The 144,179-nt window shown below is 43.1% G+C and overlaps 1 protein-coding gene across 1 annotated transcript; it reads left to right on the forward strand.

The window, feature by feature from the left end:
* Positions 1-9,931: 9,931 nt before the first annotated feature.
* On the forward strand, positions 9,932-84,467 carry Usp31 (ubiquitin specific peptidase 31). Its single transcript, XM_047533029.1, has 18 exons — positions 9,932-10,730; positions 46,869-47,006; positions 48,130-48,218; positions 48,312-48,404; positions 49,183-49,318; positions 51,613-51,757; positions 55,814-55,994; positions 59,122-59,233; positions 59,759-59,853; positions 61,168-61,245; positions 62,071-62,200; positions 66,134-66,253; positions 68,500-68,725; positions 73,827-73,985; positions 75,435-75,587; positions 77,521-80,165; positions 80,278-80,335; positions 82,057-84,467. The coding sequence occupies exons 1-16, from the start codon at positions 10,113-10,115 to the stop codon at positions 79,086-79,088; spliced, it is 4,041 nt and encodes a 1,346-aa protein (XP_047388985.1). The 5' UTR covers positions 9,932-10,112; the 3' UTR covers positions 79,089-80,165; positions 80,278-80,335; positions 82,057-84,467.
* Positions 84,468-144,179: the final 59,712 nt, after the last annotated feature.

Below are 144,179 nucleotides of genomic sequence, written 5' to 3' on the forward strand. Positions count from 1 at the left end.
CATGCTAAGCAAGTGCTTTACCACTGAGTTACAACCCTAACTCTTTTTTTTTTTTTGTTTTGTTTTTTTGAGACAGTTGCCTGGGCTGGTTTCAAACTTGCAATCCTTTTGCCTCAGCCTCTGAGGAGTTGGAATTAAGATGTGCACCATCATTCCCAGCTTATGTGTTATTTTAATTGTAGGTTTTTGCCCTTTTGATCTCCGTTCGTAATACCCACCTACACACTACATCTTCTACCTGACCAACTCCTGTTCATTCTTCAAAACCCAGATAGAATAACCCTTTCTAAATGAAATGTTTGTTGTCTCCTCCCATTTTAGTTCATTTGGGATGCTATAATAAAATAATATAAACTAATTTATAAACAACATAAATCTATTTTCCATTGTTCTGGAGGGTGGGAAGTCCAAGCTCAAGGCACTAATGGATTCGGTGTCTGGTGAATGTCAACTTTCCAGTTCAGAGAGAGTGCCCTCTTGCATATGGTGGAAGGAGTGAGGGATCTCTTTTGGGATTCCTTTATTATAAGGGCATTGCCCCATAACCTAGTCATCTCCCAAGACTTACCTCCTAATATCATCACCTTGGGGGTTAGAATTTCAACATATGTATTTTGGGGGCACACAAACATTCGACCATAGCACCTCCCGTGTGAGTTATTACCCTCATCTTTGGTTCTTTCAAAGGATTTCATCTGTATCTCTGTTACAATGTCCAGATATTAAGGTGTAATGTATTAACTGGTCTGTCAGTCTTCAAAGACAGGGGCTAAGTTACTTCATCTTTGCTTTAGACCAGTTTCCCAGAACCAGATCTTGAGATGAGAATTCTTGTGTAAGAAGAATTTGCAGAAGAAACCATTAAGGGGTGTGTGTTAGTCAGTTTTCCATTAATATAAAAACAAAACAAAACTCCGAGATAATCAGTTTGAAAAGAGGCAAGCTTTAGTTTGGCTCTTTGGAAGTTTCTGTTTATGGTCAGTTGACCCCATTGCCTCTGGACCTGTGGTGAGGCAGCACCTCATGGCAGCAGTGTGTGGTGGATCAAAGCTGCATATGGTGCAAAGTCTTAGGGTGGCTGGGCTGGGAATGGGGTAGAGATGGAATGGCATCCCACAACCACCTTCCAGGGCATACCCCCAGTGACCTAAAACCCCCCATTAGGCCCCACCATTTAAAATTTACACCATCTTCCAACAGAGTCAAGCTAAGCATCAAGCATTTGACAGATGGGCCTTTCAAGGGACATTTAAGATACAAACTCTAGCAGGGTGAATGTTATGGTTTGGAGATGAGATCCCTCAAAAGGTCACGTGTGAGACAATGTGAGAGGGTTCAGAGGGGAAATGATTGGGTTGTGCAGCCTTAACCCAATCAGTAAATTAATCCCTGATGGGATTAATTGTGTGATAACTGAGGCAGATGGGATGTGGTTGGAGGAGGTGGGCATTGGGGGCATGGTTTGGGGTATATATTTGTATCTGGCAAGTGGAATCTCTCTCTCTCTCTGCTTTCTGATCATTCTGTGAGCTGCTTCCCTCTGCCACACTCTTCTGCCATGATGTTCAGCCTCACCTGGAGCCCAGCGGAATGGAGCTGGCTGTATATGGACTGAGGACTCTGAAACTGTGAGACCCTAAATAAACTTTTCCTCCCCTTAAATTGTTCTGGTCAGATCCTTTAGTCACAGCAGTGAACAAGCTGACTAAAACAGTGAGAGGAAGCAGGTGAAGGAAAAGGAAGAATTCAAGCAAGAATGGAGTTTTGGGGGGAAAGTCTCAGAAAGAGTTCCTTCAGCTGAATCCTGTGGGAATGTAAGTCACACCTCAGAATCTGTCTTGAGTGGAGGGAAGGAGCTGGTTGCCATACCCTGTACCCAGAGTCATTGTCTAAGAGTCACAGCAGGAGACACCCTCCGCCAGCCCGGGCATTTCCAGGTACCTGTGTGTACCTCGTGGAGTCTGTGCCAGGAGTACCAGGCAGTCTTCAGAGGAGAGTCACATCTGTGGTGGTTAGAAGCCAACACACAGGCGCTGGAGGCTGGGCACACTAAGACCAGGGGATCTCACAAGGTCTCAGTGAAGCCCCTGTGGTGTTGGCTATGATCCTGCTGCTAAGAGGATAGAGGGACCGGGAGGCCAACTCCACACACCAGTGATCATCAAAAGTTGAGGAATTTGTTTAAATGACTTTGTAGCCCTGAGTTCTTTGAGGTTGTATAACCTTAAGATAATTCTTTGTAATATTTCACTACTGAGTTGGAAAACATGGGTGATTTTCTAGCAAAATAAAAGGACTAAAATTAACCTCAGAGGAAAAAGAAAATCTAGAAAGACCAATACTGATAAAAACTTAGAAAACATTTCAAAGAATTGACTCCCACCCCCACCCCAGATCTAGAGAATAAATGAGATGCATTCTTACAACCTTTTAAAACAGATGATTTAAATTATTTCAGAGTCTAAAGAAAATAGGGATGCTTCATATTTGTTTTTAGAAAGGTGGTAAAAATGAAACCTGATAAGGATAGCACACACACACACACACACACAAAGATGGTTTTCTCATAAATCTAGATATAAAATTCTGTATGAAATATTAGCAAATAGATAAAGCAATACATTGAATGCCATCAACACAGCACCCCACATGAATAGGTCGGAATGGACATTTGTCATTTGTCATTTTTTACCATTCAATATTAAAAAAATCTTTCTTTAGGGGGAATCTCAAGGAAGATGGGAGGCAACTCTGTCTCCCACTGTGGAAGCTGGATGGAGAGGATATTCCCTCCCCCACTTCCCAGGTCTAGTAACCAGACATGGGACTTCTCCCTACCAAATGGATGCTCACGCGTCAGGCTTAGAATGTTGATAGAAGAAGTTCAGAGACGATCAGAAATTATCCAAGGATTTTAATAGTGGCTACGGTACAACCAGAAGCCAAGGAGTGTGGCTGCATTGTCCAATGTGGTGCCAACGTGGTGGCAGCAGCGAGTGTCCAGGTTCACTGGAGACACTGACATCTTAAGCAGCATTTTCTGGAGCAGGGTCCTGGCTATGTATTGTCTTCCTTGGTTTCCCAAGTCTGATTCTGAAGCTTTCCTAACAGTTCTGTGAGTTTCTCAGCAGTTCGTTGAACTCCTTTTCTGTTCAAGCTTGCAACCAAGAACCTCTGGGTGGGTATACAGCCCAGAGGGGAAAAAGGCAGATGCTCATCTTTGTTGAAGCCCAGAAGGCATTTGATAAAACTCAAGATCCATTTCTGCTAATAACACTTTCTGAAGTAGAAATAAATGGATACCACTTCAATGCAATAAATAATATATCTCTCAAAGCAAAAGCAAATATCATGCTTAATGGTGAAACCCTGGAGGCTTTGCTACTAGTGCCAGAAACAATGCAGACTTTCCTACTCTCGCTACTATTACTAACAGAATTCTGGAGAGACAATTAGACAAGAGGAAAAAATGAGATACAAACATAATAAGAGGCAAGATTGTTATCTCATGCATTACTATGAGTTCCTGAAAAACCTATGAGAACCAGCTGAAAATTATGAGAAAGAACTAAAGTTCATCAAGGTAGCAGGGGACAAAAATTATTTGGTCCTGTTGACAAACTGCAGAAAATATGATGTCATAAAAATATCCCATTCATAACAGCAGCAAATAGGAATTTATGAATGTCGTACAAGACCTATGGAAGGAAACTAGAATCCTCGGAGGTATATTAAAAACCCTTGTAGGGCTGGGGTTGTGGCTCACTGGTAGAGCGCTTGCCTAGCATGTGTGAGGCACTGGGTTCAAATCTCAGCACTGCATATAAATAAATTAATAAAAGGTCCATTGATAACTAAAAAAAAAATTTAAAAAGTAGACATTCTCTAAGAGTATTTTACAAAAGCCCTTGAATGATTTTTAAAAGACATACTTAAGGGCTGGGGTTGTGGCTCAGTGGTAGAGCTCTTGCCTAGCATGTGAAACACTGGGTTCAATTCTCGGCACTGCATATAAAAAATAAGATAAAGGTCCATCAACAACTAAAAAACTTTTTAAAAAAGACATACTTAATTCTCAGATAAGATGAATATTTTGATGGTACCAATTTCCCCTAAATTAATTATAAGTCCCAAAAGGATTAAATTAAATTGAGAGAATAAGCAAGCTAATAGCTAATAAGATACTAGACAGTATTACCCTATGGAGCATTTCAACATATTGTCAATCTATATTACTCTAGAATATAGAGACATGTCAGTGGGATAGAATAATTTCTTTTTTAAAAGATTAAATGTAGATAGAGTTTAAGAAATGATGAAAGTAGCATTTCAAAACAGTGAGGAAAGGGTAGATTATTATTTTTTCCATATTTTTTATTGGTACCTTATAGTTGTGTATAATGATGGAATCTGTTGTTACATATTTATATATGCACACAATATAATGCTATAATTTGGTCATTATTACTCCCCCACACTTCCCCCTTCCACCCCTCCTCAGGTTAGATTGTTTTTAAAAACAGTGCTGAGAGAGTTGGTTACCCATGTAGGGGGTAGGGAAAGGCAAGATCTTGTCTTAATATGTTTTCTGTTGCTGTAACAGGGATACCCAAGATTTGACGATTTATAAAGAAAAGAGGTTTATTTTGGCTCCTGTTTCTGAAGGTTGGAAACTCCAAGGTCTGGTGGCAGCATCTGTTGAGGACCTTGTATTGCTTCATCACATGGTAGAAAGCTGAAGGACAAGTGGGCCACGTGGAAGAGAAGTAGAGGAAGCTAAGCTTGCTCTGTTAGGACCTGCTCCTATGGTAACTAATCCGGTCTTGTTCAAACAAGAAGGAACTCACCTGAGAAAGGCATCAATCCCTTCACAAGGGCTCTGTGCCCATGACCCAAACACCTCCCAGTAGGTCCCAACCTCCAACACTGTCACATTGAGGATCAAACCGCAACATGAGTTTTGGTGGGGACAGATGATATTCAAGCCATAGTAGATCCCTACTGCATTTCTCACACAAAAATAAGTTCCAGACAAAGCAGGGGCAAGCTGTGTGCCTGACCAAGTCAAAACACCAGAAACTTCCATTTGGCTATATAAAATGATTAAAATTCTCTGTATGATAGGGAAACACTGTAAACATGGCCAAGTTAAATGGACAGACCAAGGAGTAATAAATATACTTCATGTATAAAGGGCTTTTATTAGGCAGCATTTATAAAAGGAATACACCAAAAAGAAAAACTAGCCACCAGTAAAAATACAAATTGCTAATAAAAAGACATTGCTAGTCATTTTCTTGATTGCAAACAACAGAAACTGACACCAGTTAGTTTCAGCAATAAAGGAATTTATAGGAAGCCTATCAGGTTAGTTCACAGAATAAATTGAGCTGGAGAAACAGGCTTGGGCAGAAGTGCAGGGAGGCAGATACTGGTAAGAACTTGCCATTACATCGGCCAGCTGGACACTTGCCGCCACTATCCTTGGCACCTCTGAAGCCCCGAGCACCACCGTCTGCCACACTACTGAAAACACTCACTGATCCACTGCATTATCTCTAAGTAACCTTGTATCAACACTTCCAGAGCCAAAGGCCAGGTAGGAGCCTCTGGCTGGTGTTTATTAGGTCACCTTCCCGGTTTCTAGCTCACAGGGGTGAGTGATCAGATGGAAGGTGCTGGAGTTGGGGGATCTCGGAAGCTTCCACCAAGATTTCAAAGGAAGGCCTGGGAGGCCTGGCAAAGTGTAGCAGGGTCGGATTCCCTGCAGGCACCCCTGAGAAGGCAACGTGTGGAGATGCGAGGAGGAAGCCAAAGCTACAATGGAGACCCCCGAGATTAAGAAATGCCAGTAACGTGGGACATCATCCTAGGAAAGCTGCAGGAAATGAGCAGAGACAAGCCAACAGGAAGGCCACTTGGGCTGCAAACAGGAAGGCCACAGAGGAGGAGCTACACATGCTATTTGGAGAGAATATCAAGATGTCATTAGCCCCAGGTGCTGGACATGGAGCTACAGGACCTGTTTGCCCAGCTGGATTTTGGTTTTGCTTTGGTCCCATCCCTTCTTTCTATGCCCCTATTTCTGTAAATGGAAATGTTTACTCAGTACCTTTATATGGTGGATATTTGTAAATTGCTTTTACTTTTATAGGAGCTCACAACACGAGATTGCCTGAGCCCCAGAGAAGACTGTGGACTTGAATTTTGAGCAATTTCAGAACTATTGAGACTATAGGGACTCTGGAAAATGGACTAAATATATTTTGCATTGTCAGATGAGTGTGAGCTTTTGGGGGCCAGAGGCGGAATATTATGTTTTGGATGTGAGGTGTCCCCCAAAAGCTCACATGTGAGGCAATGCAGGAAGGTTCAGAGGAGAAGTGATTGGTTTAGTCTTAACCCAATCAGTGAATTAACCCCTGATGGGATTGATTGAAGTGGTAGGGTGCGACTGGAGGAGATTGGAATTGGGGCGTGGCTATGGGGTATATACTTGGTATCTGGAGAGTGGAGTCTCTCTCTCTCCGCTTCCTGATGATGCCAGCTGCTTCCCTCTGCCACGCTCTTCCGCCATGATGTTCTGCCTGACCTCAGACCCTGAGGAATGGAGTGGGCCTTCGATGGACTAAGACCTCTGAAACCCTGAGCCCTCAAACAAACCTTCCTCCTGTATCATTGTGCTGGTCAGACCCTTTAGTCATAGTAGCGACAAAGTTGACTAAAACAGAAGGGGAACACCTTCTCTCCACTCCTTCCCAGTATTCAAAATGGGGGTTTGGGTTGTCCTCCCTAATCTGGTATCTCTTCGAGATAGGAAGTCACTTATATGATGGACAGCTCAAAGGCCAACACATAATATTTGACCTCATTCATACAAAGAAAAGCAACTTGACATGCCATCCAATTGTTCATCAAATTTGTTTTCATGTTTAATAAAATATATTGCTCTCTGCCTGCTACTTACCAGCAGGGTATGAGGCACTTGAATATATTATCAAATACACAAATATCCATAAAAACGTGAAGAAACAGGGAGAACTCCTTTTCATAAATGAAAAATTGATTCTTGAATAAATAGGTAATTTCCCCCCAATCTCTCAAGTATTAAGCAGTGTTAACTTACTCAAACCCAGGCCTTTTGAGCACCCGAGCATGACGCCAACATCTGGATTATTGCTCATTAAATTTGCCAATGTGAAAAAGACTGTGAAACTCGACTCTATCTTGGAGGTGGGAAATGTGTGCCCCTTATTCACTGTTGGCTGGATAAAACCTTTCTAGAGGTCAGAGTGACAGCAGGTGTCATGTATGAAATGTGTATACCCTTTGATCTAAGGTTTCTAGCTAAGGATCAAGATGCAGGGTTGGACAAGCAGAGGTCTTGATAATACTTACTGTACTGTTGCTTTTAATTTGTGTTGAATCAATCAGCTTAAGAATAAGGGGACACAGTGGAAATTTTACTGCATTGTCCCACTGCCCACTCCAACCACCCACAGAGCTGGGGTTGGGATCCAGGGCCTCATGCATTCTAGGCAAGCACTCTACCACTGAACTACAGCTCAAGCAGAAGATTTAGTACAGAATGTTGTTTTGGGTAAGTCCAAAAAGAATGAATGAGTGCTCCAACTAGGGACTCTTCCAAGCCTGTTCTGGCCAATCTCTATGGTTTTGGTGTCCTTGAGGACCAAGAAGCCTAAAATGGTAGAAGCCAGACCCGGAAGGGGGTTCTCAGATGTCCCTCCTGTAATGTACAAAGCTGCTCCCCCCCCCCCACCTTTCCAGTGCAACCATTTTCCCTGCCTCCCAACTATTGTCAGTCTGTGAACATCCTAGCTAGCTATTGGTTCATCAGTCAGCTTGCAAGTATCCTTCTCCGTTATTGGTCCCCTGTTAGCCGGAGGGAATTCAACTGCTTCACAGTAGCTACCCCGCCATCTTTTCTCATCCTTCTCTCTCTCCTACTCACTTTCTCTACCCTCCTGGCTTTCACACTCTTTCTTGCGTGTGCCCTTTCTCGTTCCCTTTCTTTTCCTCTCATTTTCTCTCTTACCCTGCAGGGAGACACTCTGTTTGCTTAATAAACTCCCTTATGTGATTTCCCGTGTCCCGCGTGGTTTCCGTGGGATCTCTTCCACCTCCAAGGAGTTCAGCTGTCATTTAGATATTGCCACATGATAGCCCACAACTCAGAGTGAAGATGACAGATTGCAAGTTCAATTTCAGTGTGATCAAGTCAGTGTCATGACTTGGAGGGACCAAGATGGCTTGTAGCAGGGGTGCTTCCTGGAGGGGTTGGTGCCTAAGGCGAGACTTTTTAAGGATGAGGAGAGTTTAGCTAAGTGAAGAATTTCAAGCAAAGATGTTTACAGCGGAGGGAACACATTGGGCAAAGGCTGGGAACAGTAAATGTGTGCAAAAGTTGAAGGTCATTGTGATTTTCTTTGAGGATGAGTGATCAGACGGATTTCTTCCTGATGTCCCCCATGAGCTCAAGGTGCAGTGAGGAATGGATGTTTTGACTAGGAGGTAGGAACAGAGGTGGTTTGGGCCACTGCAGAAGATCCCAGGGGTATCACTATGGGATCCTACTTATGGGGGAGGAGGCCAAAGACAACAGCTGCTTACTTTGAAATGGGCATAAGATGACCTTCATATTTTAAAAAGGCAAAGGGGTCTCCTCTGATTTCTCTCTTCTGCAGTAACCAGGACTCAGCCTAGGCCTGTTAGCAGAGGAGAATGCACAGAGTGGAGGTCACAGACCGGTGGTTTTCGGACTGGAAAGCAGCTGAAATACTTACTGTTCCTTCCCCCACCCCCGCACTAATTTTTTTTTCCTTTTAAAATTGAATCAACATTTAAAAATAGGATTTCAGCCTTCTCTTTAAAAATCGGATGATCTGGCAACACAGTCCTCATTCTTGCACGGAAACAACTGACTAGAGCTGAGTGACCGCCACCCCTTTAGAAAGATGTTAATTTCTAGTTTGTCCCCATCATTTCTTACATTCTCCCCGGCACGGAGAGTCAAAGCACTTTAAATACCATAAGTAAAAGCCTAGGATTCTTCACTCATTGCTATGAACTCTCTGGTCACCGTGATAGTTGTGGTCTGTGACCCCTGGTTTAGAGATCAAGTTTAGGGCTTTGACTCTAACTTGGGTTTGAATGGGGGTCATCTCAACGGCGTTGGATTGAAGGTTAAAGATATACATGAGTGGCATATAGAGGCCGCGGGAAGTGTTCACTGAGAGCGTAACTTGCAGGCGGACAGGCAGAAACCATGTTAGTTCCATTCACTGTAGCATCCCCAACACACAGTGCCTGGCAGGTGCTCAATAAATATCTGTTGACTGACGGCAATGAATGAACGAATGAACGAGGGGCAGTTCAGCGAGGTTTTAAAGGTTGATCTGAAAAGAAAAGTAATTCTGATAACACCGATTCGCTGGGACCTCAAGGTACAGCGTGGAAGAAAAGTCCGCCGGACTGTGCGGCGCTCCGTGACGGCGTTCGGGTGGTGCGCAGGCAGTAGGGATCTGCAATGTCCCTCGGGAGCCAGGCAGCGCTGACTTGCCCAAGACTGGAGAGAGCCCTGCCCACCAGCTCTTCCACGATCCGGTAAGGGGCAGACGCGGAAATCAGGTTTACGCTCCCTAGACCTCTGCCAACTGATTAGTAACGACTGAGACCCACCCGCGGAGGTCCCCCACCCAGCGTCCTCCCTTTAGCCTGGACCATGCCCACACTAGACATGGCCTCTCTCAGGCTTCACGCCGCAGGACCGCGCCCGGGGCCGCGAGAAATAGCGCCGGGCTGGAGAGGCGCTCTGTTCCCACAGTCAACATGGCGGCCGCCGCGGCTTCAGCCCCAGGCGGGCGGCGCTGGGAGGCGGTCACGTGAGCGGCCCAGCTGGGCGGACCGCGCGCGCTCCCGCCCGCTCCGCCGGCCGCTGCTCGCTCGCTTGCTGGCTCGGCGGCGCTCTGAGGTGTGTGGGGCGTCGAGCCCCCGGGCCCGGTGAGGCGCGGCGCGGCGGGATGCGCCGGCGGCCGTGGCGGGGTCCCGGGCCGGGCGGGCGGGCGCGGTGATGAGCGTCGGCGGCCGCCGCCATGTCCAAGGTAACGGCGCCCGGGCCCGGGCCGCCGGTGGCGGCGGCGGGCGGGAAGGAGAAGCGCTCCTTCAGCAAGCGGCTGTTCCGGAGCGGCCGCGCGGGCGGCGGCGGCGCGGGGGGCCCCGGGCCGGCCGCGCCCTCCTCGCCCTCCTCGGCGCGTTCCGTGGGCAGCTTCATGAGCCGCGTCCTCAAGACGCTGTCCACGCTCTCGCACCTCAGCTCCGAGGGCGCCGCCCCGGACCGCGGCGGCCTCCGCAGCTGCTTCCCGCCCGGGCCGGCCGCCGCGCCCACGCCGCCGCCCTGCCCGCCGCCGCCCGCCTCGCCCGCGCCGCCCGCCTGCGCCGCCGAGCCGGTGCCGGGAGTGGCGGGGCTCCGCAACCACGGCAACACGTGCTTCATGAACGCCACGCTGCAGTGCCTCAGCAACACCGAGCTCTTCGCCGAGTACCTGGCGCTGGGCCAGTACCGGGCGGGGCGGCCGGAGCCCTCGCCTGACCCCGAGCAGCCTGCGGGACGCGGCGCGCAGGGCCAGGGCGAGGTCACCGAGCAGCTGGCGCACCTGGTGCGGGCGCTCTGGACCCTGGAGTACACCCCGCAGCACAGCCGCGACTTCAAGGTGAGCCGCGCGCTGCGCCGCGCCGCTCCCGGAGTCCCTGGAGCGTCCGCCCGCCCGCGTCTTCGCCGGGTTCCTCCAGCCGGGCTGACTTCTACATGGGTTGCTTGGAGAGGTCGGGGCTCGTGACGGTGTCAGATACCCTCATTGTAAGGAAGGGAGGTTCATTCGTCCGTCAGTCCGTCCATCCGTCCGTCCGTCCATCCATCCATCCATCCATCCATCCATCCATCCCCTCAACCATCCATGCATCCCCTCAACCATCCATGCATCCACCCACCCACCCATCCACCCACTCATTCATCCATTCATCCATCCATCCATCCATCCATCCATCCATCCATCCTTCCATGGTGTATTAAGGTCCCACTATATATGTGCCAGGTCCTGTGTTAGGCATTGGGGAGGAATTTTGCCCTGAGCAAAACTCTGCCTTCAAGGAACTTACACTCTTGGGGAGTTGATAATGGGGTCGGGGAGTGTTGAACTGGATTCAAATCCTGGTTCTGCCACTTACTAGTGATATGACCCTCAGCAAGTTACTCACCATCTCTGTGCCACTGTTTTTTCCATCTGGTACTCATGGATAGCAAACTAGTTGATAGATTGGACATTAAGGAAATTATCCATTTTTGACTTACAGATTGGTACTTTTATAGTAGTTAACCTGCCTATGTTAAGTGCTTCAGTTGTTTAGTACCGTGTGTATTTGCGAATTTTTAAAAAAATTATTAAACACTTTAATAAGTTAAAGTGTTAATCTTGGATAGTGGTTTGAAGAAAGCAGAACCTGGCTATGTGATTGATGTGCTGGCAGTCTACTTGAAACTGGGGGAGTTGGCTTTGGGTCCTCTTTGCTATCTGCTGGTGTGGCTGCCTGTGTACTGAGGGTGAGATTTGAGAGCTGAGCGATGGGCTGGGCCCAGATGGTGGAGGGCCATTTAGGCTGCATTATGGAATTGGGCTCTTATTTTAAGCAGAAGAGGAAGATGATTTGCAGTTGTGTAAGGGATACTTTTAGGTAGGACATGGGTGTGGTATTAAATAGAATGAAGTCACACTGTGAGAAAGTCGGTTCCTTTTCTGTTCTCTTATATCCTGATCATGTGAAGAAGAAAGTCTCAGCTTGATATTAGCCTGTTGGTAACATCCCTTCCACCTGCCCTCCCCACCCCCCTTAAAGGAAGAACAAGCTTCAAGTTTAGAGGCTTTGGTAGGCAACAGTAGTTAAATTTAATAAAGTCGTGCCTTTATTGGCTTTGTTTTTTCATTTGTCTCTTCTTATTTTTGTGGCAAGTGGTGCTGGTTTTCCATTGGTGCTATCAAGTTTCTTTCTGAAATACATTTATTTAAGTAAATGATTCGATTACAGTATGAAATGGTGATCTGGCCGAGGAGTCTGCACTTGGGTAAAGTCCTGCTTTCTTGCGGAGAAGCAACACTGCCAGTGTGCATTCCTTCCCTTTAAATACTTTTTACTTGTATTCTGTTTACGTTGCCCAGCCGTGTTTTTCTCAAGAAAAAATGGTTACTGTTTGATCTTGAAATTAAGTGAGATAAGGACTGGAAAAAAATGAGTTCTGTGTCAGAGATCTCTAGAAAGTAGGAGAATGGCCACCAGCTGGCTACTGTAGGTTCTTTTTGTTTTCCTTCTGTTGCTTAGAGCTGCCTGTAAATAGCCATAGCAATTGAAACTTTTCAAGGCCAGAACCTGATGTTAAGTATGGTTTTCTGGTCTGTCTCAAAATTTGAAAGTCAGTTTCTACAGCATCTTTGTATGTGAAGATTTGCATTGCCTTTTATAATATGGTGTTCACCTTTTTTTTTTTTTTTTTAATCCATGAAAGTATGAGCAGAAGTGGGCTAATAAGTCTAGAAGTGCAGGGACTGATTGATAGGCAACTTTGGCAAAGTTGGATGGATTCTTAGAGGTCATTGCCATTACTTTTTATGAGGTCATGTTCACTTTTTTTTAATCCATTAAGCTATGAACAGAAATGGGTCAATAATTCTAGAAGTGCAGAGACTTTATAGGCATGCTTTGGCAAAGTAGAGCAGATTCTTAGAGGCTCTTTTTTTTTTTTTTTAATGTGATCTTCTGAACCTTTATATTCTACTCTGCATTCATTTGTTCACCTCCTATTTACTGAAGCTTTACTCAATCAGTTAGGAATGCAGTCAGCACAAGAAAAAGAAAAATTCCTAATGAGAGTGCCATAAGCAATAGAAATGTTGAATTAGCTCACATAGTAGTTCTGGGGTGGGTGGTTCCGGGGTGGTTCAGTGGACTTGGATGGTTTCTGGTTTTCCATCCTGTTGTTCTTAGATATTATTGACTTTTTTGTCTCACGTCTGTCACTTCATGGTTGCTTGACGATGGCCCTGCAACACCCTCATTCTACTCAGGAAGTCATTAGGGAAATAGAAGCTCTTCCAGAAGCCCCTGCAGCAGGCTTCTGCTGGCATCTCACTGACTGTAACCATGACTGCCACGGAGGCTGGAATGTGGGTATTTGAGTTTTCCGGCCTTCATAGAGGAGAGGAGTGGAGGGAGCGCTTGCCTCTTGGGGCATTCCATTAGAGTGCCTAGCATGTGCTGGGCACCTTCTTTTGGGGAAGATGCAGTACCTGTCTGAGGAGTGGATTCTAGGAGGGATTGGCAAATTCCCTAAGACAGCACTTCTTGCACTTTAACGTGCACATAGTTCACATTCATAATTTACATGGGGATCTTGTTACAAAGCAAATTGGGATTTAGTAGAACTGGAGTGGGGCCTGGGTGTCTGCATTTCTAGCAAGCTCTAGGGTGGTACGGATTCTGATAGTGCTGGTCCAAGGACCATGCTTTGAATAGCAGGCTGGAAGGAAGAAGTAAAACATTACAGAAAAGGTGATTTGAGCAATTTTCTGAAGGACGAATAGAAATTTGCTGGGCTGAGAAGTTGTGGGGCTGACCTAGAAGAGCTTGTATTTGGGGGAAAACCTACTTTTAATGTACCATGGAGAGCCATGGGGTGCAGAAAGCTCCCTCCATAAGGGATTGTGAAGGACTTTGTAGGCTGGTTTTGATTTATCACTTGGAAGTTGAGAATCCAAAATCAGTTTTTAAATAAGAGAGTAATATAATCAGATTTTCTCTTTCCCTCCCCCCATTCTCTCTCTCAATGTCTTTCTCTCTCTTCCATTCAGTTAGGTAAGCCTGCTAATACTGTGGTGGTTTGTGACTTTTTTTTTTCCTCCCAAAATGTTTTATTTCAGCCAGATTTGATGGGTATTATTTTGAGCATAAAGAAAGCTGGAAACCAGGAAGATGGATGTGAGGCTACCTGTCACCATACCCCTTGCCTGCTTGTGGCAAACGTTGATATTTGATTCCAATACTGTTGTTCAGAGCTCACATTTAGCCTCAGCATCCTGCTCAGTTCTGATGTCTAGGCAGCCACCAAGAGTTGATTGGAGTTGGCAGAGGAGATAAAACCAATTTGACATTTTGAGGTAGTTTGCCTTGAGGTCCACAAGAGCATTCACTGCCTTTGAATGTGCCTTAATCATCTGAAAACGTTCCTAAGTTCCTAGTGCTTCTCTCTGTAAGGTTTGCAATTAGAATTCCTTCTTGCTTTCTGACCACAATGATTTGGCAGGAGCCTGCCAGGTAAATGGTGTTTTGGTTTGAGAAGGGCTAGGTGGTTGTATATCCCAGAGTGAAACACGGTGAGTGGCCCCACCTTGATATGCTTTAAGAAACTGTAGCTGTCACCTATGTCCTTTTCTCTTTTTTACAGGTGTTTTCTTCTGCTCTTAAAGCACTGATTCTCAACCAGGGTGCTTTTGCTTCCCTCCTCCCTACTGCCTCCTACCCCTTGGTCTGTCTCTGGAGACAAACTTGGTTGTCACAAATGGGGTGGAGTTGCTGCTGGCATCTTGTGGCAAATTCCAGGGATGTCTCATAACATTGCAGGGCAGCCCCTCTGGTAAAGAATTATCCAGCCCAAATGTAAATAGTGCTGAGGTTGAGAAACTGTTGGAGGAACCTTGCGGCCTCCTCAGCCATATTCCTTACTTTCTCCTCCTCCAGCTATGGATACCTTGTTACTCTGTCCTTTGTGTGTGTGTGGTGTGTTTGCAGCAGCCCCAGGGTAAAACTTGATTTGACCATTATGTCAATCACTTAGTAAAACAGTGAAAGTAAACAAATGGTGTTGAAACCTCAGTGCCATTTTAAGGGGAAATCTGTTTACTGCTTTAACTTGAATAGGGGCATAGATGCTCCAGATTCTTGCAAATCCTTTTTGATTTCTAGTTCTCAGTGCCTTTTTGCAACAAGTAAAAAAAAAGATGGATAGGCATCTTTCAAGCAAGAAAGGTGAGTTTTATGTCAGCAGTTTTCAAAGCATGTTCTCAAAAAACAGAACAGAGTGATCTACTGATAAAAAAAAACTATGGGAACTTCTTCCAAATATGCAGTAAAACAAGAAGTGATTGATTACAAGAAGTTTTTTCTTCCATATGTGTTCCCTTGCACCTTAATGCCTGGTTCTTATTAATTAGACTTCTCAAGTAGAAATATCTAAATGAGTTGTGGTAAACAGCCTAGCAATCAAGATTATACTTGCTTAGTGTCACACCCAATTTTTCCATGTACTCGTGCTGGGGAGCTCTGATATTATGCTGTAAACAAATGATATTAAATTTCCTAGTTTGTATAAAGCTTTTTAGTATGCTGATATTTCAGTGTTTCCCACAAAGTACTCCGACTTCAGGGTATTCCCTGAATTCATTTGAAAGGTAGGGAAAAAATGAAATTGTGTAGGTCACGTTTACATTTGTAACAGTGGACATCGCTTCCTGATCAGTTCCCTTGTCTCTCACACATTGTCACTTGAGTTTTAATAAAGTTTCAGATCTTTGGAGGAGAAAGGAACTTGATGGAATCATGAAATTTCAGACTTGGAAGCAGCCTTCGATGTGGTATGACTAGGCCCCGGCCTGGGGAAGGAACCTCAGACTTGAGGCAGAGTTCCAGAATCAGAGTTGTGATCTCCACTCACGGCCCTGTTGATGCACACAGTGAGTCCTGGGCCTGGGGCGGCCTTGTCACTACAATCACTGCAGTGACGACTCTCAGCGTAAAACTTGAGCAGGCAGAGTGGACGTGCCGAAACGCGTGGCATTATTTCTCTCAGACTGTGGTTGTAAACTGTAGTGAAAATAAGGTCATCCCGCAGCTGGCTTCAAATGTGTGCCACTGCCCCTCAAGCTCAGCTACTTTTGAAAATCTTCCTTACAACAAATGCTTTCACACCATGTAAATGCATATATAAATGTATGCGTCTCTCTCCAGTAAGTTTTGAGCTGATGTATGCAGCTTAGTAAAGGGAAAATATAAGAATTATAAGAAATCTTCCAAGAGGACTACTTGGGGGATAGACATACACAGGACAATTCTAGAACTCCATATTTGCTAACTCCATATTTGTTTTTGTTCTTTTTGTGTTGCTGTGACAATTCCACAGACTGGGTAACTTTAAAAAAAGTTATTTCTTACAGTTCTGGAGGCTGGAAAGTCCAAAGTCCCACCTCTGGTGAGGGCCTTCTTGTTTCATTATCCATGTCAGAAGGTGGAAGGACGAGAGGGTGAGAGTGCTTGTGTTGCGGGAGAGGTAGAAGGAAGAGAAGAAGAGCAGGGGGCCAAACCCATACTTCTGTCCTTTGATAACTAACCCACTTGTATGATGATGCCATTCATCCCTCCGAGGACAGAAGCCTTACGACCTAATCGCCTCTTAAAGGTCTCAACATCTGCATTGGAGATGAAGTTTCTAGCACATGGAAACGCATTCCCAGCCCACGAGACACGTTGAAAACAGCAACTAACTTAAGCACATTCTTTAATGCACATTTATTGTGTAAAGGGCCCAGTGTAGGTGAGGGATTGGGAATAAAGGATTAAGTATGAAGATTTTAGGACTAAGTTCTTGCCCTCAGAATTTACCTGATTTTAAGGAACCCATTTTAAACTGTACTGAGAGAAAGTTCAGTGGCAGTTTAGAGGGGGGCAAGAAGCAGAAGTTCCTTCATTGGTCCTTTTCATTGTCAGCAGTTAAGCTCCTACAAATTTGAGTTCCAACTCCACGTACTCTGAACACACCGTGCTAGTCTCTGTATACAGTGGTAAACAAAATGTATGGGATGGTGAAAAGAAAAGAAAGAAGGTGAAAGACTGCAGGGCCCCTTCCCTCATGCAGCTGGCCACAGAGGAGGCCGACTTGAGCCAGTGAGTGCTGATAAATGTGAAATTAAAAATGACAAGAACTAGGAAGAAAAAAGGTGTATGAGGAAGAATAATGGGTGAGACTAGGCAGGAGAAATAAAAAATGAGTGTTAGGCTCTGTAGTTGGAGAGAACTGGGGGTGCTTTAAAAGGCCTGACTGGCCTTGTTTGCAGCTCCGAAAGCCAGGAGAGTGGGATTGATGGGGCAGGAAGGAGGCAGGCACCGGCCAGGTCATGTGGGACCTCGTAGGCCAAACTATGGGATTTAGGTTTTATCCTAAAAGCAATGGGATGGCTGCTGCTGGTTTTAGTTCTGGAATTATCTCATTAAAATGTGAAGTGGACATTCTGGGTGCTGAATAGTGGATAGAATGGGAGCAGGGAGGCCGGTCACCAAGGAGGCATCTGTGACAGCCCACGTGGAAGCGGTGGTGGTGGAGACAGAGTAGGAGATGGAGCTGAGATGTGTCTCGTCTCCGGTAGCCTCTTGACAGGGTTTGCTGAGGCTTGATTTGGGGGAGGGCACTGAGGCAGTGGGGAGTCAGGAATAACTCCCAGCTGCTTGTTCCGAGCAACTTGAGCAACTCGGAGATTGCTGGTGCTGGATACTTATTTGAGGAGAAGCAGTTTTGGGGGGCAGGGACCAGCAGATCAGATTCAGCTGTGTTAAATAAGACACTCCTGAAATGTCCAGAGCAGTTGGAGATCAGGGATCTGGAGTTCAGATTGATACTGGCTGGAGATGAGCATTTGGGAATCATCTCCCTGTACGTGGTACTGACAGCCACGAGCTGGAGACTTAGAATGGGGTTTGAGGATAAATAAGACATGAATAGTTAGGGAGGCACTTTCCAGGTTCCTAGGGAAATATTCGGAGTAGAGGTATAGAGGAGGCTCAGCCTAGGAACAGAAAGCCTGGAATGGAAGCAGGGACTTTCAGCCTGGGCACTATCGTAGGACGTTAGCAGAATCCCTGTCCTTTACCCACTAGTAAGTGGTATTCCTCTCCTCCCACCTCAGTAATGACAGTTGAAAAACGGCTCCAGATGTTGCCAAATGTCCCCTGGGGGGCAGAATTGCCCCTGCTTGAGAACCACTGATACGGAGAAAAGGGGAAATAAATGTAGGTGACTGGGGAGAGGTGGGGGCAAATCACGGCTGGCTTTGAAAATCTGTCACAACAGTTTAGTCTTGAAGCTGCAATTAGTAGTGATTCAAATTGAGGCTTCCCGAGTTGTGCAGAGAGTGATTTGGTGAAACCCATGTTTTAGAAAAATGGGTCTGACTGTGAGCAAAAAAGTAAAAGCAGGGAGAGGACCACACAGGTGTGAAGTGAGGAAAAGGAGGAGAGGTGACTCCCAGAGACAGTTTGCAGGACATTGTGACATTGAGAGAACTCTAGACGTGGGGTGGTAAAGGGAACACCAAGGTTTCAGGCCTGGGCCAGGAGAACTAAATGGGATGTCTGGTAAAAACTGAGCAGTTGAAAGGGGAAGTGGTTTGTGGGGCACAAGGGGAAGAGAAAACTGTCCTTAGAATTTGGATATGTGGGGCTGGGGGTCACGAAAGGATAGTGTTACTAGTTGGAAATACGGCATTATTTCAGACTAACTGTGTAGACCTGGATTTAGCACAGAGAGGTATAACTGAAGCCGGGGACATATTGAGTGCATAGAGGCCAGAAGCTGAAGGCCAGGCCCTTGGCGGAACTAAATTGAGAGGTCAGGAGGAGAGAGGAACTGTGGAAGGGGGAGACAGAGGCAGGAGGGAAACGCAGAAGGCAGTGCGTGAAACCCGGATTACTTCAGTGTGACGACCTGACCTGCTGTCAGGCTGAATACGGTATAGAACTGCAGAAATGTCACTTTTTACCTGTTAAGAACCAAATTCATGTTGATATGGATTTAAGCCCACTGATTTTTCGAGCACATTTCCTGGGTTGGTCCTGCATTACGGGGCACTGGGGATGGGAGGATGAGTGAGGTAGTCCATGCCCCCTGGGCGTTTAAGGTTAGAAGGAAAGACAGACGAGTAAAGAAATACTTGCAGAAGGGTGGGGTGAGTGCTGTGACAGTCATATACACAAGTGGGAAAGTCCTTTACAGGGCAGAAAGCCCATCAAGTACAAAGACTTGGAACTTCAGGTAATGTGGCGTATCTAGAGAATTTCAGGGTCCAGTGTGGGCTAGCAGAAGGGCAGGGTGGTGGTTGGGGTGGGAAGGGGGCATGGGGAGGAGGCTCAAGGAGTGATAGAGCAGCATCTTCCAAGGGCAACCCCCAGAGAATTTTAGACAGGTTTGTGGTATGATTGTCTTTTTCTTTTATTTATTTTTAAAAGAATGTTTGCTCAAAGTCTAGGGACAGCAAGTATGGATGGGTGGTGGTGAGGAGAAGGGCAGGGGCAGACCCAAGTTCAGGGAGAATAGAATATCCTCTTTTGAACTGAACGTGGTTATGAAACAGGCAGCTTAGAACTTTTAAAACATGATAAATTCTATTTTAGATGTTATATTTGGGGTCTCATTGTACTTCACAGTGGTGGGGGGATAGGTTTCTGTTTTTGTAATCCCCCAAATATGAGGCTTAAAAAAATGTCTTTCTGACCAGCAACATAAATTAGCACTAGCTGGACATGGTGGCACATACCTGTGATCCCAGTGACTCAGGAGGCTGAGGCAGGAGGATCCCAAATTTGAAGCCAGCCTCAGCAACTTAGTGAGGCCACGGATGGGAATGTGGCTTAATGGTTAAGCGCCCCTGAGTTCAATCCCTGGTACCAAAATATAAAGATAAAAATTTAAAAAATTAGCACCGAATCTGTTATATTGATTTGACCTAGTTTGGGTTTTGTTTTGGGTTTTAGAGATTGAATCCAGGAGTGCTTTACCATTGAGCTATATTCCAAGCCCTTTTTATTTTTTGAGATGGGGGTCTTGCTAAGTTGCTGAGATTGGCCTTGAACTTGGGATTCTCCTGCCTCAGCCTCCCCAGTCACAGGGATTACAGGTGTGCTTTACTGCTCCTGGCCCTAGTTTTTTTTTTATTCATTTGCGCAGGTACAACTTCAACTTGAACTCAGAGCAGTTTGACAGTAACATCCGTGCTCTTCCTCTCCCGAGCACATGCCCTTTAGCACCGTGGTGCGTACCTTGTGCTTCTCATCCACATGACTTACCTGGTGGCTGTCATCCTGGTCAGAGCGTTTTGGATTATGATCTTTTTTGCAATTTATAAAGCATTCTGTGTTTCCAAGTAGTATTGGTAATACTGCATGATGTGAATGGTATTATCACATTGCTATTATCACTTGCTCATCTAATACTCTTCTTGGGCATTTTACTCTAAAGAACATGAATTGTGTGTAGCTTTTTGGCTTTGTTACGTTGTTTCTTTAGAATAAATTTCTGGACACGACCTCAGAGCATCAAAAGCTTATGAACATCTTTTTTTGACTTACATATTTTCATAGTACTTTTTAAAATTTTTATTTGTTCTAATTAGTTGTACATGACAGCAGAATTTGCATTTATACATCTTGATAGATTATACATAAATGGAGTATAATTTCTCACTTTTCTGATTGTACATATTGTAGGATCACATCAAAACCAAGAAATAGTAAAAATTACCGTGTTGCTAGTGTGATCTTAAACTTTGCCCAACCTAGTGAATGATGCATGTTAGGGCTCAAAAACCATTTTTAGAATGAGTTGGGTTTTATAATTTAAATTTATTATATGTATTCTTTGCTCATTTATCCATTAGTATTTAAAATTTTTTTACTATAGTAAAATATATGTAATAAAAATTACCATCTCAGTGGCATAGCACTGGCCTAGAATACACGAGGCACTGGGGTTCGAATCTCAGCACCACATAAAAATAAAATAAAGGTATTGTGTCCACCTACAACTAAATTACCATCTTAACAGTTTTTAAGTATAGAATCCAGTGGTATAAGTACATTCACAATGTTGTACAGCCATCTCTAACTTCTCTTTGAAGAAATTTTTAATAATCCCAGACAGAAACTCTGTACACATTGTATAGCTCCCCTCTGGTCCCTAGTAACCTATTTTACTTTCTGTCTCCATGAGTTTGCCCATTTCTAGGTACCTCATAAAAATGTAATTATATAATGCCATTCACAAAATCCTTTTGTGTGTGGTTATTCATCACTGGATAAACAAAATAAAGGGGGTTGTTTACCCCTTTTGACTATCATGAAGAGTAATACTTTGGGCATGAGTGTGCCTCTTTTTGAGTCCCTGTTTTCAATTCTTTTGGATTAACTGTTTGGAGAATGCAGTGTGTCTTCCATTGATGACAACATTTTCCATTCCCATCAGCAATGTAAAAGTTTCAATTTCTCCATATCCTTCCTGACACTTGCTATTTTCCATGTTAAAAAAAAAAAAAAAAACATGCTAGTGAGTGTGATATCTTATTATGGTTTTTATTTATACTTCCCTAGTGACTAATGATGTTGAGTATGTTTTTAAGTTCTTATTAGTCATTTGTGTGTGAATGAGAAATGCCTAATTAAGCCCTTTGCTCATTTTTGAGTTGGGTTTTTGTTGTTGTTAGTTGTAAGATTTCTTTATATATTCTGGATGTTAATGCTTTGTCAGATCCATGGTTAGCAAGTCTTCTCTTCTCTGGGTTGTCATTTCACTTTCTCGTTAGTCTCACTTGATGCACAGGTTTTTAAGTTTGATTAAGTCCATTTCACTCAGTTTTTCTTTTGTTTCTGTTCTTGTGGTGGCATAGCCAAGAAACCATTGCCAAATCCAGGCAGATCCAATGTCATGAAGTTTTTCTTCTGTCTTCTTTTTAAGAGTTTTAAAAAAAAATTTTTAGTTGTAGATGGACACAATACCTTTATTTTGTTTATTTATCTTTATGTGGTGCTGAGGATCAAACTCAGTGCCTTACATGTGCTAGGCACTCTGCCACTGAACCACAACCCCAGCCCTGTTTTAAGAGTTTTATAGTTTAGTTCTTATGTTTAGCTTTCAGGTTTTTTTTTTTTTTGTAGTGCTGGGGATTGAACCGAGGACCTTATGTGTACTAGGCAAGTGTTCTATTGAGCTATATCCCCAGCCCCCCTTTGGTTCATTTTGAATAATTTTTTGTTGGAAGTATAAGGATCCAACTTCATTCTTTTGCCTGTGGCTATTAGTTTTTCCCAGGACCTTGAATGGAAAGTCTTTCCTATCTTCATACAATTATCTTGGCACCATTGTTGAAAATCAGTTGATGGTGTGAGGCTTCCCTTCTGAGCTCCCTGTTCTATTCTGTTAGTCTGTATATCTGTCAATGCCAGCACCACACTGGTTTGATTACCATAGTTGGGTAGTAAGTTTTGATAATCAGGTACTACTCCTTCAACTTTTTCTTTTTCAAGATCACTTTGGCTTAGAATCTCTTGAGATTCTATATGAATTTAATGATGGATTTTTCTGTTTCTAAAAAAACACCGTTAGGTTTTTGATGGGGATTACATTCAGTCTTAGATATCTTTGGGTAGGTATCAGATAGATGGGGTAGACAAGTGTCATCTTAACAATATTAAGTCTTCCAGTCTGTGAACAGTGGACAGCTCTCCATTTATGTCTTTAGTTTCTTTCAGCTTCGTTTTCTAGTTTTCCGTGTACTGTTGTTTTCCCCCTACCTCTTGGTTAAATTTATTTCAAAGTAATTTATACTTGTTGATGCTATTGTAAGTGAATAGCTTTGTGTTTGTGTGTGTGTGTGTGTGTGTGTGTGTGTGCGCATATGCGCTCGTGCACTGGAGGAGAGCATACTTAAGTAGGTTCTCTTAACACTGAGCTATATACCTTTAGCCCTATAAGTGGAATTTTTAATTTCCTTTTTGGATTGTTCATTGCTAATGTATAAAAATGGAAGTGATTTTGCTTGTTGATTCTGTATCCTGCAGCTTTGCTAAATTCATTTATTAGCTCTAACAGATTTTCCTGGAATCTTTGGGGTTTTCTCTGCACAGGATCATGTCATTTGTAAACAAATTATTTTACTTTCTCCTTTTCAGTTTTCATGCCTTTTGTTCCTTTATCTTGTCTGATTGCTCTGGCTAGAACTTCGAGCATTAGGTTGAATAAAAGAGGCAAAGTGGGTGTCCAGTTCTTGTTTCTTGTTCTTAGAGGAAAGACTTTCTGTCTTTCACCATAGTGTATGATGTTTGCTGTGGGCTTCCATCTATGGACTTTCTCATGTTGAGGAAGTTTCCTTCTGTTGCTAGTTTGTTGAGTGTGTGTGTGTGTATGTGTGTGTGTGTTTTCAAATCATGAAAGAGTATTCAGTTTTGTCAAATGCTTTTTTCTGCATTAACTGAGACCATCATGTTTAGGTTTTTCCCAGTTCATACTGTTAATGTGTGATTACATTGCTTGATTTTCCACCTTTTATTCTAGGAATAAATCCTACTTGGTCATGATTTCTCTTGAGATTTTGAAACCTCTTCCCTTTCTCCTCTCTTCCCCCTTTCCTGTTAGTATGTGTGAAGGTAACAACTTCATTAAACTTTTGATACTTTTGATATGAATTTCCTAGCCAGGTGCCATAGCGCATAGACCCATAAGCCACCCAGCGACTTGGGAGCAACTTGGGCCAGCCTGAACAATTTAGCCATGCCCTAACTAATTTAAAGAAACTGTTTCAAAATAGAAAAGGGATGTAGCTCAGTGGTAAAGGCCCAAGGGTTCAATCCCTAGCACCAAAAACAAAACAAAAAAAACAACAAAAAATATGTCTATTTCTTTTAGTTTCCTGTTTTTCAATTTTAGTCTGGTATGTTTATATATTAAAGAAGGTTTTAATTTATGTTTTTCAACCTATCCTTTTTTCATAATTGCTTTCATGACTGTATAGCTGAAAAAGTTACACTTGCACATAGGATAATTTTCTTCTTTTTTTACTTTTTTTCAATTTTGTTCTAAAATTTTTTTCTCTCTAGTAATTTGGAGCTGACTTGGTACTTGTGAAGTGGGTGTTTGTAGAATGGTGAGTGGCTGAGACGTGGGCCAGTGTTGGAGCCCCACTGTACTACTCACCTTGGGACTGTGGCGCTGAACTCTGTGGACCTGTTTCCTCATCTGTAAAGCAGAGATAAGTCTGTCTACTTCATAAAGCTGTTTTGAAAACAAACAAGAGAAGGACTTGGCCGAGGGCCTGACTCAGGGTGTTAGCTGATGATGTTACCATTGCTATCCAGCCTTATGATCACATTGCTTGCATACAGAAAGTGTCTCCATGTTTAGAGTTTGATGATGGATTTCTGAATTTTGTATTGTTTCAGTTTTTCTATTGGTACCACATAGTAGTATTGTTGCTTCTTACTCTTTCTTATGCTGTTCTCTAAAAGTTCTCCAGATTTTAGGTCATTTTGCCAGGTTTAAAAAAAAAAAAGTATATTGTGTGAATTTTAATGTTAAATATCTATTTTAATTTGAGACAAATTATCATGTCTACTGAATGCCTGCCTGTCATTGATAAAATCAGTAACTACCAACAAAACATTTATAATGTTACAGTGAGAAAATTGGAATCAACTGATAACAGAATGGAATTCAAAGAGTGAATAAAGAAGTGCCTGTTCCCCAAAGGATAACACGGTTGGGTGAATTTACTTATATGCTCCTCCAAGGATCAGATAGTCCCCATGTTGTATGAAGTGTTCATAAACAGAAAGGCTTACTCTCAGAGTCAAGAGGATTTGGTTTCTTAAACCTGTTGTCTGTTTTCCCCAACAGTTATGTCTTATTCAGCACCGCGACTCTGTGCCTGGTTTGTGGGACGTGCACAGAGGTTGGTTAATCTGACTAAAGAGGTCACAGCTAAGAACAGTTTGCACACCAGCCTTCTTGTAAACGTGGGGGTTCTGGGGATGTGGCAGTTCTGATGTGCACTTTGGTCAGATCTTAAGAATTGGCGATGACTCTGGTTGGACTTTAAGCTTTCAGAGAGGAAGGAGAAAGTGGAAGAGGGAGTGGCAGGCCTCGGGCTACAGGATTTTATGAGCAAGTTGTCTGAAAATCAAATGATCTACCTTCCCATAATGGTAGAGTACCTGTCACTGGACTCCTTCAAGCCATCCTGGTGACGCCACAGGGGGAGCCTTGTGCCCCATTGCGGATTGGGCTGGATTCTGTTTCTCTTCCTTTGCTTGTCTTTTACTCCTCTCCTCTGACTTTTGAACATCTACAAAACATACTGGAAGTAGAGTTGATGGTGTTGGCAGCTTGATGGGTGTGTAAGAACTAAGTAGAGGAAAAGAACATTGAGGTTTTGGAATAGGTCTTGGGGTGGCACTCTTCAAGACTGGGAGAACAACGTGGAAAGTGGTCGTGGAGGTGGTGCGTAAGTTCAGTTTTGGACAGATCATATAGTGTTGGAACAGTAGAATCCCAGGAAAGCTTTTTTAAAAATTTTAATTTTTAGTTGCAGATGTACGTAATACTTTTATTTATTTATTTTTATGTGGTGCTGAGGGTCAAACCCCGTGCCTCACATGTGCTAGGCAAGTGCTGTACCATGGAGCTACACCCAGCCCCTAGGAAAGCTCTTTTTAAAGCTGTTTGTTGAATGCTACATTTTCAGGTGCTGTGCAAAGTGAAGCCAATGTGGTCCAAATAGGAAAATATCTCCTAAGTGAAGACATAGCTGTGATAATGTAGGTGCTGGTTCTCAGCTAGTTTTACATCTTCCTTTGGCCTAAAGTTTTTAGTTTGATTCTGCCACTTTTGTTTTGTGATCAGTGTGTGATTTGATGGATTTTTCCTGTCCCTTTCTATACACTGGTCACAATGAGGGGCTACTAAATGGGGCAGTGTTCTCTGTTTGTGTAGTTCCCCACAGCTGTTTCCTATAGTAAAGACTCTGGAAAACAATGACCTCATAGTTTCCATATAAAAACAAATCCTTTTATATATGGTAGTGGAAAAGAAATCATTCAAAATTGAGTAATTTAAAGTTCTGCCCTCTGTTGCTTCTTTCTTCAAAAATATTCTTGTTTGCTCTGCTAATTAATTGTTCATTGGCTGTTCCTCAAATGACCTTCTGTGTTTAACAAACAACAGTTTTGCAGTGGAGCATATCAGGATGTCTTGTCTTTCATTGGATCGTGATTGTTTGTTGTCTGTTTAGAAGCCATTGTCTTATGTCATGGACTGTGGAGTTCCTAGAGGAATTGGCCAGTCACTGAACATCTGTTGCTTCTTCCCTCCAGTTGTCCAGTTCGGATGGCAGCAAACAGTGTGTCCACAAACAAACAGTTCACGTGGTGGAAGATTTCATGGTGCTGGTCAGAAAATGCCTTTGTTGGTTCTGCTCCTGCTGGAAGGACTTTTAAGCTCATCACCAGATCAGCACATTTTTTTACTTTTAATTTTTGGCATTCTTCTAATCTTTTAAAAAGCAAGACAAAGCCACCTGATTTTTTTTCAGATTTGAAAAACAATAGTAATCATAATAATGAAAATCCCATTTAGGTAGAGCCAGATTATTTACAAAATGAATTCAAATTCATATGCAATTTAAAATTTTTGATCTTCACAACAACCCTGTGAAGAAGCACTGATAGCTTTCTTTTTTTTCCTTTAAAGGTACCTTGGATTTAACCCAGGGGCAATTTACCACTGAGTCACATTTCCAGCCTTTTTGTTTTTTATTTTGAGAAAAAGTCTCACTAAGTTGCTTTTAAAGTTTGGAAGCTGGAATTCAGTACAAGTAAGTAGCAGAGGTAGGACCACAGTCCTGCATGGTTTATGTGAGGATGAAATGAGAAGTTGTGAGTAAGGGTTTAGTGTTGAAACTAGTAAGATGGGTAGGTGGTGATGATGCAGGCCCAGGTTCTCAACTTAAGGCCATTTGAGTGTCCTTGACTTTTCCTCAAAGTAACCAAAGCCCTGAGAGAGAAGCCATAGTTTCTCATACTCTGTATGGTTCTGTGGAGTTCTGTGGCCTCAGATACTCTGCCTCTCATTAGGACACTTATTTACCTGACCTGCTCCTTCATGCTGTGGTTATCTAGCAACACTGCAGATTGCTAGTGAATTGGATGAGGACCTAACAGGTGTATTAATTGAATTTGTAAATGTCTTGAAACAATACAGTTTATATTTCAAATTACAGAGAATATAAAGATCTTTAATGAAAACTAACAGCAGAAATTGAATAGAATGCTGTATCTTGCTTTGGGGTCCACAGATGAGTTACCCATATTTCGTATGTGAAGGGTCTGCTTTCAGTTGGTCCTCTCCTTTCAAAGAAGTGTCGTGACCTGGGGAGGCGAGAGTGCTGTTGTAGTCAGACCACACCTTGGATATTTATTTATGTCTCACACTGGGACACTACAGTGTGGTCTAATTCTGGGAGTGACAGCGTTGTGTCTAGGTGGTGGTGGAAGAGCAAGGAAGAAGAGCGCATGGTCCCCCTGGGGGGGGTGTCCTTCTCCAGTGGTGAGGCAACTTCCTTGACATAATGCCAGCCGTCATAGGTTGCAGTTGTACATCTGCAGGAGGCTTCCAGCCCCTCCCTGTTTCTAAACTCTCTTCCAGTTGATGGTTTTTATTGCTATAAGATTAATCTTCTTAAAGCTTACCTGAGTTACATTATTTTTCTTAAAAATTGCTGATGCTTTTCTTTTTATATACAGAATGTAACATGAGTGTGTGAGCCAAGCATTTAAACTTCTCTGTGATGTGGCCCCCTCTTCTGCCAGGGAGGCAGTGGACACAGGGAGGGAGAGTGGAAAAACAGAGACTTGGGTTCAGATCCTGAGAGCTGAGGCAAATAACTTCCTTCTCTTAGCTGTTTTCTCTTTTACATGCTGCTTTCTTCATAGGATTGATATCCAGGATAGGAGAAATAGATAAAGTGCTGCAGACGGTGCCAGGCACAGAGGGATCTGCTAGTATTGTTATTCGTAGCCACCTGACCGCCCTGCAGCTTATTTATGCTCCCTACTTCTCTGCCTGTTTTGCTTTTTCTCTTTTCTCCTTCCTGGGTCACACATTTTTCAAGACCCACTTTAAAAACTACACCTGTGCTAAAGTTTCCTTTCCTATGGTTGGAAGTAATAGCTGCCACATTTGAAAGCAGGTAGCATTTTATATGAATTTCTGGTGTTACTGGTATATATCTCTCATAGTTACATTTAAACAGAAATAGCTAAGTGTTCAGAAAACTATGAAAATTTCAATTATACACCTAAGAGGGGAGACTAGTCTAATGACCATACATGTCCCTGTCACGCAACTTCAATAGTTACTTATTTGTGGGTAATCTTACTTCATTTGTTTAACTGTTTGCTTTCTTCCCACAAACCTTTGAAGCAAATTTCAAATGTGTTTCATCCATAAATATTTCAGTATATCTCTTTAACAGCTAAGGATGCTTTAAAAAATCATGCTGTTTTCCACCTACAGAAAGCTAACATTAATTTTTATTATCATCAGATACCCACCAGTGTTCACATTTTTCTGATTATCTCACATGCACTCATTCATGCACACATAATATACATATGTGTGTGTTATTAATGTGTGTATTACAGATTGTATATATTAGGACCCAGGTAAAGTCCCAGATTTTCAATGAATTGATAAATCATTTAAGTCTGTTATAATCTGTTCTTTTCTATTTTATTTTTTTCCTCTGGTAATTTATTTGTTGGGTGAACTGGGTGTTTGTCTTAAAATTTCCAATCTGTTGTAAACTGATTGTAAAATACAATATAAATGATTATGTAAAAAGTGAAATAAAAAGGCATATGTAAGACCAGCTTCAGTAAAAAATTGTCAGGTTCATTAGACATAAAGCTGCTGTTAATCTGTAAAGGTTTTTAGCTGCAGTCTCCTTTTCTGTGTGTATCTTGTCATGGACCAGTGACAAAAAGTTCACCTGTCCATGGGTCATACTTTTCTGAAGAGTCCTGACTTTGTCTGATTTTTTTGGGTAGTATTCCTGGAGCTTCAATTAAAATCTTCCTGTCACTTTATTTCCCATAAAGTGGTAGTTAGATCTCAAAGTTTAATGAAATTAAAGTTGGAAATTTTCCCGCCTTTTTTGGGTAAAACTGTGTTGTGTGGGTGATATTGTAAACTTCCATCAGGAACCTATTCTGCCTGGTTGTGTCTCTTGTAATGTCAATAGTCACGGATGGTTATTCTCCAATCCTTTAATTCTTTAAGGGTTGGAAAAATGGTAACATTATAATTCTAACATTCACTCTTCACTAGCTGGAATACTTAAGAGACTCTTGCCCTTGTCAATCATTTGATTACCCTAAAGCAAATTTGTAGAATAAAGGCTAGATGAATGTTTGGTTCCCTCTCTTTATTTTCCAGTTTTCACAATAATTACTTGATGTCCAAATGTGGCTAGTTTTGGTAACCTGTGAACTCAAGGTGAAAAACACCCTGAAACTGTTCCAGACGCAGGAACTCAGCAAGAGATTTTCGTAAGCAGACAGGCAGAGGGTATGAGACTGAGAGGGAGAGAGAGAAGGTGAGAGGAGAAGGAGGAAGAGGGGGGAGAGGGAGGGAGGGAGGGGGAGAGAGAGAGAGAGAGAGAGAGAGAGAGAAAGAAAGAGAAAATATATGGCGGTGGAGCCATTCTTTTTTTTTTTATTGTAAACAAATGGGATACATGTTGTTTCTCTGTACATGGCGTAAAGGCATACCATTTGTGTAATCATAAATTTACATAGGGTAATGTTGTTTGATTCATTCTGTTATTTTTTCCCTTCCCTCCCACCCCTCCCACCCCTCTTTTCCCTCTAAGGAGCCATTCTTAAGTAGTAGAATTTCACGGGCTAATAACAACAGACCAATGACTGACTAGGAGGTTCACAGGCTATCAGTCTAGACCGGTGACTGCCAAGGATGTTCGCAGGCTGATGAGTGGACCAATGGCTGGCTAGGAGGTTCGCAGGCTGCTGAATCTGGGTTGTAAAATGGTGGGGTGGGAGGACAGATACTGGCAGATCTGATGCCAATAAAGGGTTTAAGCATACTTGATGTGTTCAGTCAGTTATAGTTATTAATGTTTTTTGGTGGTGGTGGGGTTCTTGTTTTGTTGCCTCAGGCTGATCTCATTCCTGGGCGCGAGTGACCTCCTGCCTTGGACCCACTCAGTGCTGGGACTACAGGCTTACCTTGCTGTTAACCTTTGCGATGCTCAAAATTTTGACCATTTGGGGCCAGGGGAACAGGTTGCCTTCCAAGTCTTTTTGACACAGTACCTGTATTCTGTGCTGTCAAACCACAGTTGCAGGAAGCCAAGAAGTTCTAGGCAATCTTACATTTCTTGTACCAGGTCTAGAATCTCTTTAAAGAGTCCTGGTTCTTTGGTGGTAAATGGTATTGAGAGACCACAGTCTGGGCATTAGGGTTATGCATGGTTTCTAGGAGATGGGTAATTTCTTTTAAAGTTAAATCATGATTTCATACTGGTAATTCTGGTTCTGGTTCAGGGGTTTTATTTATATTATTGGTCTTATATCTGTGTCTCCTTTCTCCTATACTGAAAATCCTTTTGTAATACCCATTTAACTTCTTAGTTGCCTATGTCATCATGTTCTGACAAGTTACAGAATAATAACCCCAACACTGCCACCAATAGCATGAATATTTGAAAGTGGTTTAAGATTATTTGGTAGTTTTTTTTTTTTTTTTTGGCTATAGCATATATTCTACTAGAGTTGTACAGGTTACTGTGTCTTACAGTCACTGTGATCTGTCTATCATAATTGAATATAAAGTTAAAATCATTTGTTTCTCTTGATTTTTGAGGGACTGCTGTTTAAAATTTAACTTTGTTGCATAATTGTGTAAAAAATAGAAGATGTGGCCCAGAGTCAACTCTGCAAAGCAAGATCTGTTCAAAAGTCTAGCTTTGTCTGATTCTTGTACCCTATTTTTGTTCTCCCTAAATTCTGTGATTTATTCTTTGTTTAAACGTAAGCAAATATGTATGAGTATATAAGTGTGTGTATATAGTGTGCATTCATATTCTCACTTTTATTTGCATAAATGGTAGCAGACTATGCATATTTTTCTCCATCTTTTTTCCGTTTAACTAACATAGGAGTGCTTACCATACGCTGGGCACAGTGGATTATTATATTTATTCTTTATAGTGTTGCACGGTAGATACACATATTATTATTTTGTTTTCAGATGAAGAAAGCGACATCTCTGCACAAAACTTTAATTCTAAGATTCTCTTTATCCCCTGTGGTAGCTAGTCCTGTTCTTTGTGTTCATATTCAGGAGTACATGAGCAGGGAACTTCCTATTCTGCTTTAATTTGAGTAGTGATTGGGGGAGGGAGCAGAGAAAGGCTTTGTTTAAACTGTAGGGAAAGACATTCAACCCTGTCTTTATTTGAGGGACTTAGCTTTCAGTAGCTGGAGAAAAATAATATTTAAATTCCTCTTGCCTGACCAGAGTTGTTCCCAGTTGTTAAAAGATACATTAAGTTGAAGTGTACTTTAATCTTAACCTAACATAAGACAGCGTAGTGACAACTTGGTAAATTTCCCTTGTGTTAGTCTTTAATTCATGGAAGTTATAATAAACTAGGATAATTAAAGAAAAGACAACTCCTCTAAAAGCAACTGCTCATGGCAGATAACTACTAGTTAATGATGTCAGGATTTTAATAGTGAAAGGAAAAGAGTAAAGGGGAGAATAGCTTCATTCCCTGCAGACAGACAGACAGAGGAACATGGGGAGCCTTTTATCCTGTATCCAGCAGTAGGAGGTTACTTACCCTTCTGGCTCTACTGTGGTACAGGGCAGCTGGTTGGGCTGTTGTGACCACTGTGCTCTCTGGCTATGCAGATCTCTCAGGCTTCAGGCTGTCAGCATAGGAGGACAGTGTTGGGAGGAGGGTGAGGGTTGGGGACCGCCAAGATTGGGGTCTCTTCATTTCCTGCTGAAAATCTGTGAACCCAGGGATTTTGAATTTAGTCAGGATCCTGGTGCAGCTGTCTTGGTCAGGTCTTGCACCGAGTTTCTTTACTTCCCTTTTCCTTGCTGCATAACCTCAGCCTTACAGGTCCTGGCACATAGTAGCCATTGTTTCCTTTACACCTGAGTGTGAACATTTTAGCAGGAAAAACAAGCCTGCTAGAGCAGTTCTGTGACTTGAGAAAGGGACTCTGGTAGGACAAAGGTGTGGAGGATCCTGCAAAAGGCCACTATATTAAATGCTGAAGAAAAGTAATGGTACGCCTCAGAATCTTCTCGGGTCTGACCCGGCAACCATAACTGATGGCTCCCCTTTGGTGCACATCTGCTTGGGGTTCTGGCCCTAGAATTGCATACAGCTCCATGTTACAGTGCTGGGTGACTCTTTGTGGGGTATCCTCAGTATGATATGTTCTGTGCCATTGTATGATCTTTTAAAAAATCCTGGTGATGCCCCATTCATCTGTGACCTTTTGGGGAGTACATTTTTTACATGTTATTTTCCAGATTAATTTTTTGAACATCAGATCCTTAAATTTTTAACTTTTTTTGAGGGGGGTGGGTATAGATGGCTGGGCCACATGTTGTACACTTCCCAGGGAGAGAATCCTAGACACATAAAGCATAAGCTTTCCTTGATTTGAGCCTCTGATATGACTATTTCCTGTTCTATAATGTGGCGTTTTCCTTGGGGTCAGGTGAACAGTGTATTGCCTTCTGGGTGCATGGTTCTGGCTTGCTGTTGTCTGAAGTCTCGTGCTTTGTGTGGTCCTCCTCCCACTGCTTCCCGGGCTTCCTTCATGCTCCTGCTGAGAGCCTGCACCTTCTTCCTCCCATCTCTGTTTCACAGTTTCCAATCTGCTTTTAGTTAAGTAACTAGATAAGTAGAATTGGCTGTAAATAAGATGAATTAGGGCCTAAGAGTTTGGCTAAATTAAGAAATTTTAGTGTGCTTCCTTTTAGAAAACAGCGTTTTCTTTTAAATGTCTAAAGTATGGCATACATACAGAGAAATGCACAAGCCATTAGTACAGCTTGATGGATTGTCCTACAGTAATAGTTTATCACCTCGATCAAGAAATAGGGCATCGCCAGCACTGCAGAGGCTTCATCCACTCTCTGCTCCCCAGTGCCGCCCTCCCTGTCCTGCCCACAGGAGGCACTCTCCTGGCTTCTAACACCCTCCATCAGTTTTGTCTGTTTTTGAACTTTATTATATGTTAAATAATAAGTATTTATTCTTTTTAAAAACAGCTTTATGAGATAGTTTACATAGCAAATAATTCACCTGTTGAAGTGTACATTTCAGGGGTTTTTACAGCAATCAATTTTAGAACAATTTTATTATTCCCCTAAAAATACCAGTGCTCATTAGCAGTCACTGTTTTCCTCCAGCCTCCCAGCCTCTGTAACTGCTGGTCTACATTTCATGTAAGTGGAATCGTAGAGTCTGTGCCCGTGTACTTCTGGCTCCTTTCACTCAGCATTGGGATTTTCACGGCTCATCATATTGTGGGCTCATCATATTGTAGCGTGTATCATACTTCATTCCTTTTTTCAGCCAAAAAAAACCATTTTCTGAATATTATACATTTTGTTTATCCATTGATGGGCATTTGGGTTATTTCTACTTTTTGACTGTTATGAATAATACTGCTGGGAACATCCAAGAACAAATTTTTATGTGGACACAAATTTTTCATTTTCCTTAGTATACAAGGATAGAATTGCTGGGTCATATAATAACTGTTCAATTGTTTGAGGAGCTGTCAAACTCTTTGCCAACATGGCTATATCATTTTATACTCCTACCATCAATGTGTGAGGATTCTAATTTTTTCATATCCTCATCAATACTTATTAATTTTTTTTATTTTAACCATTCAAGTGGGTGTGAAGTGTTATCTCATTGTGGTTTTGTATGCATCAAGTATGTATTGTTTTGTGTCTGGTTTCTTTCATGAAATTTGTTATAACGTTCATTTCCGTAAGGGTAGTATTCAAATTATTGTAGAAAACAGAAGATACATAAAAATTGAATGAATAAAATGGAAAAGTATAAAAGTTATTTGGCATGTTACTTTCTTGCCCCCTCCCTATGTTTAACATAGTTGAGATCACACACTGTATATGTATATAGTTTTGCATTTATTTCATATTGTATTTTGAGTGATTTTGTCATACATTTCAAATTATTGCATGGAGGTACTATAATCTATTTTTGAGCATTTAGATGACTTCTGGTTGTGATGAACATTTTTTTAAACATAAATCTTTCACTTCTGATCATTTCTTTAAGCTATAGGAGTGAAATTCCTGATAGTAGTTGCGTATTTTGAAGGCTATTAAATCATATTGTTACCTTATTTTACGGAAGGATTGACTACTAGCAGTGTGTAAGGGTGACTGTGGTATACACTGTTGGAATAAAATAAAAGAAATCTTTTATGTTGCTAAGTGAAAAATAGCGTTCTATTGGCTTAATAGATTATGGTGCACTTCTTTGATTAGTAGTGAGGTAGTGAAGCTCGATCTGATCTTTAAGGGGATGTATACCTCTGTGGTAGTAACATTTTATTAGGGAATGGCCGTGCTCTGATTTCAGACTTGTTTTGCTTGCTGCCTGTGTATTTGTACATTCTTGCATTTAGCATCCACCTCCTAACGCAGATGACCCAGGCCTCCACTGATGAGAATCTGGTCAAGATTGGGCCAGGTCAGGCCTAGGCTGGGAAATTCTAACTTGTACTTTGCTGGGAAAATCCTGGAACCAGGATGAACTGGAGGCTCCATGTCAGTGCTGATTTTCATGGGATCTCATTCTTATGGTGAGGGTTGGAAGCACTGGTGGAAGCTGTGAGGGATTTGGAGACCACGCCTGTGTGGCTGAGGAGTCAGCCTGGCTTGCCTGTTAAGCGTGTACACAGCATTGGCTGTGGAAAGCAGGATGCAGTGGGCCCGTGACTTAAAAGCCAATTAAGATTTACTGGGAGTACCCGGGGTTTATGGCACTGTGCATAATGTGCACTGAAACTTACTGAATCTGCTGATACTACTAATTGATGATTCAGTTATAAAAATGCAATAGAATAATGATTCAAAGCAAGGCTATTTTTAGAATATTTTGGATCTTATAAAATCTGTACAGTCAAAAATGTTTTAGGTTTGTTATCAAATAATGTATACTTTGCCTGTTTGTGTGTATATTTTCTCAGTGTTGTGCTTTTTGTGTGTTTTGGAGAACAAACACAGTCCATCCTCTATTATCTGCAAGTTCTGCATCCACAGATTTTACCAGCTACAGATGAGGTGGGGTTTGCATCTATACCGATCCTGTATGAACTTTTTCTTCTTGTTATTATCCCCTAAACAAACACAGTAGTATAACAACTATCTATATAGCATTCTGTGCTGTTGGGTTTTCTGTAATCTGGAGACGACCTGAGTGTGGGAAGATGTGCAGTAGCTTACATGCAGGTGCATGGTAGCTGGAGGGCTTACTTCTCCTCTCCTGCTTCGTGTTCAGCCTCTCACTTCACTTCCAGCCAAGAGGCTGATTGGCTCCTGTGCTGACTTCTTCTAGTCCTTGGACCTCCTCTGCTTCCCACCACTTGATCAGGAAGCAAGTTGGTGCTTCTGTTTTCTCTTCCTAGTGCTAAACTTTCATCTCCCACCACCTGGCAGCCAGGATGGACTGAAAACTCTCTTTTTCCTCTCTCCTTCCCTCATTTTTCTTTGATGCTGGAAGCTGTCAACCTTTTTTTCCCCCAGAGCTTGGTATGGGCTTTGGGTTAGCATTAATATACCTAGAAAACTTTGGTTTAAGACTCCATAGATCTGTCAGGTTCAAAAAGAAAACAAAACAAACAAAAAACCACAAAAAACAGCTTTATTGAGATATTTATTTTAAAATTATATACTTAAGGTGTACAACGTTAAAAACTCTCAAACATTTGTAAAGTTTGTGGTAGGAAGTATATAATAATTTGTAGATATTTAGATGACTTTCGCAGTTTTTCTGTTTGACTCTTAGCTGTTTAAGATTATGTATTTACCTTAGGATGCCCTTTTGGTTGTGTAAGTCCTGCGTGCTTGCTTTTTGATTGTAAACCCAAAACCATCTTCCTTTAAAAAAGAAAAGAAAAGGCGCTGTTTTACCAAAACTGGGAAGAACCGTAGATTGTGCTGTGAAATAACAAGGAAACTGAAGAGAAGATAATTTTGAGTTACTTGAGTTACTTAACTGGATACCCAAACACGTTTTGGTGGCCTGGGCTGACTTTGAACTTGGAATCAGCTAGTGTTGGCCCCTCAGAGTGTCCTGGGAATGAGGGCAGAAGTGATCTCCAGTAGAGGGGATAGGCACCCTCAGGTGACGAGCACTCCTCTTTACCTCAACTGGTGAGAGACCCGTGGAGTTGTCCAGAGCCAGAGCTTGGTCTCCTTTGCTGGCTTTCTCTGGCAAACTCCGGCAGGACAGTTCTTCACAGGCTGTAACATGATCTTCCTACATAGTCTGAATTCCTCCTTATTCCTCAAATAATAACATCTCAATTAGATAAACTGCATTTTTGTTCCTGGGCCATATTTCAGTTATAGGAAACATGCAAATTACAACAAAAGAAAAACTGACTAACAAGGATTTGTTGAAGAGCAAATAAACTCTTAGAAGCCTGAAGGTTGGGTCTCCAGCTTGTGTCTGCACTGAGAACTGATACTCGGAATGAAGAATCTCAAGCCCTGCGTAATCCTGAGTTGTATTAGGGGGAAAACATTGTAATTTGCTTTATTTATTGAAGGAAGATTATGGACAAAAATGTTTTAAGGCTTTTGTAATCAGATGAGATTGAAGAATAGTGTAGTCGTAACTTTGGACAAGTTACATCACTTCTGAGTCCAAATTTTTTTTTCCAACTGTAAATAATAATGTAGCATGGAGAATTTCCTAGGGGTAAATTTTATATGAAATAAAACCTGTAACCACTTAGTATAATGTTTGATTCAGTATGAGCACTCATTCAATAGTAACTTATTATTGTTACTCTTTGTGCCAAGTATTGTATTTGTCAGGAGCTAGGGAAATAATACTGAATGAAGAATTACCTCTGATTCCTGTCCAGAGTCGAAGCTGCGTACCAGGTCATCTGTCTTGATAATCAGTGGTAAGACACAGGCTCATCAGTGATACAGCAGGTATGGCCAAGGAGCCTTTGTGCTTTTGGAAGTGAAACTCCAGAGCTTTTCTACGGTGGCCAGGTTTTTCTGTCTGCCTTCACAGTAGAAATATAATCGTTTTTAAAAAAATCACACTTAAAAAAAAATTCAGTGCTCAAGTCCTACCCACAGACTGAGCATCTCTGGGCTCTTGTTAGGACATGGTTTTTATTTATTTGTTTGTTTGTTTTTAAGGTTTCCCAGGTGATTCTGCTGTGCAGCCAGAGGGAAGAACCAGTGCTTTCAATATTTTCTCCTTTTCTTTCTCTGACATTTTCCAGGATTTTTCCTTTCTCTTTTCTTGATTTTTAAAACTTACATGATAGCATCTGTGTAGAGTTTTGGAGTTTATAAAATGCTTCTGTGGTCTCACTAAGGCCTCACAGTAATCTTTTATTATCATCCCTGTTTTGCAGAAAAGATAGTTGAGGCTCAGAAATTTGCATTAAGTAAAGTTGGTACAAAGTAGACGAGGACCCAGGTATCCATAACCCCGACTTTCTGCTTCTGCGTTTGCAGCAGCAATGGTCAACCACTGCTTCAGTCCTGGAGGGCTTCTCTTGCTGCTGTATTTTCTACCTGGGTAGCTTTCTGATCTGCTGGGAAAGCTTTGCTCATTGTTCATCTTGCTGTTCCACTGTAGGATAGTCTTTTTTGTATTTATCCCTTTTATCCTGGCTCTTGGCCCTTGGTTTTGTGGTTTCACATACTAGTTACAATTTTTAGAAATTCAGTACTCATTATTCTAGTAAGTCCCTCTTTTATAGTTTTTTCCTTTAGGTAAGGTATAATTCCTTCTCTAGTCTTTATTTCAGCAATGGGTTCCTGTTACCAAAGGTTTGTGTTATATATCTGTTTGTTTAAAATCTGAAGTTGACCTTTTCAGATATTGTTACTATTATAATTGTTGGCACGTAGTAACTTTATAGATTAATGGAATTCATGGAATATTTCCATATATCATGCGTTGATCAAGTTCACCCACCCTTCTTCTGCCCTCTTTGCCCTCCCCTCCCTTCCCTCTTGCCCCTAACACACTTCTCAGTCCCTGTAAGACTCTCTTAATTTTTATCTGTCCCCACTTCCTCCTTTCCCTGTCTCTAGTAACCACCAATCCATTTAGTAATTCTACCAGGTTGACATTGTTTTCCATAAACGAGTAAGAACATGTGGTATTTGTCTTTATGTGTCTGGCATGTTTTATTCAACAAAATCTCTGGTTCCATCCATGTTGCTGCAGATGACGCAATTTCATTCTTCGTTGTACGCCTGAGTAGTACTCCATTGTGTAAATATACCACATTTTCTTTATCCATTCATCCACTGGAGGGCATCGGAATTGATTCCCTGATTCTGCTGCAAACGTGGTGACCCAAGTATCTTTTTAGTACAAAGATTTCTTCTCCTTTAGATATTTGCCCAGTATAGTGGAATTATTCTTATAATAGTGCAAATGTCTTATACAATCCATGTCTTTTTACTTCCTGAATTTGGATCCTGAGAATTCCAGGGTGAGGGACATCTGTACTTGAATTGTCTGGAAGGATGAAGGAGCAGGCTTTCTTCTGTGGCCAGACATGAACACGGGTACTGTATGGGCATTCCCTGGTATTCTTGTGAGGTTGTCTTTCCATCCCTGATGGAAGCGTCCTTCCTTTTCTCTCTCCTCTCTCCCTGCAGGGCCCTGCCTCATCCTGCTGAGGAAGGAATGAGTGGGAGTGGCTTGATGGCTGGTGGAGGGTAGCAGAGGGTGTGAGTTAAGACCTTAGAGTTGCCTTCGGGCCTGTTGTTGCCATGGCTGGCTGGTGCCAGTGTCTCTCAGCTGAATTTGTGCCGTAGGTTAAAAGGCCTCCCACCAGAGGTGAAGATGAGGAGGAGATTGGGAGACAGGGAGAGAGCCCTGTCTGGCTGCGGCTGCTTTCTGTACCTTGGCGTGGCATATCACTGCATGGATACTTTCTCTCTCTTACTATTTTTTTCCATGGGCCTTATCTGTTTTTATAGTATTTATCCATTTGTACAGACTTCATCCCTTACATTTTAGTTAATTATTCTTTATCAACCTAGCAGGCAGCCTTATAGTGCTGATTCATAAATGAAACTTTTCTCAAAACAAGTACTTACCAGTCTTTCTAGCAGGAGTCCACAAACCAGATTTTACTTTTAGATACCATCAGTGTTCACATTTCATCTATTTCTTTCTCTAAAATCGTAAATACAGTGTGAGTATCCCTTTTCTGAAATGCTTGGGACCAGAAGTGTTTTCAGACTTTTTTGGATTTTAGAATATTTGCACATACCTAACAAGATTTTAGGGGAATGGTACCCAAATCTAAACAAGGAATTCATTTATGGCTCATATATACCTTACTCACAAAGCCTGATGCTAATTTTATATGACATTTTTAGTGCACCTGTGTTTTGAATGCAGTCCATCACATGAGGCCAAGAGTGGAATTTTCCACTGGTGTCATGTCTGTGCTCAGAATGTTTTGGATTGTGGAGTATTTCAGATTTCAGAGTTTTGGACTAGGATTGCTCAGCTTGTACTGTTCTCCTCCCAAGTTCTTCTGTTTTTTACTTAGGATCACTGGAGATAAATTTCATATTTCTTCTGGCAAAGAATCAAAGAAAGTGGGTAGTGATTGGGTTCGATGAGTCTTACAGGTTACCTTCTCCCCAAAAGAGTAACCCAACTCCTGATCAGTCATGTCAGATGGGTATTGCCACATCTATTCCCTGGAGGAAGTCACCTTCCCTGCTTTGTCACCTTCTTCCTGGGGTCAGGTAAAGAATGTTTTGAACCACTGTCTTTCCTGGAGCCTGGGATGCTGCTGCCTCTTTGTTAGGGCTCTAGGGGAACAGAGAACCTCATGTCTGCTTGTATAGTTCCAGTTGTAGAGACTGCATTTTTTTTTTTTTTTCTTTTCTTTTCGAACCATGTTTCCAATCATTTTTTTTTTCTTTAAGGGAAAATAAATAAATTAATTTTTAAAAGTTCTCTGTTTGAAGTGTAACACTAAATGTTATGAAACTTAAAAACTTTGCAAGCATTTTGACATTTTACTTTATATGTAGTAAGTATATGCTAAGGATCATCAACTGAGGGGAAAGTTGGAGTAATGGTTAAATTTATTTACAGTAGAATGTATAGGATTCAAGCCACTTGACTCAATATTTTTTTTTAACAGAAGCATCATGTCCAAATTCTATAAAACAGACATAAATATGTAAGGTTAATTTTGAGAAAGTTCACAGAGAAGCAACATATTTGAAAAATTTCAAATCAACTTTTTAAAAACTGCAAAAATACAGAATGATTAATTTTAGGACATCAAATAAACTGAACTTTAATAATGAAAACAATCATAAAAGGCAAACCAAAGCAGCGTTAGTTGTGACTCAAAACCAAGTCACTTGCTGGGACTATAGTTGAAGGTTTGGAGTGCCAGGTTCTTGATGAACCAGGAATCCCAGTGGCTGGTGGCAGAGCTGGGGCTTCCTGACTCCCACTGTTCTTTTCTGTGAATCAGCTAATGGATTGACTTTGAGATTATTCTCTTATTTGTTTTGTCTGGGGAGGAAGTAAAAGTAAAATGGACCCCTGGGTATCCGCAATGCTAAGAAGTCACCACTGTGAGGAAATAAAAGAGGAGAAAAGAGGAGCATTTGTATTTGTGTGTGAGTTTGAGGTTTTCTTTTCTTTAAATTTCCAAGGAGTGAGGAGTGATTTAGGGCAGAGTTGACCAGAGCAGTCTTTGCCCTGTGAGGGTTGTGGAAGCCCTTTGGCTTGTTGAGTCGTGCCCAACAAAATCTTGTTGAGCCGCCTTCGCACAGCACCTTAGCACGTGGCAACTGGTGGATTGTTCTGGATGAGTTGAAATGATAATGGTGAAGAACCTAGGTGCATTTGATTCAGCCCTGATAAAGAACTAAATATTGACTCCACCCTGAAATTTGAGTGGATGCTGTGAATAAACTGTTTTGCTGGTGCAGTGGCCTGTAATCCCAGCTACTTAGGAGGCTAGGGCAGGAGGATGGCAAGTTTAAGGCCAACCTGGGCAACTTAGCAAGAACCTGTCTTAAAATAAGAAATGGAAAGAGGACTGGGGATGCAGCTCAGTGGTAGAGTGTCCCTGTGTTCAATCCCCAGTACTGCAGAAGTTAAAAAAAAAAATAAATAAAAAATCTGTTTTGATGCACACTGAAGGTTTGATTTCAGTTCATTTGTTTTTTGGGGATGCTTAAGTCTGATAAACTTTTTTCCATTGGGGGAAAGTAAGAGCATTTGGAACAAGGTTTGCTGTGCCTCGGACAGTTTGTGGTAGCCAACTAACCTGCCAAGAGATTTATTATTGCCCTCGCTATACCTAGGACTTCCTTTTGGCAGTTGTCCCCTGCTTCCTCCACAAAGCACATAATACAAAACAAACTCAGGGGACAGGTTCCCTGCCTTCCTGTAGTTCTGCTTATCTGAGTCAAGGCCTCTCCTACATCCCTATCTTCTGTGCCCACTTCTGTTTAAGGTGGATTCCTCTATTTTTTGGAATCTCTCCTCCTCCCCAGGCTGAGGAATCCTCTCTGTCAGGTTTCTCCTTCCTGATAGCTGCTTCTGTCAGCATGGAAGTCTCCCTCCCGGTAGTCACAGCATCTTCCTTCCTCCCTCATAAACCTCAGCTGCTTGTGTATGGCAGTCACTCAATTCCTTACCTTTTCTTCTCTTTTAACCCTCTCTGATCACTATTTTGCTTCACTGAGCATCCCTGGGCATTCCAGAGCCCTCTTCAGTGCCTGCCTTACTTAACTCCTCTGCCTAGTTTGCATTGTTGCTCCTCCCGCAGCTCCTGTGGGGCCACACACTCCTGGCTATTGCCTCTTATTTCCTTCATGGGCTCCTCTGTGATTTGTCCCCGTATTCCTCAGGACTCTGTCCCGGTTGCTTCCCTTTCTCACTAGGTGCCCCTTGGGTTATCTCTGTGCCCATATGACAGGCATATGCCTCTCAGTTTAAATTTCCTGCCTAGTTCTCTTTTCTGAGTACCCAACTTAATTTCACTTGGTATCACGTAGGTGCCTGAAACTCAGCTTGTTCAAACCTCTGTAGTTTCCCCCGCTTCCTCTGTTCCTAATTTCATTAATCACCTAAGTCAGAAACAGAAAATTTTGGTGTCGTCCCTGGTTTTCTCTTTGCTCCATTAATCTGGTGTCACCAGCCACCTGTTTCTTTTCTGTCCTGAGTCAGCCACAGGGTTCGTTGCTTGTGTTAATGATGTGTGTGTGTGTGTGTAGCATATAGCTGATGATGTATAGTATATGTGTATTCTTTTTGTTTATCGATCCATTTTTTAAAACTAGGAAATCCTTTCTGTAGCTTACATTCTTCCAACATACATACCAGTGGCTTAGGTTTTGATGCTCTTAAATGAGGGGAGCAGAAGGCCATAAGCCAAACCATTTCAAAAAGGAAAAAGATGTCTAGTGTATAAAATGCTACCGGGAAATTTAAGAAATCAGACTGAGAAGGAGGAAATTGGATGTGGTGATTTGGATGGCATTTTCCTCTGTCTGGGGGGAGTTATGGAGTGGATTGAAGACCTTCCCAGACTTTCCTGCCTCCTGTTTCTCCTCTGTGTACCTGGTTCTGAGATGGGACCCCTGTGGTAATCTTCTAGTCATTTGAAACCTCGTTTGTTATCAGGGTCCTTCTTCTGTTATCAGGGTCCTTCTTCTCCCTTGTTCAGTTTATTAAGTTAGTGCATTTTGCCTTTGTCACCTCTATTTCTAATATTCCTTTGACTCTCCCGCCCCCGAATCTGAATCTCAAGACGTCTTATACAACTTTTTGTTATTCACATCTGATTGATCATTGAGTTGTGATGATTCTTTATCATCAAATTGCATGTCTGTTCCTTTTCATCTCCATTATCTCTATCTGAATTGGAAATACAGCCCACAGTTTTTAGTTGGCTTGCTTTATCATTCTTCAGCTTTAATGCTGTTGTATCCTTTCCTTCATAAAACTCTTTACTTGACTCTGGGACCTCCTTTTTTCATTTTCTTGCTGCATCTTTGTTCTCTTTTGAGGCCCCCACCACCAAAATATAGCTGTCCTCTGGATTCTTTCCTCTGACTTGGACTCTCATGATTCTGGGCACTCTCAGCCACACCCACGATTTCAGTTTCTGCCCAACTTTTGACTCCAGAGTCTTAGTCCTTAGTGTGGACGCTTCCACTGAGCCCCAGATCTGCATCATTCTGCTGTCCACCAGAGCCTTTTCTGGAGGTTCCACAGAACTTTGAATATAGTAGGTATGAAAGAGAATACATCGCCCTCTGTCCCAGGCTTCATCCTTTATTCTGTCTTGACGTAGTTTACCATCAGTTGCCCATCATCCAGAGAAGACTCGTGGGTGACATGAAGGCCTACCTCCTCACTCTCCGCTTTCACTGAAATTCTATTGATTTAAAATAAATTATTTTTATTTTTTGTGGTACTGGGATTGAACTTTGTGTACCCTTAAGCTACATCACTGGCCCTATTTATTTTTATTTTGAGAAAGAATCCCCCTAAATTGCCAAGAGTGATCTTGAACTTGTGACCTTCTGCCTCCGCATCCTGAGTTGCTGGGGTTCTAGGCCTGTGCTGGTACACCTGACTCTTAAATTCTATTGATTCCACTGCTTAAATTCTCAAATCTCTCCCAAATCTGCCTTGGCATTCTGGCCTCACTGCGTAGCTTGGACCTTTGTTGCTTCTTGCCTCATCATTTTGTTTCCTTGTTACTCTCCTATTGTGCAGATGCCTCTCTCTCTTTTCTCCCTACTTACTAATATAATCCTCATAGTTAAAATTAGAGTGCTTATTATGTCTCATTTACATGTAAAATATTTTGCATGCATTCACATCTAACAATCACAGTGAATTATTATAATCCTTGTACGTTGGCCTCACAAATAGTAATTGGGGGAACTTTGCTTTTGTCAGCATTTTTGTCGCTGTGACCAAAAGACCTGACAGGAACAGTTAGAGGAAGAAAAGTTTATTTTGGGGCTCACAGTTTCAGAGGTCTCAGTCCATAGAAGGTTGGCTCCATTCCTTGAGGCTTGAGACGAGCAGAACATGATGGTGAAAGGGTGTGGCGGAGGAGAGAGGCTCAGGACATCCCATCAGGAAGCAGAGAGCGTGAGTGAGCTCCGCTGAACAAGGACAAAATATAAACTCCAAAGTCACACCCCCAGTGACTCACCCACTCCAGCCACTGCTTACAGCCTACAGTCATCACTCAGTTCATCTCCATCAGGGATTAGCTCACTAATTGGGTTAAGGCTCTCATAACCCAACCTTTTCACCTCGAAACCTTACGCCGTCTCACACGTGAGCCTTGCGGGATGCCTCACATCTAAACCATAACAAACAGGGATTTGGATCCAGGTTGTGCGCTGTAGAACCCGTAGTCTTCATCAGCTCACCCACAGCCTTTACTGGCTCCCTGTGCCTTCTCTGGTGGCCTTGAAGCCTTCCTGAGCTGGCCTCTATCTTTACTTTTCATTGTCTCCTGCTCTGCCTGAGTGGCCTTAGAAGTTGGTCCTTTTGAACTTCTTGGTCTTCCTTAAAGGTGCCATACCTTCTTCTACCTTGTATGTCGGGAAGCACTGCTTCCTTTGCCGTGAGATCCTGCTTTTATCCTTCAGGCCCAGCTCAAGTGATGTTCCCTTATAGAATGTCACCACTGTCCTACTCCTCAGTTTGCTCCTATTCTGTTCCCATGACACCCGGTATGTACAACTGCCATTTTTATATTCATAAAACATTATATATTCATATTTAAAACTTAAATTTTAGGATAGTTTTAGAGTTACAGGAACAATGGCAGAGGTGGCATGAAGAGTCCCATGAAGTCTGCACACCCAGGTTCCTTGTTGACTTCCTGTGTCATTATAATTGCTACAACTAGAAAACTAATATTGTCCCGTTGCCCTTGACTAAATTTCATACTTCAGTGGGATTTCACCAGTTGTTCCCTTGGCTCAAGAGCCCATCTGTGCAAGCACACTGCATTTGGTCATTGTGTCTCTTTAGTCGCTTCTGATCTGTGACAGTTTTTCAGATTTGCCTTTTCCTTAATGACCCTGATAGTTTTAAGAAGTACCAGTTATTTATGTTTTCAGAATGCCCCTCAATTTGGGTGTTGTCTGATTTAATTTAATTTAATTTTTTTGTGATTAGACTGAGGCTGTGGGTTTCTGGAAAGAAGCCACAGGGTGAAGTGTCCTTCCCATTACGTCATGTCTTGGGAGCATGCCAGCAGCAGGACCCCCCACTGATGATGCTAACCTTGACCAGCTGGCTGAGCAGTGTTAGCCAGACTTCCTGCCTGTTAGCTTCCTTCCTACCCCTCTTTTCATACTCAAGTCTTTGGAGACAAGTAACTGTTGTAGCCATCTCTTGTATGGGGTGGTAAGCTCCACCTCTGCAGGGGGTATTGTCAACAAGTTAATTGCAGTTCCTTTGTAAGGAAGAATTTTTATTTATTCACTTAATTTTATCAGCATAGACTCATTTATGTTATGCTTTCGATTATAATCACTGTTATTTATTTTGTTGCTCAAATTGTTTCAGCTGTGGCTATTGGGAGCTCTTTCGGGTTGGTCCCTGTGTCCCTGTAACAAGCCCCTGTCTCAGCCCTTTCTCCAAGAAACCCTAGTTTTTTTTTTTTTAAATGAGAGAATGATATTGGAAGGCAGTCTGGGTGCCAGTTGTGCAGGTGTTGTGAGGGCATCACTGCTTCTGTGCCTTTTCAGGAGACAGGTAGGAAATCCAAGCGCAGAGGGCGAGGTCGTGCCACCTCCCCCGGCGGCTGCATCCCAGCCCTGCTGCAGCAGCACGTGCGTGCCACGCTGTGCTCCAAGCTTCCACTTTCCCCTGGCTTCCTCACTAGGCTCTTAGTACCTTGGCCACTTTTAAATCTGTGTTGAATGAGTGATGAATCTTGAAAATGTAGTATCTCTTACATAAAAGTTTATTTAGAATTTTAGAAAAATAAGTTTAAATACATCTTACTCCAAAGTTTGAACAAAAAATAGAAGTAATATCTGTTTATTGTCAAAAATTTAGAAAATACGAAAGAAGGAAGAAAAACATCTAATTCTGTTTCTCAGAGATAAAACTTAATATCTTAATGTATCATTTTAGGACTTTTTCTAAATGTACATAATCTATACAGACAGTTTTGGCAGGAATATATTCATGCTTCCCACTACCGATAACTTCTTTCACTAATGTGGATGCATTATTTAAAATCGTTATGTGATTGTACCAGAATTTATTTAGCCAGTTCCCACTTCTCAGATGTTCAGATTATTAAATCTTTGCCATCATCCCTGATGAATGTCTGCATAGTGTTAGCATGCTGTTGCAGTGGTTTCCTTTAAATGTGTTCTAAAAGTAGAATTGCTGATTAAAGTGCATTTTAAGGTTCTTGGTCATCTTTCTGGGGTGAAGTTTCTACATTTAAGTGTCTGTTTTTACGGTGCTGTCCTTCTGGGACGTACTCTTCAGCACACTTGAGCTGTTGCATCCTCTTTTGAAATTATGATAAATAGTTTTGTCTTCAAAGCCAGGAGCTCACACCTGTTCATGCTGATTTATTTACCTGCATAGAGTATTGTGTCAAAGAATGCACTGCAGTATCGGGGAAATTCCCAGCATGATGCCCAGGAGTTTCTGCTGTGGCTTTTGGACCGAGTTCATGAAGACCTCAATCATGCTGTAAAGCAGAGTGGCCAGCCTCCTCTGAAGGTGAGCACCTGCACTCCCCCACTTCAGTCAGGTAGCAGTGCAGCATCTTCTCCCAAACCTCCACTGAGGACTTGTTGCATTTAGTTAATAAAATGAAATTGACTGAGCTCTGGGTGAGTGTGAATCAAGTGGATGCTTACAGGACTGTCCACCTCGTTTGCTACTGTGCTGGCAGTGTAAGGCACAGGAGGCACGCTCGCTGCTGAGCTCCTTGTTGAATGACAGTGGGAACATTTACTCTTTCCGATAAAACATACTCCAGAATGAACCCACAATCAAAAAGGAGATGTGTGGATGTCTCTGCTGTTGGAATTGGATTTGAGCATAGGAACTGAACCTCTAGAATGGTTTTCTGTAGAAACATGACATGTGACCTTAATATCATGGGTAATATAATTTATATAATGGAAACAACTTAAGACTAAAGAGATACTTTCCTGTGCAACTTTTAAAAGTTTTTGCTAATTTTGCTTTGTGCTTCAAATTGTAAATTTCTGGTTTTGATAAGTTGTTAAATTATTCTGATTCAAGATCCTTTTGTGCCTAAACACTCCATACTGTCCTATGACTTTTTATACATGTTGCTGACTCTCCCACCAAATTGAGACTTCCTCAAGGTCAGGCACTGTGTCTTATTTACCTTTGTGTCCTGATGTCGTGTACAGTACTCTGCATGTGGTAGTGAATGCTCAGTAACTAGTTGTTAGGTGGAGGAACATGAAAAGGTTAAATAAATTGTGAAGTAGAATATGATTAGGCTTCAAAATGAATAGCACAGCTAATAGCTACATTAGAATTTAGGCATGGGAAAAATCAGTCCTTGCAGAGTGGTTGGGATTATTTCCTGGAAGAGGTTGTGAGGTTGGGGTTGCTTTGAGAGTTGGAGCATCCTGGGGAAGAAGAGCTGGGCTGGAGGTGGGTAAACATGGTCCAAGGCAGAGTCTGTCTGAGGAGAGACCCACATACTGTTTGCTATGCTTTGGTTCCTTTAGCAGGTTCCTGTCACTGAAATATCTAGACATGATATGTAGCTTATAAAATAAATCAAGGAAATTGTGACTTTTTAGACTCATCTTCAATCAAGAATTGGTACTTCTAGTCTGTGAATTGTTCCTTTTTTTAGCCTCCGTCGGAGACTGATGTCATGCCTGAGGGACCATCTTTTCCTGCGTGTAGCACTTTTGTACAAGAACTTTTTCAAGCCCAGTACAGGTATGAACAAAGTGAATGTTCCCTCATATTTTGTTTGCTTGACATAGTTCAAGGTGATCTTAATGTGAGTGTTTTACATTTTTGTTTTCAAAGATCTTCTTTGACATGTCCTCATTGTCAGAAGCAGAGCAACACTTTTGATCCTTTCCTCTGCATTTCTTTGCCAATTCCTCTACCCCACACAAGGTAAGAACAAATTTAGTAAAATTAAGACTGTGCATTCTGATAGTCCTCTGTGGACTCCTGTTACATCTTTTTACTTATTTAGACAAGTAATAAATGTAATGATAATTTGAATGCAGACTTTTTAATTCCTTAAAATATAAGTACCTGTCTCAGTGTGCAGGTGAGTCTCAGATTCAGCTGGTCATGCCCAGTCTGGGGAAGGGGGAAGAATGTTGATGGACTTCTAAATTCTCTGGAGACTCTACAGTGTCCTTTTAGTTAGTTGAACTATTCCTCAAAACTTCCGGGAGTTAGACTGTTTTAAAGGAAATACAAAGAACAGAATCAGGCATGGATATGTTGTTCATTTTTATTTTATGAAGATTGACTTTTCCAAAGTCCTCTCTCTATTTTTTTTAGGATTGAATCCAGGAGTGCTTAACCACTTAACCACATCCCTAGCCCTTTTTTATATTTTATTTAGAGACAGAGTCTCACTGAGTTGCTTAGGACCTTGCTAAGTTGCTAAGTTGCTGAGGCTGGCTTTGAATTCCCAACCTTCCTGCCTCAGCCTCCCAAGCTGCTGGGATTATAGGCTGTGCCACTGTACCTGGCTCTCCAGAGGTCTTTTGATTATTGTTCGATAGTTCTACTTAAGTCCAAATGAACTTTTTTACATTTGGTTTCCAAATAGTGGTAGGGGTTGCTTCAGTTTTTGGGTAGATTTTGGATCAGGTTTATTTTACTTCTGTATTTTAGTTAAGTGACTAATGAGAAGATCTGACTTTGATTTGTACAGGCCTCTCTATGTCACTGTAGTGTATCAAGGGAAATGTTCTCACTGCATGAGGATTGGTGTGGCTGTGCCTCTGTCTGGGACTGTTGCCAGACTTCGGGAAGCAGTGTCTATGGAAACAAAGATCCCCACTGATCAGGTAATAATGCTGCCAAGATCCATGCTTGTGAGCCACAAAGGTGTTGATTCTGTTTCTCTGAAATTTTTTACAATTCTTTGCCAAATACGGTTATTTAGAAATTTAAAACCTGTTGCATGTAGTGTTGAGGGGGAAAGACAATCAAGACCCAAAGCAATAAAATGTATAGAAACACTTTTCATCCTTCATTTAATCTCACACACACACACACACACATACACATGCATGTGTGTGTGTGTGTATTTGAAAGGAAAGACTGATTTTACATCAAAAACTTGTAGCTTTGTTTATAAAGTATAATTCCTTAACCCCTCCTAAATTCTTACGGATGTGTATATGGACAATAGAAAGAACGTCACTGTGTTGTTTGATCATCAAATAGGCTTAGAAAACTCTAGAACACCCCTTCTCTTTGTGGTGATGAGAATGGACATCTTGCCAGTATCATGTCCTATTCATAGTACATACTCAATGTGTTTCACTGCCCACCCGCCAAAGTCCTGGGGTTGAACCCAGGGCCTCATGTGCCAAAGTGCTTTACCAATGAGCTGCACCTCCAATGCTGTTTTGTTTTTTATTTTAACTGGACCAGAATCTCTTACTTGTTGAGATAAGGAAAAGTTGTGACTCTTGTTTTTTTGGGAGTAGATCTTTGATAAGTAGTTAAATGTTTAAATTGACCCAAAATATTTTGTAACACATTTTTACATACAGTTTTTATTCAGTTTACTATTATGATTTTATTTGGAAAAATATTCCTTATTTAAGATTTGACTTCATAGCTAAATAACTTTTCCCTAGATAGCTTCTGGAAGCTACTATGTAATCACTTGAATAATAAAGGTGTTTTGTATTCTGGCCTCATGTGGCCTTGGTTGGGAAGTTACCACAGTAAGACAAATACAACTAGCAGTGTGGCCCCAACATAGCAAATCTCTTATATTTTCATAGGCCAAGTGCTGGTACATTGATAAAATGTTCATATTCTTCCTTACTCTGAAGAGCTCATTGATTCTTTTTTCCCCTCCAGCATGAGGGAAAGACAGACAGGGAAGGAGAGGCTTTGGTGGGGTCCAGGGAAAATCTGGTTGCATCTTTAAAACTTCAGTGCTGTCCGGCTCTTTTTGCTTGTGGTTCAAATTGGAGAAATAATTACAGTTTGCTTTTGACCTCAGCTTGCTGGAGAGAGTGAATTATATTTGCATGTTCACCAGCAGGAAAACAGCATGACCAGTAAATTCATTAGAGGAAACCTGCCAGGAACATTTTCCCTGGGCTATTTGTGGAATAGGCCACCAGCTCCTTTCACTCATAGACTGAAGAATGTTAGTGCTGGTAGGGGGACCTTTGGGGTCCTGCAACCTCCCCCTCACCCCTTTTGAAGGAGGCCCAGAGAAGCCATGTGACTTCTTCAAGGTCACAGGGCTGGTTGGTGGCAGGCTGGGACAGGAACCTCTCATGCCCAACCCAGAGCTTTTTTACCAGACAATGATGCCAAGCCTATAATGAGGCACTAAATGTCTCCATTGTTTCCCTCTTATCTTTTGTTTTTCTGTTTCATTGTAAAACACTTAACCATTTCAGAAATACAACTTTGAAAGTGGAAGTACCTCAACACTTAACTATCTTACTATAATATACTAACTTTACTACTGTGATATATATTATTCAAATTTTTCTCTGTGCATATGCTACATTATTTTATAAAACCAGAATTATTTACACATAACTTCTTCACCTTACTTTTTATTTACTTACATCTTTCCTTGTTGGTGTAAATATATGTAGCTCATTCTTTTTAAGAGCTTTATAATTCTAGTAGGACTATAATATATTTAATTAGTGACTGTTATTGGACATTTGATTTGATTTCATTCCCCCCCCCCCAATGTTCATGGTTATTTGACATTTTCAGTCTGAAAAGGGGAAATTTAATGATGAGGGAGCAGACGCTGCAGTCAGATGTGAACTCTATTCTTGCCATGAGATGGAACCTTAGGTAGGGGCTTAGACTTAGAGTCTCCTGGCTCTCTTCTACATCAAAACTTAAAGGAACTCTTGGTTAATGCCATAGATTTCTGAAACAGTGTACACTGTTATACAATTACAGGTGATATTGTGTGTCTAAGATTCTCTCATTGAAAGCAAATAATGAGGGCCCTGTAAGATATTTCAGAGCCTTTTTAGAGCACTGCCAAGTCCTGATGGTCTGGAGAAGTTCATGGTAGAATTGGAAGATCATTTTGCATTGAATTTTCAGCTACCCAACTCTTTATATTTTTCCTATATTTCAGATTGTGTTGACAGAAATGTACTATGATGGGTTCCATCGTTCCTTTTGTGATACAGATGACCTGGAGACAGTCCATGAAAGTGACTGCATTTTTGCCTTTGAGACTCCAGAAATATTTCGGCCTGAAGGAATTCTCAGTCAAAGAGGTAAAGGAGGACCTGTTTCCATATTATTATCTGAGTTTGCAGCCTTGATAACTATTTCCCTTTTTAGATACAAAATCATGATATAAATATTTTTTTATAATTGTGGGAAAGGGTACACAATGCTGTCCACTCAGATTTTCTTTATCTTTTGCCTGACAATGGTTTTTCTTGCTTTTAACCAAATCCCCATTTTTCTTTCTGAACCCCAGACCTAATTCCTCTTTATTAAACATCTAACCCCTCAACTGCCTGTTGTACAGAGTTCTCCACACTCCTCCATAGTACCCTGCCTCATCAACTTTCTCGCCCTACTGGTGCAGGTTTACCTTAAGTCACTTGTAGTCTCTAACTGTCTATGCGTGTATGTTTTAATATCTCTGTTCTGTTCATAACTGTTATGTACCTTTTAAAGATTGTCTTCAAACTTACTCAGAGATCACTTCTTATGTCACCACCAGACCTAATAAATCACTACTTTTATACGCTATTCCTTTTTTGTTGTTCTGTATCTCATTGCAACAGGAATTTGTGTTCCTAATACTTAGGTGTTCAGAGATACATAAGAGTATTAATAAATGTTTAAAGCAAAAAGCCAATAGAAGAGAGAAATACTAATTCTTTAAAGGAAAAAAACGCTACAACTAACAGGGTAGCCCAAACTTTTGTAATTCTAAAAAAAAAAAAAAAAAAAAAAGACATTTGGACTGGGCAAGTTACTGAAGATACAAAGATAAACAAGATGGTATCTCCCTATCAGGAGGAAGTCTTGTCCTAAATCCTAAGATACGGTAGATACAGGATACTTTAATATGACAGAATAATGTATGGGCCAACATTATATTTAAATGATACATATGAAAGGCAATGACTTTAAAAGCAGGAGTTTAAAAAATTTTAGTATTATTTGGCTGTCCTGGCCAGTGCAGGAAGTCATAACAAGCTTTGTGGATTAAATGGTCCTCAAAAGGTCGTCGCTGTCAGCCCAGTAGCTGGCAAGTCTCATTTGCTTAGACATGAAACACACATGAAAAACTGTCTGTCTACAACAGATAGAAGTAGAAGGGGTGGGATGGAGAGGGGAGAGGACTTTTCTTTTGGAGAAGACTTGTTAGAACTCAGACCATAGGGAATTACTGGTTGAATATGGGATTCCTTTAATTGTCTTAGTGTTGTTACTTTTTGTTTTATCAGTCATCAGTAATGGCTTGGAGACCTCTGTTCTTAACTTAGGCGGCATGGCAGAATCATCTGAGGAGCCTAAAAAAACAAGAAAAATAGATTCCTGGAACCCTTCCTTAGGTCAAATCAGTCATTATTTCTAGGAGATGATAAATGGTGAACATTTTTTCATGTGCTTATTGACCATTTATGTAACTTCCTTGGAGAAATATATATTTAAGGGTTTTTGTTTGCCCAGTTTTAAGTTACATTGTATTTTTGTGGTTGAATCGTAAGAGTTCTTTTTAAATCTATGTATGCAATACTAGACTATTCTTAAATATGTGACTTGCAAATATTTTATTAAATTCTGTGGGTTGTCTTTTTTTTTTTTTTTCACTTTCTTGATATTGTCCTTTGTACAGAAGTTCTTAATTTTGATCAAGTCTGATTTATCTATCATTTTCTTCTGTTGCTCATTTGGTAACATGTCTAAGAATCCATCACCAAGTCCAAGGTCATGAAGAGTTACGCTCGTGTTTTTTAGGTGTTTTATAAGTTTTTGTTCTTACACTGAGGATGGTGATACCCTGTGAGTTAATTTCATGTGTGGTGTTAGCAGGGACCCAGCTCCACTCTTCTACATGTGCATATTCGGTTGTCCTAGAACCACGTGTTGAAGAGGTTGTTCTTCCCTCATTGAGTGATTTTGGTGTCCTTGTCAACTGTCTTTATTTTAGTTCCTTTTTTACTTTACCCTCTGTTTCTCGAGGCCTCATATGCCCCTAGTTTCTGATCTTTTTGGTGATTCTGGATATTAGGTTGGTCAACTTTCTCTACTGCCAGCTTAGTATTTAATTTTGTTTGGTCCACTCATGTTTGTATTATTTTCTAGTAGTCTGTTATTTCAGTTTTCAGTCTTTGACCCAGGAGCTTTTTTATCTTCTAGTTGTTGCATTTTCATTCATATGCTTTCGTTTACTTAAATTATTTTCTAATTTTATTGCATTATACTAAAAAACACCCAATCATCAACTTGTTCAGAAAACCTTCCGAAAGTTCTCTCCTCTAACCCCCAGGCTGGCTAACTCCTGCTTTTCTGTGCTCCCATTGCTTCTGCCATCTCTTGAGCTAGCGCATGTGTGGAAATGATCTGTTTTCTCCTTTCTTCCCCATCATACTGTGAAATTCTCTGGAATTGTGACCACTTTTTGCTTCATCTTTTTATTCTCAGCAATTCCTAATACGTAGCAAAAGCCCAGCTGATTGTTCAGCTGAACGTTTTCCCATATTCCCTTTCCCAACCCAGTTGTTTAGGGTTAACACTAAATGTCTATTCATAAGTGAATTTGTAAGTCCAAATTTATCACATGTGTTTTAGCTTCTGATCTAAAGACCTTACGAATGTTTTGCCTGGCACATGTGAGGCATCTGCTTTCCTCACTGCACAGGAGGGAGCTGTGACTGAGAGCAGTGAGGGAACTGGCCTCAGGTCACACGGCTGGTAGGATATGGGTTCATAGTTTCAACACCGAGTTTGATTTTTGTACAGTTAAGTGGCATCCCTTATCTCATTAGGGATCCTTCTAGGAATATAAGCCTTCCTACCCTGACCTCTGCCAAGAACCTGGGAAATGAGGTCATTTGTCATTTCAAATTCAGATTTCTAATCTTTTATTTCTCATACAAATGTTTAAAGTGGTTATGAAGTGAAATCCACTCTTATTCCTTTTGGGATTTTTTTATGGTGTTAAGGCCTAAAAAATTTTCTTTCCTCTAATAACTTGATAAATATTTAATTTTTCTTTATTTTTAGTGTCTGTGATTTTTTTTGTCCCCGGATGTAGAATTTATTTTGGTATTAATTATGTAGTCATAATTTCAAATTGCTATAATGTTAATATATCTTAATAGCATCTTATATCAATGGATGTTTAAGTTACTGTCAGAATTCTGCTATGAATAATTTTGTGTAGCCATTTTAATTTTTTTCTTCTGATGGTGATGTTATTATTTGTGATAGTGATGGGGAGGGGCTTCTTTCTTCTCTTCTCCATCATTTTACTAGACTCTGTACTTCCAGAGGATTAAAGAAATGAACAGATATTTAGTCAGTCTTTATTGATCTGCTGCAGGGCCTTGTGCTAGGTACGAAATGACCAGGTAGCTCTAATTGACAGGGAACTCTGCTTTAGGACCTGTGAAGACTAGTACTGTATCTGCCAAACATCTATTTTTGTTAACTTTCATGTGAGTTGATTCAGTCCAGTAGATTTTGTTAAAAGTTGACATGTTCTCATGACTCTGGGTCTTTATTTTTTGTGTCTTATAATAATCAGGGATAAGAAACTGCTGCTGGAACATTATAGACCATTTCAAATGTTCTTGTCTTCATTTACTTATTTATTTAAAAAATTTATTTGGTTGCTGGTTTCTGGGGCTTATTTGAAATATTTTGGTGGATCATCTCTGCAAATTTATTCCTCTGAAACTGTATCTGACATTCATTAAAGTGGAGCATTTTGATTTTTAGTTTTTAAGATAGGTAAGGCTAATTTAAAGAAAATAACGAATGTTACATTTTTTTTTTCTTAATGGCTACCAGAATAATCTCACAGGAGAGTATTTGTTCCTGTTTTCAGTTTCAGTTTGAATTAATTTTTTTAAAAGTATTGGGGATTGAACCCTGGGGCACTGAGCTACATCTTTAGGCCTTTTTAATTTATTTTGAGACAGGGTCTAAGTTGCTCAGGGCCTCACTAAGTTACTGAGGCTGACCTTCAACTTGTAATTTAAAATGACAATTATTTTTTTCTCTTGGGCAAATTTCTTTGTAATGCATGAATGAATGAAAATAATTTCGAAGAGATAAAATGAGTTGTTTTTATTGTGTTTCAGGAATTCACTTAAACAACAATCTAAATCATTTGAAGTTTGGCTTGGATCATCATAGACTGTCTTCCTCTACACACACAGCAGCAAAGCAAGGGAAAATGGATTTGCCCACCACAAGAGCAGGCAGCGACAAGATCGTTCTGTTGGTGTGTAACCGAGCCTGCACTGGGCAGCAAGGGAAGAGGTGAGACAAGCTTACTTTACAATAAGTGTTGAAACTTTCAAGTATTTGAAAAAACAGGGTGAAAAACCTTACATTTAGCAGGAATAGATGTATAAGTTGACCTGACTTAGTGGGAGGGGAGAATAAAGGATTATGGGAAGTGAGTTAGGAAGGCTTTTGCAACTCATCTAGTTTTGAAGGCTTAGATGACTAGTTTAGTTCAGACTCTTCTTGGGACTCTAGACCTGTGTCCAGATTGGTTCATCCTGTCCTGTCCTTTGTAATTTGGTGCATTATAATTGTGCAAGACAGTGGGTTCATCATGATATGCTTGTGCATGCACGTGACATGATTTGGTTGGTTCGTTGTCTAGTATCTAACCCTAACCCTCCCTTCTCCCTCTCCTCCTCCCCCAGTTCCCGTCCTCTAGCCCTTCTATTTTCATAAAATCACTTTTCTTCCTTCCTTTTCTCTAGTTTCCACATAAGAGAGAAAACATGACCCTTGACTTTCTGAGTCTGGCTTATTTCACTTGATATGATATTTTCCAGTTCCATCAATTTTTCCTGAAAATAACAATTTTGTTCTTTTATGACTGCATAAAGCTCCATGTATATGTGCCATATTTTATTTATCTCTTCTTTGATAGACTAGGCTAGTACCATAACGTGGCCATTGTGAATTGTGCTGTTATAAACGTGGGTGTGCCTGTATCACTATAGTATGCTGACTTTAATTCTTTTGAATAAATACTGAGGAGTGGGATAACTGAGTCATATGGTGGTTCTATTCCTAGTCTTTTCTTTGAGGAACCTCCATGCTCATTTCCATAGTGGTTTATAATCCCAACAAGTGTTAAGTGTTCCTTTCCCAGGGCATCCTCACATCCTCACCAGCATTTATTATTATTTATATTCTTGACTGCTATTCTGACTAGAGTGAGATGAAATCTCAGAGTAGTTTTGGTTTGCATTTCCCTGATTGCTAAGGATGTTGAACATTATTTCCTATCTTTACTGGCAAGTCATAGTTCCGCTTTCTTAACAACTTTTAAAAAAACAATCCTTAATTTACCTACTTTGGTAGTGCATGCCCCACAGTCTTAGGTCCCACGCTGAACGTTTTATCTTTCCCCATAACACCAGTCCTCTATTATCTCCTGTTTTGGCAGATGGCACATTTGTGTGTTCAGCTTTGCAGATCAGAAATTTGCAGATCAGAAATCTCCCTCAGATTTCTTTTGCTGCCCTAAGAGTTTTTGGGCACTTCAGACCATCTTATATAGTAACTGTGTCACAGTAAGATCACCTGAGTAATAACCAGAGATGTGCTTCAGGGAGGAAGAACTCTGTGTTTGTGATATTTTGTCAGAATAGTGCTGTTGTTTGAGCTTTTTAATATTTTTTTTATGAAATAAGTACCTTGGGTGGTAAATACCACAAATGTAAAATGTGCTGACATTGTGTATAAAATGTGTATATTTATGATATTCATTAACAAAGATGCTAGTGTTTACAGAGTGTCAGATGCTGTTCCAAACCCTGGGAATTCAGCAGGAACAGTACAGACGGGGTCTGTGTCCTCAGGGGGCTTGCGCTCCACAGGACCGTCTAACTTAAGCAAATGAACACATTTAGCTTGAGACAGTTGTCACCGTGTTGAAGACATCAGCACAGACTAGAGTGAGAGGGTGTGAGTGAGGAAAGGCCACAGCTCTGCACCAGGAGGGCAGCTGGGGAGGTGCCTCCAGGAGGCCACAGCTGAGTTGATTCCCATGAGGAAGAGCAAGCCGTGTACGTCCTGTGTAGAGGGACGCCCGGTGCAGACACTGCAGTGTTGGCTGTTGAGAGCTTGGGACGAAAGGCAGCTCATCATATTTATATAAAACAGAGACCCATGGAATCTTATGAGTGCAGACATTGCCTGAAAAATAATGGAGTTACCCGGAGCTCATTTCACACCACAGTAGTTTTCAGGAGGGTAAGTTCACTGTTAAGTACTACTGTGAGTAAGTAGCTCCATGACGATTAGGAAAGGGTTTCTCAGTGATCTTTTTATCTCTGCTTCAGCCTTGGCCTGAGAGCTCACCGGGTAGTTAGATTGATCGATCATCCATTCATTCATCATCTACTGTTTTTTAGGCATGGTTGTTTAGGCTGCTAAGGTAAATAAATCACAGTTCTTGCTGTCAGATAACTCATAGTCCATTGGTGGAGGCAGAAACATAGGACAGTATTTACAGAGTAGTGTAGTTAGTGCTGTGGTACACACAGCAGAAAAGTAACCAGGGTGCTTCCTGGAAAAGGGTGTCGTCACTGGGTCTTCATGTGTCTGAGTAAGAGACAACCTGGAGAAGGGTGGGAAGGGTGTCCCAAGCTGGGGAGTGGCCTGCACAGAGACCTGGGCTTGTGAGAGCTGGCCACAGTCAGGGAGGCTGGGCCAGTGACCTTCAGCTTCAGCTGCATATTAGAGCCACCTGGGGAGCTTCTGAAAAAATCTGTGTTTGGGGCCACCCACATTCCAGACTGATTTCATTAGAATCTCTATGGGCTGGACTTATGCATGGTTGTTTTTTAACACTCCTCTGGTGATTTTACTGTGCAGCTGAGGCTGGGAACCACAGAGCTGCCTCTGATTCTCCAAGATACAGAACCCGGCAGAGGCCAGGTGGCCTCTGATCTAGGGTGGGTGCTGGCTTTCAGTGTGGCTTGCACTGACAGTGCCTGCCTTGTCATCAGAGGCTACCAGGATATGGCTGCCTCTGTTGGGCCTTGCGGCCCTGTCTGCCCCTCTGGTACCTCCTTGTAGGCTTGACCCATACTGTTTGCCAGGTTCTTGTTCATTCCCATTCCCTTCCTCACAGTCCCTGCTAACCCTGTCCCTTGCTGCCCAATAGCCTAGCATGATGCTCCCCTGGAAGCATTTGGCCTGGAGGCTGCTCAGTTTTCTTCGAAATCTAGGCTACAACTTCTTAGTTCTTCACCTTCTTCTTATGGCAGTTACCATTGACTTTGCTCTTTGTTGTGATTTGAGAACTGTCCTAAAACCAATTATGTTGTGAATCCATGTTAAAAAATGAGGAATAAGGAGTTAGGCCATTGAAGGAATTCCATACTTTTAAGGTACTGACAGTATTTTTTTGTGGTAGATTTGGACTGCCTTTTGTGCTGCACTTAGAGAAGACGATAGCATGGGACCTTCTGCAGAAGGAAATCTTGGAGAAGATGAAGTATTTCCTGAGGCCTACTGTTTGCATTCAGGTTTGTAGGCATTTTGATATTATAGCTGAGCATTCATGTCTACCTAGTAAAGAAACAGTCATTACAATGGAATTAGAATTTGTTTTGTTTAGATTTGCAAGACTGAGAACTTATTCCTCATGTTATGAATGGAGCTAGTCACTGCAAGGTTTCCTTGAATGGCTATGTATTCCTTTATAATGTTCATTTAATAAAGTTTAGTGTGTGATTAGTTTGAAGAAGTTTCATAACCATCTGTATATTTTAAAAGTTATTACTCTGTTAAGGTATCCATGGAAGACCATTAAGTTAATGTTCAGTAAAAGCAGTGTATTATTTGTCTTGTATACAACATTTGGTATGTAAATTGCATTTAGGTAAATAATATTTAAAAGTCTATTCAAGTGGCTCAACAGTCTAACAGAATGTATAGAGAAGCATTTTGCAAAACAGTTTGCTGTACCTCTAGTCTGTTTTGGAAATGCCTCTGTAAAACATGCCTTTGAAGAGAAATTTATCCTAATTTTCATTTCTCCTTTGATGCAGGTGTGTCCATTCAGTTTGCGTGTGGTCAGTGTTGTGGGAATTACATACCTGCTGCCCCAGGAGGAGCAGCCCCTGTGCCACCCAACAGTAGAAAGGTAAAAAAGGAAAAAAACCATCTTCCACAATTTCACATATTCTCACGTGTGATGTTTGTTATAGTTCCTATGTTATGTTCTTTAAACTCACTTAGAAATTAAGTACTTATTTTATTTCTGATTCACATTCAAGTATGAAACATTTTATGAATCTTCCTTGAAATCAGAAAAGCCACAGAGTATTCAAGTTAGGGCAGCAAATTACATTTTCCTATTCACCAAGACTGAAGTTTTCCTAAGTAGCGTTCCCGTCATGCCTCATTCCTCCTTGAAGCCCTTCAGTGGTGACTTGTGGCCTGCAGGGTAAAGGCTGGGTTCCAAGTCCGGAACTCCGAAGACCTCCCTTTCGTGGGACCTGCTCTTCCTCCCCTCTACCCCAGGTCTTCCTCGGTATTGCAGTCCTGAGGAGCATCCGAGCACACAGCACCATGCCGTGTGTGCCTCTGTTCAGTGGCTCCTCTGTCCATGGTGCCTTTTCTTTTAAAGTTCTTTACACTGTTTCTCTTTCTGTTAAAGAGTTATTTGCTGTACTGTGCTGTTTCTGTGCTCTCTACATCCTTCTATTAAGTTCACAGTAGCCTACTGATAAAATAATAGATATGTGTATACAGCATATATGTATGGATATATAAATATGAAAACCCACATTGTCTTTATTATAATTTTTTCAACAAATATCTTAGTGCCCACATTTTAGGGTTTTCAAAAAGTATATAACATTGCTTTTCAAAAGCTCCCTGTTTGGTTTTAGAGAACGAGAACTAATTGATTAGATAATAATAAAAAATATTGCATGATATAAAAAAGATTCAATGAGTAATATTAACTGTGAGTGCAGAAAGAGTTTCTCAGTAGGTGGCAGTGAACCAGGGTGGGTGGCTTTATGAAGGCAGGAGGAAGAAGGCCCAGGGTAGCCTCATGGGTGTGGACACAAGGCATGGTGTGGGGCAGGTGGAGAGGTGCTAGGGCAGGCTCTTCCCGGGTGGCTAGGAACTTGGGCAAAAGTTGGAAAGGTTACACAGAACATCTGGGAGTCAGTGGACAGCCTTATAGTGCATTGCTCTGTTTCTTCTAATCCATTTCTTCCATTATTTCTGTATTAGACATTTAATTTAAAGATTTTGTAGCCCACTTGTGAACTGTTTACTAAATCTTGGTTTGTAATAGGCTCACTGAAATCTTTTTCTGATGGGGAAACTGTGAAGAAGATTTTCAGTAATTTTATGATTGTAGATAGAACATAATCACATTTAAGTAAAATCATTTTTTTAAAAAAAGAAAATAACGTGTCGTCTTCCCTCCTCCGTTCCGTAGGGCATTAAAATCTTGTGGACCAGGTGGCACTGCTCATGTGAAGTTAGTGGTAGAATGGGACAAGGAGACAAAAGACTTGTAAGTATTCTTTTACTTAATATTTATAGAATTGTTTTATTTTAGGAGCACCCATTGATTTTCCAATTTAGCTAAAATATGGATTTTTCTTTCTTTAGTATCTCAGCATGTTCTTTTATTTTTTAAAATATTTTTTTAGTTATAGATGGACACAGTACTTTATTTTATTTATTTACTTTTATGTGGTACTGAGGATTGAACCTAGTGCCTCATACACGCTAGTCAAGCACTCCACCACTGAGCCACAACCCCATCCCCTCTAAGCATGCTCTTAATCCTTTGGTTAAGCAGTTTAATATTTCTTTCTTGTATGTTCTTCCCAACCTCAAAAGCATTGAACATTTATTTACTATTGGGAGAGAAGCCATATATTCATTAATTACCATATAGGTCCAATTTGATTTTTATTATAAGTCCATCTGCCCTAGTAAGCTTATCAAATGCATGCCCTAAGAGGTGAAGGACAAGAATATATGATTTAATGGCACAGGTCATGGACAGTCCCAGAAAAACTAACTCTAACTTAGTTCTTTTTTTTTCCCCCCCGGCCATGCTGGGGATTGAATCCAGGGCCTTGTGCTTGTGAGGCAAGCACTCTACCAACTGAGCTAGATCCCCAGCCCTAACTTAGTTTTTAAAATAACTTGCAGACGGAAAACTTTTCAAGAACATTTTGGGACATGGAAGCGTTAGATGACCACTTTTGCTTTCTTACACCTTGATCTTCTTGGTGATGAACTCATAGCCACTTTGTAAAGCTTTAGTAGCAGTTTTGTGTCTGTGTTTTAAGACATTCTCTGATAATGTCTTTCCCCTTAATTGTAGCTTGTTTGTCAATACTGAAGATGAGTATATCCCAGATGCAGAAAGTGTCCGCCTGCAGAGGGAGCGACACCATCAACCTCAGACCTGCACTTTATCCCAGTGTTTCCAACTCTACACCAAAGAGGAACGAGTAAGAGGCTGGGCAGCGTTTCTTGGGCGCTGAGATAGTAGGGAAGGGGAAATGGCAAGGTGACAGTAAAGAAATGGACTCTGCCCCCCCCCCCAAAAAAAAATCCCTGTGATTTTTGCATTTGCATAGTTTTGAACATACATAGAGTATTCTGTTCCTTTTAAGACTTACAACAAAAAGAAGTTTCAATTTTTGATTAATTGGAATACTCTAGAAATGAACCTTCATGATTTTTTTTTAAAATCAGGTTTTTTTTTTTTTAATTTCGGTTGTTTTGTCTTAATGTAGAAGTTTTAAGTTGTTTTCCTTAGTAATGAAAACAGTGTTTTTCAACTTAGTACCTGTATGCTAAGAACATAGTGTCAGCACCTGTTTAATTAAAATAAAAATAAAAATCCAGTTCTTTAGTTGCACAAGCGTCATTTCAGGTGCTCAGTAGACACGTGTGGATAGTGCCTCCTGTACTGAACAGAGCAGATATGAAGTTCTATCGGACAGCAGTGCTTTGGACTGTTTAACACAGTGCTGTGCAGATAGTAGGACTCAGAAAATATTGAAACAAATGGGTGTGCAGTTAAGTCTCTGTAGGTGGGAGCCGGGCTTGTGTGGTTTTTATGTGACTTTGGAAACCCTGTCCAGAGCACATGGAGTACATTTAATCTTATGTTGATACTTAGGATCATAATTTTGACCATTAGTTTCTATTCTTTACCCCTATACATAGGGAATATTGCAATTTCAGTCTCAGAGGGAACTGTAAATCTTCTTTTTTCTAATGGTTTAATTCTTCCATCTAATTTCAAGTGGGTAATTGTCCATCCTGTGTTTGAATGCTTTCTGTTATGAGGGGTTTGCCTACTGGAGACTTGACATATCATTTCTTCTCTAGATAGCTCAAATGGTGACCTGAAATATGCTCCCCTGTTAGTACCACCGAAAGAGGTGTTCTCTCTCTTGAGTTTAAGACTCAAAAGTCATAACTTCTGTCTACTTTTCTTCAAATATTTGAAAATAGTTTTCATCTTCTCACCAAGTCTTTTCTACCCCAAGCTGTTCATGGCTAGTTCCTTTATCAATAGTTTTTCACAAGACATGTTTTCTCCGTCTTGGGCTTAATTATGAACTATTTAACTTTGAAACTGGTTGATTGCAAATTCTGTGTGACATACTGTTCTATTTAGCTCTTTTTATAAAAAACTGAACCGAGAGCCGGATGCAGTGGGCACACTCCTGTCATCCCAGTGGCTCAGAAAACTGAGAGAGGATGGTGACATGTGAGTTCAAAGCCAGCCTCAGCAACTTTGCAAGACCCTGTCTCTAAATAAAATATAACAAGGACTGGGGTTGTGGCTCAATGATTAAGCACCCTTGGGTTCAATCCTTGGTACCAAAGGAAAAAAAAATGATCTGAGATATGTTTGAGAATAGCACAAAGTTTAGGGGTGAGCAGGTCTACTAGATGATAGCATTGGTATCTACAGAACATCCCACAGAGCTACAATGATGAGTTCATGTTAGCAAAATACTTCTGTAGGGGTTCGTTCATTTAGGTGTTTATCAGATACCTCCTATGTGCTGGGTACTGTGCTAGTCATGGGATACACATGTCAAGACAGACATCCTGCTGTCCTGCTGAAGGGATAATTAATAAAGGAAGCAAAGGTCCTGGGGAAGGAAGGAGGTTGGCATGGTTGAAAAACAGAAATGAGACCTGTGTAGCTGGAGCACAAGAGGTAAAGTAGAGTGAATGAAGACAGATGAACTTCATCTGGCTTCACTAAATAATCTGGGTATCCAGAATGGTGCTCGGCACATAGGAAGTATTCAATAAGTACGTACTGGAATGTATGAGCCGTACTTGGGAAGTTTAATATTGGGCCCCAGAATAACAGTACAAATGTAGAAGAGGCTGTGAGACATGAAGTAGGCTGTGTGACAGTAACTTGGGAGTCTAGTTGTCTGCAGCTCAGTATTGGTCAGCAGTGCCTCATAGGCATAAGCCACTGTTGTGCTGCCTATGGATGCTTTAGAAACAGCACCCCAAACTCTGACAGGGAGAGTGCTGCTCTGTTCCTCATTTTAAATGTTCACTGGTAGGAGGATGGCAAACGGGGACACATCCAGAGAGAGCTGCTGGTAGGGCAGCACCTGGAAGTACTGATGTAGCTGAGTGCATCCTCCGTGAGGATCTGCTAGTTACTTTCAGGCACTTGAAGGACTGTCCTGTGCGTGAGGGAGTGAGTGGATGTAATGTTATGTAAACGGCAGCATCTCGAGATTGGAGATATGGGGAATGATTTATTTTCACGTGAGGAAGACTGGAGTTGCTGCCTGCTGCGCTGGCCTCTCCTCACTGCCTGGCGGAGTCAGCTGGACCAGTGATGCCCAGAGTGTTGTCTGCAGGTCTGGGAGCTGTTTAGCAGTGTGCAGTGAGCTCACTTCAGAAACCAGAGAAACATCATGGAAACTGTCAAGGCAATTAGTGTCATACCGTTCTTACTGTATTTTATAAAATAATATAATATGCTGTGATTTAAACAAACAAAAAATCTGTTTATTTACTACAAACATTGGGCTGGATGGCCATGTATGGAGAGTATTAATATGTCACACAGAGATGCAGGCTTACCAAATGACAGTCTGGGTCTGACTTTCTGATTTACTCTCATCTCAAAACTTCTGTTCCTTCCCAATTTTCTTAACAAGCATGATTGGTCTCCTTGTCATGGAAAAAAAAAATTCCCTTCATTCTGCTTCCTTCTCAGGTTATGCACCAGTCTTCCTCCCACTGTGAATTTACCCTTAATGGTTTCACCTCTCTTCATTCACTTCCCTACTTATTCTCTCCTTCCCTCCCAGGCCTCTTGTGGTCTGTCTGACTTGCATTTTGGATACTGGGCTTGGGCATTCTGGGTGGCTCCTTATTTGTTCCATTCAGCAGCCTCAATTCAGGCTTCCTTTAAACTCTTCACAGTTCATACCACAGATGACCACGTGTTCTTTCCATTCTTTTTTCTTGGTATATGTAGAGGGAATGCTTCTGTTTTGCCTGTTTTTATGACTGCATCTTTAGGCTCTGGTGGCTTCTGGGTTTGGGTACTTCCTTTAAAAACATACATTCCCCAAGATTCTGACCTTGTTGCCTTTATCTTCCATCCCAGTGGGAATTGTCATGCATTCCCAGTGCTTCCCTTATCTTACCACAGTGATGAAACCAGATCCGATATGTCTTCTGAGCTCCAGAGTGTGTTAAAATTTCTCCTATGTTGGCACCCATAAATGAGTATGTCCTCATTGTGAAATTTTTCCCTACAGGGATGACATATGGATTTTGGGCCTCAGGTTGATGTTTAGAAAGATCTGTTGGTAGCAGAAGGGTTGGCTTGTTTAGAGCAGTTCAGAGTTTATGGGAGAGAACAGGAAGTGCAGAGAAGTCCAGGTGAGAATGCGTGAGGACTTGAGACAAAGGTGGTTCTCATGGGAGTGGAGAGGAGGAGGCCTGAGAAATGGCGGAGAGAGAATTACGTTGGGTGGACTTGGAGCAAGAGGAGGAGGGAAGTGGGAAGGGTTTTGGGGTTTGGAATAAGCCAGTGTTCCATCTTTGGTGGGCAGTAGTGGTATTGCTGAGGTAGGATGTACAGGAGCACGTTGATGACAAGATGACGGGTTGGGTTTGGAGCTTTGTGTAGTTGGGGTGCATCGGTGGACGTCTGACAGCCTCTGTCAGAGGTTGTTCCTCCTTGTGGATGATCTCTGCGCGTTTGGGCGCCAGCTCTGGCGGGGTACCAGCTGCGATTGTGTTACTTCATTGTGCAGTTTCTGGAGAGATTCTGAGTTGTGCCATGCTCTGGGCAAGAAAGGGGTACTCCTGTCTCCCATAACCAGGTCACACGTTAAGGGGTCTGTAACTGACGTCATGCGCCTTGTTTTCAGCTTGCCCCAGATGACGCCTGGCGCTGCCCACACTGCAAGCAGCTGCAGCAGGGGAGCATCACGTTAAGCCTGTGGACTCTGCCTGACGTGCTCATCATACACCTCAAGAGATTTCGACAGGTAAGGAAAAAGAGGCTGTGATCAAGTTTCTTACACCTGCTGTGGTGACTGTGTGGGTTCTTTGGTATCCCTGTTGAATCCCCTGACCCTGTCTGGATGGTAGATATATATTTGTCTGTATTTGGGGTTGTGTTTTGTTCTTTCTCAAAGCAAAATTTGAGCATCCTGTCATCCGTTACTTCTTAAATATTTCAGTTCATATTGCAGGTAGTTTACTTTGTTCGTGAGAGTTTGCTTTACACTTGAAAATGTTATGCTTAAGTGTTGTTATGTTTACTTTAGGATTAAGGGGAAAAATGTTAATAGAGGTCCTTTTTGGGGAGGTGGAATTCTGTTTCTACCTAATGCAATGAGTGGTGTTGTCCTGCTCCCAAGGAGCTATTGTGTAGCTGGGGAGATGAGTCACAGATGTATACAGGGAAGATTTGCTCTTTATTGCATTGCTTTGTGAGTCATCTTTTCCAAAAAGGCTGTCTATTCCCTGAGGCCAGGATTGCCCTAGACAGCCCCACTGCAGGAGAGGTAAATGGGAGGTGAGCATTGGCCAAATCTGGGAGGCCTAGCTCTAAGAAGGTTTGTACCTGAAAGAGGAGCAGGTGTTTCCCAGGTGAGATGAAAACCTGGGTGCACACTCATAGTGGCAGAGGGAGCAGTGTGCGCAGAGCCCGGGGGCCCAAAGGAGCACAGCACTGGGAGAGGCTGAAAGTGGGGCTGGCGCTCCAGAGCGTGGGATGGGTGGGGGCTGTTGTCCAAGCAGATCCTTGCAGGCAGTGTAGAATTCTGGTGAGGGTCTTTGAGCAGAGAAGCAGCACTGCCGAGTGTGTGTTTTGAAAAGATCACTGTGGCTGCTCTGGAGAGCAGATGAGAGGCTGCAAGAATGAAGACAGGGAGGCCTGGAGGGGCGGCCGCGGTCATCCGGGGGGGCCATGGCTGACTTCAGACGGAGCGTGGCCACAGAGGTGGAGCGGTGTGAGTAGACCGGGGCGGTTGAGGGCTCTGAGGAAGCAGAGGTGAAAGGGCGACGCACCCTTGGCCCCCGTGGCTGGGTTTTCACAGAGGTTCAGAGTTGAATTGCTGTGGTAGTGAAGGATGGGCCTTTCCCTGCCTACTGCCACTGGGCTCTGCGGTGGAAAGCAGGTCGAGGGTTTGGATCCAGCCTTCTCTGACTTCCCCCTCCCCACCAGACTCATTTCCTTTGCTGTCAGTTTCTTTTGTAGGTATGTCCATTTCCCTTCCAGAAACCCAGCAGAACTACAGAATCATCTTTGACTTCTTTCTGGTCCCTCTCCTCTAAGCAGTCACTTCTGTATGGCTGTGTCTCCCCCTTGACTCCTGATATGTCTCCTTGTACCAGCTGTCACCCTGCCAGGGTAGACACCTCGCTACTTTCCAGCTGGTCTCAGTTGCATTGTCTTTGGATTAATTTCTTAACCTCCGTTGCTCTGCTCCTGCTAACTTGTTTTATGTTCTGCGCACACAGTTCTTCACCTATGAGTCTGGAGACACGATCTTCATAAAAGCCTCAGGGTGGCCCCTTAACTACAGAATGGGGTCCACATTCTTTAGCCTGGCCTTCCTGACTGCTCAGGACCCTTTCTCCCTTTCTCTTATGAGTGCTTTCCTTCCCTTGGTAGATCCATGCTCTTTGGGATAGGCACATCTAGGTCTGATTAGTTTTAAAGTTCCTATGGACACAGGATGCGTGCAGTAAATGTCTGTTCAACCAGTGGTTCGTGTAAGAGGATATTCCATGGACTCAATGGAAAGTGCAGGTTAACCAGGATTGTCAGCTGAATAATTATATCAAACTAAGTCAGCATGAAACTTTAATGCACTTGGGGGTGGTGGGGAGGAAAGGGGCACTGCCTATTTGACTCTCCTGTGCCAGGTCCTGGAGCCTGCCCTTCATGTAGTTGTCACTGTTAATTTTCATGCCTCTGCCAGGTATTAGGGTGAACCTTGTGAAATTATCTTTTTTTTTTTTTTTGTAAGGTTAAAAACCTAAAAACCCTTAGTAGATAAGGAAATGAAGACTCAGGAGGCTCATTTACCACAGTGGTTAGGCCACTTTTAGTTTATGTGAAACCGGTTCCTCTAGCTACTTGAGACTGTTTATTTGTCTGATTCCCTGTCTTATCTGTGTCTTAGGAACTACTTCAGTGGATAGGGTCCACATTCCAGGCTAAGCTGATCTGCATCTGCTTACATTAAAACATCATCAGAATTTGTTTTTCTTCTTGCAACAGGAAGGAGACAGGCGTATGAAACTTCAGAACATGGTCAAGTTCCCCTTGACTGGCCTGGACATGACTCCTCATGTGGTTAAGAGAAGCCAGAGCAGCTGGAGTTTGCCATCCCATTGGTCCCCGTGGAGGCGGCCCTATGGACTCGGGAGGGACCCTGAGGACTACATCTATGACCTGTATGCTGTGTGCAATCATCATGGCACCATGCAAGGGGGGCACTACACAGGTCTGCAGTGTGAGAGGCCGTGTGTCTGTGCTGACGGCTCCTTCAGGCGGGTGTGCTTGTGACAGGGTGACATGGCTTTAGAACCTCCCTTTCTCTTCCAGTGGGCAGGGTGCCACCTGTGAGGACAGTTTGGTGCTCCAGGTCTCTACCCCACAACTCTTCCTCTTCCTCCTGAGCTGGAAGGTGCAGCAGCTACCAGACCCGACTGGAGAATGCACGTGCCTAGTACCACTGCCCGGCTGAGGAGCCGCCCTTGGTTTTCCTAGTTCACACTCCCCATTTTAGGTTTTGCTCTTCCCTTGAGGGTCTAGCTTCTCCCTAGAAGGTGGTTAGTGAACTAGCGTGATTGATTAGGGTGATTGATGAGTGACTAGGGTGATTGTGAACTACTTTTATAATATCTTCATTCATTTACCTTTCACTTACAAGCAGCTGCGTTCATCATGTGAAATTTAGAAACTAGAAAGAAGAATACCATCATCATTGGATTTATCCCTTAGGCAATCCTTGCTAACATTTTGAAAAATTGTGAAATGTGCATAACAAATTGACTGTTTTAGCCATTTTAAGCATACAGTTGGGTGGCATTAAGAACACCCACACTGTTGTACCCACTGTCACTGTCCCTCTCAGGGACGTTTTTCATCTTCCCAACTGAAACTCTGTACTGTTATATCATGCTTCCCCTCCCCAGCCCTGACAGCCCCCACACTCTGTCTCCTGAATTTGCCTACTTTAGGTGCCTCCTGTAAGTGGATCTGTGCAGTATTTGTCCTTTTGTGGACTAGTCTGTCCATGTTGTAGCCCGTATCAAAATGTCCTTCCTTTTTTAACATTGACTAACGTTCTGTTGTATGCAGGTGTCACTTTCACAAATGGCATGCACTTCCAGTGTTTTTTCTGTAAGTTGTTGCTGTTATTTTACACTGGTGTGTTGTGTCCAGTTGAACATTTATTAAGCACTTTATATTTAGCTTGCAGTGGGCTCTGTCACACCAGAGATGAGTAAGTCCCAACCTTTATCTTCCAGGAGTGTAATCAAATAGGGGAAGATGTAGAGACAAATAAAATTTAAGAAGAGTCATAACATAGTCAGGTACAGTGCACGTGCTTGTAATTCAAGTGGCTCGAGAGGCTAAGGCAGGAGAATTTCAAGTTCAAAGATAGCCTCAGCCATTTAGCGAGCCCTGTACAACTGAGTGAGATACTGTCTTAAAATAAAAAATATGGCTCAGTGGGTAAGCGCCCTTGGGTTCAATCCCCAGTAACCACCACCAATTCCCTCATGCCCCACAAGAAAAAGGAGCTGTAATGTGTAGTAGGTTCTGTGGTAGAGGTGTGTTCTGTGGTTAAGTGTGAGTAGTGGGTGAAGGTGGGGGCTGAGGAGCCACATATACCACAGTGGCCCTATGTGTTTGCATCATTTAATGATGTCTTTGTGTAACTATACTCTCAGGATGTTCGGACAACAAAATTACCTTACGTGTTTCTCAGAACATACTCCTTTCATTCACCAACACATGACTGTATTACCATTCTCCATTGCTGAGCATCTATATTATTTCTGGTTTTAAACTTCTAATCTACTACTGATGGGCATCTTTCTGTGTAAGCACTTTTTCTGAATTTTAATTCTGCATTTTCTTGAGATTGAGTCTCGGAAGTTGAAGTACTGGGCTGAAAGCATGTATGAACCATCTGGAGGCCGGGCACACTGCAGGGCTTCTTGCTTGGACATGTGTTCGTGTGGAGTTGGAGTAAGGGTAGTGCTATTAATTTGGTTTAGCTGTATGTGGTTTCCAAGACACAGCTTTCTGCATTCTTTATACTCAGTGTATTTCCCACCTGCTTCTCAGGGACTTTATTTCTTCATCAATTCATTGGTTTTTGTTAACAGTACACTAGCATGCTAATGCTGACGTTGATTTGTAAAGGCAGTGGAGATGAAGGCGGGCTGGGCTCTTCCAGTGGGTGTTGTAAATCCCTGAGACTCTTTCCTTAGCAGGTAGCCTCAGCCCTCCCTTCCATCAGCGTGGTAGAAGCAGTGTTGTTGCATGCTCCTTTCTTTAGCCTGCTTTTTTCCCCAGTAAGAGGATAGGAGGCCAGAAAAATGACAGGATACAGCCTCTTCTTTTTTATTTGATTTTACTTTTTTGGGGGGTACTGGGGATTGAACCCAGGCTTCGCACATGGTGAGCAAGTGCTGTGCCACTGAGCTCCATCCCCGGCCCTCCGACCTCCTGTTCTTGAAACCCGTTTAGTTCAAGGTCTTTGTATTTAGACACCGTAGGCAGCAGTTGTTTGTGAGAGGACTGAGCCAGCTTTTGACTGTATCTCATGGTGGAGTGGCTTGGAATTGCCTTGAAGTACTTGCAGGTAAGGAAGTTCCAGTTGAGCAAAATGTTCATTAAATGCTTAAATATATTTTACCTTTGTGTTTTGATTTAAGCCCAATTTAAATTGTGATGTTTTATTTAGTGTCTTGCATGTTTTTGGGTTTCTGTTTATGGGGGCCCTTATGTAAAGGTTATATCTAGTTGGATTGTTGGTTTTGTGGCATTACTAGTAGTATCTGTGTTCTTTGATACTACGCTGTGGAGTCATAGATTCATGGGCCCTTAGAACAGGAGGAACTTAGAGGTGATTTCACTTCACTAATTACCTGACATAGTGCTGACTTTGCCAGCATCCCTGATTGCTCTTTGTCCAGCTTCAGCTTTGGTAAAGATGCCATCTTCCATTTAGAGCACTGCTTCTCAGGACAATATGGACTGGCTTGTTTGCGTGCTTTCTAGCAAGAAATTATTTGGAAAAATAGGACGGTGCTAGGTTTTATCATATGTTGCTTTTTATGTAGAACAGACTGGAAGTGCCTGAAAAGCTCGAGGCAGCATAGTTTAAGAAAGGAGTTCAGGTTAGAAGCTGGACCGCCTTCCCAGCTCTGTGGCCTTGGCTGGGCAGCCTGCTCTGACTTGGGGACGACAGTTGTGAGCAGGAAGCCAGCTTGCCTTTGTCTCGGGACCTGTTACCTGAGAGGTGCTCAGAGATGTTGGTTACTTCCCCTTTCCCATGCTGAAGCCACATTGTTGCTTGCCTGATGTATAAAATGTTTAGAGTACATTTTAAATACCCCAGCATTGTTGAGTTAAAGATACTCTCCTGTTAAGTTTTCATTTGGAGCGTCTGTTCTGATGTGTTCTTTGTTTCACTAGTTCCAGCTATAATTACATGGTTTGTGTATGGCTAACTTGTGCAAGGATCTAGAGCAGAGCTTCTCAAATCATCTGCGATATAGGCCTTGTGTTTTCTATTTTAAAATTTCCAATCCTTCACGAGTCAGCTCTTGTAAAAACACAGCAAAACAAGGCAGCAGTATCGGATTGCGATGTCAGTTTTTGAAAGCTTCTCTCCATTTTGGTGCCTCTCTTGTGGGGGTGGCACCAATCTCTGGCTATAGTTTGAGTAGCACTGGTCTGGGAAACACCTCAGAAGGTAGGGCTAGGAAGAAAAGCAAGTAGAATTATTTTTGTTTGCTCATTAGTGAGTTATTGTGCTGCCTTCGTTTCCACACAGTGATGCGGAATAGACCCAAATCAGAGCAAGGTTATTGTCCCCTTCTCTTGGATGTCTCCCCACCCCTTAGGGTTCTAACTTCAGTTCATCACCACCTCACCAGTGGGCTTATATACATCAGGCCTGACCTGACACTATGCAAGTGTTTTTATAGGTGTTCGCTGCTGTGTCTTCATTTCTCTCCCCTCTGATTCTTGCTGTGTTCATAGCTGCAGAGGAACTTCCCCACATTTGTAGATTCTTCCTCTGCTCTTCATTTGGGGGCCTGTTTGGTATAGTAACCCTTCCCTGTCTGGGTCCCTTTTATCTCCTATCATTCCACACTTGGAAAAGTAGTGTGGCCTCTTAAGGGTTTGCTCCTGGTGCCTCTCAGGACTTTCTGTGCCCTGTCCTCGGGTATACTGAGTGTTTCAGCATTCAGCTAAATGTTCTAGCACTCATTTATTCTTGCTCCAGTAAATGGATCTTTTTAGAAAATGTGATAATAATGTGCCTCTTTGGATCAAACTTATAAGACCCCTTGTTACATCCTTTCAGGATGACTTGGCTTCATGGATTTTTTTTGGGGGGGGTGCTGGGGTTGGAACCCAAGCCTCACGCATGCTAAGCATGCACTCTACCTCTGAGCTACAGCCCCAGCACCAAACTCTGAAGTTTTTGTCTTTTCTTGCTGGTGCTTGAATACTCTTTTATTTCTACCTCAGGCTTGGAATTTAAACTGGAAGAAGACTTCATGCCTTTATGAGTGTGTATGTTCTCAGCTTGCCAGAGAACTTCCATGGAACATTGTTTGTGTCACCCTGAGGGAAGCAGGGTAGGGTAGGGATTGAGTTCAGGCTCAAGAATTAGATGAACCTGAAATGATGCAGGCTCTGTCCTTCATCACCTGCATGATGGTGGATATGCTGGATAGTCTTTGTAAGCCTCCATAAAAATGGTGGTGATAATAAAACAAATCTCAGGATTAAATGAAATGCTTGGCATTAAATGTTAAATATTAGATACTGGATTAGTAGTGTTTTTTCTCTCTATATTACTTTATGTCCCTAATAAACACTAAATATTGTAACATACTTAAGTCATGATTTTTAATGATTTTTAACCCTGGAACTATTGCCATTCTGGCTGGGTAATTCTTTGCTGGGGTGCTGTCCTATACGTTGTTGAATGACTAGCAGCATCCCCAGCTCTGCCCACTAGGTGCTGGGCACTTCCCCTGTCTCTCTTCAGTTGTGACAGTCAAAATGTCTCCATTCTTTGCTAAATATTGGTCTCCTACAGGGATAATTGTTCGTGGTTGAGACCCAGTAGTTTAAATAAATAAGTATATTGTGTTTTCTAAGATGAAATAGCACTATATCTATTTGAAATAGTTTGGAATTTCTTGAGGCATGTTGTTTGAATATGGTATGGAATTTGGATTTATTAAAAAATTTCTTTCTGTGTGCAGACTTAAACAGTTCTTAAATTAGTTGTATAAGCCAAAGCTCCTCCTCCTCTGGTACTGACCATGGTCTCTTTTTGGCAGCGTACTGCAAGAACTCCGTGGATGGTCTCTGGTACTGCTTCGATGACAGTGATGTGCAGCAGCTGTCGGAAGACGAGGTGTGCACGCAGACGGCCTACATCCTCTTCTACCAGAGGCGGACAGCCATCCCGTCATGGTCGGCTAACAGCTCAGTAGCTGGTAAGGCCGACTGTTGTTCTTGGGCAGGTTTTTCCAGAGCAGAAAATTGTAATTCATGGATGTCTCACAGACTTCAACACTACCAGTTTGAGCAGATTAATTTTCAAATTTCCATTTAGTCTGGAAACCAACATGATTGCAATTAAGGAAGTGGGTGGAGTGTGCTGTGAGGCAGCTGTGGCCCAGCACAGTTCAGGCAGTGGTGGGCAGAGCCTGGTTCAGACAGCTCGTGCCATTTACCTGTGGGATACATGCATGGATGAGCAGGGAAGTAGCTCGGCACGCTGCTGTCAGACCTCCTCTTTGGGTTTTCTTGGAGCATGCCCCATCTGAGCCAAAATGGGTGGATGCTCATAATCCTACCTCATGGGATCCTTGCATGCATTAAATTAGGTAAAGGCTGTGAACACACTTTGTAAAGGGTCAAGTACCATTAGAAATAGTTCTTTTTTCCAATAAGATCGACTTGTTCCTTTTGGGAAGGAACTGACAACTCTAATAGATGGTTTGGATTTAGCCTCGTGGGATCTAGCCTGATATGTTAATAAGCATAAACCAGCACCCACCCACAAAGCACATGCAATCACACATAATCCAAGGAAGGGCACATGTGCTTCCTATGGTAAAGTTTGACCCTAAGAGACTATGGCAGAGGACAAAACATGGTAATATATCGACAGGGTAGGGTAAGGAAGGCTTGGTCTCCAAGCCTGTGAGGTGTAAGTTCAAAGAAGAGGAAAGGAAGCCTCACTCAAGTACAGTGAGCTCTGCTGAGCCAAACCCCTCACCTCCTTGACAGGAAATAGAAACTCAGTTGCTTTGAGACTTCCCTAGGTGCCCTACCAGAGTGTGAGATACACTCAGAAATGACACGCTCTTGTCTGCTAAGCCAGTAGTGCTGCTTCACATAGTCAGCTTCCACTTTCTGTTGCACTATTACGTATTGAAGGTCATGCCTGGAACAAATAGGAGCTAGGACTGATGGACCTATAAGGATGTATGTGTGTGTTGTTAATGTTATAAGATGATTGAAAATTTCTCTAAGGTAGTGAAACTAAGAACAGTGCCTATTGCTCTTTCTTCTCTCTGAGTCAGATTTTACTGCAGGTGCTCAGAACAGTGCCTGGTGTGGGGATGCTTAATACATATTTATAGAATGAACAAATGTTTGAGTTATTGTCTTCGTTCCATCTTTTGCCAACTCTTAAGGTTCAGACATTGCATTTGGAAGTGTTCATCACTATGCTTGCCTCTCCTTCCTGCAAACCTTGAGTGTGCAGGAGTTGACTTCTGTGCTTCATCTTTACTGGGGTACCCAGCTGTGAGAGTTCACGGTGTCCTCAGGTCACCAGTTGCCCTCAGCGTGGCTCACAGCACCTCGTGAGGGTGCATGCAGCGCAGGCTGGCCACAGGGACCCTGGCTCACCTCAGCACCCACCTTTTCTGCAGGCTCCACAAGTTCTTCCCTTTGCGAGCACTGGGTAAGCCGGCTTCCAGGGAGCAAGCAAGCCAGTGTGACCTCTGCGGCCTCCTCCAGACGCACCTCCCTGGCCTCGCTCTCTGAGTCTGTGGAGATGACCGGGGAAAGGAGTGAAGATGATGGTGGGTGTAAATTTTGGTGATGGGTTTCCAACACAGCAACTCACAGACACAATGCAGCGTCCCTCAGGGTTAGGAACAGAGTCCCAGAGAGATTGTGAGAGCACTCTTAAGGGGATGAGAGTGGGGCTGCATAGCGAGAAGTAGCATTGTGTGTGGACATGGTCACTGGCTTTTCCTCTGTGACCCAGGACTTTATCCGTGTCATAATTTTCCACTTTTACGATCTAGTGTGCAGGCTGAAGCTTTAACTGTGTATGCCAGTCCCCCCCCCCCCCCTTTTTTTTTTCCAAAGTGCTTTTACAATTTTCAGAATGGCTGTAATGGCTCAGAGAGGTTGTGCCTTGCTCAGGGCCACCTGGTGAGTCCCAGCCTGGTGTGAGGCCCCTGACACTCTTAGCTTCAGGCTTATTATTCTGAACATAGTCACAATATAAAAACTGGGAAAATCTGATTAAAAATGGAACTCCGGCTTTTTTTTTTTTTATCTCAAACCTTCATTTACCGCTTAAGTAATGGCAGGATAGACCTTGGTCCTCACAGGGACCCCAGGTGGCATGGGAAAGATCAGGTGACCACGGTACTGAGAGCTGGAAGGGGAAGAGGGTGAGCTCAGCCTCTGTAATGAGGACGGTGACTCATCCTCCAGCGGGTCTCACTCTGCGGCCAGCATTTCGATCGCTGTAATCTGTTTCTACTGGTGATGGATAATTCTGAGAAGATGGAATGGAGCTCAAAGTGCAGGAGGTTGGAAGAAGGTGGCAGACTAGGAGATTGTGTCAGGTTCCAGCTCGGCCACCTCTTCTGGCTTATTGCTGTTTGATTTGTAAAATAAGAACAATGAACTATAATTGCTGAGCTCCTTCTGTCTCCTAACATTTTATGAAAAGCCAGCTAGAGCCTTTGCTTGTTTAGGTGGAGGTTATATTCAACATAGCTTGTAAACTTAGAATTCACTGTCACTTTAACAATAAGTCTAAATATGGGTTACCTCGATCTACTTTTAAACAGTGTAGTTGGTGGAATCAATATCCTCTTAAACTTTATCATCGTTTAATGGTGCTGGGTGGGGCCACAGAACAGAGGCTACCTCTTAGGAATTTATGTAGAGTTTCGTAAATGCCACAGCTACAGTATCAAGTGTGTATAAAATTCAATTTAGAATACTTTCTCTACAAGTTTTAAGCCGCTACAAATACTAGCATATTGTTCTAATTATGAGCGTTTTCTTTGGAAGTATTAGGTCCCTTAGGATCAGTGTGTATTGTGCCCAAGCCTCTGGTTCCTTCCATTGAAACCTCTTGTTCTTCTCCACTTGTCTAGTGGATGATGGCAGACTCACTTGCACGTGGTATTGAGTGGCGAGCCACCGGGTGATGGGTTCTGGTATTAGCTCCATCTTTAATTATTTGTGTAAACTTGAGCAAGGACTTCCCTCTGTGAGCCCCAGATGTCCTCCAGGCAGAGGAGGAAGCTGGGTTAGTAGCTTCCGTTTCATGAGTATCTGGAGTGCCAGGTCCTGTGCTGGCACAGGACTTCTAAGATTTTCTTTAAGTCTCGCGTAGGACCAGCAGTCAGCAGACAGCGTCCTGCAGCCCACAGGCCACTGCGGCCTGCTGCCTTTTTTCTGTATTAAAGTTTTTTACAACGCAGCCACGCCCATTTTGTCACCCGTGGTTGCTTTTGTGCTGTGGTGGTGGAGTTGAGCGGTTGCCCATGCATCTTAACATTCTTACTGTGGGCCTTTGCGGGAAGTGTGCTGACCTGGAGGTAGAGCCAGGAGGTAGAAAGAGCAGTTTGCTCACCCCTGATCTAGAAGATCCCTATTTTATAGATAAGGGAACTGAACTTCAGAAGGTTGGAGTCACATGGTTGTCTGTGACCTCAGAATATTTTTGTTGGTTTAGTTTAACAGAATTCTTTTTACTGTGCTCAGGTGGCTTTTCAACTCGGCCGTTTGTGAGGAGTGTCCAGCGTCAGAGTTTGTCATCCAGATCATCTGTTACCAGCCCCTTGGCTGTTAATGAAAATTGCATGAGACCTTCTTGGTCCCTGTCTGCAAAGCTGCAGATGCGCTCCAATTCTCCTTCCCGCTTCTCAGGGGACTCTCCAATTCACAGCTCTGCCTCCACCCTGGAGAAGATTGGGGAGGCAGTGGATGACAAGGTCTCCATCTCTTGCTTTGGCAGCTTGAGGAACCTTTCCAGCAGTTATCAGGAAGCAAGTGATAGTCACAGTCGACGAGAGCACAAGGCTGTGGGCCGAGCCCCACTGGCTGTCATGGAGGGTGTTTTCAGAGACGAGTCAGACACCCGCAGATTGAACTCCAGTGTCGTAGATACACAGAGCAAAAACTTAGCACAAGGGGATCGCTTACCACCAGTCTCTGATGCATTTGATAACAATAACCAGATTGCTTACGTGGATCAGAGCGATTCTGTGGACAGCTCTCCAGTCAAAGAAGTGAAACCCCCAAGCCACCCAGGCTCACTCACAAAGAAACCAGAGAGCACAACCAAGAGATCCCCTAGCTCCAAAGGCACTTCTGAGCCAGATAAAAGCTTGCGGAAGGGGAGAGCAGCCTTGGCAAGCCAAGAATCATCTCTTTCAAGTACATCCCCTTCTTCTCCTGTTCCCGTGAAAGTTTCTCTAAAGCCTTCCCGCTCTCGAAGCAAAGCAGATTCTTCCAGGGCTAGTGGAAGGCATTCATCCCCTGCTCCTGCCCAACCCAAAAAGGAGTCTTCCCCCAAGTCCCATGATTCCCTCTCATCCTCCTCCCCACAGAAGCAGAAGTCTGCTTCTGCCCTTGCTCACACTGCTTCCTCTACATCTGCCAAAAAAGCCTCGGGCTCCTCCACCAGGGGCCCCTTCCCTCCTGGGAAGGGCAGGACTTCAGACCGGACCTTGAGTAGGGAGGGCTCCAGACAAAGCCTGGGGTCCGACAGGGCCAGCGTCACCTCCACCTCCAAACCCAGCTCCCCTCGGGTAAGCCAGACCAGAGCTGGGGAGGGCAGAGGTGATGGCAGACACGTGCGGAGCTCCTCCATGGCCAGCCTGCGCTCCCCCAGCACGAGCGTGCGCTCTGGTCTGAAGAGGGACAGCAAGTCTGAGGACAAGGGGCTGTCCTTCTTCAAGTCAGCCTTGAGACAGAAGGAAACACGGCGGTCAACGGATCTTGGCAAGACAACCTTGCTGTCTAAAAAGGCTGGTGGGAGCTCTGTCAGGTTGGTCAGTAAGAATGCCGTGGATGAGAAGGCCGAGAAAGGCTACCAGCCTCCAGGCCCCCAGCAACCAAATGCAAATGCAGTTGGAAAGGAACAGCTTGTCTCCAAGGACCCTGCCTCCACCAAACATTCCCTGCTGTCTGCTCGAAAATCCAAGTCTTCCCAGCTGGATTCCGGACTTCCCTCATCTCCCAGCGGCAAGCAGCCTGCTGAGAAAGCCTCCAAAAAGTTACCTTCTAGCATGCAAACCTCTGCACGGCCTTCGCAGAAACCTCAGTGATGTTTCTGCAGCCTAAGTGTTCTATCTGTAAAGATGTTTATTTATTTAGCACCCCTCCTCTCCCACCAAAGCCCTCTATGCTTTTTTGTTACTTTTTGGGTCACGTGCCTGATTGTGTGTGCGTGTGTGCGTGAGTGTGTGTATGTATGCAAGGAGAAGTCAATTGTAAATTGTTAAAAGCGTCGCCTTATTCTGCCATTGAACCAAATAACAGCCATAGGCAAAGCATTGATACCAGGCTAACTGGAGTAATTATAGACAATACCCTGGACAGTCCCTTTAGCAATTATATATATTTCTTTTTAGAGAACTCTAATGACTTTCAGTGGACATTAGGGTCTTGAAACCTGTGAACCAGTTAAGCTATCATTAGTGTGTGGAAGGGTGAGTTATTTGACTTGGGTTTCATCTGAGTAGGATTTGTCCACACTGCGGATTGTCGAGTGGCACCAGGAGTGCTAAAAACTGTGACAATAACACATGAAGCAAACCGAGGGAAAAACTGTTGCTTTCTGCACTTGCGCCCCATCTACCAGTCTCTGTAAAGGGCAATATTTTAACACTAATGTTTCTCAGGTATCTATACTCAGCTAGTCTAGGATGGATGTGCATTAGTAAATGGATTAAAGAGGAAGGTGATGCGTGGGTGACTGTCATTTCTCCTATTGTCACAGAGACATGGTAGAGATAGAAACAAAGTCTTTCACTACCTTCATCTCTGCAGAAATGTGCATACCCTCATCTGTCTTAACTCTTGGGATATGTCCTAAGAGGTAGCAAATTGGATAGCCAGGAACCAGTCACGAATTAAAATTTTTTTTCCTTCTACATTTGCTGGCTAAGGCCATTTGGATTTTGAACTGTAACAGAGCAGTTAACACCTTTGAAAGATTTCCTGGAAAAAAAAAAAAATGGATTCTAAACTGGAGGCTTGAGTCAGTACCATTCTCCTTCTCTGGTATTGCTTTTTTCTGTTAGAAGCTGAAGGCTCCGTGCTGCCCCTGCCTGCATGCTTTTGCTGCCTCATCTCGTAGCTTGGAAAGGAAAGAAGTCACTTCCTGCCAAGAGTCAGTGATGGTATGTTGAAGTGATGTGTGACAAAGTATTATAGATGCACTTTGGATCCTGCTTGTCAGTTTTCATTATGACTGCTTTTCAGTAACTCATTTATGTCTTCTTTGTGCCGAAGGTTTAATCACGTGCCCAGAACTCACAAGCAGAATTTGGAGTGTGTTCCATCTGGCAATGTGAGTGCAAATTGCATTTCTCATGTAGAAAAGGGAGAACCTCATAGAAATCTCACAGATAAGCAAAGCTATAGTTTTTCAAGCTTTGTGGAGGTCTCCTGGTCATCATTTCCTGCTCAAGTTTTAGCTTTTGTTTTGTTTGCTTTTTAAATATCAAGAGAGTCATGGTTCTGATTCTCCTTGAATAGCATGTGTCACTTTGCCATAAAATATAGAATGCTAAGTTTATGTTGTTGTTACTATTATTATTATTTTTAATATTATTATTATTATTATTATTATTATTTTGGTCATAGACTATTCAGGTTCTTCCTGAACTCATGGTGCACAGATCCATTTATAACCTCCCTTTTCAGTATTGCTGTGTATGAAGTAATTACAACACATGCATGCATAGCTGTGAATTCTGCCCTGCCTCTTTTTTCTTTCTTTTATTTTTTTCCATGAATACCTCTTGGGAAATATTTCCAGTAGGTTACTTCACTTTGTTTTGCTGCTGATTTGAGCATTAGCGGGTAACTTGCAAATCTGGAGGTCATTATGTTGAGGGTAGCTGGAATTTTTGACCCTGGCAACAGTGGAGACTTAGCTGTTCCACTTGTGAAGGTTACCATAGTGCCCATGCCACTCATTCAGCGTGAGCCGTTGCCGGGCACCCAACCCTGTGCTCGCCACTTCACTAGGTGTCGTCCTCGTGCTGTGATGTCGTGGTTTCCCAAGGCGGCATCGTTCTGGGCTGTAGCCCAACTGCAGGACTGGCCGCCTTGGGTTCCATCACACCGACAGCCTCGCCGGTGTTCAGCCACCCCTCTGGTTTTCCTGTATTGCTTTAATTTCCTGAAAAAGATGCACCAACTGTGGGATCATCGATATCAGGAATTGAGCGTTTGTCTAATTTGAACCTCTTGTCTTTGTTTAGCAGGTAGGTTTCATTTGAAATCTATCAGCTCTAAAGCAGTCTTAGGATTATATTTTGATTAGGCAGAGGGTTTTCATAACACTTTTTTTCATAATCAGTTAAGCATTAATAGAAACTACTTTGATTTTTACAATGGTAAATATTTTTATTATTGAGTCCTATAGGAATGGATTTTCCATTATGTGTAATGCCTTTAAAAAAAAAAAAAACCTCTACAAATCTCTTTAATTTTCCATGGGATCTAGAAATAAAATTTCTATAATATAATAAAATCTACAAACTATATGTCTATGGAGTTTAGTCCTTGTTTCAGTTTTAATTAAATAGAAAAAAATGCCAGCAAGTATTATATGGCATTGTCCAGGCACCATTAAGCTTTCTATTTCCAGGGTTAGTAAACAATGAAAATTTAATTTTTCCTAACTACTAAGTATAACCTTAAGCCACAGGAAAGGAAATTTTTTCCAAAAGTTTGAAGGTGCTCTTTCAGGTGGGAATATTTTTACTTGGTTCAGTTCTTTGTTAGGGTCAAGGATTTTTTTTCTTCTTCTTCCTTGTATAATTTCCAATTATTATTTGGCACAATGAACATGTATGTGCTTTGGGGTCAAAATCATCTGCTAAGGGTGGTGGGCCTGGGTTTCCAGTTGACAACCAGATGGTCCTGATGACAGGGGTCCTTTCCTTGTGGGCACCAAATAGTCACCAACGGTAGTGTTGCATTGGTAATGTTTGTTTCCTTTTTTTTTTTTTTTTTTCCCAAATCTTTTTATTCTTGATTTCTCTTTCCATAAACATCCAGTGCACTGGGGCTGTATCAGAGACTGCCCTCCACCTCACCTTTAATAAAGATAAACCCCCTAGAGAATGCAGAAGCACAAGGAAACCCTCTCCTGCCTTTTGTAGTCTATCATCCTAAAAGCAGCCTAACTGAACGTAAGTCATAGCAGTGGACTTGGTAGTGTTTGTGGTGTGCTAAAATGCTGAAATTGCCTGGGAGGCTGCCTAAACTCTTTTGTAATCCTTCTTCCATCATCCATTCATTCTGCAAACGTTCGCTTAGGGCCTGTTTGTGTTTAAAGACATGCTGAAAGCGTCAGGAGTCTGCTGTAGCTAAAGAGCCCTGCCAGCACAGTGCATGAGGCAGGGAATGCCGGCGATGCTAAATGGAATGACAACCCTGGTCAACAGAAAGATCCAGTGGATTCCGGCCAGGCTGCTAAGGCTCGTGGGCCCCTTGAGCATGCTTGTTTCTGCCTGGAAACGAAAAGTCCCTTCTTCATCTCTGCAGACATCATGCTCTTAGATCCACTGGCTCAGGATGAGCTATCTCTACTATTTAGGAATTGGAAAATCCAAGTCACCTTTACGTTAGAATTTGATCATCTGTTTGTCTTGAGGTGGATGTGAGAATTTTTTTGCTGGGTGGGGAGAAATTGTCATCCCTTTAAATTAACTATCATGGAAACATCAGGAACAGTAGTGGCAGCTTTAGGGCAAGTGGAGCAGAGAACGGTGAACAGAACTCATTTATTTCAGAGAAACTTGTTTTTAGAAGTAGATGGACATCTGATGTTACATTTCATTCTGACAAATTACTGAGGAGCTGAAGTTATGGTTTCCTATGTAGGTTGTTATAGGATACAGAGATAGTGTTTCTGGGTTGGAGTTTTGAGATAGTATGCAAATCATAAGCACAGTTTAAAACATTCTGGAGGCACATTGAAACTCATATTATTTGGAGTGGAGAAGGGTGAAATTTGCTGACAAACCAGTGCCTGTTGTAAACATAAACACAGACGTAGCTGTGAGTGTGCACGCTTTGTCTTTAATTTCATTAATTTCATTGTTATTAAACCTGACTACATTTTTTTTGGATGGGGGAGCCCAATGCCTTTATTTAATAGAACACTCTGTGTCTCACACTGCCTTTTGATCAACTCCCAATTGTTTTTGCAACCGCGTTTTGAGCATGACCACTCACGATTCCCCCAGTAATGGAAATGGTCTTGCATGCCCTCCATCTAACCCAGAAAGCATGCTCTTACTACCTATGCAAGCAACCAATAAAAGAAAAGACTACACTAAATGTTAAGCTTAAAAAAAGAGGCAACTCTTAGATTATGGATCTCTATTTTTGAATTTGCAATTTTTAAAATGTGGCTTAATCATCAGTGTAGATGAGCATGAATGTGATCTCTTGGTTTGCTTCGCATCTATTTCTCTTTGCCAATTTTTTTGATTATTGGTAAGATTGTGAGTAAAATAATAAGTATTTTGGAAGCAGGAGTGGAATTGGAGATGTTGAACATACACTGGTGTATATACTGTATTTAGCCTGAAGACTTTCCTAAAGTATTTTGTTCTAAAAATAACCTGCCATTTTCTATAGATTTTAATTTTTTATATCTTCTAGGGTTCTATCGTGGTCACAAGGAAAGAATGTGGCTTCAAATAGTGCTAACAATTTTCAAATGCTTTTGTAGAGACTTAGAGCTGTTTTGGAAAGCTTTGGAGCTTCCCACCCACTGGTCACAGTAAGAATAAGGCCTTGGAATTTATGATAGTGTTGTACAGTGGATTCTGATCTAGATCCATCTCATGTTCGTTTAAAAGCAGTGTTTCCCAGTTTGGGGGAGAAAGGGGTTCACAGCAGACTTGAGAGCCACTTCTGAATGACTTATCTGAGAGTGTGATATCAGTGTTCACTAGAATCATCTAAGGAACTTTTAATGCCTGGGACCCCTCCCAAGCTTTTGATCTAATTAGCATAGGGACTGGTCCCAGGAATTATTAAAGCTCATGGGTGTTTCTAATTTGTAGTTGGAATTGAGAACCACTGCAATACCCCATCCCTTTGCCGAGAACTATGGCGATAATCACTGCCTTACAAAGTCTCAGGAGTGATTCCAGTTGTTCAGTTGTGTTAAGGAGGAAAACATCAACCTCTTGTTCAGAATGCGAAGCCTCTGTGATTCCAGGCCTGATTTGGGAGGTGGATGGCTTGGCATCTGCCTGCTGGTGGTCTTGGGGTTTGCATCCTTCCCCAAAATCTCCACCACCAGATTCCATGGTGGGTCAGAAACCCATTGAGGAGAAGGGAAGTTCCTCCAAGTGAGAACATTTGGGAGAAGAAAAATAAAAAAACAAAACAAAACACAAAAACAAAACAAAAAAAAAACAACAACAACCTTTCTAGCCTTGGAAAAAATCTGTCCCTGCTTTTGATAGAACGGTTGCCTTTTTGTAGTAATTAAATAGCAAACCCCAGGCTGCTGTACTCAGCTCACTCTCTACTGTAGCTCACTCTTACCCAGAACGTAGTTTCAGAAATTCTTTTTAGTTTGAAAATGAATGTGAACATTTTACTTGGGATAAAACAATTTTTTTTTGTAACCCTCATTGCTATTTTTTTCATGTAATTTAAAAAATAGTCATCCCAAAATTCAACAGTATATGTTACCTATGGAGGCAAATGACATTTAGGTTTAATCTGTGGTGAGCTGAATGCATTACATCTTCAAAATAATCTGCTGGGCTCGGGTGGTTTCATCCTGTCGAGCATTATGCTGCCTACAAAATGAAAAGAAACACTTTACCTGATATTTTCAACATTTCAAAGAGTAAAGATAACAAGGAAATGTTTCTTTAGAAAGGCCTCCTGGAGGAGGGAAGATTCAATATGAAATTTCCTAGGTGCTATTCTACATGGTGAGGTTTCCTTATGCCAGGGGGAAAGGCAGTTTCGGAATTTCCCAAGTTGAAGTTCTCCTGGTAGGCCTGTCGGGTATGCATTTGTGTTCCGTATGGAGTTGCCCATCAACTGTGCCTCTCACCACTGGTTAAAACTGAATTCAGGCCCCATTACCAGAGTAGTTTCTTGGTTGAACTTTTCCGTATTTACGCTGTAAAATCTGCATGTATATCACTGTACACAAAATGCTTTGGTATTGTTCACACACCGTCCATAGTTCTGTGTAATTTTCTTCAGTTGCACAGAAAAGTGGAAGGCAGGATGTCTTCCTGGAGGCTGGAAGAAAAGTTGTATCATACATTTTAAATTATTTTAGGCCAGTGCATGAGATGTATCACTGACTTCTGTTATTTATTTGTATGTTTTATTATTCAAGGTGTATGCACTTTCAAGAGGCAAAATTTATATTTTTATGTTTAAAACGTTTTATTTCTGAAACAGCAGTTGATTATATAGTATACAGTTGGAATTAAAAGTGGAAAATGTAACAAAATATAATAAATTTATTACATGATGCCCTCTTCAAGCCACATTCCTCTTGTCTCCCCCTTGCCAACCGATATCTTTTTGGTGTTGACTAATAATATTTGTACTGCATCAATCTACAAAATGCTTCAGACTTGCAGTGTTAAATGTCAAAAAGCAAGTTACAGGATACATACAGATGCCCTCTATGTAAAAATTTACAACAGAAGGAGCACATCCCTGCGTATATGATTTTGAGAGTAATTGTTATTCCCATTTTCTCCTTGATAATCAGAAGTGTTTCATCCTGGGCTAGGGAGCTGACAAGAAGGAACTCACATTCTGACTCTGTTCCAACAGATTTTCAGTTTTATATTGTTTTTCTTCTCCTACCAAATGTTTATGATAGGATGAAATGACAGTATAAAAGGGAACATCCATTTCTTGGTCCTCTCCTGCTCCCATCTATTTAGTATTTTGGTTTTTGACAATATACTCTTCTGAGGCTGTGTTTTTCCAGCTGTCTTTCCTATCCTTCCAGACAGAACTCTCTGCTGAGGATGTCACATCACTTATGACCATTTGGGGGCAGTAGAGATCGCCATTATCAAATGTATTTAGAAAGTCCAGCCTGCTGGTGCTTAGCCTCTGTTCTCTGAGTGTGGCAATGCTCATTCCCTATGAAATGAGGAGACCAGCATCAGTGAGCAGGGGTTCCCCTTCAGGTGAGTATCCCCAGCCATCACATGTTCCAGGAAACTGGTGGATACAGATCATAGAGCAGATCTTATTTTCCTAAAGACGGCATTGTGGTTTAGGGTAGGGAGAAGGAGATGGTATTTCTAACCAAGGACCAGTGTGAACCATGTGTGAAAACCAGAGGTATTCACTTGCAGCACTTACAGCTTCTTTTTTTTTTGTTGGGGCGTGGTATTGGGAATTGAACTCAGGTGCACTCAACCAGTGAGCCACATCCCCAGCCCTATTTTGTATTTTATTTAGAGACAGAATCTCATTTGCTTAGCACCTCACTTTTACTGAGGCTGGCTTTGAACTGGCGATCCTCCTGTCTAAGCCGGGGTTACAGGCGTGTGCCACCATGCTCCGTGCTTCTCTTGTTTGAAATGATTCAATTTTGCTTTAGGTTCTATTAGTTTAACCTCACAGTACAATGATTATTCAAGAGACTTCATTATTCCTGAAAGTGTTAACATGTCACAGAATTTATAGATTAAATAGTCATACAAATATCTAAGGATCATTTGTGTGTCTCCTTAGAACTGGGAGGGTTGCTTTTAAATACTAGGTGTCTCCGAACACTTTTGTGCCTCTCTAAATTCCTGAAGGAAGATGTGATAAAGCCCCTTGCCCTGGACCCAAGTTTCTTTGTGTCCCAGTGCCCTAGGAGTGATCTGAGTCCTGACTTAGCCAGAATGGCGGGAGGTCTGCCTCCAGCCCCAGCACTCACTCCCTCTCCTAGGCAGACTTGGGTTCTCCCAGTGGGAATCTTACCTTTTCTCGATGGCCCTGTTCCCTCTTTCAGGCATCTCCATGTGGCCCTGATAGTTGAGCCTCTAAATGTGTTGGTCTACCTCAGCAAATCCTTTGGGATTCAGTCTTGATGTGGTCTGTTTTGGCCATCCATGTTTTTCACACACTGCCAACATTTGCTATACAAAGGGGCAGCAAGGACTCTCATTACCCATGGTGATAAAATTCAACACATATAACCCAGTGGCCTTGCACCCCATTTTCAGGGGTTTGTCATTAGTTAGGCCTGCTCTTTAGATTTGCAGCAGCCCTGTCTTTCTTGAGAGTGGGAAGGTGATATGGGACCACAGCAATTAGTCCGAGTCAGGCCTTCCTGCCACCAGTGGAACCTTGAGCATGTGGCGTCCTCTCTCTCCTGTGCCTGCCTTTTGTTTAAGAAGAACCCATAGCACCTGCAGTATACAGATCCAGTTCCAGGGACGCAGTGACAGCATGTCAGTTATGTCTGTCCTCTTGTGGGGAATGGAAGGCATTGGGGTTTGTGTAGTGTAGACCAAAGATGGACTGCACCAACCTCAGGGTTCTCAAAAGTTTGTGTGGGTGAGGTGCCAATTTTCTGTCACACGCAAATTGGAGTCCAGTCCATGGAGCAGTGCTTCCATGTGCCAGGCACATAGTGGTTCCTTGGTAAATGTTTACATGCTCAATTAAAGGGTTGACTACCTAACTGTTCTGCATTGACTTTCCGGATGTCTGGAAGGTGGAGAACAAAAGAACTTGCTTCCTTGAGTTGTGAAGGTTTAGTGGGAATGAGGCTTAAAGGCACTGTGCTCAGCTCCCAGGCTGCGCTGGGCAGTGGTGCCACTGATACTCATAGCAATGGGAGGAGGGGCAGTGGGGCGTGGCTCATATTCCAGGCTGCGCTTTCTGGAAACGCGTCTTCTCGAATGCGGGGCAGGAAGCCATGAGTGAAATGGGTATGGGAGGGACCTTCTGACCTGCTACATTTCTCAGAAGTAAATGCCAATCCAGGGCGAGATTTTTAATTTAGGGGAGAGATGATATCCAGTGCCATAGCATGGTTACCATGACAACGACATGGCATCACCAGAGAGCCTGGCTAGAAGTTTGTGCCAGGAATCGGGGTGCAGTGTGTGAAGGCAGACCTAGAGCAGCAGTGAGCGGACGAGAGGGAGGAGGGGAGCACCTGCCTGGACAGGTGATGTGCTCACCTCAGGTGCACACGGCTGGACGCCAGTCCTCTGACCTTGACGTGGCTGGACAACTGTGACAGGCTACTCAGCTTCTCTGGGCCTCAAATCCTGCACCTGTAAAGTGGTTTCTACGTGACCATTGTGGAACTTAATTGGGCTGGTTGGTTTATTTATATTTAACTTTGTTTTGGATGAATTTGGTTTTATCTACTCTATTTGTCCACATTATGTAAGAATTGTTATTTTAATAGTACTTCTCAGCCTCTGAACTCTTACTCCCTCATTCTCAGGTTCATCATCCATCTCCCCCAGTGGAACGTAGTTCCCACGAGAGCAGAGTCTTTTGTCCGTCTCTTCACCTGTACCAGTATTGTTTGAATGCTTTCAGCCCTGTGCAATAGAACGTCCAGCCAGAGCCCGCACCCCTGGTTCCGTTTTACACATACGTATACCAAGGCCCAGAGCGTAAATAACTTACCTCCAAATTGCAGAGTAATGAGTGGAAATCTTCGGTGTGAACTATGAAGTTGGACCTATTTTACTTCACAGCTTGTATTTTTTTAACTTATTCCTCCAATGCCCTATACTATATTAAACAGGAAAATTTAATAATGAATGTAGGCAGCTGCGCTTGGTAATACAGTTAGAGGAAGGGGTCCCCTTGGATTGGATATAATCCTTTTCTTTGCAATCCCTTAGTAAGGTATACTCCTGCAGATTCAGAAAGTGTTGAAATTTCTACATTTTGGTAAAAGAATTTAGGAGAGCCTCCTTGGCTTGATTAAAAAAAAAAAATGTACAGTAAATTTGTAAAACCGGTTAAGCGAATTCCATTATACCCATCAGTCGGCTTCTCCTAAAAGCAGCAGCTTGTCAAACTGTAGCGCAGTGATCAAAACCAGAAACTACCATTGGAACAGAACTACACACTACAGACTGAACTTCACCCATTTCTCCACTTAGGTCTTTCTTCTGTCTCAGAATCCAGTCTCAGATCCCATTCTGCATTTAGTTGTCTCCACAACTCCTCAGTCTCTTGTGACCTTGATGCTTCCAAAGAGCACAACTGCTGCCACAGATGTCCTTCCGTTTTGGGTTCGTCTCGTGTATTCTCATGAATTGATTGAGGTTTTACTTTTGTTGTGTGGCCAAGAGTACCACAAAAGCAATGTGCCCTTCTCAGTGCTTCGGGGGGAAGGAGGCGTCGATAATGACTCATTACTGGTGATATTGACCTAGATCACTTGGTTATGGTGGGTTTCAGCACTGTAAGGTTACTGGTCTTCTTTTCATCATCATTATACAACTTGGTGGAGATGCTTTTTTTAGGCCATGCAAATACCCTGTTTCTCAAACATTGGGTCCTATCAATTTTAGCATCTATCAATGTGGTCCACATCTATCAATGTGGGTCTCGCCTGCAGTGATTTTTATTACTGTGGCATTCTCAGAGTGAAAGAAAGATATTTTTAAAAACTCACTTGATCATCCAGGGGCAGGGCAGTTGCAGGGGTCAGCTCAGTACGGCAGGGGTGTCCTCCAGGATCACGGCTTTCTCTTCTCTCTGCCGTTCTCAGCACGCTGCTTGTCCTCAGATTTGGCCTTCCTTGACGGATAAAGTCCTGCAAATGTGACAACATCAACTGAAGAAGGTGGCACCTTTCTCTACCTAGGTCTCTTCTCACCAGAAAGCAAATTATTTCCCAGATCCACCTCTGCTCTCTGAAAACCTTCCTGCAGATCCCACTGAGCAGGATCTGGGTCGCCAGCCCATGACCAATTTGCAAGGAAGGTGAAGGAAGTATCAGGTGGTCCCAGCAGGGGTGGGGGCGAGGGTGGGGGCCCTGGCACAGGGGACCCACGGGATCGTGAGTGTCCTGTGGGCAGCCTCCGTGTCTGCCACGTGGTACCATCCTGTTCCTGGGGCAGTGCCCTGCTGCCTAGAGTTTTATAGTATGCCATTACCCAGAAGCACTAGGGCGCTTGACTGTGGAATCAGAAGACAGCAACTAGGAGAGTGGATCAGGGGAATGGGGAGGTCAGAGGGACACCCAGGTGGCAGGGTGGGCCCCTGATGGGACAGCTTCCCGCTGTGCAACGCCCTGGGTTTCATGGTGCCTTAGTCTCCAGCACAGTACTGCACCTTTGGTCTTTCAGTGCTTCTGTCAAAGCCCTAGAGACCTCAGGAAGAATTTTGGAAGGAAGTCAGAGAAACCTGCCTGCTATACCCACCCACCCCTGCACCCAAGGTTGTCCAGAGGGAGAGGGGCTGAGGGGAGGGCCGTGCCCCGTGCATGCGTGAGTCTTGCTCTGGGGGCCTCCCATGCAGGCTGGTGGCTTGTTTGGTAAATAATGACATTGTTATAAATATTTAATAAGTCGAGGGACTGCAGTGCATGAAAAATTGATGAGGTCCCTGTGTGGGAAACGCAGGCTTTTCTCTACGTGTGCTCTGGAGGAGGTAGTTAGAGTCTGACGTCTGCTTAGGCTGACACCTGTATTTGTGGTAGGGCTGATGAATGGCCAGGGAAATATTCTCCATGTTTAGGAAGCATCAATCCATCATGCTGGAGTTTAGGCTGAGGGAGGAATTCGCAGCCATCAATATTCCCCAAGTTTATTAAGCACCGTGTGCTGCGGGAGACGGAGCCCCGCTCTGGTCTCGGGAGCAGCGCCTCTGGAAAGGGCAGCGTGCTCCTTGATGAATGGCTTCAATAAGAAGCAGCTGGGAAGTACCTTCAAGTAAGAAACTAATAACGATAATTAGACCTTTCTTAATCATTTATTTATTTTATAATGTATGCCCTGCCTGCTTCTGGAAAAAAGAATGGAAGGGCTTGCATTTGAAACCCATCTACCCAGGACGGTTCCAATGAAGATAAACAAGAGATCAGAAACCGTATGCATGGAGTGGATTTTTCTTAATCAACTTTCCTGTTACCCGCTGAGAATATTGTATTCCTTTTCCTCCGCAGTCACCTCTTGCTTCCTGCAGCCACGGAAGCAGATGTAGAGCAGCGGCCTGGCAGTGTCACAGGGACAGGAGGACGAGGTGGAGTGTGACGTGACCTGTAGCCTCAGCATCTCAGCGCTGGGCTCCAAGCCACATTTGCATTTCATTTATCATCACTCCAAACCAATCTGTGTGTCTGCAGCAGGACAGCATGAAAAATTAATGCCCCTGTGTCAGGCAGAGCTCATCAGAGGGATGGTGCAAAAGGGAAGAACAGAAGGGCGACATGCCTGCTACTTTCAGCTCGACAGCCACTCTTGTGTTCCTGAATGCCTGCTGCCCAGCCTGTTGGGGCCGATGGGCTTTGGCACGCGGGGGGTGAAGGGCAGAGAACATGCCTCTGGGCAGCAGCTCTGTCCACATGTCAGGAGCTTGCCTACCCGCTGCCCAGTGAGATCAAAAGTCCTGTGGTCAGAGCTGGGTGACCTGACCCATCCTGGACACAGAGGAGGTGAAGGATCATCAGGATTCTCAGGAAGCAGGCTAGGGCAGAGGCTCCAGTGTGGAATTACCTGGGGAACAGTTGGGTGAGAGGGTGTGGAAGACTGAGCTTTTATCTGTTGCTGAGACGCCTCTTGAGAGGTGTGTGAAGATTTCCCAGCATCTTTAGATGCTCAGCAAATCTTTGTTCCATGTGACCCAGAATTAGCTTCTTTCTGGCCCAGGGTCATAGAAGTAGAAATAACTACCTCTTCCCTGCCTCAGGAGTGCGGTGGTGGAGTGTTAGAGCCATGGATCCTGGAGTCCATCTGTCTGGGTTCAGATCCCAGCTTTACCACTTTGTGACCTGGGGCGAATTGTTTTAACAATCACGTGCCTTGTTTTCTTCTATGTAAAGTACATAGAAAAACATGTGGTCCTTGGTATTACTGGTTTGCTGACTTTTAGTCCCCTGGTCTTCATCCAAGGTGAGTGGATGGGGAAGGGCTACGGAACCCAATGACCTACCCTTGCACCTGACCGAAAAAATCCACTGACTGGAGCTTTGGAATGGGAGTTAGGGTTTTGCTGACTTGCTGAATGGCTTGGGGGAAAAAATCTAAATCTTCTGCCTTGTTGACCCACTGAAAATAAGAAGTCTCCCTTTTCCACCAAAGACCAGAAAATTTGATATTAGGTTTATGCGATGAACCACCCCACCCCAACCAGTACCAAGCAAGGCCCTCTTACATGGTAGAGACAACCCTTTTCTGCCCTTTATGGAAATTGAGTAGTTGAGTAGTATTTCTGAATGTGAGGGCAATGGGTCTCTTTACTCTTACACATTAGATTTCCCTTGGGAATTAAAAAAAAAATCCACAACCCTTAATCTGGAGATTCTGATCCAATCAATCTCATGTGAGTCCTGGATAATGGGATGTTATATTTCCCAGGGTGGTTCTGATCATGGAGCCCAGGTTGAGAACCTTTAGTTTACTTGATAATTGCAGTATTTAATTCTGGAATATACTTCCCTGTTAAACAGAGAAGGAAGTGATGAATGAGTCAGGAGAATCTGCTGGAGGCATATAGGATGGTGTGGTCATGAAGAGGCTCTATACCTCTGCTGTAAGGGCTGCAATATGGTTTTGCATGGGATGTGGATGATAAATATGGTCAGAATGGTAAAAGTGGTTCTGAAAAGGCCAGAGTGTGGGAAAACACTGGTTTGGGCTGGTTTGGCCACCAGAGACTTGCTCCCACCATGTAATAGGAGCTTCCATCCATGCTTAGCAAGTGCTAAGGCATTGAGAGAGAGAGAGAGATTGATTTCTCTGGATTAATGATCTTGTCCTCTGCAGTAGAACCTGCTAATTGTTCTCTGTAATCATTCTTCTCTATTTGGCTAGAGGCTGCATTTCCCAGACTCCCATCAAGTCAGTATGGTCACATGACTAAACTCTGACCAGTGGGGCATAAGAGGAATTGATATGGACAACTTCCAGATTGCATCTTTGGAAAGAAAGCAAGTTGACCTCCACTTTCTGTCTTTCCCCCTTCTTGCTGGTTGGGAAGTTGGCAGGGCCTGGAATCAGCAGCTGCCTGGGACCCAGAAATGGATGGTGGATGCCAGGGAGAGTAACAGAATCCTGCAGCTCTGAAGTGCCCATCTTTTGGGCATGCAAGGGAAGATGAAGACCAGCTGTCTTATTTAGGTTAACATGTTGTTGGGGCTTTGTTTCACGGGCATAGCCTGTGCCCTAGTTAATACATGCTTCATTTGGTACTGATTTTCTCACCTTCCAGAATTCCAGGAAGAAGATAGAGAAGAGTAGAAAGAGGAGGGACAAGAAGAAGGGCAGAAGGAATGAGTCGGAGATTTTTGTCACCTAGCAGATCTGTTATTCATCTCAAGTACCAAAAAAGTCTTCCCTGATTCTGTGACTTGGTCGATCACCCTTTGAGTCCATATCGTAATGCTTCTTTAATTCCAGGATCTCTTGATTTGCAGCACGTTTCACACCCGTGATTTGACACACTCCTTTGCCTCTTGTGCCACCTGCAGGTTTGCTTTCACCTGGCTCAGGTTCTAAGTATGTTGTCCAAGGCTTGCCAGGGCAGGAGGAAGAGCACATCAGTCTTTGACCCCTTGAGCCATTGCCACTGGGACTCTGTGCCCTGTTCCCATGGTTGAAACACGGACCCGCTGTTCCAGCCAAAGCCCGGAATTTCAATGTAGATTCCCAGCTGCCTGGGATTTTGCTAAAGATTTGCTCATTTATTAAAGAGATATTTATTGAATGCCCACTCTGTGTCAGCTGCGGCACACTAGACACTGGGGATATGGTGTTGAGCAGATGTGACATGTTCTTTGCTTTAATGTAGTTTACAGTTAAGTGGAAAGAAAGGGATGTTAATTGAATAACCCCATTGACCCACATTATTCATAGAGAAATGTTTGTGTTTTTCTACTTTGTTTAGTTCTATCGGAAAAATAAGAAAAGAATAATAGCCATCAGTAAGCATTCTCTTGGTAAAAGGGAAGAACTCTAGTGTCATTCTGATTCTTAGGATTTAGGTTTTTCTCTCTGATGGGACAGAAAAGAAAGAAGCTGGAGAAAAGGCTTTTACAGCCCACATGACAATTTAAAAGCCATGTTTCTAGCTCTTTCTCTCTTTCAATATCCCCTTGGAGTGGCCTAGCTTCAACAAAAGGGAGGGCTGGAGGCAGCTGCTGGAGGTGTAGGTACAGGCCATCCACACCTAGAACCTCCAAAGGAACCGGTGGAAGTCTCATTGTCAGGGGAAGCCGCAGCCCCACTGAAACTCATTGCCTTGAGAAGATAACTTGCTGTTAGGGTTTGGGTACACAGTGTGCCCCCAAAGCTCCTCTTGATGCAGGAATATTCAGAGGTGAAATGATTCGATTATGAGAGCTGTAACCTAATCAGCCCGTCCCTGTCTGAATGGACTGACTGGGTGGTAACTGTAGGCAGGTGGGGCATGGCTGGGGAGGTGGGTCAGTGGGGTGTGTCCTGGAAGGTGCATCTTTCCCTGTGGCCTCTTCTCTCTCCTCCTCTCAGTTTCCCGACCCCCCATGAGCTGAGCAGCTTCCCTCTCTGGGCCCTTCCCCCATGATGTGCTGTTGCACCTTAGGCCCAGAGCAATGGAGTCGGCTGTCTGTAGACTGAGACCTCTGGAACTGAGAGCCCCAAGTTAACTTTCCCTCCTGTAAATTCTTGTCAGGTGTTTTGGTCACAGTGATGAAAGCTGACTAAAACGCCAAAAAAAGTGGTAAAAGGATTTCCTCAGTTTCAACTTCCCTAAACCCCATAGCATTTGACAAATCAATGAAGGGATTTGTCAGTAAGTTCAGAACAGTCAGGGGGACATGTCCTATGTGTCAACCATGGAGGAAGATTCTGGGGAATGGGGATTCCCAGTCTTTTCTGGAGGATTACAGAGCGGGAACCCTGTTGGAGGGGAGAATCACCAAATAAAGGCACACATAAAGTAAGATAAGGCGTTTCATAGCCTGAGGATGAGACTGCCGTACATCGGGAGGGATGTTTACCTTAGTTTTCTGCAGCTAAGGTCAGACACATAACAGTGTTCAAAACAATTTCCTTTTCTCTTGGTCTTACAATCCACCAACAGGAGGGGTTGCCAATGAAACTCACTTTCAGCTGCTCCAAGGCCTCCTAAGAAGTAACCACCGTGAGGCCAGGCTGCTGGGTGAGATGGAGGAGGAGGAGGCCCTGTAAGGGCAAAGGTGCTGTAGACCGTGCCGTCAGAGAACCCCGGGAGTCTGAGATGCCAGGCGTGGTGTGAACGGGACTGGACAGCATGGTCCGTTTAATCTGGGAGAAGGCTTTGTCAGAAACCCTTAGAACCTGGGGGGACGACAGGAAACAAAAATCATAAAAGACGGAAGATAGGAGACTAGATCAAATGATTCTTTTATTTACTTATTTATTTATTGGTAAAAGAAGTTCCAGAAATCCATCTTGGAGTAGATGGAGGAGAAATAGTTAAAAGAAGAAAACTTTATTGATCTGAATACTTAAATCTTTATGCCAGAAGGGTTCCCTGATTGATGTTCAGGATTAATGGAAAGAAGGTCTGTACTTGGATATGTTTTGTAGATTTTTATAAATTCTGAGTTGAGGAAATAATTAAAACCAGGTTAAAAAAATCAGCAAAAGTTAGCTGGCTAAGTATTGTTAGCGTGGTTATTAAATTTATTGCAACTGATAAAAATTAGAGAAGTAAAAATGTGGTTATTTTTAAAAGACACAAAAATAGAGTGGCCCTGTGCAATGTGCCATCAGTATGCAGTGCTGGCTGTTAGACGGCAATGGCAGGAGTCCTCAGGAGAAAGGACCGTGACCCCAGAATTCTATACCCTCCAAAACTATTGTGTTTGTGTAAGGATAAAAGAAAAACGGTGTCAGATGTTTAAGAGCTGATAAAAGACAGCAACCACATACAAGAAATGAGTTGGAAGTAAAAGGATGGAAAAATATGTAGTGTGCAAATAGCAACCATAGGAAAACTGGAGTGACTAGACTAATAGCAGACGAAATAGACTTTCAAAGTAAAACAGAGCCTAGAGAACACTTACGGTGTTAAAAGGATTGCTCCATCAGGAAGCTGTACCAATTATGTATTCACCTAGCAGCAGAGCCCCAAAGTACACGAAACACAAAAGGCCAAAATTGAGGGTGGAATAGATAATTCAACAAAAAATAGTTGGGTACTTTAATACCTTACTTTCATTTTTAAGATTTATTTTATTTTGATTGTCACATTTGTATTAGGGTACACTGTGATCTTCCAATATAATGTATACATTATGCACTGCACAATAGGCATATCATCAGTTCCCCACTTTTGATGATAGATGAACAACTAGGAAAAAGATAAAAAGGAAACAGAAGACTGAACAACACTATAAATGAATTAGACCCACTAGATATCTATAAAATTCTATACCCAAAAACAGAATGTATATTCCTTTCAAGTTCACACATGGGATATTCTCCAGGATAGATCATATAGTATACCATTTAAGAACCTTAAAAAATTTAAAAGGATTAGAATCATAAAAAGTATATTCTCTGGTTACAATTAAGCAAATTAGAAATTGATAAAGATTTGGAGAATTCACAAATATGTGGAAATTAAAACACTCAATGGATGGGTAAAAGAAGAAAACGTAAGAAACTTACATAATACTTGGTGATGAACGAAAACATATCAAACAACATACCAAAGCTTAAGAGATGTTAACTGAAACTGAGAAATTTATAGCTATAAGCACCCACATAAAAAAAAATGAACATTTTAAATCAAAAATATAATCTTCCCCTGGTCATGGTGTCACACACCTGTAATCCCAGTGACTCAGGAGGCTGTGATAGGAGGATTGCAAGTTTGACTCCAGCCTCAACAACGTAATGAGACCCTGTCTCAATATAAAAAATGGGGAGAGAGGACTGGGGATAGCTCAGTGGTAAAGCACCCCTGGGTTAGATCCTCAGTACCCAGAACAAAGAAAATCCCCATAATCTTCCCACTTGATATATGGGAAAAGACAAACTAAAGCAAACCTAAAGCAAGCAGAGGGGAATAATAAAGATTAAGTTGGAAATTACTGAAATAGAGAATAGAAAAACAATAAAGAAAAATCAACAGAACAAAATTGGTGTTTCGAATAGTTGAACAAGATTGACAAATCTTTGCCTCAAATGCCCTAGAAAAAAAGACCACTTTAATTACTAAAATAAGGAGTGAAAGAGAGGACATTACCATTGATCTTACAGAAATAAAAAGATTTATGAGAATACTATGAACACTATGCCAAAAAGTTAGATAACTTGAATGGAAAGATACCTAGAAGACATTAACAAAACTGACTCTAGAGGAAGAACATCTAAATAGACTTTTAACAAGTAGAGATTGATCTCAATCAAATGGATCTAAAACAAACCTAAATAACAACAAAAAAAACCCCTAAATTGCCCACAAAGGAAAGCCCAGGTTTAGATGGTTTCATTGATGAATTCTATCAAAATTTTAAGAATTAATATCACACTCTTCACAGACTCTTTCAAAGTAGGAGAGGAGGGATTAGTTTCTAACTCATTTTATGAATCTGTTTTACCCTAATGTTATAATAAGATAAGGACAGCACTAGAAAAATGAACTATAGATGAATATTTCTTATGAACATGGATGCAAAAATATCCCCCTCAAAAACTAGTGAAATGAATCCAGCACAATTTAAAAATGATTACACACACTTTCCAGGAATACAAGGTTGGTTTAACAACAACAACAAAAAATCAGTTAATTTAATATACCTTATGAATAAAGAACAAAAATCAATAGATGCAGAAAATATATCAGATAATGTTCAGTGTCCCTTCATTATAAAAGTACTCAACAAAGTTAAAAGAGTAGAAGCAAACTTCTTCAATCTGATAAGTGGTGTCTGTTTAAAAAAACCATAGCTAACATAATAGTGAAAGACTGAAAACTTCTCACTAAAATCAGGAACAGGAAGAATGTCCATTCTCATCACTTCTATTCCACATTTAGTGGAGGTTTAAGCCAGCACAATTAGGCTAGAAAATGAAATAAAGGGGAATCCAGGTTGGCAAGGAAGAAATCGAATTATTTCTGTTTGTAGAAGACATGACCTTAAACCTAGAAAATCCTATGAAATCCATGATCAGAATTAATAAAGGAGTTCAGCAAGGTTGCAGGATACAGGACTAATATACAAAAACAAGTAACTTTTTATGATCTTGTTGTAGGCAATGGTTTCTTAGGTAACAACACCAAAAGGACAAACAAAAGAAGAAAACTAGAAATCTGAAATCATCAAAATTAAAAACTTCTGTTTCAAAGGGCACATTGGAATTAGAAGACAATATGCAAAATGGGCTATAATGTTTGCAAATCATATACCTGATAACTTGAACTAATCTATATATAGAACTTAACAACTCAACAATGCAAAAATGAATATCTCAGTTTAAAAATGGACAAAGGGCTGGGGTTGTGGCCCAGTGGTAGAGCACTTGTCTAGCATATGTGAAGTGCTGGGTTTGATTCTCAGCACCACATATAAATAAATGAATAAAATAAAGGTCCATCAACTAAAAAATATTTTATAAAATGGACAAAGACCCAAATAATTCCCTAAAGAAGATAAACTTGGCCAATAAAGCACTTCAGGTGAATACAAATGAAACCTACAATGAGATTCCGCTTCCCACTCATTACAGTGGTGACTAAAGGAAGATGATAACAAGGATTGTAAAGGATATGGAGAAATTGAAACCCTCATATAGTGTGGGTGGGAGGTAAATGGGTGTTATGGTTTAGATATGAGGCATCCCCCAAAAGCTCATGTGTGCAACAATGCAGAATGTTCAGAAGCGAAATGATTATGAGGCATAACCTCATCAGCAGATTAATCCGCTAATCCACCAGATTAACTGGGTGATAAGTGTAGGTAGGTAGGATGTGGCTGGAGAAAGTAAGTCACTGGGGGTGTGCCTTTGGCATTTATATTTTGTCCCTGGTGACTGGAGCCCCTTCTCTCCCTCCTTGTTTTCATGTTCTGAGCCGCTTTCCTCTGCTATGCTTTCTGCCATGATGTTCTGCCTCACCTTGGACCCAGAGCTATGGAGTTGGCTGACCATGAACTGAACATCTGAAACCGTGAGCCAAAATAAACTTTTCCTTCTCTAAGTTATTCTTGTTGGGTATTTTGGTTACAGCAACAAAAAAACTGACTAAAACAATGGGGTCTGGAGAACAGCCTGGCTCTTCCGCAAAAAGTTGTAACCATACAACCCAGCAAATCCACTCCTAGGAAATTGAAAAATAGGTGTTCGAAAATTAAAAAAAAAAAAAAACCTTAATCACAGATATTTATAACAGCATTATTTGTAAAAGAAAAGACGAAATCAATCCAATTGTCCATCTACTAATGACTGGATAAAAATATGGCATATAAAATGAAATAATATTCAGAAATAAGAAATAAGGCACAAGTGCTGGAACACGGACAAACTTTGAAAACATATTAAGGAAGCTAGTCATAAAAGACCATAAGATAAAGTTATACTATGTGATTCCATTATATGATTCCATTTTTATGAAATGTCCAGAATAAGCAGATCCATAGACACATAAGATACATTAGTGGTTGCCGAGGCCTGTGGGCAGGGGGAAGGAACTGAAGTACTTTAATGAGTACAGAGTTTCTTGTTAGGGAGGTAAAAATGTCTAAAATAAATTGTGATGGTTGTATTACTTTGTGAATATACTAAAATTATTGAATTATATGCTTTTAGAATATAAATTACATCTCAAATTTTTACAAAAAATAACAGTGAATCAATAACGTCAGTGAAAGTTAGAGTTGGCTAAGTAATGCTAGTGTAGTTGACAAGACTATAATAGTTGACAAAAATAGATTTTATTGCTAAAATAGATTCTTTGTAAAGAAAATGAATAATGTAGTTTCATTACAGAATTTTCATATACAAAATAGAAAACAAAACGGGTCCCTATTTACCCATCACTCAGCTTCAACAATTATCAGGATTTTGGCAGTCTTGTTTCATTTCATAGCATGTTTTTAGTACATCCCTGATAATCTGGAAACATAAACTCTTTTCCCTATTTAGAGATGTGTGTTTAGCATTCATTTCATTTTGTCTGCCGAGTACTTTCAAAGCATTATTATTCACCGAAGATGGGAATTGTCTGTATTGTTTACAATGCTGAATTCTTTTATCACTCAGAAATACTTTCAGATGAAAGTAGCAAGAAATCCAACCACAGAGGCTTGTACAAACATGAGTATTTTTTCCTTCATATTAAAAAAACTGGAGATAGGCACCTCTTATGTTGGTTCAGAAGCTCAACAATGTCCAGGCAAACAGCTCTGAGATTCCCTTGGATTTTCTACTGGGAACATTTAAGACAGGAAGAAAAAGGCAGTACTATCAGAAAAGTGGAAGTGTTCCCAGGAACCCCACCAATGTCTGCTTACATCTGAACCACTTCTGCCTGGAAAGTTCTTGAGAAATAGAGGGTTGGAAAATAGGAATGGGAAGTGGGTCACCAACTGACAGTCCTAATGTATAGTATAAGGTGCCTTCATAAGCCTGTGTAAACATCTGTTGAGTGCCTATGGTGGACTGTTTATTCACGAATACCCAGGGCTCCTCCCTTCATGGGATAAGACATCCATGCTCTGCTGAACTCATCAGGCATCTGAATTATCTTTGGTCAATGACATGGACATAGAGGTAGCTGTAAGAGACAGACTTTCTTCTGTGTCTGTGAACATGGAAGCATGGATTGAGATGTCCCTTCCATCAATTTGGGTCCTTTATTGACTGTTTTGAGAATTTCCAGCATATGCATCATGAACATGTTTCATGAGCAAGGATTAACCTTTATTATGTAAGCCAGTGAGATTTTTTGGTTGTTACTGCAGCCTAATTTACTCTTTACTGACTAATGCAATGCCTGTACCAGGTTACAAAGAAATCCCTAACAAAATTTCCAGATTAATGTTTTAAAAATGGTATTTCCTGATCACATTACACATTAATAGCATGAGTATGCCTAAATTAAGATAAATAATAGCTACTTGGAAATTAAACAACATAAAAAATAACTTCTATCAATGTGAAAAATCAATGCTTCTAGGGGGTAGATGAGGCATTTAAGACAATGGAACTACTATATAAAAATACCTGTGGGGGTATGGTAGCATTATTCTTAACAAAATCCATACTCTAAGCTGTTATTACTAAAAATAAATATGCTCAAATGTCTAAAGATGAAGAATAATGAAGAACTCAAGTAGAAAATGAACAGCAAAATAAAAGTAAAGTGAGAGGAAGCAATAAATATAGATAAGAGCATATATTAATCACAAAGCAAGAAGTCAGTAAGATTGATTAGTCAGATCAAGACCCAGAAGTTTAAGTTGCTAAAATAAAATAGAAAATCTCTGGAAAGTTCGATTCTCCCTAAAACAGGAGAAAACACAGATATTTGGTGTAGAGTATAAGGAAAGAGCAGGACAAATTGATCCAACCCTTCTGGTAGGTGGTTTGACACAACTGTCAAGATGTGACGTGAGCAATACCTTGAAAATTCCATGAATTCATAATGTTAAATTGAACCAAATGAGGTTCTCAAATGTGAAGGGTCATGAAACAATATTACTTATTTTTTGTACGAGGTTTTGGTTCTTAGACCTGCTGAACAGGGTGTGAAGCGAAAGCCCTTCTCCAACAGACTTTGGGGTAGAAGACATCTCAGTCATTCTGGTCCTGCAAGATAGGTCACATGACCTGGTCCCCCTGATCCTATAAATCCTCTGCAAAGGGGATATATCTCTGTTATCTCACTTCCATTCCCTCTTCCTCTTCCAGAAATTTCTCCTGAATTGTCCTCATGCTAAAAAGACAAAATCACCCTCAGGATCCCTCTAAACTATAAGGGTGGTCCCAGCAATGCCTTGTCCACCCACCAAGTCATCTCTGGTCTCTGAAGCCTTCAGAGAAGCCCCTGGGGTCAGTTTGCTCCTTCTCACACTGTAAGGCAGGTCCCTTTCTGAGCTCCAGAACAAGCTCCCTCCTCTTCTGCCATTTTTTGCTAGGCTTGGAAGCCTGAGGATCATTCTGAGCTCTAGACCTTAGTCTGTCCTATCAGCTCCATCTCCAATGGGAGAATTTCTTCTTTATTGTCCAGGATCCTTGGATGCGAAGGACAAATGCATCCAGGCTCCTTGTCTAGAGTAAACCTTGGCCATTGGCATTGATGGCCCAAGATGAATGACAGGCTATTCGCTTGTGCATATTCACATTTATTCATTTACTCATTCATTCACTAAAAATATTTCTCTGCCCACCTACTCGGTGCTGGACAATTTGCTAGACACTGGGGATTCAGCAGTGAATCAGAGAAAAACCCTTGCCCTCTTGGAGCTAACATTTTGGAAGTGAAGAGAAACAATAAACCAAATAAATAGGCCAACTAAAGTCCATGTCAGCAGTAAGATCGGTGGAGAAAAAAATAAAACAGGAATGGGGGCTAGGGACTGAGGGCGGCTGCAGTTTTAGAGGCAGCCATTCAAGAGCCCACTGCCTGATGACCTTCGAATGAAGGTGGGAAGGTGAGCGAGGGAGCCGCGTGGGTTTCTGGGGAGAGACAAATTGCAGGTAGAGGGCGTGACAAGTGAAAAGTCCTGAAGAGGAAGCATGGGAAGAACATTCGAGGAAACAGCAAGGAGATCAGGACGATGGAGCCAAGTAACAGGAGCTGAGGTCAAGGTGACTGCACGGTGGAGGGCATTGCTGGACAGACGTTGGCTGTTGCCTGGGTGAACTGGCAGCTACTGAGGGATCCTGAGAGGGAGGGTGGGGAGGCTTGTCTGGATGCGGTGCTGGGAACAGACCATGATGCAGCGCAGTCGGTTAAGAGGCGTCTGTTGTAAACTGGGTGGTGGTGCTTGACCCTGCAGGACCACATGGAGGTGATGAAAGTGACTGGGCTCTGGGGATACTGCAGGTGGCATTGTGGGTCTGGAGAGAAAGACAGGAATCAGCAAGGGCTCCAACAGCTTTTTGTTGTTGTTTTTGTACAGGGGATTGAACTCAGGGGCACTCGACCCCTGAGCCACATCCCCAGCCCTATTTTGTATTTTAGTTAGAGACAGGGTCTCACTGAGTTGCTTAGGGCCTCGTGTTTGCTGAGGCTGGCTTTGAACTCGCGGTCCTCCTGCTTCAGCCTCCTGAGCTGCTGGGATTACAGGCGTGTGCCACCACGCCCGGCTCCAACACCAGCTTTGAATCCCCAGAACCACAAGGCAGCCCTATCTCTCAGAACTCATCTTTGATCCACCTCCTTCCTCTCGGAGGACCTGCGTGAGATCCCCTTCTGCAGGCTGTTCCCTAGAACTCAGTGATTCTCTCTTCAGAGGGCTCTGCTTCCCATGCTTGGACCTGGGGGAAAATATAATAAAAAGGAGGAGAGGAGAAGTGAACCTCAGCTCATCTGAATTCTGCCTCAGTCTCCTTGCTCTCTTCAGTGACAGGGAAAAAAAAACAATCCTGTGTAACCTGTTCAATGAAAAGCAATATTTAATTAGGGCTGAGAGAGTTAGACAAGCAAACAATTAAATGTTCTATTACGATCAGTCGTGAGCCATTTAAGCTTCAGTCCAATAAAGAATCATTATAAAGTTCTCATAGAAATGGAAATAAAAATAGTGCTGCTTTGTGGTGCATTTCCACGTCCTTGGGCTGTGAGGATCTAAAGGCAGTTTGACTATGGCAGATGAAGGCTCCCAGCCCCAAGGGGATTTAGCAGAAGCCGGAAGGAGGTGCAAGACAGGCGCATCCATTAGGTATCTGGGGACAGAGGGGTAAGGGCAGGAGAGGAGCTGTGTGCTGAGCCGGTTTGCACCAGTGCAACAGGGACTTTTTCATCTTATTTTTAGAGAAGCAACATGAGTATTCTGCCTGGGAGGGAGAAGCAGCTTAAAAGAAATTCCTGAATGTCTTGTGAGATGTTGGATTACAGAATAAATATGTCTAATAAAATCCCCCTGGTTCCTCAGCTTTGAGGATTTGGAAATAACTTCAGACTGTTCAGGAAGGTATTGCTCTGCTGCAGCTGGAAAAATACCTGCTGAGGGCTTTGAGATGAAGAGATCATCCATCTCGGAGTCCCTGCAGCCAGGACTCCTGCCCAGGCCAGCAGGGATGTGCAGGTTCAAACTCAGGCTGCCTCTTCCTTGTTCCTTCTCAGCATCCCTCCTCCACTCCAGGAGCCCCAGTCTCCTCTTTGGAACAGCCAGGGTGTCACGGGAATAGAGTTTAGATAAAGTCCTGGTATAAGTCAGTTCTTTGGGGTTGCAGGTGACAGAAAACTCACTCAAACTGGTTCAAATAAAATGAGAAACCTGTGACTCATGTAACTGAAAAAGTTCAGGACTAGATCTAGCCTCAGGCATGACTGGATCAAAGTGCTGATATTATGTCCACGGGAATCCATCTTCCTCACCTTGACTCTGCACTCCTGGGTGTAGTCTCCACTGTGGTGGCCACGTGGCTTCCGGAGGCACTGTATGATGCTTCATCCTTTCAACAGTGGTGATGAAGAATTTGCTTCTCTTTCCTAACGGCTCTGTTCACGCACAGCTTGTAATGTGCACATTCTCAATCCGATTTCGGTGGCCGGAGAGGTGGAACATTTTGATTGACAAGACTAGGGTCACATCCTTATCCCTGGATCTGAGGTGGGCTTAACCCCTACCTAAATATGGGATGAATGGGGAAGGGTACTGGTAACCAAAGTGGTAAGTGCTTGGCATTGACAGTATCTGATTACCCCTAGTTCTTGCCTCCTGATTTTCAGTCATGGTCAAAGTCTTGTTTGAGACCAGTTATGAACCAGGGAGGAGCATTCGTGAAATGAGGAGCAAAGTAAAGTCTCAAGTCCCGGGGCCCAGACCTCAGGAAGAGACCCCTGTTTCCACTGTGTCAGTCTTTGCCTTCCCTCAGCACTGTGCTACTTAGAGTGTGGTTGGCGACCTTATTCTCTCAAGGGCCATATATTAAAATTTTCAATACAGATGATCCTTGACTTGTAATGGTTTGACTCAACAAATTCTCAACTGAGGGATTTTCAGTGTTGCAAAAACAATACTTATTTGGTAGAAACCTTGTTTCAGATTTTGAATTTTGATCTTTTCCAGGCTAGCATGTGTGGTGGGATCTTTCCTCATGATGCTGAGCAGTGACAGCTGGCCAGAGGTCCCAGTCAGCCACGGGATCGTAAGGGTGAACAACTGGTGCTCTTCAGGAGACGGTTGCAAGGCTAGGGAGTTCGTAGGCTAGGTGCATAAGTCCATTTTCAACTTATATTTCCAATTGACAAGACTGCCGAGGACCATCTGTATTAGCCTGATCTCTGCCCCAATACTTAACCCTGCCATTGTGGTTAAGAAACCAACCATAGACACTAAGTAAAGAAGCAGGCATGGTTGAGTTCCAATATTTATAAAAACAAGCCTCAGGCAAGGACTGGCCTCCCAACTTGCTGAATTCTGTGGCAGGGTGGGCTTCTTGGGATGCTGCATTGGTGTCAGAGGGCAAAAGTTTTGTGGCAGGGGGTGGGTGGGTAAGATGTGTGAAAAGGAAAATGAGAAGAGACAGGATTGGGCTGGAGGGGCCGTGAGACCGCACTGCAGACCTCACAAGGTCCCTGCCAACCCTTGGGGGCATTCTGGAGCAAAGGTACCCATTGAGGGAGGCCTGCACTGGGCAGAAATGGTCAGACCCTGGCACACCACCTTGCTTAGTCCTTAGCCAGGGCCACCCAAAGAGAAGTTTGTGCAATAGCTGAGGACGCTGAAGGGGCTGCTGGGTGGAGGCCGTTGGTCATTCACACTCCTTACCACTGGGTGGCGCATTCTCTCTGAGGGTGGTTGGAGAGGCACATCTCCACTCCTCCTCAAGAGCAAGGATCAACTCAGAGGGAAGCGGCCAGGGAGGAAGACCCGCTTGCTTTGGAGTAGTACTTCCACCAGCCTCTAGAACGGGCCAAAAGTGTTCGATTTGTCCCTTTCTGTAAATAATCCGTGTGATTTAGCCTAGTGCATCCTTTCGCTTGTGAGCAGGTAGCATTCAGCTTCTGAACAAGTAGTCAGAGGCTCTGGGTCCTGTCCGAACTCATCTTGGCTGCCATGTTTGAAGTTGGTCAAACTGGTCTTGTTCCCTTTTATTTTTAATTGGCAAACTTCTGATTATTGTTTGGCTTCCTATGTGGTTTCTCTATAGCAGAGAATGTACTGCTCTTCTCACTGAGAATGAAGATTTTGGAATTTAGAGCTTACTTACCAGCCTTCACTTCATGTGAGTCTACCTCAGAGAAACGAGTCTGGGCAAGATTCCTACCAAGATCAATGGAGAGCTGGGCTGGAACCGCGGGAGATCCACCAAAGCAAAGGGCCACCAGTAAGCAATTTTGGAACTGAGTTTTGGAACTCAGGAATGTTGGCTTTCTTAGAAACCTCCTGATCTTGCCAAACTCTTCCTTCTGCACCTGTAAGAGGAAGGTTTTCAGGTGGATGACCGCCACTAAGTCTTTTTTTTTTGCTTACATTTTATTCAGTTTTCTTTTTAATTGACACATAACAATTGTATTTATTTATGGGGTGCCATGTGATGTTTTGATACAAGGTCATGTTCAAATCACAGTAAGCATGTCTATCTCCTCAAACATTGTTTCCTTATGGTGAGAACTTTCAGCATTTATAGTCTGATTTTGACCATTGTAAAAACAAAGATTCAGGAAATGTTAAGTAACTTTATGACGTTTGCCAGTAAATGGATGGAACTGGAGACAATTATACTAATTGCAGTAAGTCAGTCCCCAAAAGCCAAAGGTTGAATGTTTTCTCTGAAGTGTGGATGCTAACCCAAAATAAGGGAGGAGATAAAAAAAAAAAAAAGAATAGAAGACAGATCAGGGAAATGAGGGAAAGGGAGGAAGGATGGGATCGGGAAAGACAGTGGAGTGAATCTGACCTCATTTCCTGTGTACACACCTGGATATACCACAGTGAACCTGACCATCATGTACATCCACAAGACACTAATTATTTTTTTAAAATAAGTAAATAGCAGAAAGATCAGTAGAGTAGAGGGAAGGAAACAGGGGGAAGGAGCAGGGGAGCGGAAGGGGAAGTACTGGGACTAAATTAGAACAAAGTGTATTCCATGCCTTTATGATTATGTTGAAATAAATCTTGTTGTCCTGTTTAACTAAAAAGAACCAATAATAAAAGAGAAATGCTAAGTAACTTGCCTAAGGTCGCACAGATGGCAAACTAAACCAGAATTCAAAAACTAGATGAGTCTGTCACAAAGCTTGGGCTCTTTCTTCTTCTCGTCATCTCTTTGGTAGTACAGTTTTTTGGTTATATAGCCAGAAAAGCAATATTTCCCCCGAGACTAGTGTTATTCCAACAGCTAGTATTAAATTCTGCTTTGAAGTGGCTTAGGATTTCCTTAGGATGTCTGTGTCTACAAACAGCAGGGAGGCTGATACCATTGTGAAAATCCAGGGTACAGGGGAATCCCCTGGAGTGGAGGAACTTAGATTAGCATGGAGCAGACCTCGGTGCCTAGGTCTAAGATAGTCGTCACGTGTGGAAAAGATCCCTCCAGAAACTTTGTTGTGAACAGGAAGCCCACCTTCCAGTTCTTTGCACACGTACAATTTCCAGACAGGCTGTTGGTGATGAAAATTCACCATATCTGTTCAAAGAGCAGACAAAAGGCACCAATCACCAGGTATCTGAGAGAACAGACCAAGTCGCAAGCAGATTTATTGTTTTGTTTTGCCCCAAAGGAGGGGGATTCAAAGCATCTGACAGCATTTTAATAGAGGAAGAGCTCATTTGAAAATTCCATTTCTAGTTTTTCTTATCATCTGGGGCCTGCGCCGCAGCTGCCTTCTGGAAATGAAGCCTGGATCTCCACTCGCTGGAGCCCCTTGGCCAACTGCCCTTGTTGTTCACTAGTTGTCTCTTGGTTCTTCTTGTGTTTGTGACCCTCTGTTTTAAGGAACAGAGCAAGTTGGGATTTACAGAGGACAGTGGGTGTCTTCCCCGGTAGGATGGATCCCAGGTACCAACTTGCAGAATGGACGACCTGGAGTTCCAGGAGTCCTCAGAGCATACGCAGTGTGGGGGCATGACGTGGGTCAGGGGCCGCAGGAGGCCACATGGGATGGAACCTTCTGGAGGAGTGAGGGTTGATACTACCAGAGCTGCAGAATTTCCCATGATCCAGTTGGGCAAGGATGATTGACTGTTGGTCTGTGGGCGGCTCGGAGGTGGGAGAACGAGTGAGCGTGTGCGTCAGGCCTGTGTGCGGAGGTGCTGTTCTGGGTGGTCTCTGGGTGAAAGAGATGCGTGACGAGGATGTGTTGCCTTGAATGGCAGCAGAGGGGATGCAGAATTGGGTCTGTGACTGTGCGCCTTGAATGCAGGGTGTGTAAGATGGCGGGTCACACTAGAATGAATGTGCTTCATTCTTATCACATCGCCCTTTTATCATCATATTATTTCAGTTTAATTGAGAGTGACTGTCCCTCCTCCAGGATCAGTCACTGGGGTTCGACACAGACTGCAGAAGTAAGCACTGTCCATCCTGGTTTCACACGGCGTGGGGTCTCATCTCCAGGTCCTGGTTTGCCTGACTGTCTCTCTAGTTGTCTAGCTAGCGATCGAGTGGTCAGATTTCAAGCTGCCTTGTTGATTTCCTCTCTTTTCCAAGCCTCATTTTTGCCTGTTCCGTGGAGTCATTAAACCCGAGTTCTCTTTGTAGCTCAATGCTGCAGAATTCTTCTTTTTTTTTTTTTTAAATTTAAATGAGTTTAAATCATCTCAGAATATTAGATTACCCTCTCCCTTGGGTTGGATATTTGTAGGAATGGAAGTAAACTGAACATTTAGCAGGCATATTTTCTTCTCTTAATTGAAGGGAGCCTGGTTGCTAGGAGGATGGGTATTCTGCCCCAGGGTCTCCTGAGCATGCAGAACGGGGCTCCTAATGACCTAGAAACACCAGAGGCCAGGCCAGGGCAAAGGTGCCTCAGCATGGAGAATCAGAACCTCCACTTGTGGATAAAGCTCCATTTAAGGCCCTCCTGAGTCTGTGATGGCCAAGTCCCTTCTTAATTGGCAGCCCATCTGTCTCCTAGAGGGACTCTGAGAGACCTCATACCGGCATTAGATGACTTAGTATTTTGCAAATGAGTTATGATCTATGATGAACAGAAGACCTGCCTTTCAGATGACCTGTCAGAGTAAGCCTGACCTGGGGCTGGAGTCCACAGGGGTGGACCCCATCCTCCATGTCCTCAGGGTTAGCAGAGGCCAGAAGGACCAAAATAACACAGGGGGCAGTCCTTATCAGCACTTGCTGCAAGCCCCCACAGTGTGAATTTGCCAGCTGTGCCCCTCGGGGAGACAGCCCCACGGCCACACAGTTTGGCAAGACAAGAGCTCCTTCTAGAAGAAAATGTGACCCTTTGTCCCAGTAGCTTCAGCCTTGTGCTAGGGAGTGTGGCTTGGGGCAGAGGGTGCAGCCCCCACAGGCCCCTTGGGGAGGCGCTTTTGTGCGTCATGAAGTGATTGCTCTTCGTTCTTTTTTGACAACTGAGCAAGACTGTCCAAGTGCTGGTTCTTCCCACCACCAGAGAAAGAAAGATCTCCCTTCTCTGTTGTGTCTTCCTCGTGCCCTTATGTCACAGTCATTCTGCTGTGATGTGAATATTGTTGGTCCCGTTTTAGCAAGGAGGACGTTGTGGCTCAGGATGAGCAGTTTCCCAAGGCTGTGCCGCTTAGAAGTGATCAGACTGGGACGATCAGAGCTCCGGTGTGCCCGTCCCAGAGCCCACAGTTCTCAGCTACGTTTCCCTGTGAAGTCATTGGAGAGGTTCTGGTTTTGTATGCACTGTGGTTCTGTGTAGCGACAGCTGCTTGCCAAGCTCTGTGATAAATGCATTAGAGGTAAAGGAGCAAGAGGAATATCTTGTTCGATAGGATATTGACAAGTCACGTCACTCAGCTCCCCTCTCCATTTCTGTTTCTCCATGAGAAGTAGCTGAGGGAGAAGGAGAGTCCTGACATGGGATCTCCCCTTAGGCTGGCTGCTGATTCGCTGTGTAATGCCCTGAACAAATCACTTGGCGTGGGGTTTATTTGGGACTTCCCCAGTTTTAGCACTGAATGTCCTGGGAGACCCCTTGGTCCCAAGCAGATTTCACAGGACTGGACGATGGTTACCCCTCACATGATCCTCACATTTCACAGAAAATGGGGGTCAGCATATTTTCCTTCCTTTCTCTCTTTGTAAAAAACTTATACATGTTGATTGCTGAAAACAGATAACCAAAAAGCATGATGCTAAAATGCTGATAAGGATAAGAGGCTCAATTACAGTCTTAAACACAAATCAAACACACTATCATTTTCACCTTTCGTATTGGAAAAGAAAAAGAAAATATTGAGAATGCTTAGTTTCAGCTGGAAAGGAAGGTAATGCGGGGGTATGTACCCTTTCATTTTCTGTTCTGGGAATACAAATTGGTGCAACCTTTTAGGAAGTCCATTTGGCATATCCATTAACATTTGAGTGTGAACATCATTTATCCTACCAGATCAATTTCTAAGAATGTGTCCTATAGAAATATTTCTGTGGAGCCATGTGTGGTGGCACATGCCTATAATCCCAGCGGCTCCGGAGGCTGAGATAGGAGGATTGCAAATTCAAAGCCAGCCTCGGCAAAGGTGAGGCAGTAAGCAACTCAGTGAGACCCTGTCTCTAAATAAAATACAAAATAGGGCTGGGGATGTGGATCAGTGGTCAAGTGCCCCTTTTTTTTAACCAAAAAAAAAGAAATATTTGTATGGGTCCCAAGGAATATGAATATATGAAGGAATGTTCAAAACAGACTTTTCATTATAAAAAAAAATGGAACTAATCTAGGAATCCACCAATTGGTGTTGACAGTGGAACAATTCCATATGGTGGGCATTTGGGTATCCTTTTTCTGTTATTCCTGTAGAAAGGGGTTCTCAAACTTTGGTGTGCATCCCAGTCACCTGGAGGGTTTATTCAAACAGATGGCAGGTCCTCATCTCCAGAGCTTCTGTTTTAGTAGGTCTGGGATGGAGCCCAAGAATATGCATTTCTAATAAGCTCCCAGGTGATGCTGCTGGTCCCAGGATCACACTTTGAAAAAACATTGTTATAGAGAAAATGAGAAGACCTTTCTAAAGTGTGATCTAGTCCAGATCTGGGAGCAGTGCATTAGAGGCAGAGTCCTGGGCAAAAGTCCAGGAGTGGGCAGAGAGACCCTCTGATTTACCCTCCACTGGCCCGGAGCTCCTGCCTTATCACTTAGCGAGCCAAGTGAAATCCGGCTGGGTGACTCAGCAAACGTTAAAAAAGAGCGATTCTTACAGAGCGAGTCTCAGGTGTGGCAGAAGGAGGAAGTGGCTTGTGGTGTCCCTCTCCAGTAAAGGTACAGGAGGAGGAGGGAGGGCCAACTGGGGGACTTCTGCCAGCTGTGTTTGTTGGTGTCTCTGCTCCTCCCTGGGAAGCTGGCATTCTGGTTTAGGGGACAACATCAGATGCTCAGGGACTAAAGGAGCAGGTGTTCCTAGGAACCGAGCCTTGCAAACAAATTAACAGGTGTTGATTGCCGCCGGGCAGAGGTGTGTTGCATGTGGATCTTGTTTTCTGCCTCTTTCTCCTGTTCGGTCCCAGGCTAACAGCCCCGCATCCCCGTCTCCAGTCACAGCCTCTCTTGAGATCTTCCCATTGCATCCTATGGCTTAATTTGGGACGTCTCCCCAGGCTCACGGTTCTGCCCCATCTTCCCCGGCCATGACTGTGGTTTCTGCTGTGAGGAGGAAGAGGAGAATGGAGTTAGGGGACACCCCTCCTCCTGCCCTCTTGGGAATCCCCAAGATCTCCATCATCACCTCCACCTTTGCTAGAATTTTCTTCCACGTCCTAGATAAGATTGAGGGAGGGAAGGGAAATAATAATCGCTGTTGCTGTGCAACTTCTCATCCACCAATCCGAGCTTTGCTCTCTTTCGGCCACATGAGCCATCTTTTGTGTCTCCCCCTCTGTTCAGGCTGACTTTTAAAATGACATACCTTCTCCTGCATGTTCTATGCACCACCTGGAAAGGGCGTGTTGGTAGGCACTCACTACTGATCGTCTTATTCTCTCTCTCTCTCTCTCTCTCTCTTCCCCCTCTCACCCCTGGGTTTGAACCCAGGGGCACTTAACTCCTGAGCCACATCCCTAGCCTATTTTATTTTTTATTTTGAGACAAGTTCTCACTAAGTTGCTTAGGGCCTTACTAAGTTACTGAGGCCACCCTTGAACTTGTGATCCTCCTACCTCAGCCTCCCAAGCTACTGGGATTACAAGCATGTGCTATTGCACCCAACTTTGTGGTCTATATTTTGAACAATTTTGATTCGTTCATTGCATTTTGTGTCATTCTGGATTTGACTCTTCTGGCTGTTGAATTTGCTCCTCATTCTCCCATGCATCTCTTTTCCTCAGTCTTCAGATTTGAACCAACTTCCTTCAGCCTTCAGATTTGTACCAACTTGGCTGTACTCAGAAATGATTTGAATTCTCCACCCAAAATACCCTTTCCTAAGTTACCATGGGCAGTTCCTAATCTTGGTTCTCTCTAGTAACCTTTACCTGACCCTTCCTGTTCCAGCACCACACCTACAGGCAGAACAACCTTCCAGGAAAAGACTCGGGATTTTTTCTAGAGGAATTCCTGTCCCGAACCAGAGAAGAGAAATATGAACTCGGAAGTAAACTGGAAGTAAATGACCCCCATGGATGAAGGTCAGAACTGTAGACTAAAACCAAATCAACCGTATTGCTCACAGGACGTCTTAGAGCCATGAGCTGAGTAGGAGGTGTTACAAGGTGCCAGTCACTTGGTGAAACGCTGATGCTCCTGGCTGGCAGTGCATCTGCTGTCCATGGTGCTAAATTCCCCCAAGGAGAGGAACAGGAATGGTTCCACAAGAAGGCGCATACGAACAACTGTGCAGGAGCCCAGGTCCTCTCAAGAAGCCACACACTACTAAATTAGGGTCCAGTTAAGCTGTAGTTATTTGAGGTCATCTGTTTGGACTTGTCACCCTTGACCACGGAGAAAGGAAATATTGAATCTTGGGCTGGGCATTGTGCTCGACGCTCAAGCTACGGAACTTATTTTAATCTTTAGAATACTTAAGTAAGTATTAGTATCTTCATTTCACTGATAAGGAAATAGAGCCTCAGGAAAGTTGCTCATACTTTGGTCAAACTCAAGCAGCGATTAAGTGGTGGAGCCAGGGCTTAATCCACAGACGCTCCCATCCCCAAAGCTGGCACTGGTGACTTCAGATCCACAGGACCCAGTGCCAGTGACTCTTTGTTAGGCACTTACTCAAGAACTGTTGACACCCCAAATGAAATTAATGTGTTCTTACTAAGAATAATAATGATAAGAACTGTCAATACTTGCTTAGGTTACCAGATTGCGTGTTCTTGCACTGGGACATTTCAAATTTCAAATCTTTGAGACTCCGAAACCACTTCACAAGATTGCATTGTCTTCAGAACAACACACACCATGCCCACACAAAAGAGCAATCTTCATTTACTTTTTCCTTTATAGGAGAGGGATGTGATTGTAAGCAAGACTTTCAAATGAAAGTGGACTGTTTCATTTTAATTGACCTTTGATTCCCAATTCACTATCTCCCTCCCTGCCCGCCTGGCCTCCTCCGTCCCTTGCTGGGCTCTGCGATTCATCAGCGCCTGAGGCTCAGCAGCTGTAATTGGTTTGTAACTTCCTGGAATGTCAAAGCCAAGATGGAAATTTTACGTATCACTCCACCAATTCCATCCTGGCTTTAATAATAACTTGGCAGAAGGGAAGGCAGATTTACAGCGGGAGAGAAATGTAATCAAATTTGGAGGTGAAATGCAATAAGTACAAATGCTAGTTTTCATTTGGAAGCTCCTTAGATAAATGTGATTTCACTCAGCTCCCCAGCCAAATCCTTTGTTTCTTCCCTGGGAACAGCAGAGGGCCTTGGTACAATAATAACTCTTAAAGGGAGTGTCTGTATCCGGGGTTTCCCACCCTGGCTCTGGCAAGTGACCCTGGCGACTGGGAGGTGCTGGTGGGAGATCCTAAAAGGTCAGCCGGGGGGACAGGGTTTAATTGGGAGCCTCTGATATGCTGAAGATCAGAGGGAAAAGCACCGTATTAAGTACTTTGCATGTCTTATCTATTTCAGGTTCATAGCAATGGCGTAAGGTAATATTCTTTCCATTTCATAGAGGAATAAAGTCAGGCTTAGGGAGAGGATTTTCAACAATAGCAGAGTGGGGTTCTGTTAGTCTCTGGAGCCTTTCTTTTTATCTTCTCTTGCAGAAATAACAACAGTTAATGTTTCTTACAGGAATACATAACAGTTAATGTTTCTTGAATATTGATGTGCTAGGTTCTTCTCAAGAACTTTCACAACATCTCTGTGTGGTAAAGGGCGTTGTCCTATTTTTATCTCCATGAATCAGTTGAGAATGCTTTCTCAAGATTGATCTTCTGATAAAAGTCAGTGAGAGCCACGTGAAAAGATGTCTAACATCATTAGCTGTTGGGGAAATGCAAATTAAACCACATTGAGATTCCATCACGCATCCATTGGCAGGGTGAAAACATTTTTAAAAAGTGATACCAAATAATGGGAAGGATGTTGAGGACCAGGATGGCTCAGTCGTCGGTGGTAATGGAGAACAATATACCACTCTCAAAAATGGATGACAGTTTCTTATAGAATTAAACACGTGCTTATCATACAACCCAGCAAGTGCATTCTTGGGTATTTGTCCCAAGAGTTCATACAAAAGCCCACACATGAGTGTTCACGGCAGCTTTATACATAACAGCCCATAATTAGAAACAGTTCAAACGGCCTTGGAGGGTGACAGGTTATCCAAACTGTGGAGCATCCATACTATGAATTCGGGGTCAGCAATAAAAAGGAACAAGCTATAGGTACGTGCAGCCACTTAGATGGATCTCAAGGGAATTGTGCTGAGTGAAAACAAGCCAGTCCCCAAAGGTTACATACTATGTAGTTCTATTTGTACAACATTCTTGAAATGACAAAATTCTGGAAATGGAGGGAGACGCCACTGTAATGGAGGAGGGAGGTCATTGGCTGTGGCTACAAAAGGACCTCGCAAGACTGGTAGTGGCGATGGATCTTGACAGTGGTGGTGGCCACATAAGTCTATGCATGTCGTAGATTTGAAAAAAACTATCCACACACCAGTACACATAAAACTGGTAAAATCAGCTAAGGTTGGTGGATTATATCCATGTCATCCAGGGTGGTTGTATCGAATTGTAATATATTTATGCAAGATTAAAGTTATCTTCGGGAAAAATTGGGGAAAGCAATCTGTGATCTCTGTTGTTTTCTTTTAAAACTGCCTGTGAAACTATAACTATCTTTAAAAAGATTTTTTGAATGTTGATGAGGGAAGTGGATGAAGAAAGGTCAAAGCACTTGCCCAAGTTGGCACGTTGGGTGACTGGACTTCAAAGTCACTCACAACCTTGCTCCATGCTGCTGTGCTATTGGATGGGAAACTGTTAGGACCTCTACTTCTGGAACTTGCCCTTCCTCTCTCCCCATGGCTCTAGTGATGTTCAATAAGGGGGACTTGAACCCAAGATTGCAAGGCCACATTCTCACCCACACTCCGGGTGGACCTGTGAGTGCCGAGTGCCGTACCCACCAGCTCCACAAGGTGGAGGGGGCATCCAGGAGACCTGTGAGCCATGCCGGGCCAGGGTCCTTTTAGAGAAAATATCATGAATACTGAGGAGAGAGACTCTTTAGTTTTGAAAGGACCACTGAAACAGAAATCTCCCAGTGCCATTTTCCCCACCCATGGCAAGATAGGGTGTCCAAAGATAAAGAAAGCAGGAAATCAGAAGCAAGGGATGGGGGAAGAGAGGTAGAAACCTGAAGATAAGGGAGGATCATCTGTCTCTACCTGTGTCTTTATCTGTATCATCCACCTGTATTCATATCGGAAGCATCCTCTCCTAGACTTGGGTCAGGGAAGCCGTCTGTTCACTTTTGAGTGCTTGAGTATTATTCCTATTACCTGCAACCCAAAGAGCTCACACATATAACTTCCCTGCTTGCCATGGGCCTCCCAGCCCTTTGCCCACCAGCCTGAGCCCTGCTCAGTCACAGCCGTCATTGACTGAATCCACGACCTTGTAGATGCTGAGATCTGAGTATTCTGATCTAGGCTTCCCTTTGGGTGTCCTGAGCCCTGTCTAGGGAGAGGGAAAGGGAGGCTGTGTCCTGAGGTGGGAGTGGCTTCTCTGGGCTGAAAATTAGCAAACTCCCATTCTAGACATGGTTTTCCTTGGGGCCTAGGAGACCTGGAGACCATTACCCACTTTGGTTGTTGATCCACCTCCAAGATCATTTAGATCAGGACTCCGGGAATACAAATGCTCACCTGAGTTCTGACACGAGTTGTGGGACATGGGGCAAGTCACGTAACCACCAATGTCCTCATCTGCTGCCTGGGATTTGACCCCCACCAATGAGCCACATTATGGAGCCCGGTGGTTTCCATTTCTAACTTAGCTGAGCAAAACCATGGATGACATATCACTTCACTCAGTTCTTCACAGAATGTTCAGGGCCAGGGCTGGGTTCTGGAAGATGCTCTGCAGGTTGAGGGAGAAGGAAGCCCAAGGCTTGGTGAGTGTTGAAGTGGGTAGGCACCAGAAAGTGCACTTAAAGGGATCCGGGCTTTAACCTGTACAGTGGTCTCTCCATCCCTGTTGGTGATCTTACCAAGGAGGATGACCTTGAAGTTCCCCTCCCCTGTTCACACCCCAATGCTACGTGACTATGTTGGAGGACACCATGTTTGGCTGGGAGGTGGCCCTATCCTGTCTTACTCACTCTTGACCTCTTCTGCCTTCTCCCCTTCATCCCATCCCACCTTTGCCTCCTCCCCAAATCTGTGCTTCTCCCTGCCTCCCCTCTCTTCCCATGTGCCCCATTTATTTTTTTTTCCCATTTTACTCTATTCTTCTGGTTTCATGCCTGTCATTCCCACATCACAGCATTTTGTTCACCTCCTCTTCCTCCCATGCAGTCTGGACTCTGGGGTCCACCCTGCCCAACAGCTTGGACTCCATCAGACAGCTTGCACTTGCCTCAACTATGGCATGTGAAAATGGCCTAAGAGTGGTTCTCAGGATCTCAGATAAAGACAACATCCCTTACTCAGGTCTGAAGCTCTTTAAGTCTCTTACACAGCTTAACTGGGTACGTATGAATGCTATCTCCATTTTTTTCCAATAAGCAAATGGAGGCTCAGAATGGTAAATAACCTTTCCAAGGTCAGAAAGCCATGGAGTGGCATAGCCAGAAATTGAACCCTGGTGTGCATGCTTTTATCCACGTTCAGTGGCAATCATGGAGATTTCTATGTAGTGATAGTCAAGGTCTGTTTTTATTTTCTACCTCAATGAATTATTTGTAAATAGAACATGAGCTCATAAGTCAGGAAACTACTCCCTGCCACTCTCTAGGTTCAAGTGAGACTAACCTCCCCCTAGCTCTGGGGGTGGCCATAGATCAGGTCTGTCCAACCAGGATTCATATGTTCCAAGCCATAGTGGCTAATCCAGTGATGGGCACTTAACACAAGCCAGATCTATGAGATTTGATTTGGGATTTTTGATGGTCACTGCCAGTTGGAAAGCAGGCTGCTATTTGTTGATTGGCCAGGCCTGAGTCAGGTGCTCAGCTTAGAACCAATAGTGATGGAGGAAGGGAGAAGATAGAACAATGGACTCTCCATGGTCACTTCCACTCCAAGTGCATAGACAGAGTAAGAAAGGACTGGGTCCCCGAGGAAAGACTGGAGTGCTCACATACCGGAAGAAAAGGGCATGGATACTGAGAAGGTGCTGTCCCATGCTTCTGCCCCAGGGAGGCTGGACGGAATTATCCTTGGCCAGCCCAACCCTGACCCAAGACAGAGCAAGCCAGAATGGAGGATGTGAGCCCAATTTCATGAACTGGTGGGGCAACACCTTCTGGCAGGCTGATTTTAGGATCCCAGGTTGCTCTTGTGGAGTTTCCTCTACATGATCAGGGTGCCCTGCGCCCAGGTCCTGAACTCTCCTCTCCGGGTTATAGCACAGCAGCACTTCCATCCTGCCTCCCAGCTCATACTCCTGCTGTAGCTATTGCTTGGGCTCCCAGTTTCTCCACAGAGGGAATTATAAACTGATGATCCATGAATGTGTTTTCTTTGGCTTCCACAGTGTTTTGAAAATGAAATTCATTGACATCTTTGAAAATCTAGACTTCCAGATTGCCTTGACAAACTTGGAGGAAACTGTAGCAACAAGCTGAGTAGTGGTGGCCCGGGTTAGAGGGGCCTGCATTATTCAACGCCCCACGGGAGCCCAGACCTCTTCAGTTACTGCTGTTGCCTTCCTGGGCTGGGTGGATATGAGGTTAGGACCCTGCTCTCTAAGCCTGGGCCTGCCTCCGTCTGCCAACCCTCCCTCATGGAGCTGAGGTTGTTCACTGAAAGGCCACCAGCCTTGCTCTGAGCTGCCATGAGAAGCTCTCTGTTATTTTTTCTCTTCCCCCTACCCCCCACCCCTCCTGCCCTCTTTTTCCTCTATACAGTCCCTCCTTCCTCCATTCTTGTCCCCCTCCCACCCACCATTATGTGTCATCATCTGCTTATCAGCGAGATAATTCTTCCTTTGGTTTTTTGAGATTGGCTTATCTCACTTAGCATGATATTCTCCAATTTTATCCATTTGCTTGCAAATGCCATAATTTTATCATTCTTTATGGCTGAGTAATATTCCATTGTATAAATATACCACAGTTTCTTTATCCAGTCATCAATTGAAGGACATCTAGGTTGGTTCCACAATCTGGCTATTGTGAATTGAGTAGCTATGAACATTGATGTGGCTGCATCTTTGTAGTATTCTGCTTTTAAGTCCTTTGGGTATAGGCCGAGGAGTGGGATAGCTGGGTCAAATGGTGGTTCCATTCCAAGCATTCTGAGGAATCTCCACACTGCTGTCCAGATTGGCTGCACTAATTTGCAGCCCCACCAGCAATGTATGAGTGTACCTTTTTCCCCACATCCTATCAATACCTATTGTTGCTTGTATTCTTGATAATTGCCATTCTAATTGGGGAGAGTTGGAATCTTAGGGTAGTTTTGATTTGCATTTCTCTTATTACTAGAGAAGTTGCCCACTTTTTTTGATAGACTGGGTTTGTTGGCATTCTGGGAAAGTTTCCAAGATGTCAAAGACACAACTGGCTGGTGGTAAACCAAACGAGTGGACTATTTTCAAGTGCCCAATTACTTGCCATCAGCTTTTCTCCAAGGGGGTGAGTTTGCCTGAAATGTATAAGCCACAGGAAACATTTTCTCCTAGGGCAACGCTAAGCAATCTTCCAATTTTTAGTCTCTGAAAAGCATTATAAGTAGCCATGTCATGTGACTGGACAGGACAAGGAGATGGGGAAGGAATGCTGTCAGGAAACCAAAGACAAAGTGACGTGCTCTTTGTCCTGGGGATGGTGGTTTCCCATTTTCTCACCCTGAGCTCTTCATCATTTTAGGATTTTTAAGACCTGCTCATGAGATAACTGTATTTATGTAGGTTTGTCTCTGTGTCTTCTATTCACCATTGGTCTACCTCCTTATTTTGGTGCCAACACCATGCCATTTTTGTTACTATAGCTCTGTAGTATAATTTAAGGTCTGGTATTATGATACCTCCTGCACCACTCTTCCTGCTAAGGATTTCTTTGACTATTCTGGGTCTCTTAGTCTTTCAAATGAATTTCATGATTGCTTTCTCTATTCTTATGAGGTACATCATTGGGTTTTTAATTGGAATTGCTTTGAATCTGTATAGTGCTTTTGGTAGCATGACCATTTTGACAATAGTAATTCTGCCTATCCAAGACAAACAGACACTGGAGAAAAGATAGCCTCTTCAACAAATGGTGCTGGGAAAACTGAAAATCCATATGCAGTAAAATGAAATTAAACCCCTATCTCTCACCTTATTAAAAACTCAACTCAAGATGGATCAAGGACTTAGGAATTAGACCAGAGACCCTACCCCAAAAAGAAGAAAAAGTAGGCCCCAATCTTCATCATGTTGGCTTAGGACCAGACTTCCTTAACAAGACTTCCAAAGAAATAAAATCAAGAATCAATAAATGGGATGGATTCAAACTAAAAAGCTTCTTCTCAGCAAAGGAAACAATCAATAATGTGAAAAGAGAGCCTACAGAGTGGGAGAAAATTTTTTCTATATGCACTTCAGATAGAGCACTAATCTCCAAAATTTATAAAGAACTTAAAAAACTTTACACCAAAAATATAAAGAACCCAATCAATAAATGGGCTAAGGAACTGAGCAGACACTTCACAGAAGAAGATATACAAACAATCAACAAATATATGAAAAAATGTTCAACATCTCTAGTAATTAGAGAAATGCAAATCAAAACCATCCTAAGATTTCATCTCACTCCATTCAGAATGGCTATTTTCAAGAATACAAGCAACAATAAATGTTGGTGAGGTTGTGGGGGAAAAGGTACACTCATACACTGCTGGTGGGGTTGCAAATTGGTGCAGCAGATTCCTCAGAAATCTTGGAATGGAGCCATCATTTGACCCTGTTATCCCACTCCTCAGTATATACCCAAAGGACTTAAGATCAGCATACTACAGTGTTTATAGCAGCTCAGTTCACAGTAGCTAGATTGTGGAACCAACCTAGATGCCCTTCGATAGATGAATGGATAAAGAAACTGTGGTATATATATACAATGGAATATTACTCAGTCATAAAGAATGATAAAATTATGGCATTTGCAGGCAAATGGATGAAATTGGAGAATATCATGCTAAGTGAGATAAGTCAATCTCAAAAAACCAAAGGACAAATGATCTTGCTGATAAGTGGATGATGACACAAAATGGGGGGTGGGAGGGGTTAGTGTTAGGGTTAGAGTTAGGGTTAGAGAGGGGGGCAAGAATGGAGGAAGGAACCTTGCAAACACAAAGCCCTGGGTTCGATCCCCAGCACCGCAAAAAAAAAAAAAAAAAAAAAAAAGAATGGAGGAAGGAAGGATTGTATAGAGGGAAAAGAGGGGTGGGAGGGGTGGGGGGAAGGGAAAAATAACAGAATGAATCAAACAACATTATCCTATGTAAATTTATGATTACACAAATGGTATGCCTTTACTCCATGTACAAATAGAGAAACAACATGTATCCCATTTGTTTACAATAAAAAAAAAAGAAACTGTGATACATATGCACAATGGAATATTACTCAACCATAAAGAAGAATAAAATTATGGCATTTGCAGGTAAATGGATGGAGTTGGAGAATATCATGCTAAGTGAAATAAGCCAATTCCAAAAAACCAAAGGCCGAATGTTTCCTCTGATGAGTGGATGCTGATACATAATGGGGTGGGGGGAGGAAGGGGTAAGGGAAGAATGGAGGAAAGTTGGATTGTGTAGAGGGAAATGAGGGGAGTGGAGGGGATGCAGGAAGGAAAGATGGTGGAATGAGACAGATATCATTACCCTGTGTACATGTATGATGACACAAGTGGTGTGACTACATTGTGCACAACCAGAAAAATGAAAGTTGTACCTTATTTGTGTACGATGAATCAAAATGTATTCTGTAAAAACAAATTAAAAGAAAAAGGCCTGCTCATCGTTTCTGAAGAATATGTGCTTTTCACTACCCGTAAGGTGCCTGGGTCCCTCTGCTAAGCCTCACATCTAGATGGAGACCAACACTGAGTCCAGGAATCTGCATTGCACCAAGCCACACCTTAACCTGGTAAACCATATTCACATGAAAGATTGAGATGAACTGATTCAGACTCTAAAGGTTAGAAGAAAGCTTAAAAATATATACAGGCGATGGGCGTTGAGGTTTTCACTAGATGGCTCTGTTTCATAGACAAGGCTGCTGTTTGGAAAGCTGCAGTATTTAAGGCTGGGACCTGAGGCTGTAAAAGCATTGAGAGATTAGGGTGTTCCCAGACCTGCCAACACTAATTCAAAATAAAAACAATAGGAAAGAGTAAAACACAAGTCTACCTGTTGAAATGGCTTTCTTCTGGAGGTGCAAATTGGGAAATGTTGAATACGTTTATTGAAACAGAAACGGTCTTAATTTAGGGATGCTACTGTGTGACTCAGGCCCCGTGATGGTCCTGGTTCGGCCTCCTGAGTCATCTGGCTCCGGTATCCTTCATTCATTCACGCAACAAAGGTTTACTGAGCACAGCCGTTAACACAAAAGCAAACCCCTTGGCCTCTGCGGAGCTCACATTCTGGTAATGGGGGGACAGGGAATAAACAGAAAATCCGCCACCTGCATGGCATGGTAAGAGGAGATAAGTACTCTGCGGGAAATGTGCGTGCAGGTTCCAGGGCTGAGTGAGTGGGCAAGGCTTCCAGAAGTCAGATTGAAGAGCCGTCCTGAAAGGGACAAGCAGGAAAGCCCCTGGAGGAAGAGGGTCCAGACAGGGGACAGAAGTTTGCTCCACTCTGGGGCAGCCATGATGTGGCTCCCAGCCCTCTGGGAGAAGACTTGTGTCCGCCCAAGTCCAGAGGCAAGATGTGCCTGGCCTCTGCTCTTATCTCATTGCTGGCAGCCAAGTGTAACTTGTTCCCTGCTGTCGGGAGGCCACAGAGGCCGTCACCACGTTCTCCTTGAGGACTCACATCAGATCTGTCCACTGAGCATCAATCAGTTCTGGGCCTGGACCTGTCCCAGGGCATCTGAAGCTCAGGGACTGGTGGGCGAACCAGACAGGGGAAATCAGAACTTGCTAAATAAGAGGAACAGAGAAGGGACGTCGAACTCCGCCCTGGGGGGCGGGGTGACTGGGGACTTCCCACCTCGGGACATTTGTTCATCGCCGCTCCCTACGCTGGACTCGCTGGCTTCTTCCAGATCTCAAGGCTTCAAGTCCTTGCTTTGGGCTTTAGCTGTTCCCTTGCTTTGGGCTTTAGCTGTTCCCTTGCTTTGGAGTCCTTTCCCCTAGATCTTTCCAGGGTGACTGGTCACCATTCAGGCAAATGTCGCTCCCGACTGCCCCACAGCCTGTCGCCATCACCGTGAGCAGCCTCTTCTGTCTCCTCCCCGGGATCATCGGGCACTGGTGTTAATACTGCCCCTCCCTGGGACTCAGTGGATTCCATTTGTCCCTCCACCTCCAGGGCCTGACCCACGGCAGGGACTCCATCAACATGTTGAGCCTATGGACTGGGGGACCAGACGGGCTCGCCTGACCTCTGCCTCTGCTGCTTTCAGTCTGGGCAGGCTAATCGAGCTCTCTGAGCCTCGGCCTCAGTTTCTCCACTGGACAGAGAGTGCCTCTGTACACAGCAGCCTTTCTCATTCTTCCACGCCATGCTTATGGGATTCTTCTGTCTGGTGGGGTTGCTCATACCATCGCCTTCCTGAGAGGAGAGCCCAGCCTGGGCTGGAGGCCCCTGGAGACCCCCGAACAGAGACCTACAAAATGAAAAAGTCCAAACTCAGTGATTGTGCCCCTGGGGACCACGAGTTAATGACCCGGGGACGGTTAATGAGCTTCCTCCTCTGCTCTCTCCCATCGCAGGTGGTATGGCAGTCTTCCAGACCCAGCGGCTGCTCCCCGCACCTGCCCCTCCGCGTCCAATCCCTTTGCAGTGTCCTAAAAAGCTAACCAAGCTGAAATCACTCCTTCCACGGCTCTGAAACTCCTGTGCCATTATTCAGTGTTCTCTGAGGCCCCAGCCTCATCCCTGCCTCCCAACCCTCTCCATCTGTTGAGGGTGCTCACAGCCCTTGGCACTGGTAACTGCTGAGAGGGTCTCTTCAGTGCTGAGTGCCTGGTCTTGCTCAGGGCGGAGGACAGAGAGAGGCTGGCCTGGAAGGTGTTCCAACCAGGACCCCTGTGGTCCCTGAGCGTTATTCCTGGGTGCTTCCTGGGGTGTCTCCTATATTATAGTCATATTATGAAATAAGGGATGCCACCTGTGGGTGGCCCAGGGAGGTGGCAGGCTATGGTGGCCCAGACCAGAGACCTGGGATCAGGATGCCTGGCCTCAAATCTTGGCCCCACTGTTTCGTTACGGTGTAAGGAAATCTCAGTCCAAATGTACAGAAGTTTTCCCCCTTTCTTTTCTTTTTCTTGGGACTGGAGATCAAACCCAGGGCCTTAAGCATGCTAAGCTTGGACTCCGCCACTGAGCTACATCCCCCACCCTGATGTTAAGCGCTGGTGTTACGTACAGCCCGCTCTTGGTGGAAGGTGTCAGCCCTGGGGTCACGTACAGCCCGCTCTTGGTGGAAGGTGTCAGCCCTGGGGTTATGTACAGCCCGCTCTTGGAGGAAGGTGTCAGCACTGGGATTATGTACAGCCCGCTCTTGGTGACCAGACTTTTCTCATAAACCCACAAGCTAATAAGAATACTAGCTAATATTCATTGAGAACCAAACAATACTTCTTGATTAATTAATTTAATCTCCACAGTACAGACACATTAATGGATAACTTTTGGGGGTGTTCAGGGCTGTGTCTCATCTAAGATTGGATACGGAAGCCTAGGACTCCCAGGCATTATTTGCATGAATGAATGCCACACAGGCAAGGTGGCATGGACTAAGTATTCCTAATTATTCCTTCATAATTACCTGATCTCAGGTATTTTGTTATAACAAGAGAAAATGGACCAAGACAGAGGGAGGACCAAGGCAAGGGATGTTTTAAGGATTCATCTCCAGGATCAGAGAGGGGAAGACGGCGTGTCCCCAGCTCAGCCCACCCCATGGACTGATTGGGTGTGGATGTCGGGGACAGAAGCACCTTCTTCTTGTTTTTAGTAACTTCAGTTCTATTTCTATTCCTTTTATATCCATGCTCTTGGGTTTCTCAGCCTTTAGAATCATGAGCTGAATAAACCTCTATTCCTTAATGATTACTTGGTCTCAGGTACCAGGGATTGAACCCAGGGGCGCTTAACCACTGAGCCACATCCCCAGCCCTTTTTGTGTTTTATTTTGAGACAGGGTCTCTCTCAGTTGCTTAGGGCTTCACTAAGTTGCTGAGGCTGGCTTTGAACCTGCGATTCTCCTGCCTCAGCCTCCCGAGCTGCTGGGATTACAGGCGTGCATCACCGCATCTGGCCCATTTCTGCTTCTTGAGGGCGGGTATTGTTCTTGGTGCCTCACACCCAGCCCCTCAGCCCTTGTCAGACCTCAGCAGTGGCCTTGGTGAGGGGTCCTCATGCATGCAGGTAAGCATCCCACCTCAAGTGCCTGCCTCTCTCTGCTCTGCTGCTCACTTGGTCTACAGGGGAGAGAAACCCCGGGAACTCTCTCAAGCAGTTGGTGCCTCCTGTCTTCAGAGGAACACGCTGTTTCTCAGAGCATCCACGGTGTAACTGGGTCCTAACTGCCCACACTGGTATCAGGTCATGCCCTGGTTTGAATATGTCCTCCAAAAGTTCATGTGTTGGAAAATTAACCCCCAAAAGTTACATGTTAATGGCATTTGGAGGGGACTTAGGGAGGTAATTAGGTGTAGATGAGGTCCTGAGAGTGGGGCCCCCAAGGTGGCCTTAGTGGCCAAGCTCTCAGGTTTGCTCTGTCTGATCATGTGATGCCCTCTGCATGCTGTGCTGTTGCAGGAAGACCCTCACCAGAGGCCAGTACCATGCTCTTGGGCTTTTCAACCTTTAGAATCATGGACTAAGTAAACCTTTATTCCTTCATAATTACCTGGTCTCAGGTATTTTGTTATAACAAGAGAAAATGGACCAAGACAGATTAATAACCCATAATGTGTTGACTTTTCCTCCTTCCCTCTTCCTCTCTTTTCTTTTTTCATCCTACTTTTTGGGATCACTTTTCAAATACAATACTGGCACCCAAGTTCTTGCCTCCAGTTCTGCATTGAGGGATCCCAACTAAGACAGTGACAATGTGGAGCCCCAGAGCGCAGCCTCAGCAGACATGGCTGATGCACAGGGCCCTGGGGTCCCTGGGTGGTGTCCAATCACATGTGAAACATCTCCCATAGATTCCCAGCAAACTTGAGGTGGTGCTATGGCAGAGACTCCTTCCTCCCTCCAGAATCTGCTCCTTCCTTCTTTTAGAAGTAGGACTCCAGAGGCTATTCGTGACAGCTACATTTCCCAGCATCCCTTGCAACTAGTGTGGCTATGTTTTTGCCTGTGGAATGTGATGGAAGTGATCAGTCACTACTCTCCTTCTCTGGGGCTTGGCAGTGGACTGGGTGGTGGTGGTGCAGGAGCTCTGGTGTGGGTGAGAACGGCAGAGCAACAAGGTCAAAGGAACCTGGGGCCCTGAGTGACACTGTGGAGCAGAGTTGCCTCCCTGCCCAGGACCACCATCCATCTCTGGGATGTTACATGAGAAAGAAAGAAACTTTGATTCTGCTTTGATTCTGCTCAAACTGCAGTGTCCGTGAGGCCGTTTCAGCAGCTTATCCTGTGCCCCAACTAATGCACTCACTGAGGGAGTCTGAGCAAGCGAGTTACAGGTATAAATGCTGATGCGACCTCATTTGTGCCCGAGGCTGGTGAGGCCTGGGGACATTTCGTTTACATAACTCCCCTGTGGTGTGCTAAGCAAGGCAGAGCCCTGGGAATTAGGAAAGCCCCTGGAACACTCCTGGGACCCAGGCTCCTCTTAAACTTGTCACAGACCTCAGCAGTTCCCTTCTGGCTGTTGTCTGCTTCCACGAACTTCCTTCCAAGTCTCCTCCTCCCAGGCAGGGCTGCACATTGGTACTCAGGCTGCCTCCTGGGGAGAGGGCTTTGCAAGGAACATTGACCAGCCTCAGGGACATGGGACCACAACAGATGGACAGCAGTTCTGGGACAAAGTGCCTGGCTTGTGCTGTCTTCTTGTTCTCCAGGGGTGGTCCACTTTCCTTCTCCTGGTCATCCTCAATCTCCTGATCTATTAAACAGAGCCCTGTGGTGATAAGTTGTGCTATTAGTTTTCAATTATTGTGTAACAAGTTACCACAAGCTTAGGACAAGATGACGCCTGCTTACTATCTTGCAGTTCTATAGATGGGAATTTGGGGTGGGCATGGCTGGATTCTCTACTTAGGGTCTCACAAGGCTGAAATCAGGGCATCAGCCATGCTGGGTTCTCACGTGAAGGCTTTGGGAAAGAATTTGCTTCCAAGCTTGTTGCTGTGGTTGGGAGAAATTGAGCTGCTTGTGGGCGTACGACCTAGGTCTCAGTTCCCGTGCTGGCTCCATCCCTATCACCTCCGGGATGCCACTCTCCAGCTGGGTCGCTCTCACCTCCGGGATGCCATTCTCTGGTCCTTATACGTGACCTCTTCATGTGCAAAGTCAGCAATGGCATTGGCAGCCTTTTTCATCCTTTGAATCTCTCTGATTTATGTTTCTGCTACTAACTTGAGAAAATGCTCAACTTTTCAAGGGTTCTCGTGATTATGCGGGATCCACAGAATAACCCCCCTTTCACTTAACTCAAAGTCAATTGATAAGCAAAGTAAATCACAACTGCAAAATCCTTTTTGCCACGTAAGGTAACACAGTTCGTAGGCGTGGTATTCAATCATATTCACAGTCCTAGGGGTCTGAGCAGAAAATCTTGAGGGCCAACTTAGAAGTCTGCCTACCATTCTATAACCTCCTTTATCTTAGAATATTTCGGCTTCTCCTTCCCTGGGGGAACGTAAAAGTGATCTCTTGATGCCAGGTTTGGGGGAAGACCCTCACAATGTCAAAGTGTTCAGGGATGCTTGGAGAGGGAGTAAGAGCCACGAGGATGGATGGGTCTTGGATGAAGGACAGACACTTTATATGCCCATCCAGCCACATTTATTGACAACTCATTGGTCCAGGTGCTTGGGATCTGGCAGGAGACAGCCCACACTCTTGTGGAGCTGACGGTCTAGTGAGATAGCTGATATTAAAGATGGTGAGCATCCCCCAAGGAGCAGTATGGGCTTCAGTGGGAAGGAACCTGGGAATAGAATGTCAGCCGAGCACAACAGGGCAGGGATTGACATGGGGTTGGTATAACTTGTAGGAGCATTGGGGTCACATCTCCCAGGTGACGTTGTACCTGAAGCTTCTACAAGCTGGTTTATAGAGTATTGGCCCCCTAAGAATACTGAGTTGTCCTTGAGTCCCATGGATCACCAGGAAACGCCACATCTTAGTGTGTTAACCTACCCATGGGGTTACCAACTCAGGTGGAAACACCTACTTCACATGAATAGATGAAACTGTCGACATGTGAACAACAGAACAAGACAAGTGTATTGGCAAATGGTGCCTGGCCCGGCCCTCAGTGCCAAGGAGTAAGAGGGAGTGGCAGGTTCTTGGTTCTGGGTAGGAAAAGTAAATATTTTATTACTTCAGTATCTGCAGTTCTTAGTACAAAGAAGGCATTTGATAAATATTTGAACATTGGACAAATGATGCATTGGTCATCATTTTTGGTCAGTGTAAGCCAAGGACATGTGAAAGAACTCTGCTTTCCATAAAAACTGTTATTGAGGACTGGGAGTATACCTGGGTGTAGAGCCCTTACCGAGCACACACAAGGCCCTTGGTTCAATCCCCAGCACTGCAAAATACCAAATCCCACCAAACCAAAGAAACACTATTATGGAGGACACATTCCTCATGTTGCTCAGTGTTCCTTGATTGATAGGGTGACAGACAATTCTAATCTTCCCAGTTCTGAGAGAGTTCTTGGAACACATGACTTAGAATTGAAACTGAGATTGGAAGGGTTTCCCCGACAAGAGGACTTCAATGTAAAATTGGGCAAGTCCCAGGAAAAGAGAGGTGAGTGCATCACCCTACCCTAAATCAAGACCCAAAGGAAAATAAGATTCTCTTGAAGTTCACATAATGGATGGGGGTTTGGAAAACTCTGATTCCCTCTTTGCCTTGACCTCAAAAGAGCTCTGAGGTCAGTTTTATGGCTAACGTAGGTAGGCATGTCGGTCTAGGCTGTCTAAAATAATTGTTTCTGCTTTGCTTTTTATTGTTTTAGGCTCTTAAAAATTTTTAAACATATGGCACAAACTGTACCCAGGATTACTCTTAGTGAACATATATGAGAGATGCCTGTGCTTTTTGTCTTTTTATTTCCCTTCAACTGGCTATTTCAGTCTATGTGTTTATTATTTAGGGGGCCGAGAAGCCATGGCCTGTGGGCTAAATCTGGCTTGCTGTCTTTTTTCGTAAAAATGAATTTTGTTGGAACACAACCATGCTCATTGATTTATACATTGTCTGTGACTGCTTCCGTGTTTCGATGACAGAGTTGAATAGTTATGACAGAGACTATATAGCCCCAACAGCCTAAAATATTTACCACTTGGGTGTGATGGCTAATCTTGATCATCAATTTGACTGGATTGAGAGACCCCAAAAAATTGGCAAAGCACACTTCTGGGTGCACTGTGGGGGCGTTTGCAGAGATGATTGGCATGTGGGTCAGCACACTGAGGTAGGAAGACCCATCCTGAATGTGGGTGAAACTGTCCAATAGTCTGGGGGTCCAGATGGAACAAAAAGAAGGAGGAGGAGAAGGAAGCTCCCTCAGGGTCATTAGTTCTTCTTGAGCACCTGTGCTTTTGCTGCAGCCCTTGACCGTGGACATCAGACTCCAGCTTCTTCAGCCTTTGATTGTGGACTCAGGCCAGAGCTTCTCCAAGGAGCTTCCAGGCCTTCAGCCTCAGAGTAGGCCTGTATCATTAGTCCCTGTTGTTCTGGGGCTTCCAGGCTCCTGGACTGAGCAGCTACTGGTTTCCCCGGCTCTCCAGCCTGAGGACGGCCATCGTGGGACTATCTAACCTCTGATTGTGCATGCCAATTTAGTAAGTCCCTTTTTATAGTTATATCTACATTCTGTTGATTCTGTTTCTCAAGAGCACCCTGACTAATACATGGGGCCTTTACCAAGACACCTCGTCAGCAGGGCATGGTGGCGCAGGCCTGGAATCCCAGCAACTCTGGAGGCTGAGGCAGGAGGATCCCAAGTTCAAAAACAGCCTCAGCAGCTTAGCGAGGCTCTAAGTAGCTTAGTGAGACCCTGTCTCAAAATAAAATATAAAAAGGGCTTAGTGGTGAAGTGCCCCTGGGTTCAATTCCCCATACCAAAACCAAAACCAAAACCAACTTGTTAATTCCTGTGTTAAGTCTGAACTTCCTAACCCTTTTAAAGGATTTATATGTAGTTTCAAATTTTACACATGTATTTCCTGTTTCAGAAGTGCATATCCTCAAACTTTATATATATCCATATATAGGTATGTATATTTGGTTTATAAAAGTAATATGTGGACACTATAGAAATGATAACATCACAGAAATATGTAATACCAATAATGCAAATTCCCCTTCAATTCCTATTGTGGCCTCATTAACTAGATAACTAGTGTAGATTCCTCCACTTTCCTTTCAGCGCATCCACCAATCTACACGTATCATTAAAATAACGCAGCACAAAACCTAAATCTCTGTGAGCACATTTTCCTGGGTAAGCATTCTTAAATTCTCCATCAGCAGCATTTTTCTGACACATCCAGACTTTCTCACTCATTGTTTCCAATATCTTTCCTCATTGATCTAGTAGACGGAAAGCCCTTTGCCCATCATCCTCACGATAGCAACCTCATCGCAAGTTCTAATTATTTCTGGTCCCTCTCATTACAATAATTATTCTCTTTGAAAAAAACCTCAGTATTAATTACTGTTACTTTAAACTACCTCTCAGAATCAGCGAGGATGGCAGATGCCAGGGGACTTTGCTTCCAAAACATCACACTGAGTGTTCAGGACTTTGGCTTCTGCTGGTTACTCACGTGCTTCTAGAAGACTCGCAGGATCTGCGTGGTCGTGCTGCACAGGTCTGATTGCTCACCTCCAGAAGCCCAGGTCATCTAGGGCCTCTGTCACCACCCAGATCTCAGATCCTTGAGCTTAAACCCAGTGGTCCCCAGCCTCCTCTTCAGCCTTCCCAAGTGTGGGGTGTCTTTCTAACCGCATGCACCCCAGGGATCTCCTTGCCACTTTCAAAATGCCCCCCTCCTTTTACTTAAAACATCCCAGAAACTTTCCATGTGAAGTCCTCAGATTCACCACAGTTCAGACCAGCCACAGGCCAGCGCTCCATAGCCGCGTGGAGTCAGTGGCTGCCATATTGGACAGAATATCGGTGGCATCAACTGCTCCTCAGAGTGATCATCCATTGTCCCCTTAGTCATCCGACAGTCCAGTGCCCACCCAGTCTACATTCTGCCCACTGGACTCTTCTCATCATCCTTGGTGTTGTCAATACTGACAGACACTCAGCCAAACTGGACCTCTTCATTTCTTGACCTTCCTGCCCAACCACGATCTCTTCCTACGCTCGGCTCCACCCCTCTTTCCTATAGCCACACCTCGGACCTCACAAATGCCAGTAACCACTCAAGCTCTGAAATCTGGATTTCAAGGTTCCCATTTTTTGACTAAATACCTCTACTCCAAACAACGCCCCTACTTAGACCTTTAGTTCAGCCTCGCCCAATGGGAATAAAATGCAATCCATACTTGTCATTTAAAAGTCACATTAAACCAGGTGCGGTGGCTCATGCCTGTAATCCCAGCAGCTGGGGAGGCTGAGGCAGGAGGATGGCAAGTGCAAGGTCAGCCTCAGCAACTTAGTGAGGTGCTGTCTCAAAATAAAAAGGACTGGGACTCTGACTCAGTGGTTGAGCACCCCTGCGTTCAATCTCCAGTACCAAAAAAAAAAAAAGTGCCACATGAAGAAATGGAAAATAAATAATAAAATTAATTTTAGTAATCTATTTAATCCAATAGAACTAAAATATTATTATGTCATTGTGCAATCAATATAAAATTAATGAGATAACCTTACATTCTATTTTTCATACTCTCTTTGAAATCCACGTGTACTGTCCATTTAGCACATTTTAATTCAGACCAGCCACTTATCACGGGCTCCGTGGCCACATGTAGCTAGTGGCTACCATATTGGGTACAGCTGCTGTAGTTCATTGACCTAATTAAATTTTTATCCAACTACTTCAATGTCCTCTCATTTTTTCTGACCCAGTGTAGACTCCATATCCTAGCGTTATGATTACATGATTCAAAACGTTCCTCCACTCTCTTTCTATTTCTTCATCTGGAAGAAAATCTCATTACTGGTTGGACCAAACCATCAGTCTCTACCCCATGCAATTGAATATTACAGGAGAAAATCACACACCTGGGCTGCTTTGCCTCACCTTAACTTCATGACCACAAATTTAAAAAAGACATATAATGCTCCCCAGAAACCTTATTACATTTTCCTGGTTGAATTTGCTTCCTCTCTCTCTGAGATCACTGCTGCGTCTGTTTTCATCTCTTCTCAGACCTCCCTGGCTTCCTCCTCCCCTGACCTCTACCTCCCAGCACATGCCCTTGCTCCATTATTCATTAACAGACATCACAAATATAGCACGTCCAGAATGCAGCTGACACTCCCCTGTCTGTTCTAGTCGGGTGATGGTGCCACCACCAAGGTCGGAACCTAAGTCCTTTTTAATTCTTTCCTCACTTTGAATTTACCATCAAGCCCTCTCATCCAAAATGAACCTAAAATCTGCCCACTTCTCTCGGTGGCTGTAGCCACGGCTCTGGATGGCGTCACCGTCATTGCTGGCCCTGGCTGCGGCGACAGCTGGCCGGTCCTCTTTGTCTCCACGCTGACTCCTTGAAATCCGCTTTCTACCAAGCAGCCAGAACGGCCTTTAACACACGTAAACTGAATCATGTCGTTCCCTTCCTTGGGAGGACTCGTTTCCATGGCTACGAAGGTCCCACGCAGTCTGACCCTTGCTTACTTCCTCAGTGCCATCTTCCATTGTTCTTTTTCCCACGCCCTATGCGCTAACCGCCGGGGCCCTTCTCTGGTTCGTTGGGCCCATCAAACTCTTTCTTTCCTTCTGGCTTTTGCACTGCTACTCCTCTGCCTGGAAAGATCTTCCCCTGGTGGGCCTTGTGATTGCTACTTTTTCTCCTTCGGGCTTGTAGAGATCCTCCCTTTACCATCCCATGCAAAGCTACCTTCTCTTTCCTCATCAGTTACTCTGTTATCAGTCCTCTCCATTCTTTTCCTCTCGGCATTTATTATCTGAAACTACCTGGCTTGCTTCTCGTTTACTTCTTTATCTTCTGTTTATCCACTAGAGAAAAGTTGCACAAGGGTACGGACTTTGTCTTGTTCCCCACTGTGTTTCCTGTGCCTGGCATAGTCTCTGGCATATAATAGAAATTCAATAAATATTTATTGAATGAATGAATGGAGGGAGGGAGGGATGAAGGAAGGAACTGGGTGTTCTCGAATTTCAGGGCTCCTCTCATTACTGTGAAATGCGCGGACTCCTGAGATTGAGCTTAACAGCCTCAGCAAGTTCATTAACTTCAGATTTGGGTCACCGAGGTTGACAAAGTGCTGGTCTTCTTTCCCCCTTGATAGAGATCATGCCTATAAATACTGCTGGGTATTTAGGCTCCTTAAATGGTGATAAAACAGCTCGTCTAAATAGATTCCTGTTCTGACAGGGTTGGGTCAACAGAATATATATGATCCCAGGGAGGGAGATGGGGCTGCAGCCTCGGGGTTACATCAGGGTTGCTCATCATGCAGGTTGTACAAATAGGTTATGACCTAGTGGTAGCTCTGGGAACTTATCAAATAGTCACTTTAAAAAATCATGCTCGTTTCTGCATGGAGGATGGATGGGAATGGAGTCAAGAGTTAGGAGACTTTCATTTGCAGACCACAGAAGAAACTCAGATTGGTTACAGCAATAATAGAATGCATTGACTCGTGTAATCGAGGAGGCTGGGAGTGTTTAGCTTCAGGTATAGGTGGATCCAGGGGCTCAAAACTATCATTAGCCAGGATGTGGAGTTTAATTACCCTCTCTTCTTTGAGTGTGGACTGGTTTTAATGACTTACTTCTAAAGAATAGAGTATGGAAAAGGGGGGAAAAACCAAAATAACTTCATAGTAGAGAAATCGGGCAAACACTGTGGTGGTCAGGTAATGAAGGTTAACATCACCAGTGATAAATCATTTTGATAAATCATCCCCTGTCATCACACGATGGGGGGCATTTCACTTCTGTAGCGTTGTCCCCTAAGCCTGTAACTCCAGTCCAATCATTAAAGAAAACTTCCAGCAAACCCAAGAGGAGGGACATTCTACTCCCTGCCTGATGAGTGCTCTGTAAGACTCTCAATGCCTTGAAAAACAAGGAAAGACTGAGAAGCTGTCATAGACCAGAGTTCCCTAAGGAGATGTGACAACTCAATGCACTGTGTTCTCCTGGACTGGATCCTGGGACAGAATGCATCCATGGAACAGCTAGAGAAATCCAAGGGAAGGGTGGAGCTTGGTTAAGAGGAATGTCCCAATGTCAGTGTCTTAGTTGTGACGCACGTAGCATGATTACCCAAGTTGTAGCCAATTGTGGGGACTGGGTGATAGGTTATAAGGGACTCTCTGTACTAACTTTGCAAATTTTCTGAAACTCTAAAATGACTGCAAAATAAACAGGTTATTGGAAAAAGTGGGATTGAGTCTCTTTTTAAAAATGTGTATTCACTAGCAAAAATATCTATTATCTTTAACATTTTAAAAATTTTGGTAAAGTACACATAACAAAATTTATCATTTTAGCCATTTTAGGTTACACTTCCGTGGCATTAAGCACATCGCTTGATTGTGCCACCATCACAACCATCTACACGCAGAATTCTTTTAATTTTCCAAAATTAAAATTCTGTGACCATTAAATAATAACTCTCCTTTTTCCCCTAGATCCAACCCCGGCAACGACCATTCTGTTTTCTGTCTCTGTGAGTTTGGTTATGGTCTGAATACGAGGTGTCCTCCAAGAGTCCTGTGTCGATGCAGGAATATTCAGAGGTGAGATGATGGATTGCGAGAGCTGGGACCCAGTCAGCTCCTCCTAGTTTGAATGGACTAACTGGTGGTAACTGTGGACAGGAGAGGTGTGCCTAGAGGAGGTGGGTCACTGGAGGAGGGCTCTGGAGGAGTCTGTCTTCCCTGAAACCTCTTCCCCTTTCTTTCTCTGCTTCCTGGACTTCCTGGACAGAGGAGCCCTCCTCCACCAAGCCCTTCCGCCATGATGTTTCACCTCATCTCAGGCTGACAGCAATGCAGTTGGCCAACCACAGACTGAACCTCTGAAACCATGAGCCAAAATAAACCTTTCTTCCTCTGGGTTGTTGTTGTCAGAAGTGGTCACAGTGACAAAAACCTAACTAACACAGAAATTGGGATCGGAAGTGGGGCCTTTGCTGTGACTAACCTGACCCTGTGGTTCAGGTGCCTTTAGAACTGGTTTCTCCAAACTTTGGAGATGCAGACTGGAGGAGACTTAGAATGTTTTCAGTATTCATTCTTTTACTTTCATGTAACATAATGTACTCAAGGTTTAACCATGTTGTAGTCATGTAGCAGAATTTCTTTACTTTTATGGATTGAACAATATTCTCTTGTTTGCTTATATTACCTTGTTTATCCAGTCATTCGTTGATGGATGTTTGGGTTGCTTCCTCCTGTTGGCTATGGAAAATAAAGTTTTCCTCTTTTTCTGAGCTCTGCTTTCCTTGCTGTGAGCTCTTTTCATGGGTAGGAGGACTAATCGCTCCAGTTTTCCTGAAGTCCCAATTTTTGGTCTGTTGTCCAGCATAATTATCATGGCATCTCCCTTTATTCTCATAAATGTCCCAGCTTAGTTGTTAGATTATGTGTCCACCCAGTCTCCCTCTGCAGACCCCAGCAGCTCTGGGCTCACCTCCTCCCAGCTAGAGGACCAAAAGACAGGAGAAGTTGTCCTTTTTCAACAGTTTTGACCAAAGGCCCTGCACTGGACCTGACAGGTTTTGATTAGTTAGGTGGCTGATCTCAAAGCAATAATGTAAATAAGGTTATATCATGTTTTGGGGGTATAGTACCAGGACTGGAGTCAGCTGTACCCAAACCACTTTAGAAAGATGGAGGTCTTGCTTCTCAGGCAAAATTGGAGGTGGAATGGACACCAGGTAGTCAAAAGCACAGATGTCAATCAGGTGGGGGGAGGGGAGGTCTTTAGGTGACTTCCTTTCCAAATCCCCAAGCTGCAAGGGGTTTAAGGCTGTGCTCTTCACACTAGTCTCACTGATTTGCACCACCGTTGGTGTGTTAAGAGTCACATGTCCTTGCAGATGATATGGTCGTGGTGACACAGTTCATTATGATTGATTGTTGCTGTTACAGTGTTTTCTTAACTGGGATAGTTGGGAATTATTATTCTGTTTGTGAGTTGTAATTTATAGTTGCTTCCAATTTCTTTTACAATTTACCCCTGGGCCAAGCAGAAATTTGTTTGTGCCGATGGAGATATTTTGTGATTTCTATCTGGTACTGGTCAATGGTCAGAACCATTGTAACCACGGACAGAGGTCTATTCCCTATTATAAGGGGACCCAGGGTCATTGAGCAGGACTGGCAGAATTCTCAGGGTGCTATGTTCCATCCACCTGGACACCTGATACCCATACCTGCTAAGATCATAGCTCTGAAGGAGGACAGCCTGTGTGGGAACCTCAGGGTTCCTCAAAACTGTGCGACTGTTGGAAAATTATTTAGTCTCTCTGAGAATACACGAGACAAGCAAATGTGCCTCCTCCTCGCATTGTTTTAAGATTAAACAATGCCCAGGAAGTCCTCAGCAGTGACCAGCACATAGTAATAGCTCATGAAATCTTTGCATGTGTTTTCGTGATCTCTGGGCCACTGCAGAACCCTGAATACAGGAAGTCAGCTTTTCAGCCCAGGATGGCTTGAGACTGTGCAACTCCAAGGGGGATCTGGGGATGCTGTGGCCTCAGCCTCAGTGGGAAGCTTGTTAGAAATAAAGGCTCATGGGCTCCATCTTCTGAATCGGAGTCTCTGGCATTGGGACTGCACTTTAACAAGCTCTTTAGTGATTTATATGCACATAAAGTGTGAGAACCACAGTCTGAATACTGTTTACTTTTCTTCTTAGCACTTAGACCACTGGCTGAAAATACTTTGTTATTTGCCCTGGCCAGATCTGTCCTGTGAGCTGCCACACCGCCCACCCAGTCCCTAGTGCCTAGAAAGTGGCAGATCAGAATAGACACTCAATAAATGTTAGCTGAATACATATTTAAAAGCCCTTCCAAATCTTGCAGTTCGAATCGTTCCTTGCCCTTTGACACAGATCGAGTTCTGGAGAAACCAATTCAAGCAGAGACTGGCGCGTGGGGACAAACTGGAGTGCTTCTAGGGACGTCTCCTGCGAGGCAGCTGGAGAAGCAGGAATGGAGAGACGGAAGTGGAACTGAGAAGGAGCTGCAGGAATCCTCCCCTGATCAAGAGGGTCCCCAGGATTGAGATGTCCCTTGAGAGCTGTCCTTAATTGAGGCAAAGCTCTTGTAAACGCACATCGTCCAGTCACTGGCTGTCCCTGGGGAGGGGTGCAGTCTGAATCCAGGCAGACCCTCTTAGCGGAGGTCAGCTCTTGGAGAAGAAAACTGTCATGGCCTGATGGCAGCCAACACTGCTGGCAGCAGGGGGAATGAGGTCACAGAGGCAAGATATTAGCAGCTCCGATGGCGCCATTATGAACCCCAGGCACGGAATTGAGCAAAACCTGCTTATCTGGGCTGTCCATCTCTCCCTCCCGGTGGATCAACCCCTGGAGGGCAGGAACTGAGATGCTGTTGTTTTTTGCAACTCCAAATAGTGCTCCACACACAGCATGAGCTTAGTAAACGGTGCTTGAGTTAATTTAGCAGGAAGAAATTGCAGCTAACAATGTCTTTTATATTTGGAAAGTTCTCAGTGTAGAGGGTTAATGAAAATTCTCTTTGGGTTAGAGAAGGAAGATAGCCAGGCTCCCAGAAAAGCAGGCGTGGGAACTGAGCAGTCCTCTAGTTAGTGAGCACGTTTCAAAGCCTCTCAGCTCTTAGGCTGAGCGTCTTTCTCTATTTGAAAAGCAGACTACAAATGAGTGCTGAGCATCACGGGTCTTGTCTCCTGGCACATCACACCCTGATGAGACAGTGGCTCTCTTTATTTTTTAATTTTTAATCGACACATCATTGTACGTATTTATGGGGCACACTGTGGCATTTCAAGTCTTGTATACAACATGTAATGATCAGATGAGGGTAACTGGTACATCAGTCAGCTCAATGTTTATCCTTTCTTTGTGTTGGGACTATTCAAAATCTTCTCCACTAGCAATTCTGAAATATACAATTAATTGTCAACCATCTTTACCCTGCGGTGCCCTAAAGCATTAGAAGTTCCTCCTTCTTTCCAACAGCTCTCCTCCTCCCTTCCAACAGCTCTCCTCCTCCCATTATCCCTCTCCTGCCTCTGGAAACCACGATTCCACTTCTCTGTTTCTACAAGATCAACTTTTTGACTCCCACACGTGAGACTATGTGGTGTTTGTTTTTCTGCACCTGACTTATTTCACTTAACATAATGCTTTTGTGAGATGGAAATTTGTTGGGGGAAATTCAATTTATTTTACTGTTTTCTTTCAAGACACAATACTTAGAAGATATAGGCTGGAGGAAGGAACCAGAAGGAGAAGGAATAATTAAGAAAAATAATGGGTTTCGAAATAGCGCTACAACCCTATTTAGTAAAAAAAAATTGGATGTGTCTTTCTGCTGGATAAATAATTGAACAGAATGCGACAGGGAATGCCGAACATAAGGCTCTTGACAAAGAAGATCAATTCAGAGTTGAACTATTCAGATATCTCCTGGTGCCACACTCTCCACCCAGCTGGAATGGCTTATGTTCCCCATGTTGCTCTGAGACGCACAGCTGTTGAAGTTTTACTAGCCTTTTTCCAGTTGGAGACGACATCAGGAGATGCCAGGACCATGGCAGAAGGGGTCCTGTTGATTTAGGAATGGGAGGAACGTCTGGGATGGAGAGGAACCATCTACCTGGTCTCTGGGAAAATGGAGCATCTGGATCCCTTTGGATTCCTGGGTTCCTCAGGACAGGTCAGTAGCCAGAGTGAATCACGAGACCTCAGAAGTTTTGTTAGCGTCATGATACATTCTGTACCATGGGATCGGGACTTCGGATGTCCCGGGCAAACTCAAGGGAGTCCTAAGCATTTGAACAGCGTTTAGTAAGATACCAGCCCATGCGCCATTTTTTCTGTGATCTTAATTCTGGGTCAAGTGGCAGGGAGGTATGCTGCCCATCAAATGAGCTTAGCAAATTTCACACACCCTATGGCTTTGGTGGGGGGCTCTTTGTATTTCCTCTTTTGGGGATCTGGATGACTTATGACATTCGGCATAGGCCGGGTACAGTGGACAGTTTACTAGAAGGCTCCAGGCTTATTTGGCAGTTTTGACTCAGCAGGCTCACGAGGTCTAGCTCTAATAAAGCAGGCAGTGACCCACACTGGAGTCCGGTCAGATGATCAAGATTGACAGCTGGCGTGGTTAGGGAGACACTAGCCACCCAGGGCAAGGCAGACTCAGTAGAACTGAATGTGTCCCCTGGGACTTCTCACATGATGTCTTGGGGTTCTGCAGGTGGGTGGAGCCCCAGTGGTAATAGAGACAGATCTGACAATGCTGGTGGAAGTCAGTGGTTCTCATCAGAGAGACTCTGTTACGGGGTAAACTGTGCCCCCCACAAAGATACGCTGCCGTCTCACTCTCCACCCAGCAGGATCTTTGCAGAGGGCAAGACAGTGACTGTTTTAGGCTTTGGGGTCACATGGTCTCTATCACAATTATTCACCTCTGCTTTTGTAGCAGGAGGGCATCCCTGGACAATATATAAGCAAACGGGCATGGCTGTGTGCCAATAAAACTTTATTTCCAAAAGTAAACAGCGAACAGGGCTTGCTCCCCGGCCGTAGTGAAGGAAGTGGGGGTCTCACCACAGAATTAAACTTCTGGGGTAAATTTCTTTTCTCATGCACTTCACCCACCTGAGACCTCTTTGTCCCAAGTGTAGGTGGAGAGGCTCAGGGGCTTTTGCAGTGGTCCCCAGTCTAGGGCATGAAAGATGATTTCTCATCATCATGTGCAAGACCTGAGGTGGTGATGGAGGTATAGTCCACTAAGGCCTTGGATTCTCCCCCCCATGGCCCCCAAGTTATGTGCACAACTTGCTAGCTAGTACCTCTATCAGGGCATCTAGTCTTTGGAGCCTTCTCTATCCTATTTGAAATTGCAACCTTCCTTTTCTCCACCTCTTCAGATCCCTTTCTTTTTCCTGATGTATCTTTCTCTCTCACAGGCACCACCACCTAACATTCTATGCATTTTAATTACTTTTGTGCTACTTGTCTATTGCCCTCCATTAAAATACAGACTTCAAGAGGGCAGGGTTTTTGTTTTGCTCTTCAGCTCCTAGAAAAGAACCTGGCATAGAGTATATATTTAATACTGTACGATTTTTTTTTTTTTGCAACTTGCTGGTTGATATAAATTAATCACAGAGCTTTTATGAATTCCATTATGTGGTTATATCCTCATTTATTAGCCTGACTTCCTTCTGATGGACAGCATCTACTGGTTCTCTTGTTTGGTTATTAAGAATAGTGCTGCAAAAGCTAGACTGTGGAAAACTTTACAGAGAAATGACCTGGTTTTTTCAGCAAGGAAATTGGAAGGAAAAAGACAGAAATGGGTGCTGTCGGAGGGGAAGAAACTTGAGAGACATATCAGTAAATAGCTGTGCGTGAACCTTCACTGGATCCTCATACAAGTAAACAGACTCTTAAAATCATATTTTTTGACATTTATTGTGGAATTGGAAGTTTCAACACAGGATATCTAGCAATACTAGGAAAATATTGTTAATTAAGTTGGGGTGTGGTAATGACACTGTGGTTATGTTAATTAAAAGAATAACATTTTCACCTTTTGGGATTCAGGTTGAACATTCTTCATGGGATAGTCCAAAATCTGAAATGCTCCGAAATCTAAAAATTTTTAAACCAAAAAGTTATGGATGTTGGAGCATTTCAGATTTTGCATTTTCAGATTAGGAATGCTTCAGTGGAAGAACCCATGAAAATATTCCAAAATCCGAAAAACTCTGAAATCTGAAATACTTCGAGTCCCAAGCATTTTGGATAAGGGATACTCCGTCTGTACTTCATGAAATGATGTGATGTCTGAGGCATGATCAGATGGGCTGAAATAAGACTGGCCATGTTTAAATAACTGATGGAGTTGGGAGTTGGGGGGAGTGTTTATTGTACTGTTTTTTTGTTTGTTTGTTTGTTTGTTTGTTTTGTTTTGTTGGTTTGGTACTGGGGATTGAACCCAGGGGTGCTTTACCAATGAGCCACATCCCCAGCACTTTTTATATTTTATTTTGAGACAGTGTCTCACTGAGTTACTTAGGGCCTCACTAAGTTGCTGAGGCTGGCTTGGAACTCAAGATCCTCCTGCCTCAGCCTCCTGAGCAGCTGGGATGAGAGGCGTGCACCACCACACCCTGCCTCTATTGTGTCTGCTGGAGTAGACAAACATTTTTGACATTTGTCACAATAAGGAAATTTAAAAATATATAGAGATTAACAATCTAGCAGGTGTGGGGTTTTACATGAAATAAGACTGGCCATAAATTGGATGGAGCCCATGGTGGGCATGTGAGGTTTTTAAAGCCATCCCTTCTACATATACCTAACATTTTCCAGACTGAGGAGTGCACCACCTGTCCCGCAGTGAATAGCCTTCCATCAACTCTTCAGTCTTTCCTTGGTTCTTATGTGGCTGGTGCAGAGCTGTTGCATGTGGTATTTGGCCACAATCCATTTCCATTTTAATGTACTAAATTTTTTTTTATTAATTAAACTCAATTGAAATATAATTTACATATCATACATAAATTCATCGATTTTAAGATATAAGTTGATGATTTTTAGTACCTTCACAGGGTCATCACTGTGATCTAGTTTTTAGAATTTTCAACACCCAATAAGACCCCTTGAGTCTGTCTACACTTCAACTCCTTTCCCACCCCCAGTCCTGGGTCCCCACCAATCTACCTTCTGTCACTACAGATTGACCTTTTCGGTGACATGTGCTGTGTTATTCAGGGTCTTTACCTGGAATTATTGTACATTCTCCTTCCTACTCTGTAAAGTGGCATTTCTTACTCAGAGATGCATCTTGTTCTGTTATTACTGAGCCAGTTTTTAAAAAACTCAAATCTTACCAATTTTGCTCAGAAATTTAGAGAATTCAATTCCCTACATTTGGGTAATTATCATGTCACAGTAATGTCTGTGACCCTGAAGTTACATAGAAATTAATGATATGCTAATAGGACAGTAATGATCAAGGCTCAGAAACTGTCCTGCAGGTTAATGAATGGCTTAGAGAGTAGATGGTCAAATCCAAATCTAGAGGTCAGCAGCCCCAATAAGTACGAATCTCAATCAGTGTCCCCAGGAGCAGGGCTGTTGATAAGGTCTGAGAGCTCTCTGGTGTTTTTTGCAACCCCAGGGCTCAATTTGGCATTATTTTCATGCCACAGATCTTTGACCCAGGTCCTATGGAGACATCCATATAATGATATCATCCGTATAATGATACTGCTGAGGTTTCATTCTTTTACTTTGTAGTTTATCACTTCCTCCAAGTTCATTATAAAGTATATACTGGGGGTGCTTATATTTCATGAGCTAGATTTCTCCTAGGATCCAGAATGTGAATGCAGGACCTGATAACCTAGTTATTGGATAGTCTTTGTCTATTGAATAATTCCCTCTATAAATCCAGAACCATAGGGCAATTCATTGTTCGTTCATTCATTTAATAAGTACAGAATAATGAGTGAATAAGTGCCTACTATACACTAGACTCCATTTCAGGAGTTGAGGATACTCAGATAAAGGGGAAAAACAGTTCTTGTCCTTAGGAATATAGAAATAAGGCAAATATATAGAATAATGCAAAAACTAGAATATTCTGTGCAAGATATAATTTTGGTATAGAGGGAGCCAGGATACACTGTACAGATCTTATGTTAGATTTGGGTCTTGAAGGGTAAGAGTTTGCATGCAGCAAAAGAGCCAGGAACATTTTAAGAGAGAGAAAAAATAAAAAGCATGAGGTATAAAATGAGACTCGAGAGCCTAATTGTTTCCCCAAGTTTCTTTGAGTATGATTTTTTTTCCCTTTCATAACTCTGAGGTAAAATGCCTTTTCTTCTCTTTAGTTATTAGTATTATATAAGCTATAAATTTACCTTTGTATGCTGCTTTGGATACACTTCATATTTTTGACATGAAGTGTTTTTATGCTGCTTTCCAGATTAAAATCCACTGGTAGAAATCTAGGTATAAAATAGATTTTCAAATGTTTCAGCATGGCAATCTTTGTGAAATGACCTCTACCTGTTTCTCCAATTTTACATCTGGCTTTACCCCCAACCATCATGAAATAGCAATATTCGTAGTTCTTGAATCAATCATTCTCTTTATCATCTTAATGAATTGGTACATGTTATTGTTTCCTGGCTTTGGAAACCTTCAATTAGGCTTCCAGAAGGCTTTTCACCTTGAGAACATTGTCTCCCTATGAGTCTTCCAGGTGGATTTAGCAGCAAAATATATACAGATACTAAAAAACCTTAAC

This window comes from Sciurus carolinensis, chromosome 18 (assembly GCF_902686445.1).
Source record: "Sciurus carolinensis chromosome 18, mSciCar1.2, whole genome shotgun sequence".
Taxonomy (NCBI): Eukaryota; Metazoa; Chordata; class Mammalia; order Rodentia; family Sciuridae; genus Sciurus; species Sciurus carolinensis.

Bases quoted from the DNA above. Each gene is read 5' to 3' on its own strand.
- Usp31 (XM_047533029.1), top strand. From the start codon at position 10,113: ATGTCCAAGGTAACGGCGCCCGGGCCCGGGCCGCCGGTGGCGGCGGCG. The intron at 10,731-46,868 runs GTGAGCCGCGCG...TTACCTGCATAG, and splicing joins AGCACAGCCGCGACTTCAAG to AGTATTGTGTCAAAGAATGC. The intron at 59,854-61,167 runs GTAAAAAAGGAA...TCCGTTCCGTAG, and splicing joins TGCCACCCAACAGTAGAAAG to GGCATTAAAATCTTGTGGAC.